The sequence below is a fragment of the Callospermophilus lateralis genome, chromosome 2 (assembly GCF_048772815.1).
Source record: "Callospermophilus lateralis isolate mCalLat2 chromosome 2, mCalLat2.hap1, whole genome shotgun sequence".
NCBI lineage: Eukaryota > Metazoa > Chordata > Mammalia > Rodentia > Sciuridae > Callospermophilus > Callospermophilus lateralis.
In genome coordinates this window covers 13,660,558-13,787,786 of record NC_135306.1, presented here as the reverse complement: position 1 = coordinate 13,787,786, position 127,229 = coordinate 13,660,558, and the positions used below count along the sequence as shown (strand labels likewise).

General features: G+C 41.3%; 5 protein-coding genes across 24 annotated transcripts; 2 read left to right on the top strand and 3 right to left on the bottom strand.

Annotated features, from left to right (window-relative positions):
* Positions 1-4,702: 4,702 nt before the first annotated feature.
* On the bottom strand, positions 4,703-37,553 carry Fbxw2 (F-box and WD repeat domain containing 2). Its single transcript, XM_076845600.2, has 8 exons — positions 37,489-37,553; positions 37,283-37,391; positions 31,754-32,263; positions 23,415-23,609; positions 21,055-21,188; positions 18,288-18,374; positions 17,272-17,441; positions 4,703-11,496 (listed from the first exon to the last, which is right to left on the bottom strand). The coding sequence occupies exons 3-8, from the start codon at positions 32,241-32,243 to the stop codon at positions 11,208-11,210; spliced, it is 1,365 nt and encodes a 454-aa protein (XP_076701715.1). The 5' UTR covers positions 32,244-32,263; positions 37,283-37,391; positions 37,489-37,553; the 3' UTR covers positions 4,703-11,207.
* On the top strand, positions 37,465-44,779 carry B3galt9 (beta-1,3-galactosyltransferase 9). The gene is given in 3 exon segments (XM_076840919.2): positions 37,465-37,711; positions 43,657-43,737; positions 43,740-44,779. Coding segments are annotated over 3 exon segments (1,368 nt in total).
* Positions 44,780-52,192: 7,413 nt separating this feature from the next.
* Psmd5 (proteasome 26S subunit, non-ATPase 5) lies at positions 52,193-75,662 on the bottom strand. Its single transcript, XM_076845599.2, has 10 exons — positions 75,457-75,662; positions 68,992-69,136; positions 67,708-67,821; positions 67,195-67,323; positions 65,031-65,140; positions 62,899-63,041; positions 59,127-59,318; positions 57,264-57,373; positions 56,571-56,711; positions 52,193-53,759 (listed from the first exon to the last, which is right to left on the bottom strand). Exons 1-10 carry the CDS (start codon positions 75,627-75,629, stop codon positions 53,502-53,504), a joined length of 1,515 nt encoding a protein of 504 aa, XP_076701714.1. The 5' UTR covers positions 75,630-75,662; the 3' UTR covers positions 52,193-53,501.
* A 4,604-nt stretch (positions 75,663-80,266) lies between these two features.
* Positions 80,267-116,644, top strand: LOC143392336 (protein CutA homolog). 8 transcript variants are annotated; one of them, XM_076845593.1, is made up of 9 exons: positions 80,267-80,438; positions 84,406-84,554; positions 89,173-89,232; positions 90,979-91,024; positions 91,449-91,498; positions 95,454-95,616; positions 108,083-108,185; positions 109,876-109,924; positions 113,306-113,379. In XM_076845593.1, exons 1-6 carry the CDS (start codon positions 80,370-80,372, stop codon positions 95,554-95,556), a joined length of 477 nt encoding a protein of 158 aa, XP_076701708.1. In that variant the 5' UTR covers positions 80,267-80,369; the 3' UTR covers positions 95,557-95,616; positions 108,083-108,185; positions 109,876-109,924; positions 113,306-113,379. The 8 variants fall into 8 exon arrangements, with proteins under 8 accessions (XP_076701708.1, XP_076701707.1, XP_076701706.1 ...); XM_076845592.1 differs by lacking the exon at positions 109,876-109,924; XM_076845591.2 differs by lacking the exon at positions 113,306-113,379 and having other exon boundaries at positions 109,876-110,222.
* On the bottom strand, positions 96,247-121,926 carry Phf19 (PHD finger protein 19). 13 transcript variants are annotated; one of them, XM_076845577.2, is made up of 16 exons: positions 121,690-121,742; positions 119,210-119,410; positions 118,655-118,736; positions 115,647-115,742; positions 115,062-115,162; positions 114,371-114,519; positions 111,679-111,774; positions 110,894-110,962; positions 110,662-110,782; positions 109,045-109,112; positions 107,681-107,851; positions 107,014-107,101; positions 106,181-106,266; positions 105,049-105,144; positions 103,397-103,697; positions 96,247-96,426 (listed from the first exon to the last, which is right to left on the bottom strand). In XM_076845577.2, the coding sequence occupies exons 2-16, from the start codon at positions 119,393-119,395 to the stop codon at positions 96,322-96,324; spliced, it is 1,815 nt and encodes a 604-aa protein (XP_076701692.1). In that variant the 5' UTR covers positions 119,396-119,410; positions 121,690-121,742; the 3' UTR covers positions 96,247-96,321. The 13 variants fall into 13 exon arrangements, with proteins under 13 accessions (XP_076701692.1, XP_076701693.1, XP_076701697.1 ...); XM_076845578.1 differs by having other exon boundaries at positions 103,430-103,697; XM_076845580.2 differs by lacking the exon at positions 96,247-96,426 and adding an exon at positions 99,023-99,711 and having other exon boundaries at positions 121,690-121,926.
* Between the last annotated feature and the right edge of the window lie 5,303 nt (positions 121,927-127,229).

The following is a 127,229-nucleotide window of genomic DNA, read 5'->3' as shown; positions in this document are numbered from 1 at the left end:
AACAAACAAAAATTCTCACAAAAATGGCATATTATAGATTGAATTCTGCATTTAGCTTTTTCAATGAAAATAAATCACATCAATATAGTTCTTCAGTCTTTTAAATTGAGATATAATTCCCATATCACGAAATTCATCTTTTTAAAGTGTATAATTCAGTGGATTTTTAGTGTATTCATAAGATTGTGCAACCATTACTACTATCAAATTCTAGAATAATTTCATCATCCCAAAAGAAACTACACCCATTAGCAATCATTTCCCAGCCCCATATTGTCTCATCCCCCACCCCCTAAATACTGAAAATATTCTGGCTCTCTGGATTTGCCTACTCCAGACATTACACAAAAAATGGAATCACATTATATGTGGCCTTTTGTGTCTAACTTCTTTCACTTATGCTAAGGTTTCCAAGGTTCATTCATGTTGTAACACATACCAGAATCTCATTCTTTTTATGGCTAAATAATATCCCATTGTGTAGATCTTTAAACCATACTTTGTTTATTCATTCATCAGCTGAGTTGATGGACAATGTGGATTGTTTCTATCTTTTAGCTATTATGAATAATCCGATTTCTTTTAATGGTTGCACAGTAGTGCAATGATTAAATGTAGCACAGTTTACTTAAGTATTTGCTGTTGAAGGATGATTCTGGCTTCACATTTTTTTGAAAATGCAAAAAACATTGCCACAACAATTGTTTAGATTTCCATAAGAGGTAGTTGAAACTTACCCATTTCCTGAGGAAATTTTCCTATGGAGGCAAAAAGTTACAGACAAAAATAGTAATTACAGCAATTTCCACAGTAACACAAATTGGGAGCTAAAGAGTCCACAATAAGGGCTGGGGTTGTGGCTCAGTGGTGGAGCGCTTGCCTGGTATGTGTGAGGCACTGGATTCAATCCTCAGCACCACATGAAAACATAAAACAAAGGTATTATGTCCATCTACAACTAAAAATATTTTTATTAAAAAAAGAGGCAACAATAAGGTACTCTTTAAATAAATTCTATTGTTTGATGAAATAATGTACAGTTGCTAAAAATGGTTATGGTTATTATGAAGACAATATAGCAGCAAGTAAATTGCTAATAAACACACACACACACACACACACACACACAAACAAATGCAAAAGGGCCTCCCTTGGGGCTGGGGTTGTAGCTCAGCAGTAGAGTGCTTAACTAGCACATGTGAGGCACTGGGTTTGATCCTCAGCACCACATAAAAATAAATAAATAAAATAAAGGTATTGTGTCCAATTACAACTAAAAAATAAATATTAAAAAGGGGGGGGCCTCCCTTACCTATGCTGGGTCTAACAGTGAGAAGTGGAGCTGGGAAGCACATCCTGTTCCTGTCACATCACCATGATGAAGAGAAGCCAGGCTTCCTCACTAAGGAGCAAGTTGGGGACCACTGCCACCTTATACCTACTGAGGATACCAGAAGAGGGCTTGCTCAGAGAACGAAGGAGGTCTCTCCTCCTAAGGGACAAAGGGGAGATAATGTCCCTAGATTTTGGAGTTCCCTACCCTTTAGGGCCTTAGAGAGGTATCCCAGAGAGACTGGTTTGCCAATGATGAGAATCATGGACCCAGGTTATCTTGATGGCTGTGGAAACGGTCGTTCATAAAGGTAATGGATGATCTGTTATGATGGGTACCTCTGAATTTCCTGTGTACTGTGCTGGATCCCTTGCAAATATTCAGTATCTAGGACAAAGGCTGACTCCTCAGAGTGCTACTTGACACTGTACTTTTCAGAGGAGAGACTGCAAAGACATTCAACCACAGGAATTGTGAGCACATTCAACCTAAACAATCGGGTGAACCAATTTCTAAAAAACATATGCCTCCTACTGCGATAGTCACATATACTACAATCATTGCCACTGAGAGTACACAATGAAAAGAGGACACAATGTAGCAATGTTCCGGGACTGTACAGAACACTCCAATGATGAAAATGTGCTTTCAAAATATGTACAATGTGTCAAAATGCATTCTACTGTCATGTACAACTAATTAGAACAAATCAAGAAAATAAAAAAATACATTAATAGGAGAGGGCTGAGGATGGAGCTCAAAACAGTGCATTTGCCTAGCATGAAAAAAGGCCTGGGGTTCAATTCCTAGTACCTCAAAACAAAACTTATATACACATGTATATATATATATATATGAAAGTCAATCCCAAACAGAGCATGTGGCTTGGCAGCTTACTTTCTATTTATGGTTGTGATTTCTGTGTTGCACTTTTGCATTTTGGATCAATTGTAACAAGTTACATTTCTTTCCAAACCTTATAAACAAAAATACTAATAATTTTTGTTAAGAAGTCTATATGAAAGAATATAAAAGACAGCATTCTGTAAAGTACACAATGACTTCCAAGTGCTCTGCCACCAGCCTCCAATCAGCTCCACAAACCATTAAGTGGTGCCACCAAGATGTCCCCGGTGTTGGGAGAAGTATGTATTAGTTAGGGTCATTGGAAGAGAGAGACCCTAAAAACTACTGGCCCAAACATGATCAAAATCTATTTTTCTCTCTTCCCAAACTGAACAGCCAGACCAGGTTGGTGAAGTGACACTGCTATTAACTGTTTCCCTGTTGCTCTGCTATACCTTAGGGGTCATCATTTGCTAAACCAAAGCTAAGTTGCTACTCTTTGGGAAACAGAAAGAGCCAAATCCAAAACAAATCATCTGTCTTTAAGCCTCCATACTTATCACTACACCCATTAAAAAAAAAAAAAAAAAAAAAAAAAAAATTCTAAAAACTACTTGCTTCCTGGCAGCTTAGTCAGTGTTGAGGTGGACACAAAACAAAGTGTCTACAAGTCCTGAGAAGACACCTGTATAAAAATAACACACATGTGTACACATGTATATATGCCACACACACCAAATTTCTTATACTATCAGTAATGTACAACCAGTATTGATAATGAAATATCCACTGGGAGAATATCCATATGGATAGAGGCAGGATTTGAGCACTTCATTTACTCTTTCAAAAAATATTTGTTAGACGGGCTGGGGTTGTAATTTAGTGGCAGACTGTGTGGCTCAGTGGTAGAGTGCTTGCTTTGCACATGTGAGGCACTGGGTTTGATCTTCAACACCACATAAAAATAAATAAACAAAATAAAGATATTGTGTCCATGTATAACTAAAAAAATATGAAAATATATATATATTTGTTAGAGCCAGATGTGATGGCACACGCTTGTAATCCCAGCAACTTGAGAGGCTAAGGCAGGAAAATCACAAGTTCAAAGCCAATCTCAGCAAATCAATGAGGCCCTAAGAAACTCAGTGAGACTCTGTCTCTAATAAAATATAAAAAGGGCTGTGGATGTGATTTTGTGGTTAAGTGCCCCTGAGTTCAATCCCTGGTACCAAAAATATATATAATTTGTTGAGCATCTAATATAGCTCATTTTTTAAAACACTAGATCTTGGAAACCAGTGGTGAAGCTATGCTTCTTGTTCTTATGGTGTTTAAGTTTCTAAATTCTTTTAATGTTTGTTCAACATCTACTATACATTACACATTTTCAAAGACCTTTGTCTATTATACAACATTAACCACACACTTCCTGAGTTATAGTCTGTTAAGCACTGTAACTATTTCTAATCTCAACAACCCTATGAGGTAGATATCATTAACCCCATTTAACAAATGAGAGAACTGAGAATCACAGATATTAAGTGGATGTCCCAAGGTTACAGACAGAAAGAGGCAGAGCTCTGTTCTGACATGTCTTACCACCTGAACATAGATTCCTGTTCCAGTGCTGTAGCCTCACCCTGCAGCATCCACTATCAGAGCCTAAGACCTAGGACTCAATGGATCTGTTTAGATGGAGCCCAGGAATATAACTCATACCCTATGCTAAATGGCAGGACCCACTGCCATAACCCTACAGTTCCACCTCTAAGAACATTCCAGGTCCCAGGGTAGACACACCAATCCTCAGGTTCCTCTAGGGGGCAGCACAAGCCAATATTTCTAAAGAACCTGTACAAGGTCAAAGAGTAGAATCATTGATGACCTTCTTTCATTTACTGAACCAACGGTGAGGGCTTGCCAGGCGCTAAGTACTGGGCTGGACACTGGTGGATGATTCCTGTAACTTTTCTGCTACTTACAAACTAGGAAAGCTGCTTTATAGCAATGTGGTACATTGAAAAGCTGGGCCATAATATTTTACAGCTTCTCCTATTTAAAGGTAGAAATCTGTTTAACCCACCCCTTGATTCTGGAATGTTGTCTTGGCTTGCTTTGACCCAGAGGACATGATAGAAGGGATTATCTAGAGTTCAGATACTTGACTGCAAGGCCCTGCTATATCTATATTTGTTATCTTGGAAGGTGCCTGTCACTGAGTAGAGAGCCCAGGTTGAAAAACCAGAGGGGTGCTGGGGATATAGCTCAGTTGGTAGAGTGCTTGCCTTGTATGCACAAGGCCCTGTGTTCAATCCCCAGTACCACATACACACACAAAAAAAAATTGGCAAAACTTACTGTATGTTAATTGTACTTCAATAAAATTGACACAAAAATTGTTGTATATGAATATACATCTAAAAAGAAAGAAAAAACAGAGGTACCCTGTGGTTCCCATAAAAACCCTGGATATGTGGATGAGAAACTCAAATAAGCACGCATTAAAAAAAAAAGCACACATTCACATGTTAAAGAAATGTTCATTAGCCAGATGTGATCGCACACATTTGTAATTCCAGCTACTCAGGAGGCCAAGGCAGGAGAATCACAAATTCAATCACAAATTCATTTCTGACAGCATACTACAAAACAATGATGTGCAGTAATATAAATCTACACATGTGCATTAAGATTAAAAAAGATAGTATTAAAAATTGTAATGATGAAGCAGCTATGGGTAATAGTCCTCATAAGTTTTTATTAGATTATCTTTACCACAAAGAGAAGAGAGAACATGTGGTTAAAACATAAAGGACAGGAACATCCCACTGGCAAGGACTATTCATGTTTAATCACAGCATGAGAAAATACTCTGTCCAAGTACACACAGTATGCTTTGGACATTGATTGGATGAGGCAGAACAAGGAAGTCTGGGAGAACAGGAGTTGTGTGGAATTGGTCTTTCATTTTGCTTGTGACATTTTATTCTGAATTTCCAATGTCTTTTTTTTTTTAAAGATTTTTTTTAATATTTATTTTTTAGTTTTTCGGTAGACACAACATCTTTATTTTATTTTTATGTGGTGCTGAGGATCGAACCCAGTGACCCGCGCATGCCAGGTGAGCACGCTACAGCTTGAGCCACATCCCTGCCCCTCCAATGTCTTGAGAATCCCATAAATTTAGTTCACATTTATCACTTAAAATTATTATTAAACTATCAACAACTTATTGGGCATTGTAGAGTCCCTATTATCAATCTTAAAATGTTTTTGGACAGACAGCATATTCACCTAAATTTTGAAAACTTTACGGATCAAGAGTGAAAAGTTCAGTTTGTCAAGTATGAAAGGTACCATAAGATTCATTGCCAAATGAACTGCACAACTAATTACCCTAGACAATAATGTTTGGTCAGGTGGTCAGCAGATACTTTGAAGACAGTGAGAGCCAATGGGACTAGAAGACCTGGGTCTAGGACTGGTGGGAAGTAACATGGAGAACTTCCCAGTAAGAAGGGGAATATAAGGTCCAAAGTACAAGAGCAAGAAATCCAGAGAGCAAGTACTGTTTTCAGGAAGAGATTAGCTGGACTCCCATTAAGCTAGGTTAAGGAATCTAGACATGACCTGCTGGTAATCACAGCCCTGTGCTCAGAGGAATGCTTGGGGAGGACCTTGCAAGCAGATCATAAGGCAACTTCAAAGGTGCACACGGGTGGTGAAGGGGAAGGCAGCTATCTAGGTTTCAAGAGACTTACTGTGGGGAAGAAATAGAAAAGAAAAGAAGGCAGGAAAACTCCAGGTCTGTGGAAGCTGAAATTCAGGACTTCAAAATCACTACCCCATTACTCCTCTAGACAATTACTTTCCCATGCCTTAGCTTTCTTTTTTTTTAAAGATAGAGAGAGAGAGGAGAGAGAGGAGAGAGAGAGAGAGAGAGAGAGAGAATTTTTTAATATTTATTTTTTAGTTTTCGGCGGACACAACATCTTTGTTTGTATGTGGTGCTGAGGATCAAACCCAGGCCACACGCATGCCAGGTGAGCGCGCTACCGCTTGAGCCACATCTCCAGCCCCTGCCTTAGCTTTCTTTTTTTTTTTTTTTTTTAAAGAGAGAGTGAGAGAGGGGGGGGGGGGGGAGAGAGAGAGAGAGAGAGAGAGAGAGAGAGAGAGAGAGAGAATTTTTAACATTTATTTTTTTAGTTATCGGCAGACACAACATCTTTGTTTGTATGTGGTGCTGAGAATCGAACCCGGGCCGCACGCATGCCAGGCGAGCGCGCTACCGCTTGAGCCACATCCCCAGCCCCCTGCCTTAGCTTTCTTATCAACAGAACAGAAATAACAATCTGTCCTATAATGAAGCTGTTGGAGACCAAAGGTTCAGAACCATGCTAAGCAAATGACAGGGAGCCCTATATATTAAGAATAAACCCACCTTAAAACATGCTGGGTAGAATAGGGCAAAAGGAGAAAAGCTCAAGGTCTAAAACCTGCAAAATGGTAGTTTTCCCTCCATTTGCATCAATTTGTGAAGGGTGCCAAAATTCCTCCTTGAAATTTTGCTTTTAAATTTACTCTTTTTCCCTCTTGGATCTCCTTTAGAAACTGCTATATTGTTGAGCTTATTATACTCTACAACATGCAGGAAAAAGGAGAACAGAGTTTCTTTAGGTCACAGGATGCACATTTTAAACTTTTTTTTTTTTTTGCCTTTTGGGGATGGTCAAACTCACAGCCTCTCTCACGATAGCCAAGTATTCTACAACTAAGCCCAAACACACTCACTGTGAACTAGTGGAAGGGGGGGTGGGGTAGAGTCCAAATTGGTTGGAAAAAAACAAAACAAGAAAAGGTCTTAACTACAGAACGAGTGTGTAAGGAAATGCAGCTTTATTACTTTCAAGTACAAACAATAACTTGGGCTTGGATAACCAAATGTTGCCTAATTGAGAAAATCTGCTTTCACGTTTAGATATAAATGATTTATAGTTAGTACAATCACTCATGGGTAAAAGAATGATTCTATGATGCATGAAAATAACTTCTCATCTTGTAGAAACATCTTATTTCACAAATCACTCCACTATTTGCTTAAGCAATCTCTTCTTACCCCCACCCCAACAGTTCAAATAAGCTTCACTTCATTCCCTCTAGATCACAACATACATCAGAAATTAGTGAGATGCAAGTTGCTCTAAGTGTTGGATTGTGAGCACTCTCATCAAGAGTACAGCATCTCAATTAGTGAAATACATCTGTCTGTTCACTATGTGAGTATAAGGACACCAAAACATTTGTCTTCTGAATTAATAATTTCCTGGGTTTGAATATGAAAAAAGATTTTCATTTGGACATATTCATGAGTAAAAGTAGCTGGAATCCATATGCTGTAATAATTAAGTTTATGCTGGCCAGGGCTGAAATACTAACAAAGCAACTGAACTGGCTCTGGGGAAGACTGGAAACACACTGAAACCACTTGACAGCAAAATGCCTTTTTGCACTTGGCATGATCATTTAGCCTGGTGAGGCTGATGGGAGTGGTGCAAAGACTATCCAGAAATGCACTAAAGTATTTATTCTGGAAAGATTTCACTCTCCTAGTACAGGCACGGGGAGCCTCTGTTCAGAGACACTACCAAAGATGGCCAGTAAGCATTTTTTCAAGGTTAATCTATTCTTCTCATCAGACACTCTGTGACTGTGTAATTCTCAAGAGTGTCTCAGTTGTCCCAACCATCTTGGCGAAAGCACCAGCATAAACAGGTAGGGAAGCTGTGTCAAGGGGATAGACCTAAAGAGCTTCTCTCCTACCCTTACAACTCTGTCCCTAAAGGCAAAGAGATCAGTGTGCCCTACCCAAGATTGCATCTGTGAGTAGCAATCAGATTCTCTCACTTTCCTGCAGAAAAAGGCAAGTGGCTCATACACCAAGGGCTAGAGGAAGAGGCACAGAAAACTGTAAGAGTGATGGTAGGAAGATTCATCCCAGGCTTCCAAGGAACCAGGACACACAATCACACCTTCAGAGAGTCAGCTGGCTTTGGGCTAAAGCAATACCGGCCATCCAGGCTCCACCATCCTTAGCTGCTTCTGTAAGGTCAAAATGCCTAACCTAAATGATATAATTTTTTCACGTGTAAAATAATACTGTTTCCAAAAGTATTCCAAGAAATTCAATCCTCATAAAAAAAGGATGGGGCTATCTGCTCATAACTTAAAGTTTTTCAGAAATTAAAATATTCACAGATGAGGCCAAGGTCATTTCCTTGCCTCTAGGCTAAAAAAAGCAGAAGTCACTATGTGCAAAAGACAACTCCCAACTCAAAGAAAGGAGACTCAGGAAGTACAGCTTAGCTTTAGTTATTCCCTGCCTGTTCCTTTCTCTGACTGTGCCTTGCTTTATTTTATAAAAAGAATGAGTTACCTTCCATTTTCTTTTCTTTTTTCTTTTTTTTCTGAGACAGGGTCTCACTAAGTTGCCCAGGTTGGCCTTAAATTTGTGAACCTCCTACCTCAGCTTCCCAGGTCCCCGAGATTATTGGCATCCACCACTATGCCCAGTTTACCATTCACCTTTTACAAAAGCTGGCAATCATATGCATAGATTCAGCATCTATAAAGCAATTAAGTAAAATGCTCAAGTGAAAGAAAGGCCTGTGCGGGGAAGAATCAAAGTTGGACTTCAGCTACTGCTGTCAAAATTGAGCAGCGCCACCTTGACAACAACTTCCATTCCACTAAAGACTGAGAAGGGACACAGAGTGAAGTTTCACACCAGTCATTTTTAATAAAACTTTTCTCACAAATGAAGCTATTGGATGAATCTGAAAATGAGGTGGAGGGTAGGGATGGTCATTAGACCAGTAATCTCAATTATTTATTCAGGCTGGTTGGAAATGAAAAAGTGATTCACCCTTATTGTCCAAAGTCTCTATGGGCTTCTGCAAAAGATTCCAGCTACAATTCTGGTTCCATTTCTAGGACAAAGCAGAGTTCGTACACAGAACTCAAATGTGACATGGATTAAACATGGTTATTACTCTTTTGCCTAATCCCCTTGGTGTTTCAACATGGTCACTGACACTAAACCAGTCCTTGAAATCAAGTATGAGTCTCTACTAACTACACAACATTCTGAAGTCCACTGTCTTGATCTATGCTAATGCAGACTGGGGAAGAAATGGGTTCCCAATATATATATCTGCACTCTCAGATCTGCCAGCAACCCTATTCTCCAGCTGACAAATGATATGCTCTATGTGGGAGGCAGCAAGAAGGAATAAGCCATATTGCTAGGCAGAGGCTTTAAATGAGGTTCCAATTCTTATGTTCATCTTCAAACTATCATCCTGTCAGGTCTGCAAAAAAAAAAATATACCACCCCCTCACTCTCCTAGTAACACAGGGAAACACTTTCACTGCTGCTCCCTCTACTTTCTCTCTAATGTTTATGACAATTATGTTACAACATTTCCACTGATGAACCACAAAATTACCTAACTTTAGAGAGGGTGGAGAACACACGCTGGCAGCTCATAGACATGTTTTGTTTAGAATACCTGATCTTAAATTATCTTCAATCAGCTGTCAATATTTTAAAAATCAGAGGATTTCTAGATTTGAAATCTAGATTTCTAGCTCTTACAAACAAAAAACCCCAGACCTGTCAACACTGAGTTTATTTCAGCTAATGACGAAACAGTAAGAGCTGAGTAAGAGCCCTAAGATGTACTCTCCAGAGTTCTGCACAATCCTCCCTAGAACATTCTATTCACTTATGTTACCTACAAGACTCCCTCAGGCATTTGAGACTCCCTCAGGTTTTGTTTAATTTAGGACAATTGCTTTACTTTAAAGATGATGAAGGTGTGGAAAGGAAAGTTAATCTGCCTGAGGCCAAAGTTCCAGTTAGTGACAAAAGAAGAAACCAAGTCAGATTCAGACATCTTTCCTTCCCAGTTAGAAGATTGCCTCCCTACAGAATCCAGACTCCAATAATCATCAAATCCACCAATTACTTAGTTTTCTAAGTGAAAACTCATATTTTCTACATTCACCTTTTACTCATCCTTTTCATATGATCAATTTCCTTAATAACTTATCTGCAACATGACGAGAACAATAAATCAGAGATCAGATGAAACTGCAATATCAACTTCTGCACACACCAGTGGATGCAGGACTGGAAGGAATCTTAGCTGAACACCTGGTTGCAGAGACAAGGAAACTAGAGACCAGAGAATTGTTGCCTGACACTGCAGAGCTCCTATGTAACATTCAGTCACCAATCAGTGACTCCATGTCACTTGTGCTATCACCAAGGCAGGTGGGAGGGAACCAGTTTTTTCCACAGGGAATACAAACTACAGAGCTCCCTCACATGTTAACCATGGCCAACCTTGACTCTGCCAAGAACTGGAGTTTAGAATGAGTTGTGAACAATCAATTTATAGAATTAGATTTGCACTGGAAGACAGACTTTCTGTAGAACTTGTATTTGGTGGAAAATTTGTGTCACAGGACTCAATGGTCTTTTTAACACTGGCTCTTATAAAAAGCTAAGCCCCATATGAGAGAAGTTGCTATAACAACATCATAGCACCTTTGCTTCAACTTCAAAAGAAAAAAAGGCTATGATAAGAAGCTTTAATAACAGACTGAATGTGATTTTTATAGGCAACCAATTAGCAAATTAATGAACCATTTCACTTTCTTAAAACCAATATTCCACTCAAGAAAGATGAACCCAAAAAGCATCCTCTTATCCTGACCAACATAACTAAGTACAAATTAAGTCAATGGTGTACCCTATTAGCATGCTGCGCTGTATGTCAATAAAACAAACCCTCCCCCACCCTAAGCCCTGGCCCCTGGCGAACATAGATAAATGATTGTGCACTGCGTGATGATACCATTAGGTGAGAACTTTGGTTCATGCAGTCGGCTGCCACAGAGGTTGCACTCAAAACCTGCAGCCCCGGCACCCAAAGTCAATGAGTGGTGGTGGTTTGTGGCATCAGCCGTGCTCCTTCCACAACACCAGGTGAATACTGTGGTCAGGCATGCTGGTGGCAAAGACCAAGCCTGTGTCATTGTGCCCATCCAGTCCATTCAGCCAGGATGCTTCGCCTGCCAGGAAGCTCGAACCTCTCTTTGATTTCCTGTACTCTGGCAAAGGCCAACGGCTAATCAGGCTCTCTGTCCGCAAGTCCATGATGTACAAGTAGCGGTTGTCAAACAGCAGGGCAAAGACATCTCCAAAGCCAAGCAAGGCCAAGTTTGCTATCTCAGGAATCTTGATGACCCTACAAGGATGAAAGGGATCATGAAGCAGAAGGTAACTTTGCTTCTGTTTATGTCACTGAAATCTTTTCTGGAGACATTTAAAACCAGCATAAAATTCAAGTAAATTTAGAATTAAATGAAAGTATCTGATAAAAAGAAAAATATGAAGCCAGACACAGTGGTGCACCCCTGTAATCCCAACAACTAAGGAGGCAGCAGGAGAACTGCAAGTTCAAGGCCAACCCCAGCAATCCCTAAGCAACTTAGCGAGCCCCTGTCTCAAAAAATAAAGAGACCTGGGAATGCAGCTCTGTGGTAAAGTACCTCTGGGTGTTTTCAGTTTAACTAACATGTAAGAGAGTAGTGTTTGATCAAAGTTTATAAAAGCACAAAACACCCATCCAAGCTACAAAAGATCTTACAGATTATCTAAGTTAACATCCTCATTTATATTTATAAACACACACAAACACACACACACTAATTGCAGAAGGGTCACATTAACTTTATTTATTTATTTTTATGTGGTGCTGAGGATAGAACCACCTCACACGTGCTAGGCAAGAGCTCTACCACTGAGCCACAACCCCAGCTCCAATATCCTTATTTTTAAAATATGAAAACTAAAGCCCAGACAAGGTACACCCTTTGGCTAAAGATTCACAACTTGTCAGTTACCAGTCAGAACTAGACTAACAAGAGTCAACTCCTACCATTAGGTAAAAAGACTTATTCATAAAGTCCTAAATAATAGATTCTGTAATACAGAACAAGCCTAAAGCCAAGTGACTATAGATCTACTCTGCTCACCAGGCAGCAAACAAGTGGGTTTCTCTTTAAGAATAAAGGCTAAAAAGTTGTTAGAGCAAACTGGGCAATCTGTGAGGCAGCCCCAACTTTTGCACACTAGTAGTTTCTAAAATGTCAAAGGCACAAAATGGGAGCGATCTAATTAAGCATCAACATAAATGAAGAAGAGAAAAAAAATAGTTTCTGTAATTTGCACCCTTAGTGGGAGCAAAATGATGATAAGGAAAGTTAATGTCTTCCTTCTTTGGAGGCACTAGAAAAAAAGTTATAAGATATGGGGCATATAACTACTCTTCTACAATATGGTTGGGCTCCTGGGGGAGGGAAGTTCAGCTTATGTGTTAACAAGGACACTATTAAACCAGTGTATATCCAAGAGTCCAGCCAGAATTGGGAGGGCTGGTAACCAGAACAAGTAAGGAACACCTGAAGGACATTAGCTGAAAATGGAGAAAAAGAATGGGGCAGGGACATCATTACCTCTAAACAGCAGAGGATGTGTATAAGAGAAAGGCCAAACATTACAAGGTCTAGAACACGAACTAGGATCAAAAGAAAAAGTCACAAAGAAGCAAATTTCATTTTGATATTAGGAAGGAAGGAGACTTTATGTTTTATCTAGCATTTACCAAGTACCCGACACAATTAACATGTTATCACAGTTCTCACAATGTGATGAGGTAAAGGTTTATCCTCATTTTACACACAGCTAATATGATGCAGACCTAGCATTTCAGCCCAGAACTGTCTTGACTCCAGAACCTACCTTCTTTTTCCTACATATAGCACCTTTCTATGAGGAGAGTACTGAGCATCTCCAATCAATGTGTACAACTCCTGAATGAATGGATAAGGGCACAAATGAATGATTTCAACTGAATAGATGTGTTCTTAGTGTCAGACATGCTGAATAATAATTGGGTCCCTGAGAAAAGATGAGTAAATGGTGTTCATCCCTTGGAACAGGGAAGGCAATATATATATAACTGTGGATATAAGACCATGCTCAACACAAACACCACACTGTATATAATGGAAACATCAAGGAATTCTATCTTAAGTATCATTCTACCTTTTATCAGATGGCCTTGCAAGAGCATTATTTCTTTCCTGAATAAGTAGAATTGGGTATTTCATATGGAAGGCAATATTAAAGGACTCTCTCAATTTTACAAATTCTGTCACAAGCCAAATGTTTTCTTACAAATTGATAATTTTTATTTTAAAAAATTCTGCAATAGTAATAATATCTATAGGGACAACACTTCTATGAAACTAAGAAAACTGTTAAGTACTGCTGGTTCTCTGCTTGAAAAGCAGATCAGAAAATAAGCTCACCTTCTTAGACTGAAAACAGAAGAAACTCCTACTAAAACAGAACTATTTAGATGCCTACATTTAAGAATAGCATTCATCCAAAGTCAATCACTAAACATTCCTTATGGTGCAAGCCTTTATAAACAGGCTACAGAATGAAGCCTGGTCCCAGGGAAAGGAGGGAACTCAGATTAACTTCAAATAAAGGGGAAATAGAGCTTCCAATTAATGTTCTTCAGATGAAATATAATCACAGTAACACATTCATCATTCTCTACCTGGTGATTATGTTCATTCACTCAACAAATATTTATTGAGAATCTAAAGTATACTAGCTGCTATTGGAAGTAGGATTAAGTTGTTTTAAAAAAAAAAAAAGGCAAAGTTCCTTACACACACACAAACTGTGCAAAACTGAATTTATTAGCCAAACCTGCTTCTCCGTTTCCTCACTCACTCATTCACCCAAGTGCTCAAGCTAGGAAACATGGCAACCACCTAACTCTCCTCCTTACTCAAATCAGAGATTCAATCACCAAGCTTTATTGATTTTACCTGCTGAATTTTTCTCTAATGTATGCATTACTACCTCTATTACCAAAACAGTTCCAGTCTAAAACACCATCTTAGCTTATAGTATTGCCAATAGATTTCTATTGATTGCTCCCCAAGAGCAAATCACTTAACTCCTTTCAGTAAGTTCTCTTCACAATGAAGTCTGATTTTGTTACCACCTTGCTTAAATCTTTAAACTCTCTGATGACTCCCTACCATCCTCCTATCTGCAATCACACTGGTGATATTCTCAAACAGACTGGTTTTTCAGTCTGCAACACTCCTCACAACAGACCCAACAGGCACATATCCTTTAGGGCTCAGTTCAAACATCTCTTCTTCAAGGGAATTACCTTGTATTATGTTCCTTCTATTCCAATCATTTAAAAATTGTATTTAGCTTTGTATGCGTGCACACACAGAGCTGGGGTTTGTGAGCATGGGTTGCATGCAAGATAAGACAGGCAAGCCCTCTACCACTAAACTACCCCCAGCTCCTATAGTTTGCTACTGAATGTCAGTCTTCCCTCTTACTAATCAGTAATTTCCATGAGTTTGTTAAGTATTTCTTCTGCTTCCCAGTGCACATCAAAATGTGTGATACACAGGCAGTTGCTCAATAAATACTTGCTAATGAATAAAACAATGGTACAATGAACATAAATATAAACTGCTACAAAAGAGATCCAAAGGAAGCTGGGGAAAATAGCTAGAACTAGTAAGGCCTACATCATTAATGTAAAGAAAAGTATAACTGGAAACATGGAAATCTGGGGGGGCTATAGAGATAGGGTTTAACAAAAAAGATAAGCTGATTCCAAAGACTGAAACAAATATGTTGCAGAAATAGAACACAGGTCATGATAAGCTTGCAGGCCCTTTTACTTCTGATCACATTAGACCTGTAAACAGACATCCCTGCTACCAGTCTAAGTCTTTGAACCTAAGTAACCCTCTATGCTGTACTGAGATAACCTAGCTCAAGAGATTACATCACATCTCACACTTATTGAGCAACATGCTGTCATCTGTGCTCTGCTCCTTTTCAATTAGCGTCAAAGCTTAAGTGGTCCAACAAGATCTTAGCAACTTAGGCAATAGGATTTGTACTAGGGTTTCAAAAGAGGTTGGTTTGTGTTTGGAAGAGAAAAAGCAGAGATAAAGTAGTCCCCTTTTCAAAGAAAACTGTGAACCATGAGCTTCCTATCAGCAAATAATCTTGGATGTTCATTACTTAAAGCTAGAGCATCCAAACACTAAACACCAACGAACTTTCCTCTGGCACTCTAGACACTATTCTGAGTAGAAAGTATATATGAGAAAGGTAGACTTGGGATCAAACTGAAGCCTTTAAAGAAAGACAGTAAGCACTGAAATGATTATGATACCTCTATTCTACCTTACTTTTGCTCTCTCCTCTCAAAATTTTAATTCAAAATAAAATATTAAACTGTAAAAGATGCGATTTTCCCATGGTGAATACTTAAAACTTTTTTTTTTTTTTTTTGCAAAATATCTAGTTCTTTCAAAAATTTATTCTCTCACGTTTTGTCGCCTTAGGCTTCCTTATATGCTATGTATATGCCCACTGAATAAACCAGCCAAGGATGAATGAGTGTTGGATTACAGTAAGTTGTGGAACACAGAGCAAGACCCCCATTACATCTCAGCATCAGTTTCTCCCATCTATAAAATGAAGAGCTTAGACTAATGTTTTTTGGAGATGTTTCACTCTTTTCTTCTGAAAACACAAGCATCAATCATTTACAGAAATTATTCTGACAGTTCTGAAATCTAACTGGTCAGAAATGTTGGTGTGACTCAGAGACACAAATGAGGTTGTAACTTTGTGACCAAAGAGACGGGGTCATTCAAAGTCCTGTTGGCTAGTATGAACAGATCCCATTCAAGATGATCTCAAACAGTTACGTATAAAAACAATGAAGGGAATGTTCAATTTTCTCTAACTCTCCCAAGCTGGCATTTACTGAATCATGCTATGAAACACTATTTCTGTAAATTACTTATAGGTGTGTGCACCTTAGGTGTAAAGTATAGAAGTTAAACAGATTCAGACAGGTTTCTCAATATAGAGTTTCTCAGAGTTACTAGTAACAAAGATCTGTCAGGTCCCTACTAGATCCTCACCACAGGCATTTCATTTAACATTCACTTTATAGATGAGAAAACTGAAACAGAGGAGTCAAGACATTTACACAAAATCATGCCCCCAATTAGAGATGGCACCTATTCTTAAACCAAAGTCTCATCACTAATGTAAATTCTCTCACTTATCATATGGCACTGGCTTCCATCAGTCCTATATGCTAATAGATATTTCCAATGTCCAAGGAGGACCTATAATATGCAAGAAATCACAAAATTATTTGTCCATGGACCTCTTGTTTATTTCTTTAAAGGGAAACCATGCAGGTTACACTTTCTTTAGCTAGCTGTCTTTCTACTAATCAATAGAAGGTCACTTGATGCCTAAACCCCACAGAGGTTGAGCAGGCTCACACAGTAATCCCTACTATGCAGTATGACTTACCAGAATTAAAGGAGATCTGAAAGAGCTTCTCATCCAAGCACTGCATTTTCCAAAAAAGTATGTTACATTCAAAAAGTGGAAGTAGTTCACGACTTACAGTAGGGGAGGGCATAGAACCCCAATCTTCAGGTTTCAGCATATAACCCTTTCTTGCTCACTTACTGTCTCTAAATCATTTTGCCTAGGTGAGCTACTCAATATATATATTCCTGTGTATAACTGATATATTAAGTATTTCATAATAAAGCAAGCTGTTGATGGTATATTCAAAAATATAGTCTTGTTGCTGGGCATGGTGACACACACCTGTAATTCCAACAGCTCTGGAAGCTGATGCAGGAGGATGATCAAAGCCAGCCTCAGCAAAAGTGAGGCACTGAGCAACTCAGTGAGACCCAGTCTCTAAATAAAATACAAATTAGGGCTGGAGATGTGGCTCAATGGTCAAATACCCCTTGAATTCAATCTCCGGTACCCACCCCCCAAAAAATATAGTCTTGTCTTTATTACTGAACTGCAAATAATTTTCAAAGATAAAGCATAAGGTCCAAGAAAACATTACCTGAGAATATCATAACTGGCAAAGTCCCATTGGTAGAGACCGAGTGCTGAACTACAAACAATGTATTTGCCATCAAAATGAAGTCTCGGCTGCAGGCAGATACTTCTATCCTCAGAGACAGACAATGTCTTTAAGCACTTGCAGTTGATTTCTCTCCCAATTGGCCAAATCTACAGAAAACAAAGTTAGGAAAGATGACAGATCACATCACCACAAAAAAGCTTGTTCTTAAAGTGTCTTATATTTGCTAAAGTCAGATACAAAAAAGTGAAATATACTGCAAAGACCCAGGTTTTATAGCCAAGAGTCATGGATTAAAGTCCTGATTCTTCTGCATGATTTTAGATAAAATATTTAACCTCTCTGAATCTCTGCTTCTGCAAGGAAAATAATGCCTACCGCAAAGATGACTAAAAAGATGCAAGAATCATATATGAGAATGTTTTGTAAATTCTTTACAAATCATTATAGCACAAGAATGCTTGTTTCATAGTTTAGATCTAAAAAAGAACTGAAGAAAGCAGGAGGGGTTTTTTTGTTGTTGGGGGGGGGGTGGTACTGGGGATTGAACTCAGGTGCACTCAATCACTGAGTCACATCTCCAGCCTTATTTTAAATTTTATTTAGAGACAGGGTCTTACTGAGTTGCTCAGTGCCTTGCTTTTGCTGAAACTGGCTTTGAACTCATGATCCTCCTGCCTCAGTCTTCCAAGCCACTGGGATTACAGGTGTGCACCACCATGCCTGGCTGGTAGATGTCTTAACAGGAAGAATGAGTGCAAAATGAATTTTTGTGTGTTTCTTTTTCATTAACAAATTAAGAGTTAGAAACTGCATACCACATAGAGCTACCAAACATCCTCTCTCCCAATGGATTTAAGATGACTTAGACAAAGACACTCTTAGTCTTCCCCTTGGAACATTCTCCCTTTGCCATAATACTTTAATTTTCTTGTATTTGCCAGTTTTTCTTTGATAATTAACAGAGGTTAAAAAAAAAAAAAAAAAAAACTCACCTTGATCTCATATTTGTCTGCACTTAAAAGGATGTAGTCTCCAGGGCTGTGCAAGAGAGACTTGACTTTGCACTTCTGCAAAACCACCTACAAATATCAACATCTATGTTACAAAAAGATCCTTTTAATGCTGCTCCAAAATACTGATTTTATTTCACTTTTAAAACAGAAGATGAGCTTGAAATATGGTATGCTATAATAGCTAAACTATAACTCTATTACCAAATTAACCTATACTAAAATTTCTGCTACAACTTGATTCTCTGTTTTTAGAAGTATCTAAAAGTGTCCATGTTGGCAGCATTTAATCAGTATGGAAGAAGACATTAATTAAGTAATTTTAAAAATTATAAAATGTGACATAATATAAAACATAAGCAACAGAAAATGTCCTTACATATAAAAGTAAATGATCTGTTTTCATAAATATGTACATTATAAAGAAAAAAGACATTACTTTATGTGTATATGTGACTACATGACCAATATGATTCTGCAATAAGTATACTCAGAAAAATAAGAAATTGTACCCCATCTATGTATGATATATCAAAGTATATAAGAGCATCCTACTGTCATGTATAACTAATTAAAACAAATTAAAAAATTAAAATTAAAAAAAAAAAAAACACTGGACTTGGAACCAGAATCTGCCATATACTAAACTCAACTCTGTAATCTTGGACAAGACCAAATAACCTTTTTTTTTTTCTTTCAATGCTAGAGACTGAACCCAGGGTTGCATGCATGCTAAGCAAACACTCCACCAATTCTATCTAATCTCTTACCTTCCTCACCTTTAAAATAGAAAGCAAGGCACCTATTATCTTTTTTCTTTTAATATTTTTTAGTTTCAGGTGGACTTAATATCTTTATTTTTATTTATATGTGGTGCTGAGGATCAACCCAGTGCCTTATACAAGTCAGGCAAGCACTCTCCACTGAGCCACAACCCCAGCCCCAAGGCACCTATAATCTTACCTTATATAACTGAAGTGAACATAAAATTAAACCATGTAAGTAATAGTAGTATTGTAATTTAAAAAATCCCATTATCACTTGGGATAATCTATAAACACTACATTATAGTTATTTTTAAAAAAATAACATTATAGTTATTTTAAAGAACTAAATCAGCATGACGTGAAACAGGAGGCAAGATTTACTCATTCAGATTCAACTGAAACTGATGGACCTGCTATTAAGTATTAGGTACCTTGCTAGGGTCACAGTCACAGGAACTTAGCAGATGATAAACTCAGTTCCTGAAGGTGAAAGTAACTTGTTTGAGACATCATAGGCATATTTTGACTCAAGTCTACTGTTTTCTCTTACACCAAATTGCCTTATAATATATACCTTCTCTGTTTATAAATGTGATTTGCTCAAAATATAATATTGATCTTCTCACAGACTGCTCTCCCTTCAGCTCTACCTATTTCAGAAAAAGACATAATCACCCATCCAATCGAAAATCTATCAGTTCTCTGATTCTTCATCCCCTACAATGAATCACATGTTTAGGTGACTTTACCTTAAAAGTATGTCTCCATGTGTGACCCTCTTTCTTCATTACCACTCAAGTCCAAGTCATGAGCATCTTTTGCTTAAAATAAGCCTAACTATTCACCCTGTTGTCTACTCATTTTTTAAAAACATAAATCAGACCCTTGATCAGAGCTTCCAATACTTCCTATTATACTTTTGGCATCTACCATCTTTACTCTGGCCTAATAAGTCATACATGATGACTACATCCACGAGTCTCTCTCAATGAAGAACAGCTACACTGGCCTTCTTCCAGGTCATCAAATGTTCCAGATTCTTATTCTTATACCCCCTGAAACACTCTTTTTCCTGCTCTTCCTACAGTTACCTCCTATTGATTTTTCATGGTTTACCTCTTCTCCAAAAGCTTTCCCTGAACTAATTAAGATATTTCGGGATTCTTATAAAACACTGTACTCCAAATTACAGAATTTGTAATTATGTAGCATTTATTTGCGAAATTACTGTTTAATAACTATTTGTCATACTAGACCAACATGCATAGGGCTATTTTGCTTACTCCTGTATCCTCAGCCCCTCACAAAAAGCTCAAGAGAAGTGCTTATACATGGCATATCCTTTAATAATATACTGTATTTGACCTAGCAAAAATCTTGTTTTGAAAATTAGAAAATGCAACATTTTGTTTGAAATCTTCTATATTTTTCTTTACTTTGCCCCACTTTTTTTTTTTTTTTTTTTTTTTTTTTTTGCAGTGCTGGAGATTAAACCCAGGGCCTTGTAGACAAGCACTCCACCACTGAGATACATGACCCCATTTTAAACACAAAAACTGGAAGGAGAAAAAAAAATGAAGGCTGCTCATCTGATTAAAAGAGAGACATGAAAAATAAATAAATAAAAGAGAAACATGAGCATCTGAAAAAGGGCAAAAAGCACCCCAATCCTACCAGAAACAACACCTTCAAAATTCTGGTGCATAAATACATTTAGAAACTGGCATTATTCTCCACATACACTTTTATATGGAACCTGTCTTATTGTGAGCATCTTTCCACACCCATGTGTCATTTATTTGTTAAACTATTTACCCAGTGCTTTCCACAGAGAGGTCACTACTGTACACTACCATGCTTTGTAGTCTGCATTTATTCCACTTACAACTCATCTACCAATTATAAGGCAGAGTCTACCATCCTCTCCATTGCCCACCCGCAAAAAGCCTGGTGACAAGGAGATTTCTTCTAAGTCTTCATACCTTGGTGACCCATTCCGTGTGCCCAGTAAGTGTGTTCAGGCATGTCCCAGCAGATAAAGCCCATACTTTCACAGTGAAGTCTGCAGAGCCACTCACCAAGATATCCAGTTCATCATTGTAGTCCACGCTAAACACTAGTGCATATAAATACATAAAGTTAAAACACGCCTCTCTGTCAATGGTTCTTTTATAACAAGCATTCAATAATGTTTATTCTCCCCAGCTGCCCAACTACATAATTTCCTAACCTGAGCTACTGTAAGAATGGTGCTACTCAACCAGCAATTTTATGATAAGAAAATCTATTTCAAATTTCTTGTTAAGATAGCTTATTATCCTAAAGTTGGAAAGTACTGGGAACAATATAATCTCCAATATTTGTGCCACCTTCAGCATGAAGCAAAACCAGTGATTGAGAAAATGGCATTCCTTCTTAGGATTATCTGCAATAATAATAAAACAAAACGTAAAGAATATAAGCTGCAAAACAGTACCCAGGCTCAAGAAAAGTCAATGTAAAGAGGAAAAAAAAACATAAAAGGCTCTCAAAGGTTAGACTAAGACACCAAAACAATGTATGAATTCTTCACAGTTGTATACCTAGCACCTAAATCATATCAGGCAGCACAGGGAGTACTATTTGTTTTTAAATATCTGCCAAGCTCTAAAGAACATCAGAGACCCAAAGATGAAGACATTTCCCTCCTTTAAGGAACTCTAAGTGGGGGGAAGTGGAGGAAGTCCAGAAAGAAATAAAAGTTTACCTCTTGCTAGGGAAACACCAAGGAGAATGACTAACTCTGCCCAGGGCTATCAGGGAGGACTTCAGGGAAGAGGCGATATTGGAGATGGGCCCTGAAGGATGAGTAGAGTTTATCAAGAAAAGAAAAAGAAAATTGCAACTAGAGGGAACAGCAAAGGCATGGAGTTAAGAAAAGCCACGGCAACGTCCAGGAAACAGCAAGTAGAACATTTTTTAGAGCAGGGCTCTCAAAGTTGATAAGGAATAAAAATCACCTGGATGTCACTGTATATCTTGACACAGTGGAATGTTACACTCAGTTTAATATCTAAATTCCATACTAAATCATAAATCCAAATAATAATTTCTGAAATAAGTGATAGCAGATAGCAAAGACTAAAGACAAATATACAGAACAAACAAAATTTAAAAAAAAAAAAAAACAGTTTTAGCAGCAAAACAACTAGGTTCAGTTTAAAGAATACTGAGCACCAGAAACAGTGTAAGGAATTCAGAACATAAGGGTGAACAAGACAGGCAAGATCCCTGTCCTCTGGAGCTTATGGTTTGATGGGGATGTAAGGTTATGCTTACTTGTATGATGAGTGTTATGACAGTAATACAGGTTATGGGGAACAAGTAGAGGGGTCGAACCTGTTTAGGGAGTCCCAGAAGGATGCTCATAAACGTGAGGCTTAGGAGCATAAATTATGACCCCGAGAGGCTAAAACAGTACATAAATAGAGGAAAGAAAGAGGGAAGGTGATCCACAAGACTCCAGGAAATAGCTCAATATGATTTCTACGTAAAACTCCAAAACAAAATGTAACACGGGGAACTCAAGTCTCAGGTTATAGTCAAAAGACCAATTTTCTGCAAAATAGGTCTGGTATGCCTTTATTAAGAAACATTCACAGGCTGGGGTTGTGGCTCAATGGTAGAGCACTTGCCTAGCATGTGTGAGGCACTGGGTTCAATTCTCAGCACCGAGTATAAATAAATAAACAAAATAAAGATCCATCAACAACTAAAAAAAAAAAAAGAAAAAAAAAAAGCATTCAGGCATCTATTCCTTTTATCTTTAGGTGGTTACTTGCTTTCACTGGTAGTCAAACAAGCTCCAATTAGACATAATCTGTGAAGATCACACAATCTGTGAACCACCATTGCTCCAAAGGATTTTCAGCCTTAAATCTATAAATAAAGTGGTCTGAATTTCCAAGTGCAGGACTCACTCAGTTTGGAAGTATGGAATCTGATAAAAGCAAAAATGACTGCACAACAGGATATAAATAAAACAGGAGAGAGGAACAACTACCCCTCCTAGCACAAGGGTACATTGAAGAATTTTTAAATGAGACAAGAAAAAGCAAAATTATTGAAAACGTCCCAAATAAGGAATAAAATCTGGAATAAAAAACTGAGATAAAAGGAAATAACTCCAGTGACTAAGAAGAGTGAAAAATAGCAGGTTAAATTAAAAAAAAAAAAAAAAAAAAAAAAAAAATATATATATATATATATATATATATAGAATATATATATGACATACGTGGCTCCTGCTTTCAAAGAAAGATGCTAAAATAATTATAAAAATCCTTGAAAAAGGGCAACCCACCCGCCCCTGTGTGCCCCCGGAAGTGCTGGGTCCTGGCTCCGGAACTCCATTCCCAGCAGGCCACAGTGTTGTCAAAGGAGCCTGTCACAAGCTTCTGTTCATCAAACTTCACCGCTGCACAAGTGTGGGTCTGGATGCCATAAACGCACTGCCCTGTGCTCACATCCCACAGCTTTGCAGACAAGTCATCTGACCCTTCAAGAGAAAAGCAGGGAGGTTAATACAAAGCAAACACTCTGCAAAGGACAATTAATCCCCAAATCATGGTATTCTCAAGGCAAATGTTCAGGAATCACCTTCTCCGACTTTAAGGTTGAGAAAACCAAAGCATAGAGAGGGCAACATGACTTGCTTAGTCACCAAAATGGTATCAAGCACAATCTAACAGAATCTAAGCTTTTTGGTTAGTCCTGTCCCTTAACTTACCAGGCTACAGTATTGAACTAAAGTATCATTTGGTGCTTTCACTTGAAAAAATTTATAAATATTTGGTTATTACAAGCTCTAATTTCAGTCTGTAATGGTAGGTACTCCCTATGGCTGCATGTTACACCTGCATGCTTGTCCACTACACAACAGTCCTGAACAAATAAGGAATGACGAATAGACAGAGCTGTCTGATAGAATATAGTCCAAAGTCAAGCCAAAGATAAACCTTAGATCATGGGCTAAGTTCTGCAAAAGCCAACAGCTAATTTCCTGAGCCATCTTGAAATATATAAAGGAACATTTAAAAAAAAAAAAAAACAGGAACAAATTACCCCCATTCACAGCAACTCTACAAAAAGCTTATGAAATCCCTTAAAATTCTGTGGGAAAAATCAGTTTTTTCTTTTGACTCTGATGAAAATGTTACATTAATCATGATGACAATTCAACATTGTTCTCTAAGTTTAAAATTCTAATGATTAACTCATATCTCACAATTTACTTTTAATTCAAAGACTTGACAAAAAGACCTTCTGAGGGCTGGAAATGTAGCATTAGTGGTGGAGCACTTGCCTTGCCCCTGTGAGGCACTCGGTTCGATCCTCAGCACCATATAAAAATATATAAACAAAATCGAGATATCACGTCCATTTATAACAAAAAATATTAAAAAAAAAAAAAAGACATTGAGAAGATACCATAGTTGCTACAATCAGGATACCACATTCTAGGAAAGCACTATATAAATAGTTCTGAAAGAGTTGAGGCATGCTAGTGCACACCTATAATCTCAAGAGGCGGGAGAATTGCAAGTTCAAAGCCAGCCTCAGCAACTTAATGAAGCCCTAAGCAACTTAGCAAGACTCTGTCTCAAAATAAAATGAGGGCCGGGGGCCTGGGGTTGTGGCTCAGAAGTAGAGTGCTCACCTAGCACATTCAAAGCCTGGGGTTCAATCCTCAGTACCACATAAAAATAACAAAAAATAAAGGTATGGTGTCCAACTACAACTAAAAAAAGAAAATGAATATTAAAAAAGATATATATGGGCTGGGGATGTGGCTCAAGCGGTAGCGCGCTTTCCTGGCATGCGTGCGGCCCGGGTTTGATCCTCAGCACCACATACAAACAAAGATGTTGTGTCTGCCAAAAACTAAAAAATAAATATTAAAAAAAAGATACACACACACACACACACACACACACACACACACACATATATGGGCTGGGTATGTGGCTCGGTGTTTAAGCATCCCTGGGTTTAATCCCTAGTTTGAAAAAAAAATAGCTAAATAACTAAATAAAGCCAGACATAATTCCATCTTTAGTTAAGAGCCACTGTTTCAGACAGTGGAAAAGTAATCATCACTCAGAAAAGAATGAGACCATGACTTTAACTTTGGCAAATTCTATGAGTTACACTAAAATGCGTAGGAATACCACCCATTTCAGACTCAAATTAGAGCTTGTAATAACCAGCTATTTATAAATTTTTTTATTGCCACTTTGCTATTTTTATGGGGCTGGACTTGGTTAGTAGGTTCTCAATGAGTATCTGAGACATTAGAACCATCCAGGGAGCTTTAAACAAAAGCAGGAGTCTGGGGCATACCTCAGTGCTAGAGCACTCGCCTAGCAAGAGAGAGGCCTTGGGTTCAATCTCCAGCACTGGATAAAATGAACACACACACACACACAAAAGCAGGGCCCTATCTTCATAGAGTTTTAGTTTAGAGTATCTAAAATGAAGTGCAATCATCTTGAGTTTGTCAGGTGATTCTAATTTATCAGCAACATTTTGAGAACCAAAGGTCTAGAACAGTGCTATCCAACAGAAATATAATATAAACTGCATACATAATATATCCTATTAGAAAATTTTTTTAAAGACATGAAAGTAATTTATTTACCTAACTCGATATGTTAAAAATGAAATATTTTATATTTTTTTACATTCTAAATTTTTGAATTCTGGTATTTCACTTCACAGTTTGGACTAGCCACAGCTCAAGAACTCAAAAGTGAAATAGTAGTGCTGGGCAGCAGAGTCTAGATAGATGGTGTTTAATCTCCTTCAGCTTGGACATTTTGTAATTGTATTCTAAAGGAGCTAGAGCAGGCAATCATTTTAGGTCCTAGATAAACTTGGTTCTGACTTATTTCCACTGTTCAATTGGGGTTTCATTCATTTATTCATTCAATATATATTTATAGGACTTCTGTATCTATATTTATCCATTCAATATATATTTATAGGACTTCTGAGCAGGGAGGGCTCCTGCTCTCATGGCACTTATATCTACTTGTGAAGACAAAAAGGCTAAACAAGCAAAAACAATTCAGTCAGTGGTAAACAGCACAAAAGTCCACAGCAAACATAAGGGGATAAAAAGCAAAAATGTCTTACATGAGGCTCCACTGAGATTGACTGTGCTCCTCAACATGCATGTGTTCTACAAACTTATCTCAGGAGCTGGCATGATCAGCTCCTCAACTATACTTCTCTTTGGTTTTTAAGTCAGGCTTTAGCATATTTGAAGAAGGGATTTCATGGTTTAAAAAACTAAGTTTTTACTAATTAAAATCTGAACGATGACTCAGTTAATGAAACCAAAGAATAAAATATACAATGGAATAGTATATATATATATGTACACACACACACACACACACACACACCCCAGAGGTCAGTAAAGTTTTCTCTGTGAAAGACCAGATAGTAAATACTTTAAGCTTTGTGAACTAAAATCTCTGTTGCAATCACTCCTTTCTGCTGGACATGGTTCACAGTCCAGTTTGCCAACCCCAGGTATACACCTATTGACCATTATTAAGTATTTCTATATTACATAAATATTTGTGAGTAGGCATTGAGGCCAATTCATAAAGAAATATTTAGAACCATCCTAAAAATTAAAAATTATTTACATAAATTGTCAAAATTAATTGCCTAAAATTTGGACACTGATTCTAAAAAAGAGTTTGACCTGTGAAATCGTGGCAAAGTCAAGTGGGACCACTGGGTCGGAAAGATGTTTGACTGTGACCTTATCTACATTTCTGATAGACAATCATGACTGCATTATGGAAAACAGTTTGAAGCAGGGAACAAGACCAGAGGCTACATATAAAGCTGGGCGCAGTGGTGCACGCCTGTAATCCCAGTGGCTCAGAAGACTGAGAAAGGAGGATCAAGAGTTCAAAGTCAGCCTCAGCAATGGCGAGGCGCTAAGCAACTCAGTGAGACCTTGTCTCTAAATAAATTTTTTTTTTAAAGGCTGGGGTTGTGGCTCAGTGGTTCAGTGCCCTGAATTCAATCCCCAGTACCAAAAAAAAAAAAAAGAAGAAGAAGAAGAAGAAGGTCATAAAAAAATCAAAGGGAGGAATATAGCTCAGTTGGTAGAGAGTTGCCTCACATGCACGAGATTCTTGGTTCTAACCCCAGCAACACACACACACACACACAAAAAAACGGGGTCAGGTGACACACGGATCACAAGCTCAAGGCCAACCTCAAAAACTTAGCAGAAACCTGTTTCAAAACAAGAAATAGAAAAGGTCTGGTGATGTGGCTCAGTGATAAAGTGCCCTGGGTTCAATTCCCAATACAAAAAAAAAGAAAGAAAGAAAGAAAAAATCTAAAGTGTGTCCATACACACAGTGAAATATTATTCAGCCTTAAAAAGGAATAAAATTCTAACATTGTTACAATGTGGAGGAACCTTAAAGACATTATGCTAAGAAAGGTCAGTCAGTCACAAAAGAACAAATACTACATGAGTCCACTTAGATGAGGTTTCTAGATTAGTCAAATTCACAGAAAGTAGAATGGAGGTTCCATAGGCTGAAGGAATAGGCAATTAGTGTTTAACTGGTACAATTTCAGTTTAGCAAGATGCAAAAAAATTCTGGAGCTAGATGGTAGTGATGGTTGCACAATACTGTGAAAGTACTTACTGAGACAGAACTGTACACTTTAAAATGATAACTTTTGTTATGTGTCTGCCACAGCTTGAGAAGAAAAAAACTAAGGAATTTTCCCAACTAATTATTTAAATTAATTTTATAGAAAAATGGGTCATTTGGTTTTACACTCTAAAGAAGTTTAAAAAGCAAAAAAGAAAACCAGGTTGAGTTACATTTTATAGTGGTTCAGATTACTCCTAAGGGTTAAACCTTTAGGAGCCACTGTTCTCCACCCTTTCTGGTATTATTGTAGGCCTCTCCTCTGGATTCCCATTTGCTGCCCTGACTGTCACATTTTTTGAAAGAGGTCACCAATAATGTAGCCTAGAGGTGAAAGAGGATGAAATAAATGTGGATGCTTCTGTATCTCGTGAAAGAAAAAACCCTCTCAATTCTGAAAATAGTACTACGATACGAAAAAAATGAAGGGTACGTAAACAGAGAGGCAGAAAAATGAACTGTGACCCAAATGGAGTAAACTGTCTTATCAAGTTTAAATATTTAACGGGTAGAATCAGATCTCAGCTCTCGAAACACCTCTGAGGTATGTGACTCTAGTGACCAACTGAATAAACAAAACCAGAACCTCTTCAACACAGGCTGTCATTCGCCGGGAAACACTTCATCACACTTGTTTCCTTCATTCTCTTCAGCACCCTTAACAAGGATCCACTCTAGGCTCGTCTTTTTCCTAACTCTCCTTTTAAAATGTCACTGCTCCAGCCATAGCTGTGATGTTACGAACTCCTAATCTTTCTCTTGAGCTCAGAGTACTCTTCAAAGCTCTGACTCTGCATTTCCAAATACCATGAGAATTCCATTGGGCAACTGAATTCAGTTCATCTCAAACAGAATTCCATCTACCCTCTCAAATTCATTCCTTCATTTTCTAGTCTTGTTAGTAGTGCTATTATCTTCCCAGATATACAAAGCTAGAAACCTAATCCATTTCTGAAATCTCTTCTCCTATAATACCGTCTTTATTGTTTGCTCTCTAAAAGTCACTGTAAACTTATTGCCAAATTCAGGATTTCACAATTCAAGTGAAAATGCAAGCTCTTGCCTCTCTCCACTATCCTTTATTTGTCAGCTCTGACAAATAAACTCTCGTGTGAAAGAAAGAAAGAAAGAAAGAAAATGCAAGTTCTTAAGAAACAAGATGACATAAACACATATACAATTCTGCTACAGGTACTTCTCTCACTAGTAAACTCCCAGGGATGCTGCTATTTTAAAAATATGCTTTAGATTATTTAACAGCTATAGCATAATTTTCAATATGCAAACCTGGTGAATTTAATCAGAAAAAAAGAATAACATTAATATATAGGCACACTTAAGAAACTAATTTTAAAATATAGGTTTGGGTGATAAGGATATAGCTCAATGGTAGTATACTTGCCTTGCACAGGGATGAAGGTGGGAGAGAGCAGGGCTAGGTGTATTTACTGTAGATATTAACTTTCCCAACAGAGAATTCAGGGAACTGTTTCCCATTGATTTCTGCTCTGAGTAATTACTGCTTTATTTTATTGCATTTAAAAAATAAAGTATGGGAGCTGGGATTGTGGCTCAGCGGTAGAGCACTCGCCTAGCGCGGGCGGGACCCGGGTTCGATCCTCAGCACCACATAAAGAAAAATAAAGGCATTGTGTTTGTCCATCTACACCTAAAAAATAAATATTTTTTAAAAAATAAATAAATAAAATAAAGTATGATGAAAGAAGAATAGTCTTCTAAAGCTGGAGTGGCGGTGACACAATGAGTCAACAGTCAACATTTTTGTAAGTGGAAGGCAATACAGCATTTTAATCCTTTAAAAATACCTACCATAAATGGTGAGGCAAAAAAGAAATGGAAGAGCCATCACCATACTGGAAAAGTACATCAAAGTACATAGATACAGATGATATTGCTCCAACAATCAGGCTTATAAGACAGGGAGAATAATGTAAGCATGAAATAACTTAATGCTTACAAATGACAAATCAAACCACTGCCTTAAATCAAATGCATACTTTATAAAACTGGAAGGTGTCTGACATTTCAAAGAATACATTACCATGTGGGAAAATATACATCCATAAGGTAATGCAATTTTAAAACAACCTTGAGAAGTTACATTCTCTTAACTATTAAAAATGTTAAAGGGGACCGAGGCTGTGGCTCAGTGGTAGAGTGCTTGCCTAGCACACGTGAGACCCTGGGTTTGACCCCCAGCACCACATAAAAAAATAAACAAAATAAAGGTATGGGCTGGGGTTGTGGCTCAATGGTAGAGCACTTGCCTAGCAAGTGGGAGGTACTGGGTTCGATCCTCAGCACCACATAGAAATAAATAAAGATATTGTGTCCATCTACAACTAAAAAAAAATTTTTTTAAAGTTAAAACTGTATCTGGTGAGACTAAAAGAGGGGCAAGTTATTTAAAATTTGCTGTGTACATGGTATCAATTCAGTATATCTGCAAAGTCACTAAGTGGAACTATAAAATCACTCAGACTTCTGGACCTGGTAATTCTACTTTTCAGCTTCTGTTCCAAATAAAGAATTCAGGAGAATAAAAGTAATGTAAAGATACTCATAAAAATAGGAGGAAAAAAAAAAAACCCTGAATATACACTAACATGGAAATAGCTAAATAATGATATATTTCCACAGAGGAACAATTCATAATACTTATTAAAAGTGACAACTCTATAATTTAGGTAATGTACAAATGTTTTGTCAGAAATTATCCTGGATAAGGGCTGGGATTGTGGCTCAGTGGTAGAACGCTTGCCTAGCATGTGTGAGGCACTGGGTACAATTCTCAGCAATACATATAAATAAAGACCCACTGACAACTTAAAAAATACACACACACACACACACACACACGTGTAGAAATTAGAAAAAGAACACCAAGTATCCTTATACAATACAATCGGGATCATTAATAAGAACTGCCTAGAGCGATTATAAACACTGCCTAAGAATTATTTACATTGCCTGTCAAAATGTGTTGCCTAAAATGTGGGCAGAGATTAAAACTATTTGGAGAAACACATACCCATTATAATCCAACATTAATACACAAAAGTACACAAAGTTCCAAATTTTGATGATTATATGTTATATAAAGTCACTTAATTGCCTAGTTTAAAAGTACACAATTCATTCCTATGTCCAAACTTTCAACTTCCAATTCTTAAAATCACAGGATTTTAGAACAAGGAAGAAAATCCTCCTTTCCCATATTTTTTATTGACAAGGAAATAATTCATCCAAAATGATCTAACTACTGAAAAAATTAACCTGTGTATTTTATTAGTTCTGTACAAAAAGACCATTCAAGCAAGACTGCTAACAAATGAAGTATCAAAAATTAATATAAAAAATTTAGCATTACAACTTTATCCTTAGTTACTACAATTTTACAGTTAATGTCCCATATTCACTTCAAAATTCTTCCATGCATGTAAAAGAAAATACATTTGGGAAAACATTTTAACAAATCATTTTCTCTGAAACATAAATCAGTGAAACAAGCTGATGTGTCTGACTTGTTCCTTGAATAGTTAGATACCAATTTTTTCACCTACTGTCTCCTTTCCCACCCACCCTCCCTGCCAAATCACTTAAGAGTAAAAGAAGCAGAATTAACCAACATGGAGGACTATACATGGAAGAAAAATATAGAAAAGAAAATCTATAGCTTTTTCATTCACCTTATGCTTAGAAGAAAGTCTGAAGCTTTTTTTTTTTTTTTCCCCTTTCATTAAACCTTATAAAAATGATTGTCTTCTACAGAGGGAAAGAAGATAAAGAGGGGTGGACAATATACTCAGAGTCTAGGAGGAATATGCCATTTCAGATAGCTGACATAATCAACACCTGACCCTCACAAGCTTGAGCAGTGTATTTTAAGATAAAATAAACAAAAACAACAACCAGCATATCTTACCTGTACAGAGAAGTCCATCTTTATAGTAAAGTGCATACACTCTGGCACTGTGTCCAATTAATGATGAGGTCTCAAAGGCTTCATGGTCCTCCAGTTGCTTCATTCTTAAAATAGCCTTCAAATAAACCTTCTTCCAGTGCAAAGCGTCCTGAACAGAATCATCTATCTGCCAGCCCAAATTTTTACAAGCAGTCTGCCACACCTCTGTACAGGCACTTATCACCTTATTCCACTGTTTAGAGACGAGGCAGCATGTGAGTAAAGTCTGAGGATCAAGCCATTTTAACAAATAAAAACTGAGCTCCAAGGGAAGGAGTTTGAGGAAGTCTCGCTTGAGGAGAGTCTCCAGGTTATTGGAGAGATGCCTGAGCTGGACTGCCCCACTCAGACTAATCAGGTGATCCAGAGTTTCATTTTTCTGCAAGTCCGTCAGAGAAAGAAACGTAACAGAAATGTTATCAAGCCATGTCTCAAAGTCCTTTCTCTCCATAAGGTTATGGAAAAATTTACCTGTGGCACATCAAAATATTGTATTAGTTCTGTTCAAAAAGACCATTCAAGCAAGACTGCTAACAAATGAAGTATTAAAATTAATGTAAAAAATTTAGCATTACAACTTTATGCTTAGTTACTACAATTTTACAGTTATGTACCATATTCACCTTAAAACTCTTCCATGCACATAAAAGAAAATACATTTGGGAAAACATTTTAACAAATCATTATCTCTGAAACATAAATCAGTGAAACAGGCTGATGTGTCTGACTTGTTCCTTTTGAAGTCTAGCACATGCTACATGCATTATCACAGTAAAAGACTTACAAATATTCATTCATAATGAAACAATGTATTCTATAATACATCCCTGTATCAGAGCTACTATAAAATTACTTCCTTAATGAATTCCTTAATACACTTTATTTGAGCACTAAAATCATAAAAATAAGCATCATAAAAATAGACAACCAGAAAGCAAGTCTCTGGAGCAGTAACCTAAGACATTAGTTATCTTGCTAGGTTTAACTTAACCTGTCACCAAAACCACAGAACTGACTGCTTGCTTTTGCAATAGATGTCCAGGCAAAAAGGTATGAAGAAAAAAATACACACAGATGAAGTAAGTTATGTGCCTCAGACATTCTGGCTCCTCAAACTCCTTTTTGGAACTACCTGTTAGAACATGAATTACACAGTCTGTTTCTATAAGCCTCAGATGAGCTACTGACAAGTCTTAATCATGTGTGCCAGAAACCCATGAGGGTCCTAGAAGCCTGCACAAATAAGGCAAATTGATAATGCTGATACTGTGGGGCACAGTGGCATACGCCTGTTACCCTAGCTCCTTGGGAGACTGAGGCAGGAGGATTCCAAATTATAGGCTGGCCTCAGTAACAAAGTTGAGACCTGCCCCCCCCCCATCTCAAAAACACAAAAACAAAAAATAATAATCTATTTTATTTATTTATTTATTTTTCAGTTTTCAGTGGACACAACATCTTTATTTTATTTTTATGTGGTGTTGAGGATCAAACCCAGTGCCCCGCGCATGCCAGGCGAGCGCGTTACCGCTTGAGCCACATCCCCAGCCCCCAAAATAATAATCTTGATGCTTAAAACAAACAAACAGTTATCACCATCTTCACTTTGCAGATGAGAAAACTACAGGTCACAAAAGATAAATTACTTGCCTATACTCACAGAGCTAGTAAAAGAGCAGAACAGAATGGAAGGCAGTGCTCTCAAGATCAGTACACCCAGTTGTCTATCTTAAGTCAGTGATAACCAGAAGAACCACAACCTGGTGACAAGATCTGGGGGGACAGTATCCGATTATACCATTTTTCCTTTTGGGAGAATGACAAATTGTTCCAAGGCTAAATGGGTCAAAAGAATTTTAAAGTATCCTGCATTAGTATCAATCGGCATCAATTCCCTCATCATAATGTGTACTAAACTAATGGAAAGAGAACAAGAAAATAGAGCAAACCAACTTAAAACAAACAAACAAACAAACAAACCTCATCCCCAAGATTGGACATGTACTATTAGATGAGTGATAGGGTTTTTTTTTTAAATACCAGGGATTGAACCCAGGGGCGCTCAACCAGTAAGCCACATCCCCAGCCCTTTTTTATATTTTATTTTGTGACAGGGTCTCACTGAATTGCTTAGGGCCTTGCTAAATTGCTAAGGCTGACTTTGAACTCTGGGTAGGTCTCAACTTTGTTACCTAGGCCAGCCTATAACTTGAAATCCTCCTGCCTCAGCCTCCCAAGATGCTAGGATTACAGGTGTGCACCACTGTGTCCAGCTCCACAGGACTTTTTTAAAAAGCCTTTTAATCTGATTAGTTTCCTACAAGACTGACCTCTAATTTTTAAAATTTATGTCCATAATAACTGAAAAAGGAAATAAATTTCTTTCCGAAAAATCACCTAGATCACAACTACACAAAAAGCCAGATCTCATCTTCCAACTTTAATATAAGGTGAGTAAACACATTTCCAATATCAAATTTGGCAAGAATGTATTCAGACAAAAAAATAGTGACTTATTAGTTCACATCAGTCACATCTGCTATAGAATAGTTTTGGTTCCTGTAACTGTGATTGGACTTCAAGATAATATTCTTAAAGCTGAAGGATTTGAGCTAAAGGATGTATTAATTTATAAAAGATAACTTGGTTGCCAAAAATAGTTCACATCAAGTTTTATCAACTTATTACAACATAACAAGCCCTCTTCTTCCTCTGTATCCTAGCAACCTTCTAGAACAATCCTTTTTGGAGGGATCCCCACATTGTCACAACAGCTACTTAATTAATATGATCAATTAAAAACACATGCTGGGGCTGGGGATGTGGCTCAAGCGGTAGCGCGCTCGCCTGGCATGCGTGCGGCCCGGGTTCAATCCTCAGCACCACATACAAACAAAGATGTTGTGTCCGCTGAGAACTAAGAAATAAATAATAAAATTCTCTCTCTCTCTCTCTCTCTCTCTTTAAAAAAAAAAAAAAAAACACATGCTTTGGTATCTTTTTTTGTTGTTTACAGTAAAGTGTAGAGGGACTTCCTTCACCACATCTACCCACACATGCATACACACTATGACACACATCTGCTTACATTTCTGAGTTAAATGGCCACAAGGCAAATCGAAAATAATCATTAAAACATCATCAGGTTCTTAACATTCATGAATATTTAAGAGCAATCCTACAACAGGCCAAAGTAATGTGCCCATAAACTTTCCAGTGAGCACCTTTATTTTAAAAGCCCCCATCATGTCTAAGATGTACATATTTATATATTCTCCTAAGCCCTGAAAAGAACTTTTTGGTCCAGCTCTTATATTACGTTACTGTTCAACACCTACGGAGGCTATTTTCTAGTTCTTCACCTCCAATTCTTATGAAAAAGGTTTTTGTTTTTTGTGTTTTGTTAAATAAAGTAGGTTTCATTAACTCTGTGGAATGTACTGTTAAAAACACCAATTTATCTCAGCACCACAAACAAAACAAACAAGCCACAGATTTTTAATTTTTTAAAAGAATTAACTAACTTTGGAAGGAACTTCCTTAAGGTCATAGGTCTAAACTGAACTCTTTTACAGTGCCTTTAGGAATATCATGAACTGGTAGCACAAGGTCTCCGGGGAGAAACCTCAGGAAATAGAATTTCAATTCAACAGGAGGAGGAGCTTTTAAATCATCAAAGCTTTCCAACAATGGAATAACCACCTCCAGAGTAGTGAGTTTCCCATTACTGTGAATAATCTGGACAGCTAGATACAGACAAAGGCAGAATGGGATAAATGAAAATGCTTTGGAGTCAAATTTTTCACTGATTCAGCCACTTCCTATGTGATCATGGAAATGTTCAACTAACTTCTAAATTTCAATTCTGTCATTTGTGAAATGCAAAATACTATTCAACTTCAGGATTTTGAGAATAAGAAATAAAGCAGGGAGATGTGTGGCATAGTGCCCAACTTAGGATAACTCAAATAGTACTTTTTATTAATCTCATTACTATGAACATCTGGAAAGGATTCCTTTTTGTGGCACTGAGGCTGGAATGACATGACCACTGACATCCCTCCCAACCTTATCTTATCACAAAGTTTCTCTTAATACCTGGAAGAAAAATGTAAGGACTCAAACTTCCTGGGTTTAATTTTATAATTAAGGGTAGTTACTGAGTTGAGGCTATAAATTGCTCACTAGGTATTTTTTCCTCTTCTCCCCTACCCACATCCTCTGCTGTCTAACACTTATTTTCCCCACCTCAAACTCAACATTAAACTTGCCCTTCTGACTTTAATATTAACAATCACAAAGCTCTGAGGAAATACATATTGTGCTGAAAAGATTCCTAACTTGGGAGTTGAGACCTGGGTTTGATCTCTGGATCTGCAATTAATTTTCTCTGTTCCCTTAAGCAACTCTCTCATTTAAACTGGCTTCAAAGACTGAAGTAGTACTCATAAACATTACCCCACTTGATCTTCACAAGTTCATAAAAGGTGTCAATATTATTGTCCTTACCTAACAAATGAGAAAGTTATGGCCTAAGAAATGGAGTGGCATTTCCAGAATTGCATAGAAAGTATCAAGCTCAACATCCTGACCAGTTTCCACCCTTCCCAAGCAAAACCAAATTTACACTCCAAGACCTTATTAAAGACAGCACATTCTAGATAAAACAGTGTGAATGTTTTCTCCTCTTCTACTCCATCAGGACCTGGCCCAGTAGAGAATAAAAGCCAGACATATGTTAAGAAGAAGGCTTCCTCTTCCCTCTTTTTTCCTATCAAGCAGTTTTTAAAAGGGGGGGGGGGCTTTGAAAATGTTCATTAGCCTAAAAACTTACACATGTGTAAAACATCTTGTACACTTAAGAAAATAATAATACTGCTGCCTCCAGAGAGGCGAGATGAGGAAAGGGAGAGGTTCCTTTTACTCCTATAAATAAGGGCTCTCCAACTCCACTTGCTACCAAGTGACCTTGGACAAATCATTCCACCTACCTCAAGTCCAGTTTCCTTACTTGTAAAAACAAGCGGCCACTAACAGCATTTCACACCCATAAACTCAGGTTTGTGAGGATTTAAGCAGGATAAAGCACACACACAAAAAAACATTTGGTATAGAACCTGGCGCACTTTAAGCACACAATAAATGCCAGCTACCATTGTTACTTAGAATATTATTATCTTTGCTTTTTTTCCAAGAGGCACCACACATACACACCTGTTTCCATGGCATACCCACAATTATGGCGCAGTCCCCCATATTACCACAACGGCTTATAGTTCATAAATCACCTCGTCACACTTCCTCATCTTTCCAACTCCTGGTAGCCCTGGGACTTCAGTTATCTCATTTAGCACCTAGGAAACTGAGGAACTAGGAGGCAGGAGCTCCCAGACCTAATTTTCCCATCTCTAAAATAAACTCCAGATCCCGGAGCTGATTAGTAGCTCCCAGGTCCCCGGCTCCCGGAGCCATGCTTCGCGCGACACTGACCTGAGCGAGCGCCCCGGGGCCCGGGACCTCGCGCCGGGCTCACACCGAGTAGGCGCGCTCGGGCCGCCAGAGCCTCGCAGCGGCCGGGTCCGCTCCGCAGCCATGGCGCCTGCAGGGAGAGAAAAACAGCCGGAGGAACCGCTGGTCAGCAGAGGCACGGGCAGCAGAGAGCCCCCTCCCTGATGGGCCCCGCCTCGCACACAGACCTGGACCTGCGGCCGCCGCTCTGGGTCCGCAGCCTCACTGGGGAGCGGCTTCCGGTGCTGCTCGCGTCATCTCCGCGCGTCCCGCTGTCCCCCGGCGCCCGGCGGAAGCGGCTGCACTTCCGGCCCCGCCCGAAAGGGGAGATGGGAAGGAAAGGGGTGAGCCAGGAATGCGGGGTACGCCGTGGGGCTCTCGCCTGGTTTATAGTGCAGCGGAGGCTAGACGGTATCTTCGGTTTCCTGCGGAACATCCAGATTTGCCCAGAGTTTGATGTCCCTTACTCAGCCTTATCTTGCACTCAGCCACAGTTTTTCTTAATAGTCTCAATCCACTGGAGAGAGGCAGCTGTGGCTAAGTTGAGATGTGTCCAAATTCAATCCCTTGAGCAGCTATTATAACCCAAACATTGTTCAAGGAGATAGGTTAGGGTACAAAAAACACAGAAATCCCTGACCACCTGAGGCCTACATCTAGTAGAAGCAGGAAGATATAAATAATCAAGCAGGCATGGGACAAACCTATGGAGAAAATAAAGCTTGGCAAGGGGGCAGTCACATTACATAGATTGGAATTACAACACTTAAACTGGTTACTCAAACTGAAGTAATTACTCCTCGTTTGAAGAGTAAATATAGCATCCAGTCATCCTCTGAAGGACTGAATGAAGTTGAAAAGTTTGCAAATATTTAGTGTCAAGAACCAAATCTCTTGTTTGCTGGCTATAATGAACTGAGCATCTTTCCTCTTACCATGCTGTTCTAAGGAACCATTCATGTTAAATTCTGGCACAGAAATTATCTACATTTTGCCTGTGTCCTGAGACTTTCTGTGAGGCTGAATTTAAAGGTGATGTACCTGTTAATCTGGAAGAGGCAATTTCAAGGCAGCACAGCATTCAGGCAGTGATATGGATATTCATGACAGTTTTGGGTCAAGTTTACTGTGATAATCAGGAGCAGAAAACAGGAAAAAGATTTGAAAAATCAGGAGGATCAAGAGTTCAAAGTCAGCCTCAGCAATGGAGGGGGGAGGCCTTGCTGAGGATATGGCTCAGTGGTCAAATGTTCCTGACTTCAATCCCCCCCACCAACCCGGCCACAAAAAAAAAAATTGAAAAACTTGCAATTTGGTCAGAAAAATGAATGTAAAACTAGGGCCAAGAAAGTTGTGGTGATTGAAGAGCTTATAGCCACTAAAGAGATGCTAAGTAATCTGCACAGAAATGATAAGAAAGATAGCTTGAGGGCATCTTAGGAATTATCAAGACTCTACCCATCACAGGCTCAAGGGTATAAAAGTAAAAATTTCTTTGAGCAGAGACCATGAGGGCACCCTGCTTGCATGGAGGGCCAATGAAGTTGTTTCATCATGCTCAGGCATTCACAAGCTGCTTTAGCTATGATCCCAGGAGGCCTGGCTACTGCTTAAGATGGAAGCAGACCTTGGTGTCATCTACATGGCACTGGTTCTGCAGAAATTCAGGATACTGTAGTTAGGGGGTAATGAAGGCTTTCACTGAGATTAGAAGAAAGGGGCTGGAAGGCTGGGCAAAGTGTTGCAGGTTCAGAGTTCCTGCATGCAGTCTCTGAGAGGACAATGTATGAAGATGTCAGAAGGAAGCCAACCTGTAGTGGAGACCCCTGAGATTAAGAGATGTCAATAACTTGAAACATTTGCTGAGGAAAGCTGCATAAATGAAGCAGAAATAAGAGAGGGGCCACATGGGCTGCAACCAGCAAGGCCATGGGGCAAAGCTACACAAGCCCTTAGGAGAGTACATCACAATGCCATGTACCCTAGATGCTGAACATGGAGCCACAGAACTTGATTATCCAGCTGGGTTTTGGTCTTACTTTGGCCCCTTCTCTTCTTCCTATGTCCCTATTTCTCACTTTTGGAATGGGAATATTTACTCTGTGCCATTATATATTATACATATGTAACTTGGTTTTGATCTCTACAGAGGTTCACAGTCAAGAGTTTGCCTTGAGTCTCAGATGAGATATTGGACTTGGATTTTTGGGCAATTCTGGAACTCATAAGACTATGGGTATTCTTGGAAATGGAGCTAGATGTATTTTTTATTGTGGTATGGGCATAAGCTTTTTGGGACCAGGGCCAGGATGTTATGATTAGGATATGAGCTGTCCCTTGGTAGCTCATATGTGAGACGATGCAGTAATGTTCAGAGGTGAAATGATTACATTATGAGAACTGTAAGTTAATCAGTGGATTAATCCATGGTGGATTAATCATTTTAATAGATTAATGTGTGGTCACTGTAGGCAGGTAGGGGTGGCCTACTGTAAGCCTTGGGGATTATACTATCCCTATCTCTTTACTCAAGTTCAAGTTCTCTCTGCTTCCTGGCTGTCATGAGCCAGGCAGCTTTTCTCTGCCACGTCCTTCCACCATGATGTTCTACCTCATCTCAGGCCCAGAGCAATGGAGTCGTCCAACCATGGACTGAATCTCTGAAACCATGACCCAAATAAACTTCTTCTTTTAAAAAATAAAAGGAAAAGAACTAAAACTATTCCAAGTGCTACACACTTCTAAACACTTTTTTTTTTTTTGTATTTCAACTCAAATCCACTTCAGAGCACAAGTTATCCCCACCCAGGCATACACTCAGGCATGCACATGTGCACAAATACATTCACATGCATTTTATACCAGCACTGTCCAAGAGGACCCTCAGAAATAAAGGAAATGTCCTCTCGGTGCTATTCAATAAAGCAGTCACTAACCTCTTGTAGCTACTGAACACATGAAAAGTGCCTAATGTAACTGAGGAAAGACATTCTAATTTATTTATTTGTAGTAAATTTAAGTTTATGTAGCCACATATCCAAAGTTCCAAGCATCCTGATACCATTTAGAGTACTTGAGACATGGGAAATAAAAATCATGTGGGATAAAAGCCAAGTGTAGGGTGTTCACTGTCAGGGCACAAGAGACCAACAATATGTGGTAGACAATAGGAAGCCACTGAAGACTTGTAAGCCAGACAGTGACTGGTGACAACATTAAAAGACATATAGCAAGAGATGGATATACAAATTGAATAACCTCTAGGAAAGGGAGGTCATAAAAGAAAAACAAGCATCAATATCTCTTTGCAGCAGTCTCAAAGCCATTAAGGTAGAAGTTTGATAAATCAAACTGAAAATTTCAAATGGAGCCCATCCAGAAATAATCTTGTTTGAATCCCTCACATACAAAATATCCATACTCTGTAAATTCGAGCCCAGAGAAGATTGAGGAGCAAAACTTATGACTTTGAAAAAAGAAAAAGAAAATTGCAAAATGGTATTCATATTTAGTTAAATACTTAAAAGAACCATTTAATTATTAAATTTAATATATGTAAAACTTCCTTTTCATTTGAATTTTTAGGTTAGATTTTCCCCCGTGGTAACAATTTCCAAGAATGCATGATAATTGATCAAAAACAGCCAACTTTTAGAAGCTATTCCTAGCCAAATAATTACAAAAACTCCTGTGTCAGGTAGTAAAAAAAAGATAAAATACAGCCTGGTATGAGAACACAGTGCTCAATGCAACTGCATTTGTGACAGGAACATGCAAATATGCTGACTGGTATTTCTTTTCTTGAAATAAACTTACCAGTAGAAATGGTGTTTAGGATAATTCCTACATGCTCTAAGAAAATGGCAAACATTAAATGTTTAGTTTCCTCATTTTGGCTAAAATGAGCTATATGATATTTTTTATTTGGAGATAAACTTCCTAGGGGAGGTAATTTTTAAATGATTTAGCAAAGTTCTTGCATAGCTGATACCAACAATTCAGAATCTTTCTCTCAATAAGATTGGCCAGACCAGCCAGATATGGTGGAGCATACCTGTAATCCCAGAGACTTGGGAGGCTGAGGTAGGAGGACTGTGAGTTCAAAGCCAGCCTCAGCAACTTAACGAAGCCCTAAGCAACTCAGTGAGACCCTGTCTCTAAAAAAATTTTTTTTAAAAAGGGCTGGGGATGTGGTTCAATCTCCGGTGCTAAAAATAAATAAAAAGATTCACCAGACCACACTATTTGATGTTTCTTTGGTGACGAAACACAAATAAATCCAGTAGGGATGACAAGTATTCCTTAATGTTTCAAACAGTTTTAGCATATGTGCATATACCAGGGAGTGGGCATTATTCCTAAGGTTTAGTTTTTTGAGTTGCACTCGAGAAACCACTGTACAATATTTCTCCTTGGTCAATGATGCTGTGGAGAGGTGATGTTGAAGTTTTTTACCAGGAACTCAGCATGAGACAAGGAGTCAGTTTCATGAGATACACAGGACTGGAAGCACTTGAAGAGGTTTGCTTTTTCTATTCTTTGTCCTAGATTTACTCTACCCGTAACGTGATCAGCACTCACTCTCCTATGCAGGCAGCAGGTATTCTGGGACAAAAGCTCAGGCTGATTGGCAAGAAACCTTATCCTTAAAGTTTGAGGCACAAAGTACTTTACTGCAGTTGCTGTTAGACTGGAGTGATCCTGAGATACATTTGGACACACAGCGTCTGGACTCAGTAACTTCCACAGCCCTAATATTGTTCACAAACAACATGCAGGTAAGTTTCCAATGATCTTTGAAACATTTGATATCTGTTAAAAATAGGCTCTGAAAAAGTTGAAGTTTTTCTATGTGTAAATCTGCACTGAGAAAAGGGAAGGGAGTTCAGATTATGCTCTTAGAAGTTTGTTTTGTTTTTCTATTTAGTGGTCATGGGCTAGGAGAGAAAGGAGTCAGGATTCTCCAATGATTAAGAGTAAGTTTTAGGGGCTGGGGATGTGGCTCAAGCGGTAGCGCGCTCGCCTGGCATGCGTGTGGCCCGGGTTCGATCCTCAGCACCACATACAGACAAAGATGTTGTGTCCGCCAAATACTAAAAAAAATAAATATTAAAAAAAAGAGTAAGTTTTAGAATCTGACAAATTTGATTTCAGATCATGGGTATTACCCCAAGCCCTTGCTCATTGTGTGTTCTTGAGGAAATAACTAAACTGTTCAGATACTCAGCTTAATTTTTAAAATGACCTATCTATTTACTGGGGCTAAATGAGTTAAGACATAAAAAGCTTAGCACAATGTCTGGCACACAACAAGTGCTCGGTAAGAGCTAACTATTATTATGGAAAGCTTTGTTGATCAAAGCTCCAATGAATAGAGATTTAATTCCTTTACTGTTCCTTAGTTATATTACGATTTTGCAGATTCCCTTTCAGATGGAAATTTTTTATCTCCTCCACTGAGGTGAAGTAAGTTTGGCACATGTCCATCCTAAACCTTTGAAGAGGTGCCATGCAGATAGTGGGAATCTACCCATCCTGATAGAAACCAGATGGATTAGGAGACACTGTCAAAACAGACTCTGATTCAGAATCAGATTAAATTGGAAAGTCATAGTAGAAGAATGTAAATGTTTGATAAATATTACTGTGTGATGGCCAAGAAAAGCAACCACTTCATGGAAAAATAGCCCTTGACCTTTGTAATTAAGAGAAGAAACTGATCCAAGTCCTTCCATTCAAGAACATCAGATATTTTCCTATAGGTTTTTTTAAATCACAATGATGCCACTTGTTACGTAATATCCACATTTCTGTGTCTGGTTCTTCTTTGCAATCCCCAGCGTCTAACACAGCTTCTTGGTCTAATAAGTAGGCTTTTATCCAAATAAGGAAGAGAACAACTAAGTGACATCTCATTCTGTGTCTCATTTGTGCCTAACATGGACTTAGAGCACTGGAGAAGAGAGAGCTGTCCAGGGGACCACAATCTAGTAGAACAGTCAGAGAATAGGATAAATAATAAACACTTATCGTAGAGTGTACTGCTAAGTGCTATAAGAAATCCATAGAGCTGGGTGCAGTGGTGCAAACACATGTAATCCCAGCAACTCGAGAGACTGAGGTAGAACTGCAAGTTGGAGGCCACCTCAACAACTTAGTGAGGCCCTAAACAATCTAGCAACCCTGTCTCAAAATTGAACATAGAATAAAATAAAGGGCTGGGGATGTAGCTCAGGAGGAAAGTGCCTCTGGATTCAATCCCCAATACCATGAAAAAAGTCCCTACAGGGTTCACTGGTAGCAAACCAAGAATGGGGATGAAGCTTGAGTGACCATGTACCCTTTTCTTATTCAAGTGACATTCTGCAGACTTTGAACTCACCAGTGGTGCTTCATTCTGTTTAATGTCATACTGTTTCATGCCTTGCTTTTTGGGGCTTTGTAGAAGAATATTTTCTGCATTCTTTGCCTCATGTAGATGTGAAAGTTCTTGATATTAAAGAGAAGGCAAGAAAACTGAATATGGAACCTCTAAGAAGTAATCCTTCCAAATACTATGTCTTGAGCCAGTCGGATATCTGCAAAGGGAAGAACATTTTTTTGCTCTCTCTTATCTTCAGTAGCCCAGGAAATGGAACAAGAAGGGAACTCATCAGAAAAACCTGGGGTAATGTGAGCAGTGTCCAAGGGCACCCCATTCTCACACTGTTTGCTTTGGGAATGCCTGTCATGGTAACCACTCAGAGAGAGATAGACAAAGAATCCCACAAGAATAATGATATAATCGAAGGAATCTTCTTGGACAGTTTTGAGAACCAAACCCTGAAGATCATCACAATGACCCTGTGGGGTGTGACATTCTGCCCTAATGCCCTATTCATTCTCAAAGTTGATGAAGAGATGTTTGTCACTCTGCCAAGCTTGGTAGATCATCTTCTTAATCTAAAGGAACACCTTGAAAATATCTATGTAGGAAAAGTTGTCCATCAGGATACACCCAACAGAGACCCTGGTAGCCAAAACTTTGTTCCTCTTAGTGAGTATTCACAAAAATACTACCCGGATTACTGCAGCGGTAAAGCTTTTGTGATGTCCCAAGATGTGGCTCGGATGATGTATGTGGTTTTCAAAGAAGTACCCATTATGGTGCCTGCTGATGTGTTTGTAGGGATTTGTGCTAAGATCGTTGGACTTATACCCATCCACAGTTCAAGATTTTCTGGAAAAAGACACATCAGATACAACAGATGTTGCTATAAGTTCATTTTTACATCCTCTGACACTAAAGATGCTGAAATATCCCTGGCGTGGGTGGAAATTAATGATGGGAAAGAATGCTCACTGTTTGAGACTTACTATGGGCTCATTTCCTGCAAACTTCTGACATACCTTGACAGCATTAAGCATTTTCACATGGGGACCATAAAAAATAATGATATGTATATCTCAATGATTAAGATGTCTTTGCTTTTCTTGTAAGTCTGTCGGTTTTAAAATGCTTTTTTCCTGTTATAGAAAGCCACCCTCTTTTCCCTTGTTTTATGTAGTTTCTCTGAATCTTTAATCATACTTAGCAATGATACAAGATGTTTGTAGTGCTCTGATATAATCTATGTTGTTGAGATCTCATTTTAAGAAATTTAAATTGGTGTGGCATGGTTTTTTCAAAATAAAATCTTTCAGAAAATAGACTAGTACATCGAATTATAACCAAGTCTTTAATATATTTTTATTTATTTTTTTATGTGGTGCTGAAGATCGATCCCCAGGTCTCACACATGCGAGGCAAGCACTCCACCACTGAGCCACAACCCCAACCCTATAACCAAGTTTTTCAATAACAATTACATAAATTTATATAAACAACATAATGTTTTGATACGTGTACATTCCAGAATGGCAAAATCCAGCCACTTAACATATGTTACCTTATGTATTTTTTAATGGTGATAACACTTAAAATATACTTTTCTAGCAATGTTCAAATATAGAATATATTGCTCCTGTCATTACCATGAAGTACAGTACATCTTCTGAACTTATTCCTCCTGTCAAACTGAAATTTTTTGTCCCTTGACAACATCTCCCTGGTCCCACCACCTCCTAGCATCTAGTAAAAACTATTTTACCCTGTTTCTATGAATTTGATATTTTAACACTCCATATATAAGCAATATTATGTGGCAATTGTCATTTGGTGTCACATAAGATGATAGTCCTCCAGGTTTGTCCACTGTGCTGCAAATGATAGGATGTCTTTCTTTTTTTAAGGCTGAATAATGTTCTATAGTGGATATAATCCACATTTTCTTTATCTGTTCATTCATTGAAAATCCACATTTTATCTGTTCATCTATTGATGAATTCTTTCTTCTTCTTTGTCCATCCATCCCTCCCTCTTTAGAACTATTAATTTTGCTTTTCATATTTAGTTGCTTTGATGTCAGATGTACCATAGACCTATAATTGTTATATCTTCTACATGAATTTATCCACTTATCATTATATAATTATTTTCTTGGTCTAATTTGAATTTAGTTTAGTTTTGTTTTTGGTACCTGGGATTGAACTCAGGGTTACTTAACCACTGAGCCACATCCCTAGCCTGTTTTATTTTTCATTTTGAGACAGGGTCGTGCTAAATTGCTGGGGCTGGCTTTGAACTTTTAAGCCTCCTGAGTCATTGGGATTACAGGCATGCCCACTGTTCCTGGCTGGTTTTACAGTTTTTGACTTACAGTATTGATATCTGATAGAGGAATAGTTGTATCTGCTCTTTCATTTCCATTTTCATGGAGTATCTTTTCCATCTTTTCACTTTCAAACTATATTAAAGGCAAAGTTAGTTTGCTATGGTTTGCCCCACCAAAAATTTATGTTGAGGCTTAATTTCTCACTGAGGCACTGTTGGGAGGTGGGATGTGGTGAGAGGTGTTTGTGTTATGTGGACAGACCTCTCATCAGTGGAATGATTTTTTAAAATAGGAAACAGCTATTCTGGGAACTCAGACCCTGTTTCTGTCTTCTATACATGTTGGCTTACCCTTCTGCTTTTTCTTCTTGCCATGTTGTTACACCACACGAGACCTCATCAGATACAGACATCTGATCTTAAACTTCACAGCCTGGAGAACGGTGAGCTAAATAAACCTCATTTCTTTGTAAATTAACCAGTCTCAAGTATTTTGTTATGACAAGAGAAATGGACTAAATAGAATATTTTATAGGAAGCATATTGTTGGATTTAAAAAAAAAAACATGTAGCCACTTCATGTCTTTTTAACATTTTTTATTTATAGATGGACACAATATCTTTATTGTTTATTTATTTTTACGTGGTGCTAAGGATCGAACCCAGGGCATCACATGCGTGAGGCAAGCACTTATTTTGAGGTGCTGGGGATTGAATCAGGACCTTGCATGTACTAGACAAACACTCCAACATTTAACAACACCCCCTGCCCTTTTTATATTTTATTTTGAGATAGAATCTCCATGAGTTGCTCAGGCTGGCCTCAAATGTGCAGTTCTTCTAACTCAGCCTCCCAAAAAGCTGGTACCACAGGTGTGAGTGTAAGCTACTGCACCTTGCTACATTTATTTTATTTTATTTTTTTATTTATTTTATTTTATTTTATTTTTTCTTTTTTTTAATTGGTTATTCAAAACATTACAAAGATTACAGAATCACATCGGTTACACATCCACATTTTTACATAATGCCATAATAGTAACTGTTGTATTCTGCTTCCTTTCCTATCCCCTACTATCCCCCCTCCCCTCCCCTCCCATCTTCTCTCTCTCTACCCCATCTACTGTAATTCATTTCTCTCCTTATTTTTTTCCCATTCCCCTCACAACCTCTTATATGTAATTTTGTATAACAATGAGGGTCTCCTTCCATTTCCATGCAATTTCCCTTTTCTCTCCCTTTCCCTCCGACCTCATGACTCTGTTTAATGTTAATCTTTTCCTCCTGTTCTTCCTCCCTGCTCTGTTCTTAGTTGCTCTCATTATATCAAAGAAGACATTTGGCATTTGTTTTTTAGCTAGCTTCACTTAGCATAATCTGCTCTAATGCCATCCATTTCCCTGCAAATTCCATGATTTTGTCATTTCTTAGTGCTGCGTAGTACTCCATTGTGTATAAATGCCACATTTTTTTTTTTATCCATTCATCTATTGAGGGGCATCGGGGTTGGTTCCACAGTCTAGCTATTGTGAATTGTGCTGCTATGAACATCGATGTGGCAGTATCCCTGTAGTACGCTCTTTTAAGGTCTTCAGGGAATAGTCCGAGAAGGGCAATAGCTGGGTCAAATGGTGGTTCCATTCCCAGCTTTCCCAGGAATCTCCATACTGCTTTCCATATTGGCTGCACCAATTTGCAGTCCCACCAGCAATGTACAAGAGTACCTTTTTCCCCACATCCTCGCCAGCACTTGTTGTTGTTTGACTTCATAATGGCTGCCAATCTTACTGGAGTGAGATGGTATCTTAGGGTGGTTTTGATTTGCATTTCTCTGACTGCTAGAGATGGTGAGCATTTTTTCATGTACTTGTTGATTGATTGTATGTCCTCCTCTGAGAAGTGTCTGTTCAGGTCTTTGTACATTTATTTTAATTGACACATAAATGTACGTATTAATATGATACAGTGTGATATTTTTATAAGAGTCAATGATCAAATCAGGGTAATTGGCATATCATCACCTCATATATCTATTTTCCCTCAGTTTTTGTCTGAAGTTTGTTTTGAATGTTTGTCTCCTCTCCAAAATTCATGCAGAAACTTAATCTCCAATGCAACCAGTATTGAAAGGTGGCTCACTTAGGAGGTAGATTGGTCAAGAGAACACCTCCCCCGTAAATGGGATGAAGGTGCTTCCTCTCCTTTTGTCCTCTTCCAAGCAAGGATGCATCAACACAGTGCCATCTTGGAAGCAGAGAGCAGTACTCACAGACTGAACACATTCGTGTCATGATCTTGGCCTTCCAGCCTCCAGAATTATCAGAAATAAATTTCTGGTGAAAATCAATTTGTATCCAGTCTCAGATATATTGTTATAGCAGTGTAAACAGACTAAGATACCATCCTGTTTTCTCCTGGTCTATAAGGTTTCTCTAGCCCTCTGCCAGCCTTATTGGAACTCTCTTATATGAGAGCTTCAATAGCAGACTAGATCAAGCAGAAGAATTTCTGAACCTGAAGATGGGTCTTGGTTGTCTTCAGAATCCTCTCTTTTTGTTTTTGATTTTTGACAATTTGATTATAATATGTCCCAGTGTATTCTCGTTTGGGTTGAATTTGATCAGTGATCTAGAATATTCCAATACCTGGATTTTACATCTTCCCCCAGATTTGAAAGTTTTCTTCTACTATTTCTAATTTGCCCTTTATCTCTCTCATCACCTTTAGGACCACTTGTATTTCAAATATTTGTTCCTAGGTTGCTGTCCTTTAAATTCCATAAACTATCTTCATTATCTTTCCTTTTCCTCTGATTTGTTTCTCCTCCTCTGATTGTGTATTTTCAGGTAACTTATCTTTGGGTTGACAGTTTCCTTCTTTTTCTAGACATCCATATCTCTTGTAAGACCTGAGAAAACTTCTACAGTTTTTTTTTGTTAAATAAGTTTTCTGTGCTTTTCTCCATTTCTCCTCCCTCTGATAATCTCATAATGTGAAATTTTGTTCTCTTATTGGTGTCCTATAAGAAGTATAGAATAATTTCTATATTCTTTTCTCATTGTTTTTTCTTTCCCCCTGACTACGTTATTTCCAAAGACCTATCTTCAGGTTTGTAAATTCTTTTTTTTTTTTCCTGCTTGATCTAGTCTGCTGTTAAAGTTTCTTTTTTTTCTTTTTTTTTTAAAGAGAGAGCGAGAGGGGGAGAGAGAGAGAGAGAGAGAAATTTTTAATATTTATTTTTTAGTTATTGGCGGACACAACATCTTTGTTTGTATGTGGTGCTGAGGATCGAACCCGGGCTGCACGCATGCCAGGCAAGCGCGCTACCGCTTGAGCCATATCCCCAGCCCTGAAGTTTCAATTGAATATTTTATTTCATTCATTGAGTTCTTCAGCTCAAAGATTTTTAAAAAATATTTTTTAATTGTCAAGGGATCTTTTATTTATTTATTTATATGTGACACTGAGGATCAAACCCAGGGCCTTACGCATGCCAGGCAAGTGGCTCAGCCCTCAAAGATTTTTTAAAATGATATGTATCTCTGTCAAATGTCTCATCCAGATCATTGTTTTCTTGATTTCATTGAATTGTTTCTGTATTCTCTTGTACCTTGCTGAGTTACCTCAAAATCATTATTTTGATTTATCAGGCAATTCATAAATTCCATTCCTTTGGGGTCAGTTATTTTATTCTTTTGAAAACAGTATGGATCTTAGTCTGCTTACACTGCTATAAAAGTGTCATGCTTCTTTCCTGTTTCTTGTGTTCCTGTAATGACTTCTGCACATCTGGTGAAACAGTTGCCTCTTCCAGTTTTAGAGTGGCTTTCATAGGGAATGAATTTCAGCTGCAGTTGGGTCCCAGGGAGTTTGTTGGGTGGTGTGTGTGCTCTGGAATAGTGTAGCCTTGGTACAACTTTTTAATCAATGTCACCAATGTTGTGAAAGCCCCAGCAGCCTAGGATCCAGAATTTTGTGACAACTCTAGTGGCAAGGTTTTTCCACAATGGAAAGAGACTTAGCCAAAGGACTCTGTCTTTGTGATGAGCCTGATAAGATGCACACTTAGCTAAGGCAGCACTGTTCCAGGCCTTAGGTGATTGAAGTGGCTGTGGAGCTCAGGTCCAGGGTTCGGTGTCTTGTTGATCTACTGAGACTGCTGTGATATGGATACAGGCTCACTCTTTAAGGCATGAGTGGATGCAATTCTCCCACAGCGCCACATATAAATAAATAAATTAAATAAAAGATCCCTTGACAAAGAAAAAATATTTTTAAAATACTTTCCAGTAGCCTAAGGACATAACTGTGACTCTGATGCTGGGGTCAGGACACAGCACTGGCATGGCTTCAGGCAGGAAGGCGTGCTACAGAGGCTCAGACCTTGAGGAGCAGGGCACATCTGCAATTTGGGTTCCAAAGCCAATAGGGCACAGTGGAAACTTGAGCACCAGAACAAAGCATACTATATAGTGGTGACTGTGGGACACAGCAGTGGCACAGGCTCTGTGAAGCTCCGTGTAATGGCAGTGATGTACCAGGAATGGTGAAGCACAGTTGTGGCTTGCTCTTTTGAGATGGGAAGGAATGCAACATTGCCTTCACTTCCTGTGACAGTGAGGTGCCTCAGCAGCATGGACTCTGAAGAGTAGGTCCAGACCCATAGAGGTGGATGCTGTGGCTATTCAATCCTGAGGGTGGGGACACAGATCAGCCAAGGTCGTTTTCCATTGGGGGTATTGTGCGAGGATGGGTGCTATGCTAGTTCAAGCATCAAGGTTGTGGTTGTTCCCATGGGTCAAAGATCCATTTCCCTGGGGTCTGGGCAACAGATTGGATGAGGCACTGAGGGGTCATGGCCGCTTCACTAGCTTGAATGTAGCTTTTCCACTGGGTCTGTCCATTTCTTGAGGGATAGGACACCACATGGGCTCAAGAGCTGGGGTCTTAGCTGTTCTGACGGGCCTGTGCTCCAAGTAGCCAAAGGCAGGATGCAGCAGCAACTGGGATGGGTAGATGGAGCGCTTCCTAGGCAGCTTGTTACCAAGGTGTGGGATAGCTGCAGGAACTTGGCTGGGGAACAATGCACTACCATGTGTGAGCATGGTGCAAAAATTGCAGAACCTCGGGGATAGAGGTGCAGTGGCTCCTGTTTTCCAGTAGCGGTTTAGGTCCTTGAAGCTTCAGACTAGGATCTGGAGTATGGTTACATGCAATGAACTGTCTCAGCAGCCTAGAGTGCAAACTAGCTCTTTGCTTGTAGCTGTGATATCTGATACAGGCTATCTGAATGCACCCACAAAGCTTGAGTATGTAGTACAGATATTTTAAGAGGGATTGCATCTCTGGCATCAGGGTCTATGAAGGGTTTGGAGACATGGCAGCTCTTTCCCCAAAGCAGCTCAACAGTACAGATAACTTCTGAGGGTGCAGTGAGGAATGTACAGCTTTGTCTCCCTCTCTAGGGTTCTCTGGCAGAAAAGCTGTTGGGTACCCAGTAGCAAGAGATGCAGGTGTCCAATAAGGAGCAATACACCGGGAAATACAATGGCTCCCGCTGAATGACTAATGAAGATGGCCTATTCCTTTATTTTTTTAAATTTCTAGCTCCCCCCCCCCCCGCTTGCTCTCTCTGGGCATTTTGTGAAAAGCTGTGAGTGCGCGCACACACACACATACACATCAGTGTTTATTAACTGCAAGATAATAACTTTAAATAAAGCTATAGGTACAAAATCAGAATGAGTATGTCATTATGTTGGCCATATATAGGTGAGGGCATCTTCCTGAACCCTGATATTAAATTATTAACATCATCAAGTGCAAGGTCTTGGGTTTAAGCCCCCAGCATGGGGTAGGGGGTCATCATAAATTAGAATGTGTTACCAGAGGCTGGGAGGAAACAGGAAGTGGGGAGTTCTATTTAATGGGTACACAGTGTTAAGTTTTATAAGATAAAAAGAGGAAGCCACATGCCTGTATTCCCAGTGACCCGGGAGACTAAGGGAGGAGAATCACAAGTTCTAGGCCAGCCTGAACAATTTAGCAAGATACTGTCTTAAAATAAAAAGGACTAGGATATAGTTCAGTGGTAAAAATGCCACAAGAAAAAAGAATTCTGGAGATGGATGGTGGTGATGGTTATAAAACATTTTGCAGATTTTTAATATCACTAAACTGTACACTTTTAAATGGCTGATAGTAAACTTTATTTAGCAGGTCATATACATATATTTATTATGCATATTTTACTAGAATGAAAAAATGAGGAACAAATAAACAACATGAATGAGACAAAGCAAAAGTCACTTTAAAGACAATATTTGAGGCCAGGAAAGACCTGGCTAGAGTTTAATTAGTGATACTAACAGTAGAAATAGGCAGTTTGAAAACACAGAAAAAGAAAACTTATACCAGAGATGGTGAAGGAGATTATTAATCTGGAACCAGAGGATTCTAGTCACTGAGAATCATCTTGTTATAGAGCAAGGATGGTTTACCAACTTCACCATGATCTAGAATATAAACACATCTCTCACTCTGAAGCTGTTACTCTGACAAAAAACTCATGCCGAAACCTCTGGACAGGTGAACTGACAGGCAGAGTGTTTTCTTTAGAAGACACTGTAAAACAGGTAGGTATAATTTCCATCACTGAAAAGAAAGATTGCCCTTTGTAATTTAACGAGATGGCATCCTAATTTATTCATATTCTTCCTGATCTGGTGGTTAGGAGTCAGTTTCCCTTTCTGATCAACTCAAGATTGACTTGATGAATATGAAAAATTAACAGCAAAAAGTCCCTTAACAATGATGACCCACCAATAACCAACTGCAGTTAAGAGAACTTTATTATTTAAATATCACTCTCCCTTCCCCATAACCAAAACAGGACAAAATTCACTGATAAATAGCAAAAAGCATCAACAGAATACCACATATTTTTAGAGATCTACTTTGTCAGTTTTCAAAGGAATAACAAAAAAAGTCAAGAGATCTCATTAAAAGTATTTAGACAGATCATAATTTGAGGATTCCAAACTACTTATTTTTCAAAGAAATATCCCAGACTTTAAAAGAAGAATCAAAAGAAGAAAAATCATAAACAAAAATTTAAAAAAAAATTCTTAAAAAGGTAAATAGAAGTCATAATTTGGTTTCATTTTATTTGAAGCAGATTTTTAAATAAGACCATGACTACATCCATGGAAACTTTCTGAAAGAACAAAATTTTGTCTTACTGCAAAGATTAAAGCAGTTTCAGGAAGCTGAAAAACACTCGTTCTTTTATGACTACCTTTGCTTGCTCTTAATGTATTCCAAATTCCTGTTCCATATTGTACTTCAATATAGAAACATATCGTTGGCAATAAAGTTCCATCAGATACTTCATGATAGTTCTGCTGGAGCAGGTTGGGGGGACTCTCTGTTTTAGAAAATACAGATGGAGTCAAATGTCTTAGAAGTTCTAGTTGAAACATGGTCCTCTGTATTAGACTCTTGAAGAAATCAATCAGCTCCTTCTACAGCTGTTGTGGCCACAGGTTTCACATAGTATGGACCTTCACTCAGGTAAGTTCTCAGTCTCAAATAATTTGGGTTCCCAAAGATTTCTGAAATTGTCTTGGAATTGGCAAGTGCTTTCACCAGTTCATATTTGGCATCCTTGGAAGCTTTATCATGCTCCACAGACCGGTCCACCACATATTCTACAAAACCCGGACTGTTAAACATAAGTTTCTGAGCCCAGGGTTGGTTTGCAATGGCCTGAAATAGAAGACAGAAAAAAATACCTTTCTCTGGGCCTTGAAAAATTAAGTTTGTTAATGGGATGGAGTAGTATTTAGGAAGAAGTGTGGTAGAATGAACCTTTAAAATGTTACCTTTCAGATTTGGAGATTAAAATGAAGCAAATTATGTTACACATACTTATGAATACTGCAAAACAAACACCACTATTATACTATATGACTACAGTGCACTAATAAGAAAATTTCAAAAATTACCTTTTCCTCCAAAGTAAATTACCTCCTAATAAACAAATGTAAGAAACAATTTTAAATACCTAAAAGCTTAGAATACAAAGATGTTCATCACAGTGTGAAAGTTACAATATAAATGTGTAATAATGGAGGAATGATTAAGTAATTTATGTAGAAATAAAAGAAAACACTAAGACTGTTTACAAAGAATAGGCAAAAAGACATGGGTTGATGTGTTACATGACAAAAGCAAAGTTAGAAGACTACCCTAAAAACATTCATACACATACCCAAGATATTTTTGAGAATGTTTATTATAGTACCACTTGTAACAGATGCTTTGGAATGATGCTTCATTTGGAGAATGATACATTGTGGATTTGTAATGAAACACTGACTTCTAATTTCCTCTTTTAAAATGTAAATACACACACACAGAGGCACTTTTTTTTTTTTTTTTGGTATTGGGGACTGAACCCAGGGATGCGATATCACTGAGCTGTATCCTCAGCCCCTTTTATTTTTTACTTTAGTTGCCTAGGCTGACCCTGAACTTGTGATTCCACTGCCTTAGCCTCCCAAGTAGCTGGGATTACAGGCATGCACCACTGTGCCCAGATCACTGATATAACATATTAAAGAGAAAAAGCAAACTGTAGAATGATATGACTAGTGTGATACCATTTACAAAATTTAAGAATATTTAAAACACTATAATGTATTTTGTTTATATAGGCAACATGTAGTAGAAATATGAAATGACATACAGGCCTGGAAATCCTGAATTTGTGATCGTGATTACATCCAGGGAAGAAGGGGAATGGGATTGTGCAGAGGTAGTAAGGTATGACTGTTCGGAATACTTCAACCAAAATACATACTAAAACTAGATTGAAATACAACAATCAAACAACTTCATTTGATTTGAAAAATCTGTACTTCTCAGTATTTTCCAAAATTTTAAATAAGCAACTTTTATGTTTATTAAAACTTCACCATTACATTTTAGTGAAGAACAAGTATTAAGTTTATAGTTTCTTTCTTTCAAACTTATTCTACAGACCAGCAGCATTAGCACAACCTGGAGCTTACTAGAAATTCAGGCTCTTAAACTCCATCTCAGAACTACCATGCATCTACATTTCAACAAGATCCCTGAAGTTAATATTTGAGAAATACTGACCTAGATAACAATAACTAATGATGAAAAGTGGACTTAAATAGCTATCCCAAAGAGAAAACTTAAAAAATTATCTCTACAGTCATGGCAAACTAAGTAGAGGAGGATAAGGTAGAATAGCAAAATCAAAATAAACTGATAATGAGATACCCATGGAGAAGCCAAATGCCCTTCTCATACAGTGATTATAAGGGTGAAGTGGTCTCTAAAAGCAGATGTTCTTGAAGATGATAGGAATATCTGTATCTTTCAAGACTCAGATCACAAAACACATCCTCAGGAAGCCTTCCCTCTCCAATCCCATCCTAGTTTAGGCCTAGTATGCTGTGTGAATCCCATTATGATAGGATTACCAAAGATATGACTACATTTCTATGAGCCCAGGCACCATGCCAAGTGCTGGGATTACAAAGACAAATCAGATATGGTCCTTCTCTTCACAAACTGCTTAATGGGGGAAGAGATTAAGTATGCAGAGACAGGTAATAAGTATCTTTATAATTACATTTACTGCCTGGCTCCCTCAACAGACAAAAAGCTTCAAGAAACTTTTTTTTTTTTTAGATGTTGATGGATCTTTATTTTGTTTATTTATATGTGGTGCTGAGAATTGAACCCAGGGCCTCACACATGCTAGGCAAGTGCTCTACCACTGAGCCACAACTCCAGTCCCAAGAAACTTTTAATCTATTTTATTCACTGTTGTACCCCTCACACTTAGTAAAAGAAAAAGACAGAGAAATATTTTCTGAATAAATGAATAAATGCAATGTATGAAAGCCAACATTAACGTTTTGTTTAAAATTTGCTTAAATTTTTAAAAATGTATTTAAAATTTAACACTGAGTTAATCATCAGTTTGGGCAAACTGTGCTAAAAAGATAACCTGAACTAGGTCTTAAAGAATAAATAAGAGGATAACAAGCAAAGTTAGGGAAGAGTGTCGGATACAGAAAGCACAGCAAAATACAGAGATGTGAAATAAGCAGGTCGGCATCCCTAGAGCATTAAGTGCCAAAAGAAGAATGCCAGAAAATAAAGCTCAGGAAGAAGCTGAGGGATGGGTCAATTGAGTATGGTAGATAAGGAATTTGGAATTAATTTGTGATCTCATAGCACCCTGTTCAAACTTCAAACAGAACCTAGCACATTTTTGTTTTGGGGGTGAAGGGGATTGAACCCCCAGGGCCTCATACATGCCAGACAAGCACTCCACCATGGAGACACATCCCTAGAAGCTAATACCTTTTACTGAACAATCTGTTAATATCTTCCTCTTTGGTCTCTGAAGCAGCAGAGAGCAGAACCTGTGCTCTACACTGTGCATCCATAGGGCAAGGCACAGGAAATGAATTCTAGGTAATCATGGGTCAAATGAGCAGTCCCAGAAGGACAGATGGAGAAGAAAATACCTACCGTGAACACTTTTAAGGCAGCACAGTGTAGTTCAGGGAAGGGTTGATTACTGATACCACGAAAGAGGTCCAGTGAGTCACGGGATAAAGAGGAAAACCAAGATTCTGTCATCCTCAGGAGATCATCAGTCTGCTGCTCCGGCTATAGGACAGAAAAGGAAAATTTCACAAGATTACTGTATCTGGGGAAAACCATGCATTTCAAAGCCAGAAAACCTGGGTTTAGACATTCATGAATTTGCTGTGTGTTCTTAGCTTAGTCTGAAGCATTCATCTTCAAATCCAGCCCAGATTCTTCCCAGTTTGTTTGTTTGTTTATTTATTTTTAAGTTGTAGTTGGACACAATACCTTTATTTCACTTAGTTATTTTTATACTGAGGGTTGAACCCAGGGTCTTGCACATGTAAGGCTAGCGCTCTCCTGCTGAGCCACAACCCCAGCCCCATCTTCCCAGTTTTTGATGGATAGGATTCACCAATATCTATGGCCTATTTACTTCTGATATTATATGATTCCACTTTAACTAAAAATGTTACTAGTCATATTATGAAAGTTCTCTTCTTTTACTAGAAGTGAGACAGATGACATTTACTTGGTCAGTGTTTACATTAACTAATGTTATGTTGACTTATACAGACAGATTTACTCTCCCAAACATGACACTGTCCTTCATTAATTTCCCAGTCCTCTTACTGGTAAATATAGAAGAGACGAAACTGCTTCCAAACATCTGATTTTTAGCTCTGTGGAGGCATTTTTTGCTTGATGTCCAATCCTCATGAGCAAGCGTTCAAAGCGAGTTCCTTTGAAGGTAACAATGAGATTTCAAATTTTTTTTTTAATATGGTAAAGTATACAAAACTTAAAATTTACCATTTTAACTATACATTTCATTGTCATTACAAGTACATTCATATTGTTGCAGAACTTTTCAACAACTCAGCTATAATTCTGTGCATATTAGCAATAATTCCCATTCCTCCCTAATCCCCTGATAACCACTATTCTCCTTTGTTTCTAAGAATTTGACTATTCTAGTATCTCATCTAAGCAGAATCTTACAGTATCTGCTTTCCATGCCTGGCCTATTTCATTAGCATAATGTCTTCCCACTTCCTTTGTGCTGTGACACATGTCACATATTAATAAAGCTGAGTAAGATTCCATTGTAGACATATTAACATTTTGTTCATTTTGTTTGCCCATTTATCCATCAATGAACATTGGGGTTGCTTCCACTAGTTTGGGCTATAACAATTCTGCCATGAACATAGGTATACAAATCTGTTTAGGTCCTTGTTTTCAATCCTTCTTAGAATATATTTAGAAGTAAAATTCTGGACCATATAGTACTTGGTTCATTTTTTTGTGGAACTTGCGTATTATTTTCCGCGGGGGTTGCAACATTTCACACTCCCATCAGTAAAAGGATTGTGCCTTCGCCATATCCTAACATCCGTTACTTTATAATTTTGTAATTAAAAAAAATTGATAGCATCCTAATGGATATGAAGTATACTTTCATACATTATGACCCCTATCAACCTAAATCACATAAAAATAGGCATCTAGTCAGAAACCAAATGACAGATCTAAAGCACACAATTATATGCAATGTAGCACATATAAGGCAAAGTGTATAGGATTGGAATCAAAGGACCTGGATTTGAGTAGCAGCTGCCCCAGTCTGTATGATCTTAGAAAATTTTCTTAACTTCTCTGAGTTTCAGCTACCTTATCTGTAAAATGAGAATGACAATGGTATGTTCTTTGCAGGACTGTAAAAGGATTATATGTCATAGGTACAAGCACTTAGAGAAAAGTACATGCAGCAGGGATATTAGCTGCAATACATACGGCATATTAATTTTCAATATATACTTCAAAAGGGTTTTCATAACAGTGCTGCATATATTATTTTTTGTGAAGAATTTGTTGTGCTGTTAAGATAATCACGGATGTGTCATAAAAGTATATTCCTTAACATAAAAGCTTATAAGTTTTTGTTTCCTTTCTGACATTACAAATAAAATTCATTAAATATTCACAACAATCCTGATAAGTCAATTTTTATGCCTTTTTTATAAATAAGGCCCAGAGAAGTGAGGTAAGTGAAATTCAAAAAGCTAATGTTAATGGATGGGGTTGTGGCTCAGTAGTAGAGTACCTGCCTAATACATTTGAGGCACTGGGTTCAATCCTCAGTGCCATATTAAAAAAATAAATAAATAAATAGATAAATAAAATAAAATTATTAAAAAAAAAAGCTGTTAGTGTGGTCTTTCTACCATGAATACTATTCAAAGAAGACATACAGGAAAGAGTATTTGGTCCTAATTGGTTGGTAGAACACTGAACATTGAGAAGTAAGAAGTAAAAGAGTTTTAGACTTTAAATTATGAGACTTCGAGAGATGAGTCCATAGTCATGGTGAAGACTACTACCAAAAAAGTAGTTTCTACAATGCAATTAACCCACCAGCAAAAGAACTTGAGTTATTGCACCATTATGAAAAATAAGACACAACTAAAGAAAGTTAAGACAAGTTATACCAACCGGTTTTCTGTAAAACCTGTTTGCCTTCAACATTGGATCCCAAAATTCCAATTGTGTCTACAGCTACGCCAATCATGGTGGGGTCCTGACTTTCTGTCATTTCAAACACCTTTTCCACAAAGACAGGGTAACGCTCACAGATCTGTTGAGGACTATCCATGACAGCCAGGTTTCCAAAAAATTTCACAAATCCTAAAGATATTTAGAAAAATACATCTTAATAAAAGAGTTAAACAGTACAAATTGTGGGCTCTATGTTTTCAAAGGAACAGTAATAAACAACAGGCCAGAAAGAGAAAGGCTATAGAGTTGCCTGGAAACCTGAGACCATTCAGATATCCAAATGACTGGTGATATGTGGTCCTGAGAGAATAGAAACCTCAGGGTACCAGTGGTGCAGAGGAAGAAGAACAAGGACAAATGGATACAAATTAGAGTAAGGCAAGGTTAGAGTCATTATTGGGAAGACACTTTTAAACATACGTGCTCAATAAAATAAGGTAGGTTACATTAGGAAGCAGTAAATCCCCAACTTTTGGGGAGTGCTAAGGATTAATTAATCAAGCCCTAAAACAGAATGGCCAGAGCAGATCCTGTATCATACAGATTCCAACTCACAGATGTGATCAATATACTGTATGTATGTATGTATCAATATACTGTAAATGTTAGTATTATTATTTTTATTTACAGTTCTTTTAATTGAGCTTCTAAAGAAAATAACCTTAATGCTTTAAAAAGCACTAATATTTCAAGAAAAGCAGTCAACAGTGCTTGCATGGCTCTCAGAGCAATGGATTCTACCTACTAAGGGACTATGGGTATCATTTTTTAAAATTAACTTTTTGAATTAACAAATTGCATTATGTATTAAGTGAAACATATTTTGAATTACACATACATTACAGAATGACTAAATTGAACAAATTAACATCTTATCTCATACCCTTTTTATGGTGAAAAATTTAAAATCTATTCTTAATGATTTTAAAAAACATGATACATTATTATCAACTAGTCCATATTTCTCCTAACTGAAATTGGTATTTTTTTAAAACATCAAATTGTACACTTTATTTATTTTTATGTGGTACTGAGAGTTGAACCCAGTGCCTTGCACGTGCAGGCAAGCACTCTACTACTCAGCCACAACCCCAGTTCTGAAATCTGTATCTTTTGAAATTTGTTATCTATCCAACCCTGCCTCACCAACCCCTATAATCACAATTCTATTCTCTACTTCTGTAAATTTGACTCCTTTAGTTCATGTACTGTTGAGATCATGTGGTATTATCTTTTTATGCCTTGCTTTTTCCACTTAACATAATGTTCTCTATCCATGTTGCTGAAGCTATCAGGATTCTTTCTTTTTAAGGTTAAAGAGTAGTCTATTGTGGATGTGATCCACATTTTCTTTCCTTTATTTTGTTCTGTGATATGGGGATCAAAACCAGGGTCTCCTACATGCTAAGCAAGTGCTCTTATCACAGAACTATATTTATAACCTCATATTTTCTTTATCTGTTATCTACTGGCAGTCACTTAGGTTGATCCCATATCTTGACTATTGTGAATGCTGCAAAGAACAAGGGAATGTAGGTATCTCTTCCACATATTGACTTCACATCCTTTGGATACATACCCAGTAGGAGGACTGCCAGTTCATCTTCTAGTTCTCATTTTAGTGTTCTGAGGACACTCCATACTATTTTCCATTATGGTCATATACTAACTGGCATTCCCATCAACAGTGTGCAAGAGTTTCCTCTGCTCCCTGTCTTTGTCAACACTTGCTACCTTTCATTTTTTTAATATAAGCCACTCTTAAATAGGTGTGAGATGATTTCCCACTGTGGTTCTAGTTTGCATTTCCCTGATGATAAGTAATGTTGAACATTTTTTCATATACCTGACAGGCATTTAAAAAAATTATTATATTTATACACACACACACACACACACACACACACACACACACACACACATTTTTTTTAGTTGTTAATGGACCACTTCCTTGCTACTAAATCATTTACATTCCTTATATATTTTGGATACTCACCCCTTACCAGATACATGGCTTACAAACATCTCTCCCATTCCATAGGCTGCCTATTCATTCTGTTGTTTCCTTGGCTATGCAAAAATCTTTTGGTTAGATACAATCCCATTTGTCTCTTTTAGCTTTTGTTGCTTATACTTTTAAAAGGTCATGTTCAAAAAATCTTGGTCTAGAACAGTGTCATGGAATTTTCTCCTATTTTTGTTTTGGCAGTTCCAGTTTCAAGTCTTAATATTTAAGTCTTTAAAACACTATGGGTTAATTTTTGCATATGGAGTGAAATACAAACCTAATTTCATTCTCTGCTTATATACATCTGGTGCCTTGACACCATTTATTGAGAAGGCTGTCCTTTCCTCATTGAATGTTCTTGGCATGTTTGTTGAAACTCAACTGGCCACAAATGCATGGTTTATTTCAGGATTCTATCTCACTTGTCTATGTGCCTGTTTCATGGCAGTACCATACTGTTTAGATTCTTATAGCTTTGTAGTATATTTTGAAGTCAGGGAAGCATTGCTTTAAACTACTTTGGTTACATTGTGTTTCTATATGAATTTTAGAATTTTATCCCCCTACATCTGTGAAAAACACCATTGGAATTTGGATAGAAATTATATTCAATCTGTAAATCGCTCTGGGTAATAGTATAGAAATTGAAACAATATCATTCTTTCTGATCCATATATCTGGGATATCACTCCATTTGTGTCTTTAATTTTCTTCACTAGTTATTTTACAGTTTTCAGAGTGGAGATCTTTCATCTTCTTAATGAAATTCATTCCTAATTTTATTTTATTTTTATGAACATTATCATAATGGAATTATTCTATTTTCTAGTACTGGAGATTGAATCTAAGCCTGAAGCATGCTAGGAAGTTTTCTGCAAATAAGCTACATCCCTATCCCATGAGGATATTTTCTTTTTCATATAGTTGCTAGAGTATGGAAATGCTACTGATTTTGTATGTTACTATTGTATTCTGCAACTTTGCTAAATTCATTCAGGCTTTTTTGGCAGAGTCTTTATTCTATAAGTAAGATCATGTGGGGCTGGGGATAGGGCTCAAGTAGTAGCACGCTCGCCTAGCATGCGTGAGGCACTGGGTTTGATCCTCAGCACCACATAAAAATAAAATAAAGATATTGTGTTCACCTAAAGCTAGAAAAATAAATATATATAAAAAGAACGTGTGATCTACTTATAGCAGCAATTTAATGTCTTCTTTTCAGATTTGGATACCTTTTATTTTTTTTCTTTTACATAATTGCTCTAGTTAGAACTTCAAGTACTATGTTAAGCAGAAGTAGTACCAATCCTTGTCTTGTTCCTGATCAGAGAAAAATTTTTAACTTTTCACTGTTGTGTAGGTTACTCCTTCTACACCTTTTAATAAGAGATTTATGAAATAATGTTGAATGTGTCAAAATGCCTTTTCTGTTTCTACAAGCACAATCATATGAGTTTGCATTCTTCATCTGTTAATTTGTTGTACAACATTTATTGATTTGCATATTGAATCATCCTTGCATCTCTGGGATAAATCCTACTTGTGAATAATGATTCTTTTAACATACTGCTAAATTTGATGGACATCAGTATCTTCTAAAAGGAACTGGCTCAAAGCAAAATAATTCCTGGCCTCTTCTAGCCAATGTAAGTCAGAAGCAAAACATGCACTGTCACTTCCACAGGAACCACTATTTCTTACCTGGCAAATAGAAGCTAGAGAAAGGATCAGAATCTGCCCCAACAATTATGTTAGAAATCTGGTCAATTACTCCTTCTTGAGCAAGGTATTGTCGTCCATGATGGGTATATGCTAGAGATGTCACCATCTCTATACAGGTGGCTCTATAAAGAAAGAACAAAAACAAGGAGGTTGTGCACATGAATAGGCTGCTTTTAAAACTGTTTTCATACAGGTTATCTTAATCTTTTCACCAAATCTGAAAGGTTAATACCCTTGGCTCTTCTTAGATAAGGACACAACACTTACAAGGTGAAAATGACATATTTGGAATATCACTTGCTGTTACAAGATAGAATTTATACTTAAATCTTGACTTTTTGACTTGAGGCCCACTATTGTTTCCACTATAACATAGCTGTTTCCTAAGAGATTTTTAGCTTTTATTTTGAAATGTCAAATACACACAAAAAGTAAAGTGATTAGTACATTAAACTACCATGCATTCATAACCCTGATTTAATAACTATCAAGATTTTGCTTTACTTACTTCATCTTTCTTTCCCATTTTTTGCTGAACTATTTTAAAGATAATCCTAGTTATCGTGCCATTTACCCCTACACACTTCAGTATGCATCTGTAAAAAACATGAATATTTCCTTACATAATTATACTGTAATTACCATATATTAACAACTTAACAATTCTATGGTATCATCTAATTTTCAACCATGAAAAAATTACTCCCAATAACTAAAACAGTATTTTTATAGTTGATGCTGAAGTATGTTAACTGATCATTTGCAGGTTTTTTCCCTATGTTCTTGTTAGGATAATACACAAGTGCTTTTAAATTTAACTAATGACTGATTTATACATATAGGTTTAATAATTCAGTTACACTTAAAGCACATAGGACATCAGAATCTGGATTTTAGGACTGAGGGTGTAGTTCAGTGGCTGAGAGCTTGTCTAGTATGTGAGAAGTCCTGGTTTCAAACACTAGCACCACAAGCAAACAAAAAAAAAGTCATTTGGTTAGAAGAGAATAAAAACTTACACACATAAAGATGATAACTATACTAATATGGTAACAGCAAAATACTTGTTCAACAGTGAGGATAATAGCAAACTGGAATATTAATAAGGAGACGTTTGGCATATAATAAAGTGAACTTAAGAGAGTAAGGAGAATAGGGATCTAGAAAAGATTGGAATTAACATTCATTTGAGGATCCATGTCTGTCAATTGGTTTATTGGTTTCTATGGTCAGTTCATTTACTCCTCACATCTTCTTTAGAGTTGTTATTCCATCAGAAAGATGAAGAAACTGAGGTGTAGAAAGGCTACAATCATTTGTCCAAGGTCAAACAGCTGATAAGTAGAAGAGAGGTATGCAAGGTCAAGTCCATCTCCTTTTCAAAAGCCCATATTTTTTCTAATAAGTCAGTGCTATTATTTAACAAGGCCAATGAATATATCTGATAAAATGTTAAGTAATCCGAAATGGCAGTTACCACGTGACTGCAACTATTTAAGAGCATACCTGCCCAGCGACAGGGGACATAATCACTTGAAAAAACTGAATTGTCTTGCAGGGCTTTGCTAAGTTCCAATATGTTAATGTTATTGTAATGGAACTTGAGTGATTTCACATAATTTTTTTTTTTTTTTTTTTTTTTGGTACTAGGGATTGAACCCAGAGGTTTTAACCACTGAGCCACATCCCTAGCCCTCCCCTCCTTTTTAAAAAATATCTTTGTTTTTTTAATATGGTGCAGTGGTCAACCACTGAGCCACTTGCCAGCCCCCTCCTCTCCTTTTTCTGGTACTGGAAATGAACCCAGGGGAACTCAACCACTGAGCCATATCCCCAGCCCTTTTTTGTATTTTATTTAGAGACAGGGTCTCACTGAATTGCTTAGCGCTTCTCCCTGAGTTGCTGAGACTGGTCTTGAACTCATGATCCTCCTGCCTCAGCCTCCTGAGACACTGGGATTATAGGCATGCACCATCACGTCTAGCTTACAGAAGTCTTGAGGTTGCAGACTAGACACAAGCTCTAATAGAGCAGATCATGACAGGTCCCAAGGCTGGTTCTTGGCCCTCTAAAAGAGGTCTTTTCTATTTAAGATCTGTCAGTGAACACACCTGACTAGCACATCCTCACCAGTCAGCTCTCTCAGAAGCTGGGTTACCAATCCACTTGTGGTACAGTAGTTTAAAGATTCTGATGACACAGAAGAAATCTCCACAATTAGCTGGAAAAAAAAAAAAAAAAGGAAAAACGTCAAAACAGCCACAAGCCTATTAGGTCTCATTTTAAATTAAACGCAGAACTGGGTACTTCATATGATTTGAGTTTTTAAAACTCCATTAATTTGTCTCTAGGAAAACTTCACTGAACACATAAGAAATCACTTGGCACCAAAATATTCCATTATATCTGTGTGTATCCGCACCCCCCATCATCAATCTTGGCATAAAAGCCTAAATTAGCCAAAATAAGCAGATTATTTAAAACATTCATTCATGAGCTAGGAATGTAGCTTAGTGGTAGAGCACTTGCATGGCAGTATGAAGAACTGAGTTTGATCCCCAGCACCTCAAAGGAAAAAAATAGTTCATCAATTCAGTTACTTCTTCATTTAACAAGTGTGCCCTGAGAGCTTACTGAGAGATAAAGGACACTGAAGACTTTGAGAAGTGACAGAAACAGATATAAATTTTTAAAAGATCTTTTTTTTTTTTTTTGGTGCTGGTGGGGTGTACCAGAGAATGAACCCAGGGGCACTCAGCCACTGACCTGCATTCCCAGCCCTATTCTGTATTTTATTTAGAGAAAGGATTTCACTAAGCTGCTTAGCTCCTTGCTGTTGCTGAGGCTGGCTCTGAACTTGAAATCCTCATGTCTCAGCTTCCTGAGCTGCTGGGATTACAGGCATGCATCACTGCACCGGCTAAAAGATTATTCTTATATACACTTCAAAACATCTTGCTATACATGATAAGTACATACAACTACATGTCAATTAAAAAACAGCATTCTGACTGCATGTAAGATAGATGAAGGATGAATGACAATAACAGATGAGGTAAGCTGCAGTGGTAAATTATCATAGGGTAGGGTGTGGGGATATACCAATAAAGAGAAATGCACAAGTTTAGGCAAAACCAACACATAAGGCCTTATAAGAATGAACTCAAGGTCTAATACACAACTCTGTAACAAACTTTGGGGCAGGGCCAGTTTGTTACTGCTGTATTTTACAATGGCCATGGGGTAGATCAGGATTCAATTTGAGCATGAGTATGAGGGGCTGGAATATGTCCACTGGGGCAATAGTTAGTGAGCAGTTGGATGTGAAGATCTTACTTCAAAAGAAAGGCCTGGGTTGGAAATTTACATTTGAGTCATCATCACATAGGTGGGAACTGAAATCACAAGATAAATCAAACTAAGTTGTAGTCCCAGCATTTAGGAAGCTGAGGTGGGATGATCCCTAGAAACCAGGAGTTTGAGGCTAACCTGGGCAACGGAGCGAGGCTGTTATCAAAAAAAAAAAAAAAAAAAAAAAAAAAAACACCACCAACAACCTAGAAATGAGTACAGGGTACAATAAAATCTGGGGTTGAGACTTTGCCTTCATGAATGCAAACAATTAAAGGTTATCGGAGAATAAAGAACTGGGAGATTAAAAAGAAATAGAAATGCAAAAGGAAAACCAGAGTAGTGTGGTATCAGGGCATGTAAAGTAAGAAAGTTTTGTAAAGAAGGAATTAAGACTTTACAGGGTTCCATTTTGAGTATGCAGCCTATTAAGTATGTCTTTCGGTCAATTACTCCTTTGTTGGGCCTGGTGGTACAGGCTTGTAATCCCAGTGATTTGAGAGGCTAAGACAAGAGGACTGCGAGTTCAAAGCCAGCCTCGCAATTTAGCAAGGCACTAAGCAACTCAGTGAGACCCTGTCTCTAAATAAAATACAAAAAAGGGCTGGAGATATGGCTCAGTGGTTAAGTGCCCCTGGATTCAATCCCCGGTACCGCCCTCCCAAAAGTACTTCTTTACTAGTGAGATAATATTTAAGACCAGTTTCAATGCTATCTCCTCTAATAGAGCAATTATACTACACCATTTTTTGTATGACTCTCCCACACACCAGCTGGGAATTAATTCCTATATTCCTAGCATCTTGGAATAGGGCCTAACACAGATTATATATCGAATAAACACACATTAAATGAACCATCTTGCCTTCCATTTCAAGTTTACTATATTTTGCTTTGTAAATGTCCCAAAGTTTTTAGTCTTACCTCATATACCCTGTATCGAACAATATCATTTGTTTTCATTACATTTTTCAAATCATCCAGCAGATTGCTTTCAAATAAAGCCTCAAGTCCAGCTTGAGTTAGTGATATTCTTGACAGGGATTTGATAGCCTTACAAGGAAAGAAAATATCTCTTAAGTCACAAAAATACAAAATATTTATATCTACTTCTTGAGAATGATGTGAAAATCAGTGCACAAAATGTACTTGCCCAATAAGCAGTCATTACATTTTAGCTATTGTTATTTGTAAATAACTGGAAAAGATCAAGTAACCCAATGTAAACCCAATAATGTAAATATATGTATCACAGAAAAGGAGTTCACTACTATGTATTTGATAACCATTTATTTATCTGATACCAGCTACATGAGGCTATAAATTCAGTTCCATCAATCATCAATTTAACCCTTCACCTCTCAATTCATAAGGCCTTTTTTGAATTTAAGTCACTAATGTCTCTACGTGTTAGTTAATATGTTCTAGTAAACTCACCGCTTTAGCTACAGATAGATTCTCTCCACCAATGCAATACACAATTTGTTTTAGTAGATCAGCATTATTTAGAATCTCAGTAACAGCATCAGAATTTTCAACAATTCTTCCAATCTGAGGGGGAAAAAAAAACACAGAAATACTCTTTCAAGGTATAGTAACATGTGAATAAATGACAGTCTAATTTCCTTAGTGTGCAATTATTTTAGAAGTTACAGCTATAGGACAGGTCACTAAAAATTCATAATGACCCAAATTCATTAAAATGGTGTAGTAACATATTTAGCACCTTTTTTTTTTAAAAAAAATTTTTAGTTGTCAATAGACTTTTATTTTATTTATTTATATGTGGTGTTGAGAATCAAACCCAGTGCCTCACACATGCTAGGCTAGTGCTCTACCACTGAGCCACCACTCCAGCCCCCACCATCTTTAGCACCTTTAAATGAAAAGGAAAAAACGAACAAGACACCATGGGTACAGAGTATTGATAAATTAGTGAACATAAACAACTCATATCAATTTTTAGTTGCACTGACTTTGGACAAATTAAATAACTTCTGAGCCTAATATCTTACTTGTAAAGTGGAAATAATGACACTTAATTCCAGGGTAGTTTTGAAGATTAAATGAGACTAAATAGGCAAAGTACCTACTGTGGTGTCTGGCACATACATGGTCAATGAGTAAATTGATACCATCTCCCTTTTTTATTGAATAACACCTTAGAGAAGAAAAGGAAGAGCAGTAGAGTATTAACTAGACAACTGCTTAGTTCCTAACATTTCAACAACATAATCTTTAGCAGAAGCTCTTTATTCACATAATAGGATTTTCTGGTTACCAAGATAGTAAGAGTTACTGTCTTAATTTTTTGGCTTACTGACCTTTAGGATAGCACTTATTTCATGTCACTACAATGTTAAGCAGAGCAGCTATTTAAACACCCAAGAATCTTTTTCTCTAGACTAGAAGCCTCTTACAAAAAAACAAAACAAAACAAACAAAAACCCATGATAGATTTATGTTGATAACTCCAACAGCACATGGCACAATGCCTGGCATGTCAAAGGAATTCAGTCATTATTTGGTGAGGTGAATGATTAAGATAGTACTAAGTGAATCTTTTTTACTTCAGCTTCTATTTCTCAGGTTATAATTCATTAGGCACAACAGAATAGAGTAGACATACCCTAGGAACACAGAGAGATTAAAACCCAGCATAGAACCTGCCCCAGAGAAGTTGGTTAATGTTGGTTCTTCTTATATAGTAAAGTTTCATACCTGGGACAGAGTGAGAATTTTAACAGAATCATCAGGGTGATTAAGTCCCCTTTGTAGGTCAACCTTGAGGTTCCTAGCCACGTGAACTGGTTCCACAGCTTGAAGCAATCTCTCCAGAATGGATACACACAAAGTAGTCTGTTCCCTAAAGGAGACACCATAGATCTCATTAGTTCATGTCCTGCCAGATTGGAAGCAACAGGCTAATAATAGTGAAGCTTGGCTCACTAATTTGTGCCATAAATACGTTTTTTTTTTTTTTTTAAATAGCAACTTCTATTTGCTCACTGAACATTTAGTAAGTACCTGTTATCTGCTTTGCATGTTTTGGGGCTACAACAAGGATTACGATATATTATTTAGTCTAAAGAAGTTCAGTCTAATGGAATATACAGAAAAATAAAAGGCAACTACAATCCAGGTAGATAAATTGCATAACCTAGGACTAGAAGCTATGGGAGCTTTAAGAACAAAAAGTATAGGGAAGGTTTCCTAGTTTGGTGACACCTGAACTAGGTTAAAAAAAAAAAAAAAGTCGAAATGATCTAGAAGAAAGGTACTCTAAGAAGAGGGAGTAGATGGAACTGCAGTTTTGGCTCAGCGGTAGAGCGCCTGCCTAGCACATGTGAGATGCTGGGTTTGATCCTCAGCACCACATAAAATAAATAAATAAAATCACGGTATTGTGTCCATCTACAACTAAAACTATTAAAAAAAAAAGAAGAGGGAAGAGGGAGTAGAAGCACACGAGAAACAGAGGAATAAAACACCTTGTTATATTTTCAAGGAACCACATGGGGCTTGGTATGACTAGGGTCAATAGGGAACAGATGTGGAGAAGGCAAAAGAGTGACATGAATAGCAAGAAATGAAACTGGAGAGATGCACAGAAGCCAGATTCTCAGAGATCCAGACTTTTTCCAGAAAAGCAATGGTAAGTCATGAGATGGCTTTCACAGAGAAGTAACAATGAGATCTAACTTACAGAAATCACCCTGGGCCTGGGTGGCTCAGTTGTACAGCATGTACTTAGCATGTACAAGGTCCTGGGTTCAATCACCAGCAGAAGAGATCAGAAACGAAAAAAAAAAAAAATCCTTCATCTGCATTAAAGAAAGAATTTTCAACATGAAGGCAGTTCATGTGGGAGGTGATAAAGAAGTAGACCAGAGAAATAGCAGTGGGGATGGAAGAGGGGGAAAAGATACAAAAGGAAAAGATCCTGTTTCAAGATCAATTTTCTGTCTTTTAATAAACAATACAAATAATGGGCTAACATATTGCTAATAGGAAACTACAATTAAACTAGTATAACTTTTCTAGATGACAATTAAGGAATACAAATCAAAAGTCTTAAAAATACATATACTTCCTTTAACTTAGGGATTCTACCTTGCATAACTGGGTCTAAAGGAGTACTAGAATGTTTTCATAGCTAAGAAAATTAAAAATATGCTTAGACAAAAACCTACATATTAATTCTCAAAGCAGTAGAAACAATACAAATGTTGATGAATGGATAAATACAGTGTGGCATAGCCATACAATATTCCATTTACCAATAAAATGGGAGGAAGTACTCATAATGCTGTAATATGAACAAACCTGCAAGTATTATATGCTAAGACACAAAAGGCTTTTTTTTTTTTTTTTTTTTTTTTGCGTGAGCCACATCTCCAGCCCTATTTGTATTTTATTCTAAATAAAATACCCTATCTCTAAGATAGGGTATCACTGAGTTGCTTAGTGCCTTGTTTTGCTGAGCCTGGCTTTGAACTTGAAATTCTCCTCCCTCAGCCTCTGAGCCATTGGGAGTGCATGAGCCACTACGCCCGGTAAAAGGCTTCTTTTGATGATGATTCTATTTATCTGAAATGTTCAGAATAGACAAAACAATAGAAACAGAAAGTAGGTTCCTGGTTGCCTAAAGGACAAGAATACAGGAGAAATGGGGAGTGACTACTTCTAGATTTGGGCTTCTTCTCCTTTAAAAAAATTGCTGACAAATTGGGAGGCTGAGATAGGAGGATCGCTTAAGCCCAGAAAGAGTTCAAGGTCAGCCTAGGCAGTATAGCAAGAACCCATCTCATTAAAAAAAAAGTTGTGATTACATATAAGAATTTCTAACATACAGTTCTGTGGCAGTAAGTATAATTACACATTGTTTTTGCAACTGTCACCATCATCCATCTCCAGATTATTTTTTTTATCTTCCCAACCTGAAACACTGTACCCACTGAACATTTTCCATCCTTTCTTCTCCCAGTCCTTTGAAACTACAGTCTTACTTTCTGTGTCTCTAAATTTATGTATTCTAGAGATTTCACATAAATGGAATCACAAAGATTGGTCCTTTTGTGTCCGCTTATTTCACTTAGTAGAAAGCCTTCAAAGTTCTTCTGTCAGAAATTCCTTCCTTTTGAAGGCTGCACATAAATACCCCTTTGTATTTATCCGCCACATTTTGTTTGGCCTTTCATCCTTTTTTTGACTTTAGCAATCGAGCAGATGTACAGTAAAATCTCACTGTGGTTTTAACTTGTATTTCCCTAATGACTAATAATGACATGACTCTTCATTTGCATATTTGCCATAAATACTCCTTCCTAATTTTGCCCAATTTTTGAGTATTTCACCTATTGCTATTGAATTTTTAATGCTTTATATATATCCTGAGTGTCATTCACCAGATATAGTCTTTGCAAAGACCTTTTATTTCCTCCATTGACTTGTCTTTTCATTCTCTTTAACTGTGACCTTGGAAGAGCAAAATGTTTAATTCTGATGAATTCCATTTTATTCTTTTCTCTACCTGCAGTAGTAGGGATTAAAAGGGCCTCAAGCATGTTGGTGAGTGCACTACCTTTTTGAATTTTTGAGACATGGTCTAAATTGCCCAGATTGGCCTTGAATTTGCGATCCTCCCGCTTCAGCTTCTTGAGTATCTGGGATTACAGGTGTGTGCCACTGTGCCTGGCTCGATTTGTTCTTCTGGTGTCTTCTTGAAGAAACCCATTAAACTCAAGGTCACAAAAAGTTTTTCATATACTTTCTTGCAGAACTTTTACAGTTTCAGGTTTTATTTTTAGGCCTATCATCTACTCTCCTACAATGCGGATGGGAATATAAAACGGTATAACCACTTTGGAAAACAGTTTGGCAGTTTCTTAAAAAGTTAAATATGTATCTTCTACACACTATCCAACCATTCCATTCCTGGCAAAGACTTGTACATGAATGTTCACAGCAGTGTTATTTATAATATCCCCAAACCAAAAACAACTCAATGTTCATCAACAAGGGATGGAAAACTCAATTTGGGTACACTCATATTGTGGACTACTACTTCGTAGTAAAAAGGAATAAATTAATCATTCATGCCACATGTATAAATCTCAAAATAATTACACTGTGCAAAAAGATATTAAAGAAGACTACATACTAGGGCGGGGGCTGTGGCTCAATGGTGGAACGCTCGCCTAGCATGTGTGAGGCACTGGGTTCAATCCTCGGCACCACATAAAAATAAAATATAGATATTGTGTTCACCTAAAAAACTAAAAAATAAATATTACAACAACAACAACAAAAGACTACACACTACACGACTCCTTTAAATAAAACACCTTTCCTTCCACATTACCAAAATTCCAGCAAACTCATCCATAATGATGGAAAGTAGATCAGTGGTTGCCTGCCTGAGGTGGGGAGAGATTACCAAGGGGAGTAAAGAAACTTCTGGGAGTGAAAAATATCTTCACTATCTTGATTGTGGTGATGGTTTCATGGTTTCAAGTTTTATATCAAAATTGTACATTTTATTATATGCAGGTTCATTGTATGTAAATTATTCCTCAATAAAGCTATTTTTAAAAAAGCAGTGTTAAGTTAAACTGCATAGCATGTCAATTTCAGGTCACATGGGGCCCTCTGGTACCCAAAGCCAAAGAGTTAATGACTTATAATCAGTCTTGTTTGACTTCCATTTTATAAAGCAGTTATCTTAGGACTTAATTTCACTCACAAAAATACCTGTCAAGATTCTAGGTTTAGTGGGGAAGGGAGGGGAGGATGGGAATGGGAAAGAGTAGAATGAATTGGACATAAATTTCCTATGTTTATATATGAATATATAACCAGTATAACTCCATATCATGTGCAAACACAAAAATGGGAAGTTATACTCCATATGCATATGTCAAAATACATTCTGTCATGTGTAACTAAAAAGAATTAAAAAATTAAAAACCAAAAAGATTCAAGGTTTACATCTACAAGATCACACAACCTAAACCAATATACAGCAACAGGATAATAGCAATGTATTTGGAGTATTTGGAGACTGCCAATATATTATCCAGAAAAGAATTATTCCCATAAACTGCAATTAGTATCTATTGTGTAACCAGTTCTGAACTGTTCTTAAAATTTCCATTAAAATTATTTCCTAAAATACTAGTCTGTCATTCAAGGACTGTCTTCCCCATGGACATTATTCCTTAAACTCTCTGTCTTTTCAGTTTCGGCTGCTTCTCTATTGCCAACTTGTGGCATAAACTTTGAAAATCTCTTCATCTATAATATGAAGAAGTTAGCCTAGGGGCCCTCTCTAAACTCTATTAACCTCACTTTGTATCAGGTTTACATACAGTATTGTATGTTGAGCCAGAGATGAACAAAATATGGCCTCTGCCTTAAAAATACTTACAAACTAGAAACACATACATGGAAAAACATAACAAAGCAATTATATCAAGTGTCATTAACAGAAATGAAGTTGCCCTTTAGGATATCTTGAGAAACTGAGACTTTCTGGTAGGATGGCATTTTCGCTGGGTCTTAAGCAGCTGACAGAATCTGTAGAGAGGAGACGGTGTTTCAGTCAGAAGGATTGGATGAATTAAGTTAGAAAAGTGCAAGTCATGCTCTAGGAACATTAATGCCACACGGTAGGTGAAACAGATGAAATGTAAGTGGAATGGAAAAAAAAGATAAAAGACTGGAAAAGTAGGATGGAAATATACTGTGAAAGGACCCAAATATCAGACTAAGAAATCATGATTTCAAACTGTAGGCAAGGGAAACCATGGAAAACATATGAGCTGACCTGAGAAGTTCCCTATGCCTACAGGTTGGGAAGGAATAGTTAGAAAAAAAAAACAGGAGGTAATGAGGATCAAGACTAATAGACCTATTGTATCTACAATAGACCTAGCAAGAGGGAGAGAATGAGAGCTTAGAAGAGAGAAAAAGGAGATATTTCATAGGTAGAGCTGAATAATGGAAACTAATGGATTTAATAAAGGGAGAAATCTTAAGTCAAAGCCAAGAAAGCCCTCTGAAATCATCCAGAGTGATCCAGCAGTTCATTACCTTTTCAAGTAGAAAGTTCACTTTTGAATTCTGTACCACATCTTAAAACTCCTTTAAATGATAAAATTATCCGTGTTTTTAATTGCAATTGGCATCTATTAAATGTGTACTAAATCAAAAGTAAAAGTTGCAGTTCTAATATTTTAACTTCTACTTCCATATTAGAAGTTTCTATTGTATCTCTGCTATTGACATTCCCATGTTATACAAGGTAAGTAAGTGTGTGGTAGGGTCTAAATTCTTTTTTAAAATTACAAACAATGAGATCATAACTTTTGCTATTTTTTTCTCATTGTACTTATTATGAGAGGTCTTTCTATATCCACACCTACAGTCCATCTTCTCTGACTTCCATGTTGCAAAGCAAGAATCTTAGCACTTAATTTCACCACAAATAATATTTTAAATAATTGCATAGTGTTACATAGCAATACCATATAATTAATTTATATTTCATTTTAATGAATATTTGGGTTGTTTCTGGGTTTTCTGCTATTACACACTACCTGTTATGAATATTCCTGGACATATAACATATTTTATGCAAACATACCTGAAATCTTATAACACAAATGACTCAAAATGTATGTGAAATTAAAATGTTGGTTACCAGATCAGGATCCTTTTTTTCAAAATATATATATATATATTTTTTAGTTGCAATTGGAAATAACTACTTTATTTATTTATTTTTAAAATGTGGTGCTGAGGATCGAACCCAATGTCTCACTCATGCTAAGCAAGCTCTCTACCACTGAGTCACAAACCCACCCTGGACAGGATCCTTTTTAAGAGAAAAAAAGACAAGAATTCGTACACATGGTTGTCGAGTTTTTGTAGATGGATGACCTTGGTTTTTTTCCTCCAATTTCTAATTCATGGATAAGGGAACGAGGCCAGGCGACTGGAGAAAACACACCCAGGGGCTGGACTTGAGTCCCTTCTCTCGCCTTCAAGCCCAAGATCCTTTCCTCTCTCCAATTCCGGCTAATTTCTGCTTCCCCAACATGGAAAGTCACTCTCCTCGCTTCCACCCACACATCTCCATACTTGGGGGTGCTCGCTCCAGGTCAAGCACCGGGATTCTCTCACCGATGGTTCTCGTTAAGCAGGGAGAAAAGCGGGCCGAGGCGCAGCTCCGCCGCTTGCTCTCGAAGTTCGTTAAGCGGCACAGCCTGTATCACCGATTGCAGCGCACGCAGCTCCTCCAGGGGCGCTTCCAACCGCGCCACCTCCCTCAGCAGCGCCAGCGCCTGCGCCGCCATCTTGCCGGCTTCTGCCCGCCGGAACAGCAGGTTCACGAGGCGCTTCTCCAAGCCTCGCGAGATGGGTTGGACGCAGGTTCCTTTTCGGTCTGCCAAGTCTCGCGAGACAGGACCACTCCAGGAAAGTCTCAGGTTGCCAGTGATCTAGCGCCTCGGTCTGACGTCACGAGGAACTGTGCTCAGTTACTCCTCCCGCTTTTCCCAGCAGCTTGGTGAACAGGCGGAGTGGAACCCTCGCAGGATGTCCAGCCAGCGGAGCCGAGAGGATGAGGGCCTGTAGGCAGTCAGACGGCCTGGAGATGGCCTCCCCGCCTCCAGACCAGACCTTTGTCAGTGGAAAGAGCCGCCTTTGTGGAGGCCTCCCGGCTTGGGGCCTTGGGGGAACTTAGATCCTGGGCCACACGCCTGTCCGGAGGAGGCGGAGGGTTCTGCCTCCGAAGGCAAGATGAAAATTCTCGAGAAGCTGGACGAAGGCCTGAGTAATACGATCGTGGGGCGCCTTTTGGGTGTCGACGAGTCAACAGTACTTGTGATGGAGAAAAACACGAGGGCTGTTTGGGCCGGCATGGAGAGTGTTTTGCCCGACTGCTCCAAGATTCCCGTGAGGTAGACCCAAGAAGATGGAGACCTCGGTAGCCTTTTGAGTGGAGGGGCAGAGCACAGAAGGCGGCCTCTTGACTGCAACGGCCTCTGCACCCAGCCCAAACGCATCTGTATTGCATGTGGTGGAAACCAGTGGTCAGGGCGGTTCAGATAAGTTTCCTGCGAGCCAGGAATGGTTTGAGAAGTTTAAAAATAAATAGTGTGAAATATAAAGTTGATGGGGAAGGAAGAACTGTTAAATCCTGAGTTGGCACCCAAACAGTTCAAGCAATTGGAGCGACTCATCAGAGAAGCAGTGTGCCTCAGCAGGGCCTCAATACCTAGGAAATGAACCTAGTTTGGAAACGCATGCCTTCCCATACTTTTAAGGAAAAAGACAATAATCTGGAAAGCTTAGAGGAAACTTAAAGACAGGATTTCCTTCATTTTGTGTGTCAATGTCTCCCTTGACAAAATGATGAATACAAAGACCTTAATCCCACTTTTCTTTTGGAAAAAGATTTTTTACAATACCTTCTTTTTGGATTGGTTTTTATAATTAGATTATCCATGAAACCTAAGGTGTGTTTAACAGGAAAAAAAAAAAAAAAGCACAAAAATCTTGAATTCAGAGTGTGCCAGTTGTGGAAAAAAGTCCTGGTTACCCGGACTCATTATTTGCTCATTATTTGATGTTATTGGGTTTCTTTCCTTGGAAGACACTAGCTTTCTCCAGCCCTTGAATCATGGTATAACTGAGGTATTACATCAACCATATGTTTGACCACCTTGCTGACTGCATTGACAAAAAGCTTACTTTAAAAGAAACATGATAACATTGCCACATTAGTGGTAAAAGAAGTGATGAATGATATAAAACCAGCCGTTTTTAATAAGGCTTAGTGGAAAGATTGGAAGGATGTTCTTTGAATGCGTATGCATGTTTCCCCAGAGCTAATGAAGAAGTTGAAAAAAAATCTGTCTGCATCAATATAAAGGAAAGTGAAAATAATGAATTACTAAAGTTCCAATCTTTGGAAATAATTTAGAGTCTATATCCATAGATGATGAAGAAGACCAGTCCCCAACTAGAGGTAAAGATAAATCTAAAGAAATTGCTGTCTTAAACAATGCCTCAGATTTCATTGATTCTGCAGTTGATACAGATCCTTTCTTGGATTGAAGTTTGACATTTAAAAAAGATTTCAGAGCTGGTTGTGGTTGTGCATGTCTGTAATCCCAGCAGCTGGGGAGGTTGAGGCAAGAGGATTGTGAGTTCAAAGCCAGCTCCAGCAAAAGCGAAGCACTAAGCAACTCAGTGAGACCCTGTTTTTAAATAAAATACAAAAAAGGGCTGGGGAGTGGCTCAGTGGTCCAGTGCCCTGAGTTAATCCCAGTGCAATCCCCCAAAAAACATTACAGTAAATTGCTGTATGTCTATAGAGAGGTGCAAAAGAAACTTAAAGGAACTGAAGGAAGAAATAAACAATAAAGAAAGTAATAAGGGAGAAATAAACGAAGTAAATGATAGGGATGGGTGTATTATCTGTGTTGCAGGGGAAGTCTGAGTCTTACTCAAAGTCAGCCTGAATCAATTCCATAGGGAGGAGGAGAAGGAAAGAGAAAAGGTATAGAATAAAAAGCTTCCTGGCAGTGGCACTAAGACTTGATAATAGCTGAAAAAACTGTCAAAGCTATAATTGGAGTTCTAAAATCTAACCTTGGAATTGAATTTGGAATGAGTAATGAGTTAAGGGACAGAGCGGATCCAGAGGTTGCTTCTTCCAAATAACACTTCATCTTATTATCATTCTCTTATTACCTCAACATCACCTTCATCACTACTATCATCTTTGTAATCACCAGACAAATCTGTAACACTTAGTCATTCAACAGATATTGAGTGGAAATTCTGTATAGAGTCCTGTTCTAAACTTGTGACATCAACTCAGGAAATATCTGAGGATCTGAGGTAAATGGTCATTAACAGTACCCATTCTTATGGATGATTGGTATGAAAGATCATGGCCCCAGTTTATTTTAGAGGGCTTAAAATACAAAGGTTTTCTTAGGACCATTCAGCCTCTAACCATATATGTTAAATTTTTCAATTACAAACAGGTGTTGATGGTTGACATGAGACTGTTTCTTTTTGAAATGGTGACATGATCATACATTTTATAAAGCACTCAGCATTAATCTGTTAATCCTCACTCCAGACATATGAAGGAAGTTATTAGCCCTGCATTTATCAAAAACCTCCCTTCAAACCCAGAGAGTTTAAGAAACTTGCTTGAGTCTGCATAGCTAATCTAAACAACAGGATTAGGATTACAAATGATTAACTACTTTGTCAGACATTTTCATAAGTCTATCAGGCCTTTAAGAATTTGTAGTTGTTTGATCCTCAGCACCACATTAAAATAAGATAAATAAAGGTATTAATATTTAAAAAAAAAAAAAAGAATTTGTAGTCTTAGCCAGGCATGGTGGCGCATACCTATAATCCCAGTGGCTCAGTTTGGGAGGCTGAGACAGGAGGATCTCAAGTTCAAAGCCAGCCTCAGCAAGTTAGCAAGACCCTGTCTCAAAAAATAAAGAGAGTGGCTGGGGTTGTGGCTCAGCGGTAAAGCGCTCGCCTCACACATGCGAGATCCTGGGTTCGATCGTCAGCACCACATAAAGATAAATAAGTGAAATAAAGGTATTGTGACCAACTACAACTAAAAAATAAATATAAAAAAAAAATAAAAATAGGGGCTGGGGATGTGGCTCAAGCGGCAGCGCGCTCGACTGGCATGCGTGGGGCCCGGGTTTGACCCTCAGCACCACATACAAACAAAAATGTTGTGTCTGCCGAAAACTAAAAAATAAATATTAAAAATTCTCTCTCTACCGCTCTCTCTCACTCTTCTCTTTAAAAAAAAAAATTAAAAAAAAAAAATAAAAATAAATAAATAAAAAGAGCTGGGCATGTGGCTCAGTGGTAAGTGCTCCTGGGTTAAATTCCCAGTAGCCCCAGAAAAGGAAATTGTAGTCTCAACAAGTGAGACAGATGAACAGATGATGAGAATAAACAGGGAAGCTATGAACTGCAAATCTGCAAACAAGATTTTGTTGTTTTCCTTCCATTTTGAAAATTTTTTCAATTGTTTTTCAGTATTTCCTGTTTTGAATAAGAAACTATTTACATATAATAGAATTCACCTGTTGAAGTGTCCAGTTGAATTTTTTTCATACCTGTGTAACTGCCACCAGAACAATTAAGATGTAAAATGGTTCCCTGAAACAGTTTACCTGTGCACTAAAGCTTTTCCTCTGTGCTAACTTGCCATCATTTTAAAACTGGGATATTTCACATTGAAAAGCTGCAAAGAGAAAATAGCATAATGAAAAAGTGTATAGTAAAGGACATAAATATGAAGGCATATAATAAAAAGGCATATTAAAAATTTGGAAACTGTAGTAGCAGTGGACTCTGCATTCCCAAGGGACAACAGTCAGCCCTTGGCTTGCTGGTTTTATGTGCCGCTCTCCAAAACAAGCGCAGTGTGTCTTCTTTAGAAGAGGACTGAGATTAACTCTGAGAAAGGCTCCCAGGGCAGTTGGCCTGGGAAAACGGATGTGTTTATTAGGAAGTGAAGAAGTGGGCAAGAGTATTCTAAGCCAAAGAAAATTAGGGGAGATCCTCGGAGGAGGGGGCAATATGGGGACCACATTTTGTAAGGGTTACATTCTGTGCTTCCCTTGTTTATAGGTAGTTTGAAGCTCTTTAGAGAAGAGTTTTGTGTATGTGTTTTAGTGTTTGTGTGCTGTGGTTTCTGAAAGTTTATGTCTTTATCTGTATGTTTCTGGGGACATGCCTTTTTGTTTGTTGGAATGGAAAGAGAAAATAGCATATATTTTTGCAAGAGTTATAGGTCTGAGTGCTTAGGTTGTAAGTTTCAAGGGAGAGGTGTGCCCAGTGAAAATAACCTCCCTTTTCCAGTTTCCTACAGTGTCTTTGGCCAGCCTGGCTGGGGCGGGGCAGGCAGTGTGCAGACCAGAGGCCTTGTGGGGAAAGGGCAGATAAGGCCCTCAGTGCCCGCCCACCAGCCGGCACCCCGCCTAAGACTGTAATTCACTGCCACTGCCTTGTGCTAAATTACCAACAAAGCCATGGACAGGCTGGGATCACGGTGCCCTCTGCCAGGCTACTCGCGGCCCTCTGTCCTCATATGCTTTCTGGTGAGTCCTTAGTCTACAGGGTGAAACCCCCTCATCCTTAAACCTTCAGCCTGGGGATGGAAGGACAAGGATGGAGAAGAAGGCATATTTTTCTTGACTGGTCCTGGGGTTTTAGTTGGGGGCAGGTAGGTAAGATCCTTTGGAGATAGTGGGGTGGTTCTCAAGGTTACCACCATACCTTTACTCCTGACTTCTAGGGACAGGTGAGTGTGCTGTTTCTTTGCTAGAGTGGGGGAGGGCAACGGGTATCTGCTGATAAAGTCCCACTTAAGTGTTTCATGATAGATTCTTTCCTTTTCCTATTGTATAATAGACTAATTTTCTGGGACTGTGTTTTCTCATCTGAAATATCTTAAAATTGATGTTGGAAGTGAGAATGGGGAAAAAGCCTAGGAGAGGGTTAGAAGCCCTGGGTTCTAGCCCAGCTTACCCCTTACTTTTGGGAGTGATTGCTCCCATTCACTGATCATTATTTCCTTATCTGTCAAAATTGGCACAAATCAGTGGCTCTTAACTTTTGGGGACTGTAAATCTCATTGAATTGTTTTTTTGAAAGTTCTGGATTTGTACTCCAGGAAAATGTATAGATAAACTCAATATTGCATTTGACTTCAGGGTATTTACAGATTCCTTGGATTACAGGTTTAGTGCCATTGGCTTTGGTGATTAGTGAGGCCCCTTCTGCCTGTCACAGGCTGTAAAGTCAACCATAGCCTCTGAAAGGCTGTGTACACATTCTAGGACAAAAAAAGGAGAAAGGTTGAATACAATAGGAAATTACTGAAAGAGTACATAAAATATTTTATGAGAATGTTAAATTAGATAAGGTATATTTTAAAAGACATCAATATGAAAAGGTGTATAGTAAAGGACATAAATATGAAGGCTTTATAATAAAAGGCTTTTCTTTAAAACTTATGGTAACTCTTTTCCCATGATAGTAACTGTTTCTGTTAGGGAATGTTGTGATATGTATATTTTCCACTGGTTTCACACTCATAACATGTTACTTTTTAAAATATTATAGTCCACTTTGGGGTCCAAACTGACCTTTCTTACTTCTGATATTTAACTGATGTGGCCCATAAACATTTCTCAGGCATATAGTCTGTTCCCAGATAGTAATGTGGTAGGATTACAGGAAGGAATGAGAATGAAGACTTCCTATCCAATGGGAGAGGCATAGAAACAACTCTGTATTTCATCGTATTCTGTGAATGGCACAATAGAAGGAGGTTTAGCAGCAGCCTTGCCTCCACCCACTAGATGACAATGGTACCTCTTCCCTAGTCATGACAGTCAGAATTGTCTCTAAGAATTGCCAGATGTACACAGAGGGGCAAAATCTCCCTGAGTTGAGAAGCACTGGATAAAACAAAGCTTCAAGGATGCCCTGAATCCATTCTTAGTCTTGCTTATTGCAAAGCATAAAAGTCAGAATGGAAGTCAGGGGTCTTGGAGGCAAGAATTGGTCTATCACTGAGTTTCTGTACGTTCTGCCTTGGTTTTCTTATTTGTTGAATTAAGGGTTGTCTTAGATAATACCTGAGGGCCCATCTACCTCTTGGTTGGTTATTTATTTCTTTGGGGGGTACTGGGGATCACCAGGAGCACTTTGCCTCCTCAGTCTTTTTTTTTTTTTCTTTTCTTCTTCTTCTTCTTCTTCTTTTTTTTTTTTAAAGACAGGGTCTTCATAAGTGGCCCAGGCTGGACTTGAACTTGCAGTCCACTTGCCTAGGCCTCCCACAATGCCCGGCTGAATGCTCCTTTTCTTTAGAGTGGTGCTGGAAGCTTCTTTAGAGTCATGTAGCTGGAATACCATACAGTGTTCTGAAAGCACTGCTCACAGTGGGTGACCCAGAAGCCTTGCCTTCTTCACAAGGCTATTTAGTCTTAGCAACAGCATTTCACTTGTGTGCTACTAATTCACTAATCCACAAGTATTTATTGAGAACCTGCTGTGTGCCAGGAACTGAGGTGGGGAGAATGGTGAACTAAACACAGCCCTTCCTTTATTGAGTTAGTGATTACAAATTACTTTTCCTATCTTGTTTCCTATCTTGTATGTCTTTTTAAATATACCTTATCTAATTTAACATTCTTGTTAAATTAATAGTAGACTAAAACTAGTTCAGTGTCACAATAACAATCAAATGCCTATGTACCCTTTCAGTAATTTCCTATCAACTCTTGAGTTAGGCAGCATGAATGTCATAATCTCCAGTTTTTACATCAGGATTATAGAAGGAAGAGGAAGAAAGTTGGCAGGCCACAGACAGCTATCTGTACTGGCACTAGGATTTAAATCCTGCCCTCTAGTCCTTCTATTTTTTCCCGCGATGGTCCAATTGAGTTGTCAAAAAGAAATAACAGTAAAAGCTTCCTTGAAAAGCCTGTTTCTTTTTTTCTTGCATGGTTTCTGGTTTGGTTCAAAGAGCTAATATGAGACTGAGGCACTGTGGAGATAGTGGGAGGGAATGAAAAACCCAACCCAAAAGGCCTGAGGTCAAACTGCAGCTAAAAATACAAAACCACTACTCAGGCCCTGCCAACAAGTAGGAGCTAGGACAGAGGCAATAATGTAAAATGAGAAGGGAGGACAGAGGTTCATTTGAGCAAAGCCAGATCCCTGGCCTAGGAGGCAGGAGAAGCAGTTCTTGTTCAGCCTTGCTGAGTCCCTGCCTGACTCCTTGCAAGTTGCCTCTGTCCCTGTTAATAGCTCCATTATGTCCACCAAACGGAGAATCCTGGAATAGAAGGGATCTCCAGTTCTTTTTATTCCCCCCGATTTTGGATGTTTGTCATTAAAATAAAAAGTTATATCTTGAATGCCTTTTCCTCTCACATGGTCAGTGCCACCTTAGTCCAGGATTTCTTTATAGGAATTTTTTTTTAATATTTATTTTTTTTTAGTTGTAGTTGGATACAATTCCTTTATTCCATTCATTTATTTTTATGTGGTGTTGAGGATCGAACCCAGGGCCCCTGTGCATGCTAGGTGAGCGCTCTACCACTGAGCCACAATCCCAACCCCAGTTCAGGATCTTAATGTCTTTTTCTGGGGTTACTAAAATGGCTAAGTAGGCTGCCTTCTGATCATTCCCCATTCCCAGCCCTTTTGTAACGCTACTTGGCTTGGCCATATTATTATTGTCTTACTTAAAAAACCTCTAAAAGCACTCAGTCACCTGAATGCAAACCCCCAACTCTGTGGCCTGACCCTTTTCTTTATAATTCTAGCCAACCTCATTTTCTCTGATCTACTCTTACTATCCCATGCAAATCTAGTACAGACTGGATATTTCATCTGTCCCTTGTACCTCTTGAGTTTGTACATATTATCATTTGCTTAGAGCACCCTCTTATAATCCTACTTATTTCAGATCCAACTCAGATGACATCTTCTTTTCACTCCTACCTCATTCCTTCTCTTCAAAGCTTTTTCCTGCTCCTTCTAGCACAGCTTTCCTCTTGGTCCTCCCAGCACAGCAGCCCAATTGTTTCAGAATTGATCTGTTCACAAGCCTACCTTTTGCACTAGATTGTCTGACATTCCCTAATGCATATACAAATGAATGCAGGTGAAATTACTCCTTGAAAATCAATAGATTTAAGAGTTTATCATTCATAATAATCTTCACATAACGATGGCAGTTCAGTGGATACCAGTTAGTATCACCAGCAATAGCAGTTTTGCACAATAAAAAAGGATTTGAAGTCATCCAGGCTTGAGTTCAAATCCTGGCTTCACCAATTAAAGCTATATGATTTTGAAAAAGTTTTTTGAATTGTGAGCCTCCATTTTCTTTCTCATCTAAAATATGCAGAGGAAAATATGAAAACTCAATGTAGATTTCAGGGGTTATTTTATAGATGGGGTTGGGGGATGAAAAAATGATATCAGCCTTGGTTCTAGTCTGCTGGAGATGGGAGTCATTGACCTGTGCTTTTCTTTTCCACTGTGTAGATCCTGGCAACTTCTTTTCTGATGTACCCCATGCTCAGGACCCTTAGCCTACAGCTTCACTCAGCCATCACCGGCAGCTATATCTCTGGCACACACTCCATCGTCTTTGTCAACTGTCCCAACGAGCAAATTGCTAGAGACATTGCCAGGTATAGTGCAGGGGCTAAGGTGCTGCCCCAGAAGACTTGGGAAGCTCTAAGAAGCTCCAGAGGGACTAATTTGGGCCCTTCTCTTGCTTCTCACAAACCTGCCTGTCCAATGAACTCTATAGCTGTCTGCTTGGGTGATACAAGGAGCATGGCCAAATGATCCCCTGACTGATGCTGCTGCAGGGCCTAAAAATGTCAAGTGGTGCAGGAGGGCATAAAAGGGATCTGAGGCCCAGAGAGAGGTGGTTTGCTGAAGGCGTTAAGATAAGAGAGTTGTGGAACCCTGCAGGTTTGTAATCTAAGTCTCCAAATTGCTGACCCACCTCTCTTTGTTCAAAAGAAAGGAGGGGGAGGTCATTTCAAGTATTTGGCTGTTTTCTAGAAGCAGCTGTGACATACTAGAAAGAACACTGGACTAGGCCAGGGTTTCAATGTGAATATGCCATTTACTATGTACGTGATCTTGGCCGAGCTGTGTCTCTTCTTCCACTTCCTCCTTTTCCTCTTCTTTTTTTTGGCAGTGCTAGGCATCAAACCCAGGTCCTTGAGCATGGTAGGCAAGTATGTACAGCCAAGTCACATCTGATTCCCTTCATGAAGCATCACTTTTCTAAATTATAAAACGGCATTTTGCCATCTACCTCACAGGGTGATGGTAAAGATTAAATGAGATGAAATATAAACAGTGCATACCCCAATAAATATAGTAGGTGCTTAGAAAATGTTTATTATATCTGAATTTTCCCCCTTCTGTTTATAGATACAGGTTGAAGAGAGTTAGTGAGGCTGAGAAGTAATGGCCGTGGCTCTGTGTTCCTTTTCTTCTTGCTTTATAACTCAGCCTTCTTGAAGTTAATAGTAGACTAAAACTAGTTCAGTGTCACAATAACAATCAAATGCCTATAGGCAGCCAGGCACGGTGACACATGCCTGTAATTCTAGTGGCTTGGGAAGCTGAGGCAAGAGGATCACGAGTTCAAAGCCAGCCTCAGCAATTTAACAAGGTCTTAAGCAACTCATTGTGATCCCATTTCTAAGTAAAATGCAAAAATGGGTTGGGGAGGTGGCTCAATGGTTAAGTGCCCTGAGTTCTATCCTTGGTACAAAAAAAAAAAAAAAGAAAGAAAGAAAGAAAGAAAATGCCTGTAATCAGGTAAATGAGAAGTGGGCTGGTGTATAATGATGGTGCTTCCTAGGCTTTGGGAGGAAAGAGCAATGGAACTGTGTTGACCTGAGAAGCGTATTTCATGCCTCAAGAGAGCAGCTGCTGCTCAGCTCTAGCGTGGCTAAATTTGACATGCAGGCCCAATATTGGAAGATTCACTTTTTTCTTTTTGCTAGAAGCTAGATAATCTGTATTGTTTGGGGTGTGAAATACATTCTATATTAAATATTGGTTAATAAAGCCAAGATTTTTTTTGGGGGGTACCCAAGATTGAACTCAGGGGCACTTGACCACTGAGCCACATCCCCAGCCCTATTTTGTATTTTATTTAGAGACAGGGGCTCACTGAGTTGCTGAGGCTGGCTTTGAAACTTGCGATCATCTTGTCTCAGCTTCCTGAGCTGCTGGGATTACAGGCGTGTGCCACTGCACCTGGCCAATGTCAAGATTTTTTAAAATGTCATGAGGACCAACATGTATCTGCTCTTTGAGCCACTAACCTGTGTGACCTCTGCACTTCTCCCTTCTGCTTCCTAAATCCTGAGCTCCCCATGTGTGGCTCTCTACTGGTCTTGAGGGTTTGTGTGTCTGTTTTAAAATTGAATTCAGTCAGCCTCTCTTCTTCCCTACTCTCTTTTATAATGCTCTAGGGACTTAAAAAAAATTTTATATATATATATATATATATATATATATATATATATATATATATATTAGTTGTAGTTTGACATAGGACTTTTATTTTATTTATTTATTTATCTTTATGTGGTGCTGAGGATCGAACCCAGGGCCTCACACATGCTAGGCGAGCGTTCTACCACTGAGCCACAGACCCAGCCCTTTAGGAACTTTTTGTATAAAACCCCTCCATATTCTATAATCTCTTACCTAAAGACAGTTTGCTATTATCAATTGCTGAGGAGTTCATATTTGGGAAAGGGCTTCGGAGGCAATGTGATTATCTTCCATGGGTGTGTAACTTGCTCCTTGCATTTGCTTAACACCAGGAGAACCAATGAAATGTAATTTCTCAGTGAGTGGTTGAGTGAACAAGGCTCACAGCAATTGCTTGAACAAGTTTGTGTGACAGGTCTCTTCTTACAGTTGGTAATTTTCCAAGAGAGTAACAGTGGTGATAATGTCACATGAATATGGAGCCTTAAATAGAATACTCTTCAGCTTGGGACTCAAGGAAAAAGAAAAGAGGTCAGTTCTCTTGGTAACGGCTGAGGGAAAGAGGAATCAGTGAGCAGGGCTCAGATAAGGTTTGTTTGGCTTGGTCCAAGCACTTCAGAGAACAGAGGTGAGGTTCCCTTGGTTTCCTTTAAAAAAGAAAGAAAGAAAGAAAGATGAAAAGGTCCTATATTTGCCAAAACATGATGCTTTTTTTTTCTTTTTGCTTTTGCTTGGAATTGTATTAGTTTTGTGTGGTCACATGGGTATTTACAGTCAGAAGCACTTAGTGTCTCCGCTAGATTATCTTTGGTGGTTAAAGGTAGAGGTAGCGTAATAAAAGAAATTATTGGGAATAGGAAAACCACTGGCCAAACCAGTCTTGATGTATCGCAGGTCAGGTTGCTTATTTCCCCAAAGCAGGAGAGAGACAGAAAGAAAGAACTTACTTAAGATTCCATAGCCATCTTACAGCAGGGCTGAAAACGGAATTCGGATCTTCTTTAGGTCCAATGTTAATTACTGCCCAGACCCCACACAGACTGGGCCTCTCCTTAAAACTTCCTTCCCATAGTTGCTTTCTTACTTCTCACCCAGAAAAGTACATAGAAACAGCTCTGACTTCAGAGGTTCTATGCATGCTGTTTATGAACTGTTCTGAAGGGAGGTGATGAAGTGATGTCTGAGTCTGTTTTCTATGGCAGTAACTGAATACCACAAGCTGGGTCATTTATAAACAATAAAGGTTTATCTAGATTATGGTCCTGGAGGCTAGGAACTCCAAGAGTATGGTGCTGATATCTACTGAGGGCCTACTCCCTGCTTTATAATATGGCAGAGAACATCACATGGTGATACAGAGCAAGTATGCTAGGTTGGTCTCTCTCCCTTTTCTTATAATGCCACCTATGTCCTCATGAGGGTGCCATCCTCATGACCTCAGGTAATCCTAATCACCTAAAAGCCCCACCTCCAAATCCACTAACATGATTTAGGGAATTCTGAGGACACACTGAAACCATAACTTCTGCCTCTAGCCCCCAATATCCATGTCCTCACATGCAAAATACAATAAACCCCCAAATTTTAACTGGTTCCAAAAATAATACAAAAGTCCAATGTCGGAAGCCATTCTCACACGTGACTGGGTGACTCCCGGTTAGGGTCTGAGGCGCTCTGGCTGTGTCGGAGCTTTCCCGGCCCTCTCCTGTTGAGAGAGCCTGTCCGTGTGGGGGTGTAACTGACCACTGACCCCGGAGGCCCAATCACTGACCCTGACCTTGGAGTGTGGCCCCCCCTTCAACCTTCATTGGATGGAATTATCCCCTGAGTTTCTTGCTCCCCAATAAAAGGCTACTCCCTGGCGTGCTCTCTCTCTCTCTCCTGCTAGCCCTGAGTAATCCTTGCTGCCCTGCCGGGCGGTTAGAGAAGGGAACCAGAGAGGGGAGCCGTCTCGGACCTGGTCATAGAAAAAGGTAACTGAGTCTGTGTGTTTGTTTCGATCTCACTAGCTAACTTTTATGCCAAGAACCTCATTAATGAAACCATTGCGCTGGCCGCATGGTAGAGTCCAAAGTGCATTTTCTCTTCTGAATTAGATTTGGGTGAGACTGAAAGCATGCCTGAGGCAAATGTAATCTACTGTGGCCTGAAAAATCAAAGGAGCTACACACTTCTACAGCGCAGTGGTGAAACAGGCCATAGGACAGATGTTCCCATTCTAAACAGAAGAGTCAGGCAAAAAGAAAGGAGTCACCAGCTCCATGGAAGTCCAAAACCCAACAGGATGAACAGCATTAAATCTGAAGGCCCTAGAACCATCTTCCATAATTGCATGTTCCCCTTCCTGGATATATTGGGACAGGGGTTATGCCCCCGAGGCCTTGTGCAGCCCAGCCTCCACCTCAGTACAGCTTCAGCTCACTTGGGTAAACTGATAGCTCTTACTTGCCCGCCATATAGCTCTATAATCCCGGGTCTCTGTGGCAGTCCAACCCCTGTAGCTCTACTAGGCATTGCCCTAGTGGATCCTGCAGCAGCTTCAGCCCCACATTTCCATGCTGCTATTAATTCCCAAGAGCCTCACAAATACTGTTAACAGGATAAAATTTCTAACACATGAAATCTGGGGACTAAACCAAAGCAGGGGAGGGACATCCTAAATTATTTTCTACTTAGATTTAGATTTCTAAGGTAATTCCCAAGAACCCCTGTTCCCATCCTTTCTGTTTAGATTTTGGGACTTGCTCTAGTGACCGCTACCTTTTCTCTTTGCTTTAGGGGCATACTGGATAAGAAACTGGCTGCCTCTGTGAACATCTTGCCCAAGACATCTTCACTGTGAGTTTTTCTATGGCAATAAAGGGGAATTGGGAGTCTTAGGGTCAGGTCCTGGCTGGTGGAAAAAGCACTAAACTAATGGGAATTACCAAAGAATAACTCAAAGGTATTAAATTAGTCAGTGGTTCACAGTTGACTTATACTCAGAGGAGATCAATCAAGTAGTTTATCTCATCCAAGAAAAGCAAAAATATGCTGTTTATAGAGAGAGAAGGAAAAAGTAATATTACTCTGTTACTGTTCACATCATCTATAGCAGTGGCTCCCAAATTTGGCTGTAATGTCAATTCCCTGAACTCCAGCCTAGATCTGTTCAGTTAGTGGGTGGGCCCAGGCCTTTGAATCTTTAAAAAGCAGAACAAGGGTTAGGGAGGTAGATCAGTAGTAGAGCATTTGCCTACATGTGCAAGGTCCTGGGTTCAATTCTAAGCATTAAAAAAAATAAAAAATGTTATAGGCGATTCACTCTTCATCCAGTCTGGAAATGAGTGTTTTATAACCAGAATAGAATATCAGCTTAGAATTCTTATATTTACCAAAGCTGTGACAGGGAAGGGCCCATGGCCTAGGTCATCTTAGATTTACCCTGGGTCAATGTACATCTCAGGCTAAATCTCTCCCTTTTCCCATGATGCTATTGTTTTTTTTAATATTTATTTTTTTAGGTGTATATGGACACAACACAATGCCTTTATTTTTATGTGGTGCTGAGGATCGAATCCAGGTCCCGCCCGTGCTAGGTGAGCGCTCTACTGCTGAGCCACAATCCCAGCCCTATGATGCTGTTCTTAAACTCTTTTCTTCTTCTTCTTCTTCTTCTTCTTTTTTTTTTTTTTTTTTTGTACCAGGGATTGAATCCACTAAGCCACATCCCTAGCCCTTTTTTATATTTTATATAGAGACAGGGTCTCTATATAAGGGAGGTGAAGAAGTGATGTCTGAGTCTCACTAAATTGCTGAGGCTGATTTTGAACTCACAATCCTGCCTCAGCTCCCAAGCTGCTAGGATTACAGGTGTGTGCCACTGTACCCAGCTCTTACACTCTGTTCTGAACATCATCACTGATTTTGTTTTTCATTTCTAGAAGTGTGTGTATCTTACAAGGTTTAATTCTCCTGAAGCCTTCTGAATTTTTTCATTCATCCATTCATGGGCACTCAGCTTTGAAAGTCAGTGATCATAGCAACACTAGTCAAAGGGTCGGGGAGGGGACTGGAAGCCATGAATATAGGATAAACATAGAAAGAACCGGAGATGAACTTGGAGGAGAAAAGATATAGAAGTGTCTACAGAATTGTCCTGGGGTGGTTCCTCATGTAGCCAGTTGAGGAAAACAATGAGATGGCAGATGTCAACATGTGTCAAGAAAAAACATTTCTGGCTGGGGTATAGCTTAGTGGTAGAGAGCTTGCCCACATGCCTGAAGCCCTGGATTTGATCCCCAGGACTGCATTTAAAAAAGAAAAAAAAAAAGTCTCATGTGAAAACCTTTAAGTTCGAGGGACTTCTTCAAGAGATGGTGAACCTCCCACCTCCAGGAATGTTCTGGAAGATGCTAGATGCATGTGTTAGAATGATGGAACTAGATGATTTGTGGGACTTTGACCAACTCTAGACTTCTTGATATGGACTTAGAAAGATGTTAGCTTCCTTCTTAGTAAATCACCTATTCTGGCCAGGTTTGACATTTAATTCGCTGGGCTCCTTTTATGAGTTTCACAATTTGGTTTTGCTTTCTTTTCTAGTTTTTTTTGGAAGGGAGAAATAGAAGAAGCCACTGAGGTCTTATTGGTAAGTAAGGATAGGAGCAGAGATGGTCTGGGTAAGGGAATGAGAAAGACTAAGACCTTTTCCCAGGTTCCAATGAAAATTAACATGAATCAATTGACTGAAGGTCTTGCTCACTTCAGATGCATGAGGTTCATTTGTGAGCTCCTGACATGACCTGGTGACCTGGGAGGAATGCTAACTGCTAAATGGCTAGGTGAATGAGCAGGGCAAAGCTGGGGCTCAGTCCTAAAGTAGTGTTTTGTTTTGTTTTTTTAAAGAGAGAGAGAATGTTAATATTTATTTTTTAGTTTTCGGTGGACACAACATCTTTATTTGTATGTGGTGCTGAGGATCGAACCCGGGCCACACGCATGCCAAGCGAGCGCGCTACCGCTTGAGCCACATCCCCAGCCCTAAAGTAGTGGTTTTTTTCCTTCCTTTACAGTTAATAAAGACAAAAACTTCCAAGGTCCTCATGCTGTCTGGCTTTATCAGGTAAGACTAGCATCTCTTCACTCATTCTCACGACAGACAGGCAAATTCTTCTTCTGGGGACCAAATGGAGTGAGCTTCAGAAGCAGGAAATCTGCAACCTAGCCATCAACTTCCCATATAACTCTGAGCAAGTCCCTGTCTCTTTCTGAATCAAAGATTTTCTATAAAATAGGGAGCTAGAATGAGATAGTTTAAATCAGTGCATCTCAAAATATTGGTCTCAGAACCTTCACACTTTTAAAAGTTACTTAGACCAAAAAGAGCTTTGTTGTGGGTTAATAAAAAAAAATAACTGTTTTGAGAGCATCATTTTACAATCTAATTTCTGTCTCCAGGGTCCATTCATTTCCCTAATAATCATATATACACATGCCTATCTCCCTTCCCTCTCTGAGAAAAGGTTTAGAAGCTTCCATTTCTAAATTTCAGACATGGTGTATGATTTTCATGTTTCAGAATGTTAATAAATTTTGTGTCTGTTCTCTTAAAAAATAAAAGTTAACTGTTTTAAACATTAAAGTTGAGCAATTTTTAAAATGTTTTAGGTCATTAAAAATAACAGTAGTAAACCATTATAATATTAACACAAATAGTGCTATTTATTTTAGTGCTAGAGTTGGAACCCAGGGTCTCCTGCATGCTAGGCAAGTACTCTACCACTGAACTTCACCCCCATCCCAGTCCTATACATGCATTTTTATAGAAAGCAATCATAGTTTCCAAAGCCAAAAACTAGTGGGAAAAATAAAAGAACTGAAGATGAACTTGGAGGAGAAAAGATATAGAAGAGTCTACAGAATTGTCCTGGGGTGGTTCCTCATGTAGCCAGTTGGGGAAAACAGTGAGGTGGCAGATGTCAACATGTGTCAAGAAAAAACATTTCTGGCTGGGGTGTAGCTTAGTGGTAGAGAGCTTGCCCGCATGCCTGAGGCCCTGGGTTTGATTCCTAGGACTGCATTTAAAAAAGACAAAAAAAAGTCTCATGTGAAAACCTTTAACATTTTTGCAAAATCTGGTTTAGTAAGATAGCTAGATCTCCTCAAGAAGCAGCTTTAAGTGGGCTGGGGTTGTGGCTCAGTGGTAGAGTGCTTTCCTAACATGTGCGAGGCCCTGGGTTTGATCCTCAGCACCGCATAAAAATAAGTAAACAAAATAAAGGTATTGTGTACAACTAAAAAACAAATATTAAAAAAAAGGAGCACCTTTAAGTATTGGGACAATTTTAAGCTTACAGTAATGAATTCAAATTTTTCAAAATTCTAATTTTGTCTTAGAACATAATTTTATTAATGTTAATAAGTGATATAAATTGTCTTCATTTGAGTATTGGGTTCACTTTGTTTCTATTTGAGGAAATGTCTTCCTAATACTCAAGACTTCAGTTATAGTTTGTAAAAATGACAGAGAAATTATAATTATTCAGGTTTGAAAGCAAAAATGTTATGCAAAAAAAAAAAAGAAAAAAGAAAAAAAGTATGTCTAGCTGGGCATGGTGGTACATGCTTAAAATCCCAGCAGCTCAGGAAACTGAGGCAGGAGGATTGCAAGTTCAAAGCCAGACTTAGCAACTTCGCGATGCCCTGTATCAAAATAAAAAATAAAAAAGGGCTGGGGATGTGGCTCAGTGGCTCAGTAGTTAAATGCCCCTGGTTTCAATCCCCAGTACCAAAAACAAAACAAACAAACAAACAAAAAAAAAACATGTCTAGTTTAGCTTGTGACTCAGATTGTTTTCAATGACTATTGAACCTAGGTACACAACAGAAATGCCTATGTGTACTTCCCGTTTTTGCCATTCAGAATATTAAAAAGACATGTATTCAAGGTCAAAAAATAATTTAAAAAAGTAATTTTTACCACTTCAAAAATGTCTGACTTTTTAAAAATGCGGGTGTGAGGGCTGGGGTTGTGGCTCAGTGGTAGAGTGCATGCCTAGTATGCATGGGGCACTGGATTCGATCCTCAGCACCACATAAATATAAAGATATTGTGTCAACCTAAAACTTAAAAATAAATATTTTTTTTAAAAAAATGCAGGTGTGAAGAGTACAATGATAATGTGGTTTGGTGCCACTGCTTGATATATGTAAACATGCAGGTAGTTTTATCCATCATTGCTTTTGTACCACTGTCACAAACATTGACATAGTAAAAAGATGAATGACAAATTAGTGTTATTATATAAATAGTTTTGACTTCTTAGACCTCATGGAAGAGTCTTAGAGACCCCTAGAGGTTAGTGGACCTCACTTTTAGAACCAGTGGTATAATCCTATATCATTCAAAGTGTAAGTTTTGGATTTGATATCACTGGACACTTGCTAGAAATGCAGAATCTCATGGTCATCCCAGATCTATTGAATCAAACTACATCTTAGTAATATTCCCCAGGAATTCCCATAGTCTAAACCAGTGGTATTTTTCAAACTACCACTTTAAATTTGTTTAGGATGGGAACAAAGTATGATATTATTATTGTTGTTATTTTTGAGACGGGGTCTTGTTATGTTGCCAAAGCTGGTGTTGGAACTTCTGGCTCAAGTGATCCTCCAGCCTCAACTGGTCCTATAGGTGCATGCTGTTGTACCCAGATAGTATGGTACTGTTAAAAAGCACCCCAGGTTGACTCGAATGTGCAGCCAAAGATGTGAACCACCTATTTGGATGATAAAATTGTTTCCCTTCACTTTTTAGAGAACTAGGAATCTGTGGCTATAAGGCTATAGCTAAGTCTCAAATGTTGCTATAGAGAAGGCCCTTATGTTACCATGTCAACAGAGTTGAGGGAGTAAGACATCTTTGGTAGAACCTACACTGTCAAGAAATAACTTAACATGTCAGGGACAGCTTCAGGGTTAAGAGTGAAAACTCCAGAGCTTAACCTCCTAATGTTGAAATGTGGCTTCCCACTGGCTAGTTGTACCATAAGTACATGCAGAATATCAATACTTTTTGTGCCTCCGCTGTCTTGTCTTTAAAATGGTGATCATAGTCATGTGTTTTGGAATTAATATGTGAGATATACATATGAAATGATGCTTTGTCATCAGCAGCTCTTACTACTAAAGTGCTTATTAAAATATGCACTTTGGCCTCTGTATGTTTATTTATAAAAACAGTTACCGTTACCTAGATGTCCATGAAAAAATTCATTATCCTCAGGAACTGGATAAAATTCATCCAACTTACTCCACATGTTTAAGCACCTACACCCATGTTGTGATTTGTTAATCATGTTATCTCATGAGAACTTTAAATTGGTTCTTTCAGCAGCAGAAAGGACATAGAGAATTATTATCCTGTTTGACAAATGGGAAACTGAAACCAAGTTCTCATGTTTCTTCAGTCGGAAAGTGAAGAGAACTTGTATTGTGTGACAAGAGCCAGGTGAAACAAACAGGAGAGAAGGGAGGGATTTCTGTGGCCTAGTGGTCAGTGAGGATCCCTTAGAAAAGGCTAGTGGTTGAGCTGGACCTTGAGGGAGAGAAAGGCTTTTGATTGATCAGCAGGAGCAGGAAAAACTTTCTATGTGGGGAAGAATATAGAGGGAATTTAGAACAGTGTGTATAGGAGACTAATGAAAACAGAGGCTAACATCTAATAGAATGTGTGCAGTGCCAGTTGGTGGACTAGGTAAGTGCTTTATATACCTTGTCTTATTTAGTCTTCAGCAATCTAATTACATAGGTATTATTTTTATCCCTAGAAAATGAAGTGACTTGTCCATAGTCCTTACAGTAAGTAAGGAAATGTAGAATTTGAACCATGTCTGTGAGACTCTAAAGCCACCTGATCCAGCTTAGCTTGTTGACAGCTAAGAAACATGGGCTCAGGAATGGTGGGCTATGGCACTAGCCAGGTAGACTGTCGCAGATTTCAAAGGGCCTTTCAGGAGGCTGGCTAGTTGGATCATATCACATGGGTTGATTCACAGAGCTCTCCCTTCTTTCCAAAGGTTGGTGCATCCTTTTGAAATCCCAGAAGTCTTCAGTCTTCCCATGGACCAAGGAGATGTGCACTATTTAAAGTGGCTTGAGGAGGGCATGGAGGAAGACTGAGTAGGGAAGCTTCTGGTGCGTGCTGCTGGCTGCCTCTATCCCTCAGCTGCTGAACTCTGGGTAAGAGCAGGCCTCTTTCTACCTGTGAATTCCAAGTTACTGTCAGCAAAGAGGAGCAGCTCTGTGGGCTGAAAGTCTTCAAGGCTACTAAGGCTGGAGAAGGCTGGACCAGTCATACCAGTAAAAACCCAGTGGACCTTGTCTTGAAGTACTACTTTGTTTAAAGATGGCAGAGGGTGGGAGGGTGAGGATAGTTCTGTGTAGAGGCCAAGGGAAAGTAACAGTGAAAGTGAAGTTTGTCGTTTTTGGTTACTGGACTGACCTAGGGTGCCTAGGGTGACCTTGAATGCCTAGGGTATTATTATGCCCCAGCTTCTCCTGGGGAAGAATGGACCCAATGACCTTGTTCACCTGGAAGTGTGTGCCTCATTCTAGAGCAACTGGAAAGTACTCAAGTACTCTGTTCAAAAGGATGCATTATAATGGTGGAATTTCAGGGATCAGCAGGATTATTGCTCCTAGTTAGAGATTTTTATTGTTCCTGAGTCTTGAAGAGGCGAGTCTGGGAGTATGTGTGTGACTAGGGGAACATTAGTGCTTAGACACAGCTTCATGGGTTGCAGTAAGTTTTGACTCCTTCCTAGGCTGAATGTGACAGACATCAGAAGGTTCTGTGCCTTGCGCAGTGAAGAGGTTCTGTTCCAGTCAGCTTTTTTGTCACTGTATCAAAATACCTAATAAGAACAATTTTAGAGGAGGAAAAGTTTATTTGGTACTCACGGTTTCAGAGGTCTCAGTCCATAGATGACCAACTCCATTGCTCATGGGCCTGAGGTGAGGTAGAACATCAAGGCAGCTCAGGACATGGCACTAGGAAGCAGAGAGAGACTCTCACTCACCAGGAACAAAATATAAACTCCTTCAACTATATCCTACCCGCTTCTAGTCACAACTCAGTTAATCCATTCAAGCGGATTAATATACTGTTTAGGTTAAGGCTCTCATAACCCAATCATTTCACCTCTAAGCTTTCTTGCATTGTCTCACACATGAGCTTTTGGAGGATACCTCATATCTAAATCATAACAGGTTCTAAGCATAGAAATGGAACCCTGGGAACCTTCTAGACCAGTATTTTTCATATTTGCTGTATAAAGCTTCAGTAACCTGGATTCCTGACTGGTAGTAAGGGCATAAGATCCCCCAACCCACACACATACCTATACTCCTACCAGTGCAATTGTGTCTTCACTTTGGGGTAAGTTCCCTTGTAAGATTTGGAGTGTTTTGAAAATTTTCCTTATTGACAAATTTTAAATCACTACTCTTAAACCAGTCTCCATTTTATAGATTACTCAAGAAAACTGAACTGCATGGAGATCCAGAAAAGGGGTGGTATGCTGAGTTCCACATAGTACAACCATGACTACTCAGCTGTGTTTGGGACTCTCCTGGGCCTGCTCCATGAGTCTCTGGAGGAAGAGAGCAGGGGATGCCAAGCCCTAGGTAGTAAGCTCCAGAGAGACGGCTCCAGCCTCCTTCATGAATCTGTCACAAAGTAGCTCCATTCTGAGGAGAACATGGGTGGTTTGGGTGGGAACTGAAAGACAGATGTGGTATCCTGGTCTCTCCTAGAAAGAGGGTGTGTGAGCTGGGTAGTGTCAAGCCCTCGTTCTGAAACCTGCTGTGTTGCTTCTACCCTGGAGTCCTCCAGATATCAAATGGGGAGGATCTCAAAGGCCCAGCCATGAAGATATTGTAGAGACTGCAAAGTTGTTTTTTTTTTTTTTTCTTTTTGAGACTGCAAAGTTCTTTTGCTCAATTTGAGATACAGATCTTGATGAGGGAAGCAACATCACTGAAACAAGTTTTTTGTTTGTTTTTTTGTTTTTAAAGAAAGTGAAGCTATACTTAACTCTGTATTGAACAAAGAAATTTCCAAAGAACCATGTAGTTTTCTCTTTTTTTAAAAAATATTGTTTTAGTTGTTGATAGTCCTTTAATTTATTTATATGTGGTGCTGAGAATCGAACCCAGTGCCTCACATATGCCAGGCAAGTGCGCTACTGCTGAGCCACAACCCCAGCCCCTTAAACAAGGTTTTATTAGAGTTTATGCCCAAGCACAAAGGGGACAGCACATGGGACAGGGTTTCCAGAATGGCACCATGTGGAAGTGACTAATATAGTCTCTGGTGGCTGGTGTGGGGGCCCGGGTGGGTACTGCACACAGCTTAGGACTTCAGCACACATCTTGTCTGTTTTCTGCTCTCAGCATCAAGGTTTGCGCTTGATGTGGCTGTGTGCCCCTGTGCAATGGGTACATTTGCTCTTGGCTCCCAAAAGGTGGCAGAGGTGCTCACAACTGCTGCCCTGTGCAGGCTGCAGGAAACTCCCTCAGTGAGCTTTGAGGGAATTTGGTGACTTTTAGGTCTGGCTATTTGCAAAAACAATTTATGCCTAAAAGAAACACAGAAAAGCATAGAAAAATGGAATAACACCCGCTGGGGAGTGTTGGACCCCCTCCTATTCTAGCTTACTTACATCCAGAGGATGCCAGTGGTAATTTCAGGGGCTGCCTGAAAAGAGGAATAGAGCTAATGATGATGTCCCTTGTTGATTTTTTCTTTTCTTTTTAACAGCAGATCAGCTTCTGATACTTAGGCAAATCTTATGTAAAGTAAACCCTACTTAAAAATGTACTGAGGACCCCAAATGAACTGACTGTATTGCTTTTAGGATAAAGTCCAATTACTAGGTCTGGCCTTCTAGCCCTTCACAATCTTTACTCACCTTTTCCATCATCCCCCTTGACCTCTCCTTTCTCACTCTGGCTAACAGATGGCTCACTGTGATGTTGATGTTATTCCTGTGTTCATGCTATCCCCTCTGTCTGGAATGCCCTCTGCCTAAATGCCTATGATAATGCCTATGACATGTGACTGCTCCTTTGTATGACCTTTCTGAAGCCTTGCCAGCTGTAAGGACTCTATCCTGCCTTGGTGTTCCCTTTATCTTTCTGCATCAAAGTTGGCCTTGTATCGCAGGATTGTGAGTTGCTGGAGGTCAGGGGCATGACTGAATCTACTTGACCTCTTGCACAGGGTTTGGCAGATATTTTTGAAGCTGATGTTTCAAGGATTTAAATGATCAAAGCTTTCTCTACTGTACATACTCACTATTAAGTTGGTGAATTGGCAAAATTCAACTTTTCTTTGAATTTCTTAAAGTGGGACAATTCCAAAAAAGATTTTTCTATCTGTTGTCTTTATTGAATCATCTTTTGTGTTATTATATTGCAGAAAACTTGCTTGGTGGCCTGCCTTTGTCTCAGTGTCCAGAGTTGACTATGTAGGACACTGGAGGGGAGAGGGACATTTACTAAATAGCAGCTCTGTCCACTATGTACTGCCCTAGCTTCTTAACATCATCTTATTCTTATAAGAATATATATTATATATATATAATATATTCTTATACTATATTTCAGTTGTTCTTATTTGTTACCCTCATTTTGCAGATGAAATCTGAGATCAGAAAGTAGCACTTATATGTGAACCCAATCTCTGATTCAAAATTTAAAGCTTTTACTTTACATCGAAGGAGGCTGAATAGATCCCTTTGAAGGTCACAGGCTCAGAGAACCTGCTATAGCCAGCTCTAAAGGAAGAGTTATTTTTGTTTGGTTTGGTACTGGGGATTGAACCCAGGTACACTTTACCACTGAGCTACACCCCTAACCCTTTTTATTTTTTGAGACAGTCTCATTAAGTTGCTGAGACTTGCCTGGAGCTTGGGATCCTCTTGCCTCAGTCCCCCAAGTTGCTGGGATCATAGGCATGCACCACCGCACCCAGCAGTTATTAGTTCTTAAAATATAGAAGCCAGTTGGCTTGGTGTTTGGGCATGTATTTCACTGTGTACTCCTTACCACAGATATGGCGGCTCGTGACCCATTCCATAGATGAAGGAATAGAGGTGTCCAGTGATGTTTAGGGTCTACATGGTGTGGCTGCCATCCCACACCACCCTCCCAGAACAATGCTGTAGAAGCCAGAGCTGGGGGTCCTAGACCAGAGTCTCCGTGTGGGAACTCCTTTCCAGAATTTCTTAGATAACATGTTTTTGTTGTTGTTTTTTTTTTAATCCAGAATCCCTAGAAAAATCAATTGAAGAAATGAGGGAAAGTATCATAATTTCCCTGTGAATACTAAAGCTTATTAGTATGGAAAGATTACTGATTTGAAAGAATCCACCTTAATTGAGCAAAAAAACAAGAGCAGGAAACACTAACATGCTGAGCTGAAGAGAGAGCCCAGGCCTGGCTTGTGAGAGGGAAACTGTCGTCATCAAATTAGTTGATCTTGCTTTTTGGTTGTTGCCATGTTAGAAGTGTGTATGTCTGGTCCTGTCTGCTGCTATCAGGGAGTTTTTCTTGTAAATAAAATAATTTTATACACATAGTCTATATTATACAAATCCTGTGAGTGGTGCTCCAAAAAATAAACTTTTAGATGCAAAATAAATTCTTAAGTTAGTTATTTGGACATGTGATTGATTTTAAGTGCTGTTAACCTTTCTAGGATATTCAAATGTCACATTATTTGGATAATTTCTAACAGATGCTCCAGCATTTAATTTTCCCTACAGGCTAGTCCTTTGTAAACAGTACTAAGCTTAATATGCCTACTAGACAAAATTTTGTCAGATACCTATAATACTGAGAGGAGTATGAAGAGTAAAGTATCTTAAAAACATTTGGGATTTGGAATTCTAGAAATTCTAATCTCTCATTCCTGAATTCCAAAGGTAAATGCTGTGAATTGGGAAACACTGCCCTAGACCACAGAGAAGCAGGTACCCTCCACCCAAGAGGCCCACAGGTCTCAGGTACATCTAGATAGCTGCTCACAGAAGAAACCACCCCCTCCCCTGGCTCCCACTGTGGTTTTATTTCCAGGACAGCTAAAGGGTGGAAGCCAAAGGAGCAGTACCAAAGACATAGGGTAGGAGTTATCAGTACACCTAAGCAGCCCTCTGCTCAGGGTTAACAGGGCACACTTCCACCTGGAACCAGGTGAATTTATGGGTGTCATCTCCCTGAAACCAACCTTCTCCCTATACCTTCACAACCATTTTTTCTCTGTCTAAACAATACTAAAGAGATTTATTTTGAAATAATATTGTCATATATGTGAAGGGTGCCTTCCCAACCTTGGGGAACCAGGTACTGTTGCAATTATTGCTAGAATTTGAAGGGTGAGAAAATGGAAGGAATCTGACTAGTGCTACTGTTTGAAACCATCAGAGCTGGGTTCTGGAACTCAGTTTCTAGAAGTGTGTGCCTGTGTGTGCTGAGCAATGTTTGCAGCGTCTGCACTTAGGCATTTTAGCAGGTTCAATATCTAAGTTCATGTTTTATCTTTTACCTGCAGCCTTCAGCTAGGTTGTATCCTTATGGGTCATGTACTCAGCAGATAAAAGGCCCTACATTTTCTCTGACAATAAGGGTGGGAGCATTACTGAATGTTATAGGGAGTGGTAAGGTGGCCACAGGATGGGGTCCTGCCATTCTCCTTTAAGCTGCAGGAAGCCAACTGCAGAAGCCAGAATCAGTTCTTCTGTGTTCAGCAGCTGGCAGTTCACCGCTCAGTGGAGATAATTCTCAAAGGGAACTTTTACATTGTAAACCAGACACATTAATTATAAATTTAATATAACAAAATGTTATTAAAAGCAGCAATTCAAAACCATGTATCTCTTAGAAGGTGCACAGGGTTATAAGGTGAGTTGGCAGTAATGTAGCTATTATGTGGTATGAATGAAAAGCTGGGGTGTAGAATCAGTGACCTCGTTAGGCCTTGTTCTGTCTTCCCAGTGGGAAGGGTTCTTTTGCCCTGCTCTTCAGGCCCAGAGCCTCTCCCAGCCTAAGTGGGAAGGACAGGCCTTGCTCATCCTGGCTTTCTCAGAACCTGGAAGTCAGACCTCGGAGGTTGCTGTGCTGAGGCCGGCAGGAAGCCAGTTTGAATCCCAGGTCCCACACCCCTACTGGGCTGGGGCTGGCTTCTCAACTCCCCTTCCCTGGGTGCCTCAGTGGCAGCAGCTGTGGGGCTAAGAACTGGGCCCAGAACCTGCTTGTCCCTGCCTGGGCCATGTAGCGGAAAGAGAGGGAAGTGGGCAGGCTATGCGCAGGGGCTGAGGTGAAGTTCCTTTGAAAGGCACTATAGGAGCTGAGGTTTAAGGCAGGGCCATCTAGACTATCCCAGGGCCGAGTGCTCATGGTAGGGAGGAGTTTGGCATAATCTCGGGAAATCTGGCTCCTTAGGCCTGCTGCCTCATTCTTCCCATCTTTGCCTTCCAGCTGGTGGCCTGCAAATCCAGCCAAGGCTGGTCCCAACCTGGTGTCCAACCCCCTCAGTCAAGGCACTTCTTCCCATTTCCAATCAAGTGAGTCAGTTTCTAATATCTCTGGAAGCAGCAAAAATGAGGGATCCTGGCCCCCTCCCAATTTTGATTTCCCTCCAGACGGGGCTAAATCTGAATGTCTGTTCTAAGAATTCTATTTCAAGCCCAAATGACAAACACATCCCTTTGAGGGGGCTTAATGAAACAGGCCATTGAAAAATCCCAACCTAACTGCAAAAGTGACGATCAATTTTACAGCAGGACTGGGGAACTGGGGAGAGTAGGAGCCTTCTGTGCTTTGACCTCATGGGGCCAAAGTTAGTCCATATGTTGGAGGAAGTGGGCAGGAGCTGGACCTTCACATTCACCTGCAGCTTGTGCCCCTGGAAGGGGCAAAGAGGAAGCCAAAAGAAGGAGCCAGGCTGCCCCGACAGGCCATGTGGCTGTGTGTGGACGCTGGGAGATGTGTGAGCCTGGTGTGTAAAAGCACACACATGAAGCTTCTGGGCAAGAGCATGGGTGTGGTTTGGCTGTGGGTGGTGGCTCCCTTTCCACTGCTTCCCCCAGTCTCCCTGATTTTCGTGGATGTCTCCATTCTAGAAAGGCGAGGCCCAGCTCTGTGGCAGCTAAGTGGTGTGAGGCTTGGCACAGACAAACTTCTTGGACCTTCAGAACTGAGGCCAGCAGCCTTCACACTCAGCCTTAATAAGGGGGCCCAGAGGCTGGTGCCTTCTGCTGCGGAGACCCGGTTCTTTGCTCTCTAGGTGCTGAATCCCAGCATCTCTGCCACACAGACTTTCCGAGTCCTCTCACACCACCACCTTTCTAGGGGTAGAAGTGGAAGGAAAAGGGGGCGGGGGAGAGAAGCCCCCGCTGACCTGTTCTCCTTCAGAGGTTCCCGATCTCAATGTGGTCCTAGAGAAGAGCAGCCCCCATGGGTCAGGTGTAAAGTATATCCAGTGGAGGGACAGATGTGCACATGGAGGATGTGTGAATACACACCAGAAAACAGTGAGAGGTGAAGGGACAAAGTAATGGGGACAGAGAAAGATTTGGGCCTCAGGAGTTAGAGTCACAGAGCCGGGTGGGGGGTGGGATAGGGGTGGACACAAACTCAGGAAGAACCAATAAACAGTGTGAGGGGTGTGGAGTGTGAAGACACTAAAAAGAGCCAGTGGGACCTTAGGGAGGCCATGGACCAAGAGCAGAGCAGAGCAGAGCTGGCACAGCAGTGGTGCAGGCTCAGCTTGGCCTGCTGGGCAGTTGGGCAAGGCCTCTGCAGGCCCTTGCCACTGTGCTGCTTCCTCCCCCACCCAGCCTGGAGGAAACAGGGAAACCTGTGCCCTCAGCTGTCCCTCTGGTTTTCAGGGCTCCCTGCAGCCCCCGAGGGGTAGTCAGTAAGGGGTGGTCCCTTCCCATTCCACCAGGTACTGAACCTTGCCCTCTGGTGTGACCCTCCGAGCCAACACCTGGTACTTCTCCCCACAGGCCAACCGCCCTGCTGCACCAAAGTAGGTGGTGATAGATGACTTGAGGTGTGACAAGGACGAGTCGTCTTCACTGATGCTCTCAAATGTGTGGCTATCGATGCCTTCGTCTGGCCGCTCGGGGCCCAAAGTCCCCTCCGCACTGCTGTCTGAGGGGCAGCGTCCACCCAGCTCAGCCGCCCGCCGCTTGGCCCGCAGTGGCATATATGCCTTGGCCGCCAGCTTCCTCTTGCGGCTGCCTACTGTCCGTCTACAGCAGGAGTGGGGAGAGGAAGATGATGGGAATGAGATGGGATGACTGTGACAAATCCCTTGCTCCCAGCAGTCTCCTGGGTACCAGGCACTGTGCCTGGCCTGGGGTATGGATTATCTCACGGGTCCTTGCAGTAACCCCATAGGAGGGAAACTGAAGCTCCAGGGGAGAAGCAGCCAGCTGGGGAGTGGCAGAGCCAGGGTTCAAACCTGGGTCTGTCCAACTTTAAAGCCAGAGCTCTTTGGGTGCCAGAACCAGAACTGCTAGAGTACAGACAACTGTTCTCTGTGCTCCCTGAGGTCATGCAGCATAGAGGCCTTGTGTACACTACTCATCTGTCACCTGCACTCATGTGGAGCCAAACAGGGATGAGGACAGGGTCAAGGACTGAAGGACAGACCTTGTACTACACAGGCAGATGTGTTAGAGAAGGGACACAAGATCAGATTCACATCCACAGATGCTTAGAAATGGAAGCCAAGACCCAAAGCACTAGTGAAAACCAAAGAAACAGGAGGAAAAAAATATAGGGCTGGGTGTAGCTCAGCGGTAGAGCACTTGCCTAGCTTGTGTGAGGTCCTGGGTTCCATCCCCAGAACCAACCAACCAACAAACAAAAAACCAGAGGCAACATTAGAAAGAGACACATGAGAGACTTCTGCAGACTAAGACTTCAGGACACAGGTCTACAAGCGTTATGCTTTTAATTCTACTTTTGCAAGGGCTTCACGTATCCTAAAATAAAGGAGCCTGAGTCCAGAAGAAATCCTTCTGCTTTGCAGACCACCCCTCCCTGTGCTGCTGACCACCAGCTCTTGCCAAGCAGGCCAGCCCTTCAGCTTGGGCCCCCTGGAATTTGTCCTCCACCAGACCCTGCAGTCCACAGGATGCCATCTTCCCTCTACCAGGCTTCCAAACACATGCTCTTCCCTTAGAGGCCCTGGAACTCAGACAGCCAGAAACCAGGGTTAGGGACCCCACAGCCTGAGAAGCACGGGCCTGCAAAATCACGGCACACAGAGGCCAGGAACCCCTAATAAAAGACAACCCCAGATTGGAACCAGCCAGCCAGAGATGTCACATTGTTCTGCAGCAGGTGAAGAGCATTCCAAAGGAATGTGACCCCAGCATCCTGGATGCCTTTCCTTATCCCACCTGAACCCCGGGGAATCGGAACTAGAGGGTCCCAGGGCCAGACTCTTAGAATTGCAGAAGGCCAGGTCCTCCAGCGGGGGGGGGGGGCTCAGGTATGCAAATTGAGCCCCACAAAAGTAGAAGTGGAAGGTGGCAGCCTGGGAACAACGGTTCTTGTGAAGCTTGAGGTCGGGGCTGACCTCTGGGAGCTCACCTGGAGTCATAGGAGAGGCTGGTAGATGCAGAGCCCGAGGTGCTGGCAGCGTCCGTGGAGTCCACGTCTGAGAAGAAGGTCTGGCCTGAGCTGGCACTGAGAGAGGGGGCAAGGGTGAGCCTGCCATTGGTCCAGTCGAGCAAAGTCCTGCTGACTTGGCTCCTGGGGGCCCTGGGGGCCCTGGGAGCCCCTGGGATCTCTCCAGATTTTCTCTGCCTCTCTGGCATGCATCCTTCATTCCCAGTGGAGGCCCATCTTTCCATTGCTGAGCTTCCCACCACCACACCTGCCAATTTCCCACCCACCCCCTTCAAAGTCCAGGAGGCAGGAGAGCCTTCCCTGACCACCTTCCCCTCCACTAGGCTTGTAAATAAATGTGACAGAAGCACAGATAATGATACTTAATGAACCGTGAGGCACTTGTGCAACTTTACAGGTCAGTGTTTCCATTTTCAGTATCTTGTTGAAAGAAAACATGAGGAGGTTCAAAGAGGTTAAGAAATTTAGCTGATGCCACATAGTACTGGTAAACAGGGTCTGGAGCTCAACCTGTCTCAATCCCCGACTCTTTCCTCCATGGCTTTAGGTAAACACTGAATGACTTCTAGTGATTTTGGCAAGCAGATGACAAAAGATGTAGACCCTCCCCTTGAGTGTACCTAAGCACACAGAGAAAGGTATCCAACACAGTCTGGGAGGATCTGTGTAGGCTCCTTGGAAGGAGCCAGGTCCTGGGTTTTCAGATGGGATGGGGTAGGCAGGGCAAAGGGCCTCCCAGGCAGAGGGAGCAGCATGAGTGAAGGTGAGGAGGTGTTAAACCACAGTGTGGGATAACCACAGAAATTAGTGTAAGGTGGGGGGCAGGAAGAGGCTGGGGAGCGGGGGGCACAGCGAGGCAGCCTCAGTGCCACGGGGGTGCCATGCTGAAAGCTGGTAAAGGCCCTCCAGGCAGCCCCATGCCACAGGGACCCTTTAACCTGGGGTTTCAGAAATACCCACTCCTCCCTCAGAATACTTTCTGCCCTGCCCCCTTCCAGAGCCTCCTGCCTGGCTGTGCGGATGCAGGGAGCCTCCACACCTGGTCCATCCCAGCCTCCGGAGCAGACCTTTCTGCTGGGCCCCTCACTGATACCTTTTTAAACTCTGAATTTCATCCAGCGTGAAGTCAAATATGCTAGCCAGGTGGTGGTTGGTGCTCCAGGCCGAGGTGAAGTCACTCTGTGGACACAGAGGAAGAAGAGAGGATGGGTCAGTCAGCGGGTATCAAATCTGCCTTCCCCAAGCACCTTTTGCCCCAGCTGAGGGCCACACCAGCCAGAGCTGCCAAGCGCTGGGCCTCCCTAGGGTAAGGCCTGCCATTTCCTCTTTATTCCAAGTCCTGACCAGAGAGCCAAGTCACCCTGATTCTAGTCCTGACTTTGTCTCCAGCCAAATGGATAATGCTGACCCCTCTGGCCTTAGTCACCTCAACTGCAAAATGGGGACAAGAAACCCTGCCCTGTTTCCCTCTTAAAAGGTGTCAGGATGCCCAGAAAATTAAATAATGGCTATCAAAGGCACTAAGTAATGTCTGTAAACTGTAAAGTGCTGGGGAGATGAGGCATTGTTGGTATCACTGCCCACAGAGAGGGCTTCGGTGAGGATGCCAAAGAAAAACAAATGCCCTGGAGCCCTGGTTCCAGGCTGATGTGTGACCTCAGGAAAGTCATTGCTCAACCCTGTCCTTGTTTCCCCACTTGTCAAAGGGGACAAGGATACTACCTGCCCCTGCCCCTGGGTTCCTGGGAGAACTTGAGGAGGCAAGGGAGAGGTACTGGAGCACCTAACTTTTCCTTGTTTTGCTAAATAGGAAGTGGGACATGGGAGAGTTCCCTGGGCTTGGGGGACTTCATTTTCTGCACAGGAATCCCTAATATGTGGCGGTCTTGCATGTGAAAGTGGAGGATGAGAAAACAAGGAACTAACACTGGGAATAGCATCTTCCAGCAAAAACTTTGATCTTTTTCTTCTATAAACTCGCCTTTTCTGCTGCTGGAATTCGTGAGGCAACAAACTGTGGAGACAGAAAAGGGAGAGGGTGGCTCAGTCAGAGCCTGAGGGCCAGAGGGGGCCCCAGAGGAAGGAGCCTCAGGAGCACAGGGGCAGGGGCCGGTAGCTGGGGTAGGGATGGACTTGAATGAGGGTGGATGGCGGCACCTTCAGAAGGAGTCTGGGGAAGAGTGCACTTGCTTTGGGGCAGGAGATGCAGGAGGGTTATCATGGGTAGAAAAAGAAAAGGTGCCTCTATGGGCATGTGTGTTCAGGTACCCTGCCCCCAACACCCAGGAGGGGGCTCAGCTCAGCCGAGAGGGCAAGGGCACTCTCCACACGCCAATTTCCCCTTCTCTTCCCCTTAGGGCTGGGGCCTATGATCTGGCTTTTCCTGAGAGGCAATGAGGGGGCTGCAGAAGGAGCCTGGGAGCCACTGACTAGCTCTCTCAGGGAACCTATGCTGGACTAGCTGTGGGGGTTCTTGGTTTATGCAAATGTCACCATGCTCTCAGATCCCAGGCATGGCCCATTGTCCTGGGAGCTGGAAGCAGAGAAACCTACTGGGGCTGCAGCCCTAACCCCTAGGTCCCCAAGCACTGACCCAGGCTTGCTCTTTCCTCTCTTACGCAGCTCAGAGGAGCTAGAGGAGGCGCCGTTTTCATTTGGCACCAGACCCTTGTCAGGCAGCAGCTTCCCTGGTGGGTTGGGGGGGACACGGATGCGCAGGCGGAAGATGCACTTTTTCTTCTTGATCTCTTTGCCGCAGAGGAACCTGGGCATGGGCAGGGGAGAAGACCCAGATTCAGTCCATCCTCCTGGGGAGTGTTGGTGGGCATTAAACAAGGTTGTCTGCCTCTCTGGACCCAGACCTAAAATCCAGAGTGGTCCTTAGGGACTAAGTGGGTCCTAGCTGAGGATGTGGCTGGTGGCTCCTCCATATCCTTCATCCAGTACATGTGGGGTTCTTGCTGCTCCTCTCCCCTTTCTTCTCTGCCTCAACCAGCTGCAAGGCCACCTTCAGCTCACAGTGGGACTCCCATGGTCAAGACACTGATTCCAACCCATGCTGTCGTCTGAACTCCCCCAGAAGCTGGAAGCACCCCCAGGTACTTCCTTCCTTCCAACACTGACTGCATGGCCCTGAGCTGCAGAGGCAGTTCACACCCAGGCCTGTTCTTGGGGACTGTCTACTGGGAGGCACAAGGCCTTGTACTGAGGAGTAGACTGTGCCTGGGCCCCAATCTGTGTGAATGTGAAGGTGAGTCCTTCTAGAGGCATCTGGAAGCTTTTGTAGAAGTAGGGACCTTGTCTTTTCCCCCAGCACCTAGACAGGGCCCGACAGAACAGCAGCTGATAAATACTTGCTGATGGAACAAATGAATAGAAGGGAAGGAAGAGCATCCTAGGCTGAGGGAAGATGATGAGCAAAAGCCCTGGGTGGGGAGCAAGGGCTCAGTGGGGCTAGCACCAAGACAAAAAATCAAAGGGACAGTGGAAGAAGATTTGCAGGCAGGGCCTGATCAAAAGAGTCCTTGAATGTTGGAACGGGGAGCCCAGGCATCCCCTGTGTGGTGAAGGATGTGGCCAGCTATGTGTGCTGAACTCAGAATGGGAAAGCACTGGCTGGGGACAGGTTAGAAGGCTATGACACACCTGGAATATGCTGACTTGATGCCTCACTGAGGGACCCAGAACCCCAGCTGGCTCAGGCAAGAGGGACCCTCAGAGAGCAGGAGCACATACCCCTATGGAGCTGAGCCCAGTCTCAAACTGAGTAAGGCTGCTGGGTGCTCAGGAGAAACTTTGCAAAAGAAGGTCCCAGGATCCTTTTTTCCCTGGGTCATGAAGGATGGGAAGGGTATAGGTAAAGAAGGAGAGGGAGACGCAGACAGGTAGGAAGAGCCCTTAGCTTGAGATCCCACCTGCTGGGGCGGCCCACAGTACTCCCTCCCACGCTGCACGCACCGGCTTTTGTAACTGTTCAGAGCATTGAGGAGATGCGGTCCTCGATCCGTCACAGGGGTGCTGGTGAGCTGGGGGAGCAGGCCAGTGAGACAGTCAGACTCAGGCACCTAGCGTCTTAGGAGGCCCCACCCTGTCCCCTGCCTGTCCATCTCCTTCCTGATGCCTTTGAGTCCTTCAGGTGAGGATATTGATCCATGAAATCTCAGACAAGCCTTTCCCCTCTCTCCGGGGAAAATGGAGAGAAAAACTGCTGGCCTAAATCTATTAAGATCTTTAAAAGGTACATACTTTGACCCAGTAATGCTCCCCCAGGGGATCAATGGTACAAATAGGACACGGGACTCAAATAGAACTCTACATACAAAAATGGTCCCAATGGCACATTTCTAATGGTGGAGAGGAGGGAAAAAAAACCACATGCCCAACAGGAAGGAAACCAGTGAACTACGGTAGAAACCAATGCCGCCATTAAAAATGTTCATGACAAAAAGAAAAACATGTTCACGAAGATTCTTCAGGAATATGGGAAAGCATTTAAATTACATCCAAATCATGTAAAAATAATTAAAAAAAAAACAAGCATACAAGAGAGGCTCAAAGGAAATGTACCTGTGCATTATTTCTGGGTAGTGTGATGTGCGAATGTGAATTTTTTAAAAAATACACTTCCTTATGTTTCTTGGAAACTTAAAAATTTTCTACCAGTAATAAGTATGATTTTTTGTAAATCAGGAAAACAAGTAAAAAAAACAGTTTAAGGCTTTATAATGTTTATCTTATAAATTATTCAATACTATAAATGAAGATTTCATGTGAAAAATTTTTTTGCAGGGGCTGAGGATGTGGCTCAGTAGTTAAGCAGCCCTGGATTCAATCCCTGGTACAAAAAAATTTTTTTTCTTTTTCTTTTTTATTTTTGCATAGCATGTAGGCTACTTAAGAAAAAATTTGGGGCTGGGGTTATGGCTCAGTGGTACAGTGCTTGCCTAGCATGCTTGAGGCAATGGGTTTGATTCTCAGCACTGCATATAAATAAATAAAATAAAGGTCCATTAACAACTAAAAAATATTTTTTTAAAAATCCTTGTCTCATCAAAGAAGAGCTTGGGGCAGTCAGTAGAGAAGCAGGCTCACTTGCATGTAGTAGCAAGGATTCTGAGTGTCATTAGGGACAAAGGGGCTCATCCCCACTCCAGAAGTGGCTAGGAAGGTCCTGATCCCAGCCTTGGCTCAGGTGGCTGACCTTAGGCAGGCTGTTCTCCAGCTCTGACATTCTAAAGTCTACATTTGTTACTTCAACTAACTCATGGATCAGAGGTGCGGTTCAGAACAGCTTAAGCAGGGACAGGCCTACTCTACTTTTCATCTTAGCTAAGAAATCTGAAGTGGGCCAGACACCTCAGCAGAGAACCTGCTCCGGCCAGATTTGATCCAGGGCCCCAGCTCCCAGAGGCTGAGTTGGTGAGTCCCCATATGCCCACTGCCAAAATCAGAGACCAGAAGCCTGAACTCAGGATGCAAAGTGAGAGCTCACACACCGAGACCCTAGTCCTCAAGGCACAGCCCTGTAGAGACATCTCTGTCTCTGCCACTCTGACAGCCCACTGCCCTAAGTACCTTGCCAAGCTGCAGGAGCTCCCAGTGGTGGTTGACAAAAGCCAGAATCTCCTCAAAGTCAAAGTACTTCTTCTTGCTCTGCACCCCAAGGTTGTAGAGGGCCAGGTGAACCACATCCACCCTGAGCAAGAGGGCAAGGGGTGGGGCCAGGTAAGGGGCAGGGGCAACCCCCAGGGAGGAGACAATGGAGGAGCTGGAAGGGGTGAATCTGAACCAAGCCCCACCATCTCACCATCGCAGGGGCAGCCTCTCGATGTACTCTGGGCCCTGGTTACACACGGAGCAGAAGAACAGGTAGAACCTGTGGATAGGTGGAAAGGGGACCTGTGGTGGGTTCACGAAGATTCTTCAGGAATATGGGAAAGCATTTGTGGTGGGTGGGGCTCTGACATCCCACCCTAGGCCAGCTCCCCCCACCTGCCTCCTCATAGTCAGACTTTCATTTCTGGGACAGGTGGCCTCTGGGGGGTTGGAGGGCTAAGGACAAGGCTGGACAGGATCAAGGAATACTCCTGTACATTCAGTCCCCTTCCCAAATACCACTGCCCTGGAGTGCCTCAAGGTTCATAAAAGAGTGACCTGAGCTATGCTGGACTGTAGTGGTCGCCCTCCTCCCCTAATACACACACAATGACAAATGACACAAACAAAAAACACATAATATCTCTTTTGACATTTAGCACCTTCCATTAGCTTAGCCCTATTGCTTAGAAGGCATCCATTTCTTTTGGTGGTTCCTACAACTTCTCTGGGCAGGACTGGGGCAGGGACTATGTCACCATTCCCTCCCCAGACACTTGAAGAGACTGGTGCTTAGGGAAGGTAAAGATGTGCCTGAAGTGCTCACAATTCCATGGCAATTAGGAATGCAGCACAGCATAGCTGGGTCTCCTTTACCCTGAGCGGCCTCCTGTGGATGGGTACATGCTATCATAGACCCCCTGTATGGGCCTAGCAGGCAATCCTAAGGAGCTGCCACTCTTAAGGCCAGGCTAGACCAAAATAGCACTAACTTACCTGTCTCCAAACATCATAGGCTCATTGAGGCATTGTGTGCAGGCCTCGTGGAACCACTGCCTGCATCGATAACACTGCAGCATCCGCAGATACCATCTGGAGAGGAAGAAGAAACACGGTCAGCCACATTCACAATTAGGCATGAGGCTCAGCAGCTGTGCCCTCCACCCAAAGAGAAGGAAGGGAACTCCCAGATACTAAGTACTCAGACTGTGCCTGGAGGTTCTGGGAGCCAGGCGTATGCCACTTTGTTGGACCTTACCATCTGGCCAAAGATGAACATTGCCCCCATATTACAGATGAGTTAGAGGATAAATGGCTTGCTCAAGGTCACTCAGAACATGGAAGATGGTGTCTCAAATCCTGGTTTCCTCAATTTCAAAGCCCGTGTTCTTCCTGCCATGCCATATCAGAGCCCCCACCTCTGGCCTGTGTTTGTTCCCCAAACATCACAGACATCCTGAGACTCATGGAAGAATAATGGTTCCTGTAAAGCTACATGGGGGCAGGCCTACACCTATTGTTTCTCACCTGGTACTGTAACTACCACATTAGGGTTATTCAACAATTAGTATCTGATTGTGAATAAAGGCCAAAAAGATTCCCTTAACAGCCAACATTCTGCACTTTGTCAGGTGTGGTCCAGGGTAACCTGCAGGTTCCTTGGTCTACTTCAGACCTGTGCAATCTTTGGGGAAGCCTCCAGGAGATGCATCCTTAGCAATCACCCATTAAACACTGAAACACACTGCCTCAAGGCCATAAAGGTTTCTGTAAACATTTCTCAATCTTCTATTGTTAGGCTGCTCAACAACCCAGGATCTATAGGTAATTAAGGTAACTAAGGCTTTTAGAGAGTTTTAAGTAGTTCAAATGATTTGCCTGAGTTCCCAAATGGGCTCTAACCACAGTCTTCAGACCTCTAGTTCTTGTATCAGATGGGGTATGAGATTAAGGACATCAGGGGGCCCTGTAGACTGTTTCCTGAGGCAGAAACCCAACCTCTTAAGTCTGAGGTTCCTTTCACAATGCCTGGGGCAGTCAGTGCAAAGGAGCAGGATCAACTAACCATGGCTATAAGGGGAACCAGGAAGAGTCAATCAGACTCTGGCAAAGTAGGACAAGAATGCCCTCTGCACCATCCCCAGCACCAGGCCAGCTCTGCTTGCACTTCTCTAGGGAAAAGAACCTTTGTATCTCACTTGTTTCATTGGCTCTGATGATGAATAGGTAATCATAATTTCCATGCAGTAATGGCACCATCACCAGTACCTCACTTTTTTTAATATTTATTTTTTAGTTGAACCCAATATCTTTATTTTTATGTAGTGCTGAAGATCAAACCCAGGGCTTCGCACATGCTAGGCGAGCGCTCCACCCCTGAGCCACAACTTTAGTCCACCTCACGTTTTTTAAATGCTTGCCAAGTACCAAGATCTGTATATGCCTTTACAGGAATTATCTAATTAATATCGTGCACAACTTCCACATGGTGAAAACAGTAAGCAAACTGAAGCTTGGGGGTTGCACAGGGACAGAGCCTGGATTTGGACGTCCGGGGAGGATCTTGAACGAGTATCAGGCCTAGGCTCTTAGTTATTCTTCTATACTTCCTCCTTTCCTCCAGGTTCCAAGCGAACACTCCTTTCACCCCCGTCCCGGATCTCCCAACTGCCGGAAAGTGCCAGACGCCACCTAGAGGCCCAATCTTCAGGTTCTCATCTTGAAGTCCTGCCCCCTGGCACCCCACTCCGAAACCTTACCTTCAGGGGCTCCTGGAGGCCCCTTGGCGACTCTCCTGACTCACCCTGTCGCAGAATGCACCCCGACCTATCCTGCCTCCCTGGGGACCCCGCTCCCACCTCCCACACAGCGCGGCTCACACTCCGGGCCTGCCCTCGCGGCCCCGCCCCCGCGGCTGACACTCTGGGTTGGACTCTGGGGGCTGACACTTCGGGCCCTCCTCCTGCGGCCCCGCCCCCGAGGCTAACACTTCAGGCCCGCTTCCCGCGGCCCCGCCCCCGAGGCTGACACGTGGGGCCCGCCTCCCGGGGCCCCGACTCTCCGAGGCTGACACTTCAGGCCCGCCCCCCAGGGCCCCGCCCCCAGGCTAACAGGACCGCTTCCCGCGGCCCCGCCCCGGAGGCTGACACATTGGGCCCGCCTCCCGAAGCCCCGCCCCCTGAGGCCCCGCGCTCGAGGCTGTCACATCGGGCCCGCCTCCCGGGGCCCCGACCCCCGAGGCTGACACTTCAGGCCCGCTTCCCGCGGCCCCGCCCCCCGAGGCTGACACATCGGCCCGCCTCCCGAAGCCCCGCCCCCTGAGGCCCCGCGCCCGAGGCTGACACATCGGTCCCGCCTCCCGGGGCCCCGACCCCCGAGGCTGACACTTCGGCCCGGACTCCCGCGGCCCCGCCCCCTGAGGCTGACACGTTGGGCCCGCTTCCCACGGCCCCGCCCCCGGAGGCCCCGCCCCCGAGGCTGACACCTCGGACCCGCCTCCCGAAGCCCCACCCCCTGAGGCCCCGGCCCGAAGCTGACACTTCGGGCCCGCAGCCCCGCCCCCACGGCTGACCTTCCCGGCCCGCCCCTGGAGGCTCACACTCCCGGCCCTCCCCGTCAGGCCCCAGCCGGCAGTCTGACGCTCTCAGACGTGCCCGTCTCCCCAGCGGCCCTGTCCCGGTGGCCTTACTCTCCGGGCCCGCCGCAGTAGCAGTAGCATTGCTGCTGATTGGTGCGGTGTGGCGAGTCCCACTCGAGCTCCTCAGGTTGATAGGACAGCACCATCTTCACTGCCTGCAACGTCCTGGCGATGGCGCCCTTCTTCAGCGCGCCACCTTTCTGGGGGAAGACGAGGGCCCCAATCACCTGCTGTACTGGTTGGGCCACACGTGTCATTACACGACTATCAGGGAAATACTGCCCAGGGTTTGGGGAAACCCACAGAAGTTCCAAGACAGGAAAGCAAGGAACTTTCCTTCACCAATCCTCAAGCCATCTCTATCCCAGAAGGATCTTCATTAATAATATTAAAGGCAATAAGTACAATACAGGTCGTAATGACCTATATGTATTAGCATAAGCATTTACAGGGATTTTCTCTTTTAATAGAAAAGCACCATCTATCAGGGGCCTGCTACTCCTAACACCAAACCGTGTCTATTTTACAATTGGGGAAACTGAGGCTCAGTAAGGATCTGGAATTTGATCAAGGACACACAGCTCCTAAGTGGCAGAAATGCCATCTATCTCTGAAGCCCAAGTAGGGTCCTTCTGCTTGGAGCTCAGAGTCTGGTATGGGGAGTCCGGCCTGGGCCCAGGGGTCCTCTGGGCTGCTGGACTGGAGGAGGGAGAGGCAGGGTCTGACAAAGACAGAGGCTCACCCGCACGGCCAGAGCAAAGATGCAGCGTCGACAGAACCAGGGTGTGAGCAGGGGCCTGTCAGCACTGCCTGCTATGGGAATGTGGCACTGCTGGTGGTAACCTATGGCAGAGGAGGGGGTAGTGAGTACCCAGGATGAAGCAGTGGCTCAAGGCCAGGAAGCTCAAAGGCAGCAAGGCTGAGAAGGTGGCGGAGAGCCCTGGGAGCTCTGCCTGCCAGCTGCTAGGGGGCTGGCTGGTGATGCCCACCCAGGCAGCCAACTTGGCATCCAGGCTTGGGACGAAAAGAAAGCACTGGTCAGAGGGGGAGGCACCAAGGCCTGGCTTCGGCACCTGTACCGGTTCTTTCCCACCCTTCCTCACTACCTAGGTGGGTACAAAACTGCATGTTCCATTGTATTTTCTCAACTTCCCCAAGGTCACCTCCCTGGGCCCTCATTCACAGAGACTGGCCCCCTTTCATCCTGGAGCTCAAGGGAAACAGGGAGCCACCAGGGGTCCCAGCAGTGGGGAATAGTGTCCATCAGGCCAATGCAGGAGTAGACTCATAGGATGGGGGCTTTTTAATGCCTGCTCACCCCACTCACCCAGGCCACACTTTCCACAGATGAGGATCTCATTCAGGGGTCCTGAGGTCTTCCCCAGGCAGATGTTACACTTGGGCTCCTCCCCTGGAACACCAGCTGAAAAAGAAGGCCTTCCAGTTCACAATTGGCTCACAGCAATAAGAAGAGTTAAAATCATAGTCCAGGTCCTGGACTTCTGGTGCATACTGGACCTAGCACCAGGCCTCCAAGCCACCCTACTGCATCTGTCCAATGGGGTATTATCAATACCCCATTCTAAAGATGGGGAAACTGAGGCTTAAGAGATTAAGTTCCTTGCTAAGCTAATAAAAGGTGGGATTCAAACTGATGGCTATTCAACAAATCTCTTGTTCTTTTGACCACAGCATGCTCTCTCTTCTAATTCATCTTGTTTGGTTGACATTTTTATGCTAAATAACATTTAAAAAAATTATTATGGGATAATAATGGTATGTTACACTGTAACTCCATGTTCTCATAAACAATTATGAACTCAGAGCTAATCTTATTTTGACTAGGTTCCCACCCACTTCTCCCTCTTGTCATTATTTTGAATTGAGATCCAGATATCAAATCATTTTTCCATAAATACTTCAGTTGTATCGCTGAAATCTCAGAACTTTTTTTTTTGTTTTTTTAAAAAAAAGTCACTACTGGGTTGGGGATATAGCTCTGGGGTAGAGTGTTTGTTTCAGTAAAAAGGTAACATGCTTAAGGTCCTAGGTTTGCCTAGCATGCATAAGGTCCTTCCCAGCATATACAAAACAAAACAAAACAAAAAAATCGCAACAGAGCCTTAATATCAACAAATTCAGTTAGTGTTCATATTCCCAACTGTCTCTCAATAAAAATGTTGTCATGATCCTCAATTTGTTTTTTGCTTTTGAATCAAGATCCAAAAACGTCTATACATGGTGACCAGTTAATAGGATTTTAGAATTGCTTTTCATCTACTGATTCCCTCTCCATTGTTTTCTTTACATTTTAACAACTGAAATGCTTGAACGGATACATTAAATACATATTGATGTGTGTTTCTGTCTCATTTCTCCAATCATCTGAGGGTTTGGTGTTTTGTTTTGTTTTGTTTTTGTACCAGGATTGAACCCAGGGCATTTTACTACTGAACCACATTCCCAGACCTTTTATTTTTCATTTTGAGACAGGGTCTCACTAGGTTGCTCACAGCCTCATTAAATTGTTGAGTCTGGCTTTGAAACTGTGATCCTCCTGCCTCAGTCTCCTGAGCTGATGGGATTATAGGCATGTGCCACCACCCAGTGTCATCTTTTTTGTTATAGTAGAAATGGTGTCATTTCATTTTGGTATCCCCACGACCTCATATGGGATACATAACAGGCGTTTAAGACATGTTTGTTGAATAAATGGTCAAGCAGGGATCTGGTTCTTCATGAATATGCCCCAGGAGTGTGGTACCTACAGTGAGTCTCAGTAAGTCCTCACTGGCTTAATGAAACAATGAGATGGATCATAGCTTAGCGTGTCCAGCAACACCAGGGGGCCACCATTCTGCCTGGGAGGAACAGTCATCCGGCTGGGGAGACAAGCTGTTCTAGGAGAGCACGATGATACCTCCATGGTGTCTGGCACGCAGTGAGCCTTCTATGCGAGTCCTGCTAAAACTAACCGTCTTCTCTAGCTGGCTCCTTACACTTTCAGTAAAAGGGTAACAGGAGAGGAGATCTTCATGGCTTTGGATCTTTATATAGTAATTCTAGGGTAAGAGGGGCTGGGAGAAGGTATCAGTCTGCCTTGGCCACAATTTCTTGCAGAAAGGGGCTATTTAAATCGTCTTTTATAGAGTAACTATAAATTCTTTGTTACTATATATTCTTTGAAACTGCTTTCCTGTGACTCAATAGCACTGGGCTAAGCTCTTTATATGGCTATCTCATTTAATCTTCCTGACCACCCTATGAAGCCAAGACTTCACTCTCCTTCTTTCAGATGAAGAAAACCAGACTTAACAGCCCAAGGCTATGCATCTAGTAATGGCAGAATTAGAACTTGGTTCAAAGTCCATATGACCAAAAAACCTCCTTTATCCCCCATTCTCCTTTTAGGCATAAAAAGCAAATAGATTTCTTCTCTTGCAACAACTCTGATGGGTGGTAGCTGATGGAAGTTCCATGTTAAAAATCTATAAGCAGGTGGGCATGGTGGCCCACACCTGTAATCCCAGCATCTCAGGAGGCTGAAGCAGGAAGATCAAGAGTTCAAAGCCAGCCTCAGCAAAAGGGAGGCGCTAAACAACTCAGTGAGACCCTGTCTCTAAATAAAATACAAAATAGGGCTGGGGAGGTGGCTCAGTGGTTAAGTGTCCCCGGGTTCAATCACCAGTACTGCCCCCTCCCCCAAATCTGAGTGTTGTGACTGACCACTGACATGGGTCATGTGGAAGGGAGAATGGCAGCAGAATGCCTGATCTGCCATCTCCAAAAGACACCGTCAGCTCTCTAAAGTCAGGGCTGGGAGGGGGCCCAGCTCCACCCAGGCATGTCCACCTTCATGCTGATTGGCCCACCTCTGCTTTCTTCATGGTTCCTGACTCCTTGTCCCAGGGCTAGAGCTGCCTCCACTAGTTTTCTTCACATGCTCATTTGGGGCAGTGATTAAACCTACAGGTGACAACTCTGATTGCTTGGCCTCCTCCTCATTCCTAGTCCACTAGACCCAGAACTTTAGAAGCAGGAGATAAAGTACAAGAAGGACACAAACACGGGCCTAAGATCTAGTCCCAGCCCGTGTGGTACCTCCGTGAGCCACTTCCCCGTCTGCCTTGTCTCCCTTATAAATATGAGCACTCAAGGGGAGGACACAGATGTCACACAACTGGTAATCTGATCATCATCTCAGGTGGGCCTGGGGGTTCATGAACCAGGGCAGATGCCAGGAAAAAGAGATGGAAGGACTGATGGAAAACCTTACGGTGTTGGAGGAGGGAGAACAGGGGAGGGGAGGGTACCACAAATCTTAGGAATACTCACCATGCTGTATGTCCTTCCACAGGACCCAGTACTTGGAATTATCTTCGAAAGTCACAAGGCAGCTTTGCTTAGAACTACTGACCTGAGGCACGAGGGGAGCAATGTGAGAAAGAGCTGGGGGACAGCCAGACTGGGGCCCAGTCGTCCTCCCACTTCTGTCTCCTTGGGCTTCAGAAAGCAGAACTAGGCTAGTAGAGGAGCGGGGGTGGCAACTCCTGGAGGCCCTGGAACTGGACAGTCAGGGACAGGGGGACAACTTGGTAGGAACACTGAGGGCAGAACAGGCCAGCGGGTCACCCCTGCTCCTCTCCAGCCTTGTTCAGTGTGCTCTGTAGGCGCTCAGAGCACTTTTCTAAAGTTCTGGCTGATGTTTGTTCCAAGGAAGGTACCTGCAAACTCAGGCTCTGGCTCTTTCTCTTTTCAGCTTCTGGGCATGGGGGACAAGAAGGGAACTTGCCAGCAATTCCCGTTCCTCCATCACTAGTCTGAAAGTCAGGCCAGAGGACCAGCAAAGATGCCAAGCCTGAGAATAGGGACCAGAGAGGAGGTACCTACCCTCTTGATCTTCCCGAGGTAATACAGTCCATCTGTCCACCGGCACAGCACGTACTGGCCCTCTGTCAGCTTGGACATCAGGTCTTTGAAGTTGTTCTTGGCCTTAGCCAGGGCCCCCTTGTTGGGGAGGTGGCTGGTGGCACCATAGGAATCCCTAGTCCCTGGATCCAGAGCCCGATTTTCCATCAGCTTCTGTTGACACTGGGGAACAGAGAGAACTGAGTTTTACTTCTTGCTTCCCTGCTCCCCAACCCCATCAGGGGAAGGAAGAGTCTGGAATGGGGAGTCTTTAAGTGTCAGACATGTTTATGATCTCACTAAATCCTCATGATGAAGCTTCGGTAGGAGACATTATTACTCCCATTTTGCAGTTAGGGAACTGAATTGTGACAAGAAGTGGGTGATGGCCAGAGGCAGAACTCTGGTTTATAATCAGGTGAGCTGATTCTAGGTCCTGCTCACTTGCCTATACCATGCTGTTTTTAAAGGAAATGAATCTCTCAATTAACACAGAGCAAAGCCCCAATGAGCCTGACCTGCACTCTCTGACCTAGGAGGCAAGGCATTTGTTATCCCTTAAGCAAAAGTACTCCATGTTCTCCAGGTCCAGGACCTTCTCCAAGAGAGCACCTGGGAAGTTTTCCACACACCCCCTCCCAAGTATACCTTGAGATCCATCCAGAGAAAACAACTAGGAAGGAAAACTCATGGGTCGCTTGTGACTTGGCCATCTATGTCTCTTATAATCTGCCTTTCTGTTCTCAGTTATGAACTGATTTAATGGAAACCAATTCTGTGAGATTTAAACCTGCCAGTGCTTTTACCCTGTTGTACCTTTGCTCCAAGAGTTAAGTCACCCCCATGCCAGCCTATCACCATGCTGTTACCCTTTGCTTTCTTCCTCTCTGCTAATGGTGCTACCATGGCCCCCCCAGAAGCCCCAGGCAACTCAGACTTAAACCAAGGAACTGTCACAGGTCATGGTCTACTTTGGGCACAATGAATTCTAGCATCTATGCTCTTTTCCATCCTTCTGTCCTGGTCTGAGTTCAAGCCTGGTCTTTTCTTGAGCCATTCATCACCCTTTGGATACCTGTTACCTGAGCCTGGGGCTCACCTCTGCTAGGCACACAGCATGGGCATTGGCACCACCAAGAGTCCCCACTCCTGCTTTCCTGCCTCTCCACTAGACTTTTCCAGAAAACTTGTGACTCCCTAATGCCTTCACTGGTGTTCAGTGCCCCCTCCTCCCCTCTCCAGCCTCCCCTGGCTCCTTGCCCCTCCATACACTCCCCACCACAGCCACACAGCCTTGCTCTGTTCCCTGCACCTCCTACCCTGGTCCCCTCCCCCTGCGACTGCTAGGCAGCTGGTGACTCTCTGCTGACAAGGATGAGTCCGGTGCGAGTTTCCGTGTGCGTGTGTACGTACTCCGGTGAGACTGGCACCATAATGTCGTTGCAGTGTGTAAGTGTGTGAAAGTAAATACATGTGTGTGATGTGAGGAGCCCTGGGACAGGAAGGGCACTGCAGGGGTCTTGGTTTCCCAGAGGTGGGTGGCCACGTCCCCATTCACCGCGCCTGTTCCTCTTTTTTTCTCAGGGCAGAGCACACAGGCACCAGGGCTGGGGGTGCCATCGGAACCCCTGCCTTCTCCCTGCCACCTGGCTCCCCGGGCGCTGCGAGGTCCCCGCCCGCTTGGCTTGTGGCCGGCCAGGGCCAGGCCGCAGCAGGTTCACAAACTGACACTTCCTCCCCGCTGCGCCTTGGGGAGCTGGCCCGGCGGCCGCGCCCCCCTCCCAACCCGGCGGGGGCCCCCGGGTGGCGGCCCCCACCCCCGCCTCCATCCTCCCGGAGTGGGCCCCTGCGGTCTGTGATTGGCTGATTCAAACCCATCTGCAGAGAAATGCCTGTTTGCGGGTTCCCGTCGGCGTCCAGTTCAAATCCGCGGCACCCGGAGCGCGGGGCCGGGCGGGGGCAGGAAGCGAGGATGATTCATGCGCCGGGGCCTCTCCCAGGGCGGCCGTTGGCTTTTTTAAAAGGGTGTTCGGGAGGGGAAACTTGCAGAAGTGCCCCCTTCGCGCGCGAGAGCTCCTCTCCTCCTTGGCTCCGACGCCAAACCTCCCCCGTCCCCACCCGCCGCAACCTGGCTTCGGACGTGAGCAAAATCCCAAATGCCCTGTCGGTCCTCCCTCCACCCTCACTAACAGGAAAGGAAAAGTTTGGGGACAAGGAACAGCGACCTGTCACCCACGCCCCCCACGGCTCGGAGACCTGGATGGGCTTCCCGCTGCCCTGCGAGCTCCACTCACTCCCTATCCCCATCCCCCAGTTGCGCGGCTCCGCGGGACTCCAACCCCCTGAGGGCGTTCGACCCGCCAAAGCTCAGAGGTTTCGGAAAGAGAGGGACGTGTGCAGGGAGAGGAGCGAGTCGCGGGGAGTCCCCGGCCGGGGCCGGCTGCCCGCAGCGCGGAACTTACCGCGAGGCTGCGTGTCCGCCGGTCCCACTTGGAGTCTGGCCACCAGGCGCATCGGCGGCGGAGGCGGCTGCGCTCGGCCCGCGGCTGCTTGGCCGAGTGTCCGCCCGTGGGGCCGGGGTCGGGGTCTCGGCGGGGGCGGGGCGGGGCGGGGGCGCCGCGGGGAGGAGGGGAGGCGGGGGAGGGAGGGGCCGGGGCGCTCAGGAAGGGGCCCCCCGGGCGCGGGGCGCCATCTTTTTCGCGTTTTCCCGCGAATTATTGACGTCCCGCTTATGTAATTAGCAGCGGCCGCGCGGGCCTCGCCATTGGAGCCCGGCGCCGCTGGGCCCCGCAGCGCCGCCCGCCCCCGCCCCCGCCCCCGCCCCCGGGCCGCCGCCCGCGCGGGCGCAGACGCGCAGAGCCCGCGCCGGACTCGGTCCCACGGCGGAGGCGGGTCACCCGCCGCACACCCGGAGGAGCCGCGCAGGGCGCAGCCCGCCGGCTCGCTGTGCAGGAAACACCGCTCCGCTCTCAAAGCCGGCGCGCAGCTTAGCAGACACGCGGCAGGCAGTGCGGACGCCGGGTGGAACTCAGCCCCAGAACAACCCGAACGGGTCGCCCAGCACCTTGCACTTTACAGCCCAGAGATTGGCCCAGACAGACCCGCAGCAGTGCACAGCCCAGCCAGCTCACCGTTTACACGACACACACAGTGAAGCGGATTAACGTACACTCGGTGCATAGACACAGACACACACAGGAGAGGTGCAGGGCCCAGCCCAGACCCAGAAGAACGTGCACGGGAGGCAAGCCTCAGCACAGTGACAGGGCAGACACAGCAAAAGGCACACACACGTGCAGAGACACGATCACAGATACAATTGCACATGCCGCATACACAAATAGGACCTATAATAAAATGACACACAATGAAAGACAACACAGTCTCGGGACAGCAGATTGAGGCAATGGGTATAGCTGCAACAGATAAGGACCTAGTCCTCTGGGGAAAAGTCAGACATGTCCCCACCCAGACTCACTCTTAGGGGCAGGACTGGAAAGAACCCTGGGCAACAAATCCTCACCTGCATCCCCGCCATTAGCCTCCCTTGCCCATCTCACCTGCCCATCTCACTCATTCTGCAGACACCACCAGGAGGCTGGGGCAGTGTGCGCCTTCATGGGTGTGGCCAGTGGACAGCACCTTCCTCGAAGAGCCCCTTCCCTGCTCATGTTCACCCTTGTCCTCTGCCTCTTTGGGTGTGGTCAGTACAGCCTGCAGGCCTATCGCCTCCGCCCCCCACCCACTTCTTCATCCCGAGTCCTCTCGGGCACTCCCTCACTTTTTCCACTCCTGGGGCTTGCTGCCCCTTCTGTCTTACTACCCCATTCTGGCTCCTTGGGCCAACACAGAACCTGCCTCCCTTCTGCTGAAGCCTGGGTCTCCCGTCCTGGAGAGTAAGTCTGTAAGTCCCAAAGGGGCCCGTAGGAATGTGCTTGTTACCCGCATTCGACAGAGAGAACATGTATCCAACTGGGGCAAGGACTGAAGATTCAAGTAGGACACTTCCATCAGCTTCTACATCGGCCAGGTCTGCCTTTAGGACTGTGGGGAAGTGTGTCCCTCTGAGGTTCATAGACCAGCTCCGCCTATACTGGCTGTGGAGCCCTGATTGTCCCTTCAACTGGTAAACCTGTTTTCAGAGTTGTTGGGAAAGTTAGTTTATACATGCAGAGCTGGGGGCACCTAGTGGGTGTGCAGAAGGTGAACATTGTACTTTCTCAAGAATTCTGTACTCACTGATGCTCCCTGTGTGGAGCTAGAACTAGGGGCTGGGAGCTTACGAGGGAACAGCAGACCAGAGGCCCACAGTCTCATGAGTGAGTCAGTGTCCAAGCAGGTGGTATCAACACATGTATATAATTAAAAGGGATGTGTGCAGTGACCCGAACATGAAACTGGGGGAGTCTCAGCTCTGAGCGCCTCTGCTTCTGAGCCAGTATAAGGTCTTGGGCAACTTAGTCCTTGTTGACACCGGTTCCTTATGTGTTCTAAGGTGGTAACAATACTACCCCATCTCCGAGGGCCATTGTCTAGATAAAAGTTAAAATAGGATAATGAAGGAGCAGGTGCTTTCGTAAACTACAAAGCTGTCTGTAAAATGAGAGGTTGTTACAACTACAAGACAGGAAATTACAATGCCACAAGAAAGGTAGATTGTCATTTGTGGTCATTTAGAGGTTATTTTATGGAGGTGACATTTAGAAGATAGGATGTAGAAATAGGGAGGTGGATATTCCAGGTGGAGGAAGTTTAATGAGCTGACAAAATGTCCAACTTTAAAAAAAAAAATTAGGTGAAGGGCATCAACAGGTAATTCACAAAAGAGGAAGTCTCAATGGCCTGAGTAACCAAAAATATGAAAAGATGTTCAACCTCATTGGTCTTGTAAGAGATGCAAATGAAAAGAACCGTGTTGCACCACTTCACATCCATCAGACTGGAAAAGAGTAAAAAGTTCGTCAATTTGGGGGCATGGGGGTGGGTATGGGACGTCTGGACCCTCATACTCCTGTGGTGGAGATGTAATTGGCACAATGACTTTGGACAACATTTTGGCAACATCTAAAAAAGTTGAAGATGCTCACATCTACAACATAATGGCTTCACTCAGCATATAACAGTAAAAATTTAGAAACTGAGTGTCTTATCAGTGGCAGTCCAGATGAATAAATTCGTATAATGGAATAATATACTGGGAACAAAACTAGGGCTCCTGGTATATTGTTTAACTAAGGTTACAAACCTTAACATAGATACACTTAGGGGAAAAGGAACATCAAGTTGTTGTCAGTTCAGTGTAATTCAAAAAAGTTTTTTTTTAAACATGTGCAACTATGTGCCTACGTTTTATGATACAGTCAGGTAGTATGTAGAAGTATTGAAACTTGCAAGGGAAAGGAAAGATACTGAGTTTAGAAGGGAGGAATGGGAATGAGATGAGGAAGAAGCACATAGAGAATCTAATATTATCTGTAATGTTTTATTCGTTAGGAGAGAGAAAAAGAGAGGTCTGAAGTAAATAGAGCAGAGTGTCAAGATTTGACCCAGTTGTGTGGCTGGTCCGTGGTTGTTCCCCCTGACCCTTTTCCTTCCCTAGTCTCCAACTTTTCATCTATTTTCTCTGTGTTTGAACCGTTTGGTCTTCATAAAGTTGAGAGAAGCTGGGAGACAATGACAGTGTGGTGCAGAGGATTTTTTGGATACAGGGGTCACAATGTCCTCTCATGTCTGGCATTGGTGACCCTCCTGAGTCTTGTCACAACTTGGGAAGCCAATTCTTAGAATGCTGGAGTGATTTCCCAGGGTCACACTCAACAGCATATCAGGACACCCTTTTGACCTCTCCCCAGCTGTATCTCAAAACCTAGTTATCAAAGGAGACCACTCAAAGGCCAGGGAACCCCAGGGAAGGTCTCCCTGTAGTCCACTCTATCAGCTTTACTGAAGTATAGTTTACCTATTTTAGCGGTACAGCCACTAACTTATTCTGAAAGAACATAATGTTGTTTTGGAAACATTTGTTCAAGCATCTGAGCGTCTATGAAAGTGCTCTACCAAGCAAGAACACGCTTTGCACAAACATGAGAATTTATTATTGTAGTACAGTCTTTGGAAATACTACATCACAGGTGACCAGTTAGATGGGTCTGCGTTTCATTGTCTGAACTTGGGCTCAGTTTACAATGTCCTTGGCATGCAGGTGCTGAGAGTTTTTCCAATTATATTAGAAAGCCTGATCGTCAACACTGTTTAAAAAAGTGGGCTGATGGGGTCACACTGTGACCTACTGAAGTGCCTGTGGCTCTGGTGATAGTGGTCAAACCATAAACACCTGTACCTGTGGCTTTTGGGGGAAATGAGAGAAGTGTCTATACTGTGTGGGAGCCCCAGAGGTTTAGTAGAGAACCTTCACCAGGGGCCAGGACATCCTCTTGGTCACCCCACCACCTTGCGGTGAAAGGGTAGGTCCCTTCCCTTCTCCGAATTTCAGTCTCTTCACCTGTTCAAAAAGAAAAGTGGTCCTTTATTCATACTCTTTACATTCAGTAGCTATTTAGGGAACTATCCTGTGGGCAGGCACTCTGCTGGGAGCTGGGGTGTGCCACGAGGCTGCGGAAGAACCAGCTCCCCAACACCAGAGCCTCCTGGTCCGGAGCTGGTGTGTGGGGTTGGGGACAGACACATCAATAGGTCACTGTTAAGAGATGGGATCAGACAAGGAGTTTCAGCTCTGAGCACATCCCAAGGACCTCTAAGGTGGCCCTGATGACAAAATTATTTGACCCTGTGAACTTAGTTCAAGGTTTCTGGGTAACCTTCAATAAGACACTATAAAGTTTAGGACAAATGAGTTCCTGACCAATCTTCATGAAGAGTCTTACCTCAAGATTTGACCAGCCAAAACATCGAGTTGTAAATTTGTGTCTTGATTTTATGAATTAGGTCGACCTAGAGATTCAATCAGAGCTTTTAGTTGGTGTAACAAAAACAGATGATAGATAGATTTCTAACCTAGGATATTGGGTAATTCGTTCATGCTCTTTTATAGCAGATGCTTCCAGAGAGGGTTGAAAATATCTTTCAAGTTGTCCCCACATTAAAATACAGAGGAGCCATTTTATTAGTGAACTCTAATATTTTACAAGGCATCTTTTCTGGACGAGCAGTCCATGAATCAATCAAGTTGAGGTGGCTGAGCTCCCAGCCCCAAGGTGGACATTAAGCAGGCAGGGTTAATGCAGGAGAACGGACCCCAGAGAAGGAGGCAAGGTATATGTGCAACTGGTCAAGAAATAATTGGAGGAGAACAAACAAGAGTGGGCACAACATGGTCTTTCAAAGGATTCAGCTGGTAATGAACTTGGGCCCTGAGTGTTCAAAAGCCAGTGCTCACCCCATTGTCCTCTCTGGCCCCCACATGCCATTACTGATGATTATGGTGATCCCTGGTGTGGACATCCCCAGCAAACCACATGCCAGGCACCACCCTGGGTCCCACATGTGCTGTTATGATCCCGTTTTACCGATGAGGAAATGGATAAATGTGGCAGAACTGAGCCAGAACCCAGTGGTCTCACTCCCCAGCCTCTAGCCATCACATCTCTCTGGCCCTGTGAACACTGTTTGGTCTCAAAGGTCCTTTAAACATCCTAGACAGCATGTGATGATACATCGTTTTACAATCATACTTCAGATCTGAATAGTTTTTCCCTTTCCCATCCTGTCCCCACCGCAATTTTGCAGATTGAGCGAGGCAGGGGATATGACCCCCTAACTTTGTAGATGGGGAAATCAAGGCCTAAGGGAAGTGTTAAGACACCAGACTCGGGTCAGTGGTCACCTGAAGAGGACCTTCCAAGGTGTCACCCAAATCCTTGTTTTCAGATGGGGAGCTGGTGTCTAGAGGATAGAAGAGGCTTCTTCAAGGTCAAGCAGGAAATCAGCAGATGAGACAAAATTTGGTCATGGTCTCTCCCCTGCCAGCGTTGTGTGGTGTGTC

Coding starts and splice junctions, on each gene's coding strand:
- Psmd5 (XM_076845599.2), bottom strand. CDS start 75,629: ATGGCGGCGCAGGCGCTGGCGCTGCTGAGGGAGGTGGCGCGGTTGGAA. Junction 67,822..68,991: donor AAATTCTCACTCTGTCCCAG/GTATGAAACTTT, acceptor TTTCCCCCTCAG/ATTGGAAGAATTGTTGAAAA. Junction 63,042..65,030: donor GGTGAGGATGTGCTAGTCAG/GTGTGTTCACTG, acceptor CTTTCTTTATAG/AGCCACCTGTATAGAGATGG.
- Phf19 (XM_076845580.2), bottom strand. CDS start 119,395: ATGGAAAATCGGGCTCTGGATCCAGGGACTAGGGATTCCTATGGTGCC. Junction 111,775..114,370: donor TACTGCGGCGGGCCCGGAGA/GTAAGGCCACCG, acceptor CTTCCTCTCCAG/ATGGTATCTGCGGATGCTGC. Junction 99,712..103,396: donor GGGTCACACCAGAGGGCAAG/GTTCAGTACCTG, acceptor TGATTTTTCTAG/GGATTCTGGATTAAAAAAAA.
- LOC143392336 (XM_076845590.1), top strand. CDS start 80,370: ATGGACAGGCTGGGATCACGGTGCCCTCTGCCAGGCTACTCGCGGCCC. Junction 84,555..89,172: donor ATTGCTAGAGACATTGCCAG/GTATAGTGCAGG, acceptor TCTTTGCTTTAG/GGGCATACTGGATAAGAAAC. Junction 89,233..90,978: donor TTGCCCAAGACATCTTCACT/GTGAGTTTTTCT, acceptor TTTCTTTTCTAG/TTTTTTTTGGAAGGGAGAAA.
- Fbxw2 (XM_076845600.2), bottom strand. CDS start 32,243: ATGGAGAGAAAGGACTTTGAGACATGGCTTGATAACATTTCTGTTACG. Junction 18,375..21,054: donor ACACGGAATGGGTCACCAAG/GTATGAAGACTT, acceptor TGATATTTGTAG/GTGGTTTTGCAGAAGTGCAA. Junction 11,497..17,271: donor GCCAGTTATGATATTCTCAG/GTAATGTTTTCT, acceptor TCATCCTTGTAG/GGTCATCAAGATTCCTGAGA.